The 124128-nt window shown below is 39.1% G+C and overlaps 2 long non-coding RNA genes across 3 annotated transcripts; one reads left to right on the plus strand and one right to left on the minus strand.

The window, feature by feature from the left end:
• The first annotated feature begins 39427 nt into the window (after window positions 1-39427).
• LOC310894767 lies at window positions 39428-120325 on the plus strand. Of its 2 annotated transcripts, XR_014580149.1 has the most exons (6): window positions 39441-39460; window positions 92825-92926; window positions 101509-101638; window positions 104736-104844; window positions 119662-119790; window positions 120032-120325. It is a non-coding gene; the product is annotated as an uncharacterized lncRNA (long non-coding RNA). The 2 variants fall into 2 exon arrangements; XR_014580148.1 differs by lacking the exons at window positions 92825-92926; window positions 101509-101638; window positions 104736-104844; window positions 119662-119790; window positions 120032-120325 and adding exons at window positions 46742-46833; window positions 47667-48409 and having other exon boundaries at window positions 39428-39460.
• On the minus strand, window positions 85131-103953 carry LOC310894768. Its single transcript, XR_014580150.1, has 4 exons — window positions 101795-103953; window positions 91230-91305; window positions 89263-89483; window positions 85131-86966 (listed from the first exon to the last, which is right to left on the minus strand). It is a non-coding gene; the product is annotated as an uncharacterized lncRNA (long non-coding RNA).
• Window positions 120326-124128: the final 3803 nt, after the last annotated feature.

A 124128-nucleotide genomic window follows, 5' to 3' on the forward strand; every position in this document is an offset into this window, starting at 1 on the left:
AGGGGAGAACTGAAGGTGCCAGGAATCATGGCTGTCTGTAGTTCTTTAGGAAACACATTCAGATAAGCTCCTGAGAAAGTTCTGTGCATTGGAAAAGAAAAAAAAAAAAAAAAAAGGAAGGAAGGAAGGAAGGAAGGAAGAAAGGGAGGAAGGGAGGAAGGGAGGGAGGAAAAACAAAAAACAAAAATCCAACAAACAAACAAACAAACAAATTACTGCTGGGCATTTTTTGAGCTGCATTAGTAAAAAACTTATGGTTTTGTAGGTGGATAGATATCTGTACACATATTACAAGGGGAGGGGGAATTGTAGAAGTTTGTGGGAAACCAGAGAACTAAAGGCAGTCTGTAGTTCAGCAGTGACCACTTTTTCCCTCCATCCTGATTCACCTTGTGCTTTTCTTCTTGGTTTGCTGCTTCCTCAAGGCTGAAAATAGGGATGATGGCACTGCAGTGAATTTCTCATACCTATCTTCAAGAAGACTCATTTAGCTCATCTCCATTTGCTAATCTTCTTCAGCAGCCACACCAGGCAACCAAAGCAGCAGTGAGACTAGTGGGGAAGGCACAGAAGGGAAATGAGAATAACCAGGTGCTCGAGGCACTCGCTGACCAGCTGCATGCAACCAGCATTTCCAGCCCTAGAAACAAGAAGTGAGAGGTGGGTCTGGATCATGCTGTGAATCTCGAATGAGCAATAGCTGCCACCGAGCTTTTAGATGAAGAAGGGCATGCTCTGTGAGTTTCCGTGCTGAAATCACTCCAGCTCTCCGGCTTGTAAATGCTGAAAGAAGAGCTCCCTCCATGGAGCAGAGAGTGACGTCCAACCTAGTCACCTTGGAGAACTGGATAACCACAGAACTCTGGAGCTTCTCCCTCGTGCAGTATGCCATAACATCGAACACGTTCGCTAAGCTTTACCACATCACTTATGTTGTGCCCCCCTTCCCTGTGCCATGCTGCTTTGTTTTTGTGAGCTGGCAGGAAATGGAAACTTTGCGTAGGATTTCCACAGCTGCCTAGTCAGTAACATGACAAACCACAATAGACTTCATAAAGACTAATCCTTGCCGTGACAATACTGCAGTAGCCAACTCACATTTGTTCTGCAGTTGCCACTGCTGTCATTTATTCCCCTCTGAAAAGCATTGCTGTGGCCCTCCTGAGGATATTACACAAACACCTGTTTCGTCGGTGCTACAGAGTGCATTTACCTACCTATCAAAGAAGCATGAGGGAAGAGTAGCGCGAAAAGAAAAACCTGTTACACGTCTTCTGAAGAAGAGAATCTAAACTCAGTGTTTAGCAACACTGAGCCAGGCAGGTTCCAATCACATTTTCATATTTACACTTAGTATTTAGCAATATAATCATGTGGCTTATGACTAGCTCTGCTGGCACCATTTTGGAGTCCTGCTATTAATACTTTATGTGACAGGCATTAAAATTAACTGTGAAAGTATTTCTACAGAAGCACTAGTGCCTGTGCCAAAAAACACATGATGGAGGACCTAATCAGCTGGAATGTGTTTTGCTTGCTGTATGTGAGTCTTTCCTAGCTTAGTAGATTTGGAAGAGTAGATTTTCCACATCAGAAAGTTTGCTGTGGCTTCACAGCGTCTTTGTGAATTCTCATTCACAGCTGAAGGTTGTAATTTTTGCTGTGCAACTTTCAAAACTAAATCTGCAATTTGCTGAAGGACTGTGAGCTCACACAAACAGCAAAGCAGCTTAAAATCCTTGCCTCAGTCACATGAACTGTAGCTGTTGTTATTTTCAAGTTTCACATATCTCACTTTTCTGTCCATCCTCAAAGCAAGTGCAAGTTCTTCTTCTGTTTATCAGCAAATGTATATGCTAGATCCTAGCTGTGTTTTATAAAATGTTTTGTTCTTCCTTTTGTGAGTAAAAATTTCTGCCAACAAGTGAGGCAATTTTTGGATTAGAAGAAATAAGCAATACTGGAAGGCAATAAAAAAGAAGGGACAAATTTGTTAATATAAGGTTCTGGTAGCAACTGATTTGTCATGTGATACTTAATATAATTCCCTTTTCAACTCCTTGTCCTCCCCACAATCTTTACTCCCTTGAGCCAAAGAGCACCACTGTGCAAAATTGTCCTGGTATTATGAACTGTTCTTGTCCTCCCCTGTTGCATTTCCACTTCTTTGTGCTCTGTCCAAATACAGCTCCTGGTTACGTTGCTGTGTCAGGAACAGTCTCATTAGTGGTAGCTGAAGCACCGGTGAGAAGGAAAACAACACCAAGAAGCATGCAACCCGGCTATAAAGGTTTCCCATGGCAGCTTGTTTCGTACATTCTGTGAGACCTTGACTGCAAGAAAGCTTTGTAGCAGTGTGACTTAGCAGTTCCCTTTTTTTTTTTTCTTCATCTTTTAGTCATCTTTTCATAAATGCACTCTAAATTTGTCCTAGAAAACCTGCCTGTTGAAGTGGCAGTTAGGCAAAAATTGGAAAATGATTTTTCTTTACTTTAAAAGAAACACCTAGCATATGGGAAGCTGCGTGTGTGCAAAGACTTGTCAGTTATTCTAATGTAATTCCTGCATTAAAGAGCTACAGATGTCAAGGATATTGTTACTTCTTGGCCAGTTTTTGGAACTGTTTGAACAAACAAGTAAGTCCTTGCATTATATCTTTGAACTTGAATCCTGAAACAGGTCACTAGTCCTGTAAGGTAAACATATATTAATTCCCTTTTTCTTTAGTAGTGTGACAGTCTTGATGTATTTGTTTTTTTTTTCTTTTCTTTTTTTTTTTTTTTTTCCTATCAGATTACTCCTTGAAATGTAATATGCTGTTGTTAGAATAGGGGAGTGCAAATAGATCTGAGATTCACTACTAACCTGAGAAAGGAGATGAGATTATATACCCTCATTTCTGTAAAACTGAGTTTCAGCTGTCCTCATCACCTGCACTAACACCCAAAGGGGCACCTTCACTACTGCTGTGGAGGTCACAGTCAATCCAAATCAAGCCCATCTGGAATGGAGAGCAGGGTTTACCGGCAATACCTGCCCAGTGGTGGGTGGGTATGAAGTGTCTGCAACACCTGTGATTTATAGGGAAAACAGGAGAAATGCAATCTGCCTTCAGACATGGGAAGTCACTGATCCTCGTGTGGCAGTGTGGGGCTCCTTCTGTCTCAGAAGCTATCTAGTAAACAAATGCCAAAGAGATCTCTTGTGCATTTAATCCTGTTTTGCTAAACAGGGCTTTCACTTTGTAAATGTAGGCCAGTGCCTAGAAACATTGATCAGAGGTCTTCTGCATCTTAAATAATCAATTTTTTACCTGTTAATTTTCTCATCTTATTGTGAAATGGCCTCAGTGAAGCATCATGACAAAAATCTTACAGATTATTTGTTCACTGCTAACATTGGAGTGATTTATGTGTGAGCAGAGAGAGTGAAGAGAGATAAAGGAGGCAAAATGAGCCTTTGACACTCAAGAAGTGATGGCAGGTATGTGATGAGTGGTGCAGTGTATGCTGAATCCTAAGGAACACCTATGAGCATCGTAAATTGAGTGGAAGAGCTACATGTTGGGCTGAGCTGGTGCATAATTGGAACCCTGGAATGTATTTGTGCACTCTGCAGCAGCCTTATGGAAATATGTGGACTTGGCAAAAGCAGTCAGTAGTGTCAAATAATTATGAAATACTTGAAAGCCCCAGGTAAAAAACCTCTTCAGAATTGGCAGGCGTCAATGGGTCATTAATAATTTTGTTATTTCCTTCTTTATATGGTGTGCTGTTGTAAATCCCTGGTGGAAAATCCAGTGAGGCAGCCAGGGGAGAATGCAATCAGCAATCCAAGCAATAAGAACAAAAAGAAGAATGGCACTTACAAATTTTCCTACAAACTCTGCAGTCCTTTCCAATTCCAATCTGATAAAAAGGATTTAGCTGAGTAGCTTGGCTGGGTGAAGTGTAGTTTTACAAGTCTAGCACAAAGCACCAATACATTTGACTTGGTGGATGTATAAGCTCTAACAATAATGTTCAGCAAATTCAATTCTTTAATCATGACCATAAGAACTAAATGTTTGTAATGTTCTCAGGATGTGTAGAGAGTAATTACATCGGATTTTAATAAGACTTGCTGTGAATTGTTGACCAATGATTCACTATAGGGGAAAAATTAATTAAATTTTAATGTGAAAAGTTATTGTTAATTAAAAGTTGCATGAAAAACAGCCATAAAAAGTAGAGAAGGTGGACAGGTTTTGAAATACTAAAAGTGCATATGAAGAAAGGGAATAAGATACCCTTTTTTTGGCTTGGATTTTACCCTACAAGGTATATACCCAAATAAATGTATCCATGTGCAAATTCTCTTCTCCTCCCACAAAAAATGTGTTGCAGGTGGATGCACACTCTGTGACAGATGATAATTTGCACCCAGACATGTAGAAATGAGGATGGTCTTTGATATCAGTGGATGGGTCAGATGCGGGAAGGATGCTTACTTACACTTTGCCTCTGTGGAGCTTACAAAGAGAAAGACTGTGCCAGCTGAGGACTGGTATGGAAACACAGCCAACTGGATGATGCTACTGGATGACACTGATGTTACTACAGCCTCAAGTCATATTACAGTCTTAAGATGTACTACGGCCCATGCCCCCTGCCAGCTATGCCTGTGCCTTCATCCATGTCTCCCATCCCCTGGGCAGACTCTGCGTTTTCACAGTGGCCTTTTACAGGGGTTAAAAACCCTCCAGTTATATGGATGCTGAAGAGAAAATCCCAGAAAGAAACTTAGATGTAGATCTCAAAAGTGGCTTAAATATAGTTTATGTTTCTAAATGGAAAATTGCAGCTGCAGGCTCCCCATGCATAAGAATCTGTTTTGAGCATGACCAGAACACATAGGAAGTGGGGTCAAGCAGTACAGAACCCACTGCATATGCAGAACTGGTCAGGACCTATTCTTTCTCCCAGCTCTGAGAGGTTTGCTTAGAGGCTGGTGCACTCTTGCAGCAGGATCTGATTAACATTAGCACATGATGGAGTAATAACTTGGTTTTCTTCCAGATTTTTAAGAAGAAGAAGAGGAGGAATTTCATGCAGAGATTTTGAATTGAGTGGGAGCATTTTTATGAATCTTGTTCTTAGGCACCAGTTTTCCCTATGCATTGTGTTGTCCTTTAGTCGGAGTTGTGGACTAGGCTTGGAGGACCAAGCACCACAAGTAATGTAACATCACCCCTATGACAATGAAGACTTCGTTAGACTCCAGAACTTAGCACTTTCTTCCATAACAACACTATGAGAGGTCACCAGGGTCTCATGTTGGGATGTCTCACCAGTGCTCCTTTTAGAGACTGTGTTCTCCATTCAGTGTAGAGATTCATGGGTCTTAATCACTTCATCATACATGTCTCATTCAGATCATTATAATGAAATCAGCAGGGTTAAACCACGCATTACAAAGTGCTTTTCCTTAATCATCAGTTTATCCAAAGGGCTGACAAGTGAGCTATAGCAGTGGATAATCCAATGCCCATTTTTCCCTCAAGGATTACGATTTATTTACTTGTAACTGACAAGCATCTACTATCTCATTTTGACGGTATTTGTGTGAATTAAATTTTAAAAGCTTCCTCATTATATGGTAAACTCCTATGAAATCATCTTCTTAAACTTTCAAATGAATGCAGCTGTATATCTGTAGAGTAAGCTTAAGGAAACTCTGTTCAGTGGTCTGAAATATATTGGAATATAACATATTATTTGTGGTGTAAATTCTTTACAGTAAAATATAATTCACTTATCTCTATCAGTGGCCGAAAGTGGTCTTATAGTTGTAGTCTAGATACTGAGATTCATTTTTCCAAACAAAAAAAAGCCTGAATTTCTTCCTAATGCTCAATATTTCTTAAAGGGCAAATACATAATCAAAATTAAGTCACGATTTTAATTTAGCATTGTGAACACAGTACTTGCAGTTCTAAAAGTAACCCATGTGGAGCTTTAAAAGGAAACCTACAGAATCCTGTGTCTCTTGATTGTTGAAAGCATCACTAAATATTAAATCAATACATATATATATATAAACCTTTCAAAGAGCAGTTTGTATGCCATTTTTTTTGTAGCCCCATGAATATGTTCCAGATAAAATGTCAATATTAGGATCTTTTTTAGTATATAAAATGGTCAAAAGTTATGTTTGTTATTCAACATTCCGAACACAGTGACCTGAGTCAAACAAGCATAACTGCACCAAAAAATTATAACACTAACCAAAAGTAATAATATATTGTATCATTATTTTATTGCCTAAATCACAGCAGCATGTGACTATTATAAAGCACAACTGAAAGATAAAATTAGCTGTGAAAGCTATCTCATAAAGAATGACCATGACTACCAACATATAACCGAAAATGCAGAGAGCTTGGTTTTCATTAGGCTTTTGATAGAAATAAAATATTTGAAGGTAAATTATTTCTAATACTGCAATTCCTTCATATATAATTAATCAAAAAAAAAAGAAAGAGAAAGAAAGGAAGAAAGGAAGAAAGGAAGAAAGGAAGAAAGGAAGAAAGGAAGAAAGGAAGAAAGGAAGAAAGGAAGAAAGGAAGAAAGAAAGAAAGGAAGAAAGGAAGGAAGGAAGGAAGAAAGAAAGAAGAAAAGCACTTGCACAAAATATAATGATGGATCCCTAATCAGTATACACTGGCTTGCAGCAATGCAAGTGCATGCTTTCGCTCCCAGGAGAGGCTGCCAGCTCACTCACATGCAGAGCTACCCATCAAAGCACTGCAGTGTCAAAACAAAGCTTCAGAGCACATGACCCCCCAGGCTCTGCCTTCTCCCATCCCTTGCATACTTGCTATGTGGAGGCAAGAAGCTCATTGGTGGTACATGACATTGGGGCCCCATCTGTGAATGAGGTCTTTCTCATCATGGCAATGAAGGTTGCACTGCATCCTCTGGGGTGCCCAGTTGTCCTGTGCGAGGAGATGCAACATTTTCTCTAGTATAGATGTCAAGGCACAAGTATGTAAAATGGAGGCGTTGCAAGTTACTCTGGAATTTATGGAAGACAGAAGAGGGTATATATGTCTTTTTTGTAATATTTTAAGATTAGCTTTAGACATTCTTGTGTTCTTGAACAGTGCGGGATCTTGAACCCAATCCTTTCTCTTTTTGCCTGATTCTATACAAATCAGCTGTACCTGTTCTTCACTGGTAAAGAACTGTCAGCCACTGCACATATTTTTGTCATAATTCTGCATTTTGTTGTAATCATACTTCTTAATTTGACAAGTACCTAAACATCTACAGTCTATTCACTCATCCTGTGCCTATAATCAATAATTCATTCTCTGAATAACTCCATAAAAATGACAAGGATGATGAATATTTTCTTTCTCTCTCAGTTTAAAATAAAATCCATATTAGTTTCATCAACAGGCAATTATTAATGTACCTTACTTAACCAAGAATTGATTTGATTCTGACAAGTTCTTAATGTCTTTAAATTGTGGTAAATAATTGCTCTCCATATTCAGCAGTTTAGTATACCAACATAAGCTAATCTTATTTTAATGGAAGATGTAGTTGTAAAACCTTGCAGAATATTGGGTAAAAGCCTTCAATTGCTGACAGACATTTCTTTTGCTTTAATGCTTGTGCTGGCCTGGGTGTATGGACAGCTACAGCAATAAATGGAAGCTAAACAAAGCTTGGGGGTTGAAACTCAGAAGCAAAATCAAGCTACAGATTCTTAGGTTCTGACTCACGTTTAATATATATGAAACGTCTCATACTTGTTTCTATTTTTATTTCCTAATAATCTGAACATTGTTATATAAATGCTTACCTTTTAGAAGTCCTCATGGGTTTGGCATATCTATTAATAATTCAGGTGTTTGAGAGCCTGTCAGTGGCATTAGCTTGTCATAAAATTGGTACCTTTTATCCTATGCATGTAGCTGTATTACATATACCTCATATGTATAGGACAAGGTCTTCTGTAGATATTTAGCTCAATTGTTTAGGATTCTTTGTTTAATGCCTTCCCTCTTAAAAACCTGTGAAACACACAGGAAAATGCTAGTAACAATTACAGAATTAGGAGCTGTCAGGAGGATATGACTTATATGAAATGTAAAACAGGGAATAACTTAAGGAATATGAATTGTTCAGAAAATTCAGCCCATTTAAAGATCTCATGGCTTTTTATTTCACTATTATTTTCCCTTTTTGAATGATGTATTGCCCCTATTTTTCTGAATCCCCATTTGGCTGTCCACTTTTGGACTTCTGAGTAAGGGATAGTGAGACTAAATACTTAAGATCAAGAATGAACTACATTTGACTGAGATACAAGTCCTGGGACTCCTAAATCAAATGTGGTTTTGTCTACAGGTCTGTCCCAGTCTTTTTCAAAGGCACTTGTCCTTTCCTGATAGAAGAAAGGTCTGCCTTTTGATGCCAAATATCTCTAATAAGTAACAAGACATATTGTGAAGCACTGGGCTCACAGGTGTGAGATGAAAAACTCTGGAATAAGGAAACTAGAACTTGTTAATGTTTTCTGTTTGTATGGATGACATTAAGCCATCATAAGACCTCAGGGAAATAATGATGATAAAAAAAAATAAAATAAAAATCCTGTTTCAAATTTACAGAATAGGTAGTGAAGTGCTGCATGGATTTAGTAATTTGTTTATTTAAAATGGCACTGCAAACATGAATTTCAGCAATCCTGCTGGAGCAAATTGTACTAAAGTGGGCTACAAGCATTGTTTAGGCCCCAGACATAAGCCTCTTCCCAGTAGGACAGCTTACACAAGTCTGCTGGAAAAATGCTTGTATTCAACAACAAATCTAAATTCATGTTGAGTAGTAAACCTTGGTATAGTCTGAAATGACGAACAAACAGTTACTTGCAAAGCACGTATTGTAGAAATATCCTATAAAGATACAGGAGCTCACATTAATCATGTGAGCTAGGACAATGGGTGACCTTTTCTAATAAGAAATGAAGCATCTAAAGCAGCCATTAAATCTCGCAGCAGCCCTATTTACTGTACGTCTGTGGCATTCATCATCGCACGATGTAAAAGTCTTCAGACTGCCAACATTTGCCAATCATCCTTCTCCAAGGGGAAAATTGTTCGGAAGCTTTTAGAGCACTGCTCCCCAAATTCTGGCAATGCCAAGGCCATTACAGCTTCTTTTCAGTCTTATAATGAACAGAGAGCAGCTGTTGAGCTAGCAAGGTTAACAAACCTTGGAAAAGCATTAGTACTAATTCATTTTTAGCACTTTTCTAAGCATGAAAGTTGAAAATGACTGTCTGACATGGGTCAACCACTTTTCCAGAAGCTGAATCTGCAAAGTCATAGATAAGATATCTAGGCTTTGGCTTTCAGTAAAAATTCTTGCAGATCTAATTCATGAAGAGTTTTTAATAATCAGAGGCTGTACTGAGATGCAGTCACAACTTTAAGCTTTGCAGTTGAGTTTTAAACTCAGGACAGAGTTGATAATTAGAAATGCTGCTGAATAAAGATTGAGTAATTCAGTGGCTGGGGAATGTGTTTTCTTGTTGGGTGCATGAGTTCTCATTGTCACTTTGAAAACTTGGACATCTACTACTCCTCTAAGACCTTGTTTCACTGGCATATTTCTTGTAGCTAACCTGTTAAGATTTCCTGCTTTTCAAATTTGCCTCAGGCCTTCTCAGCTTCACAGAAAAAACAGCAGATCAGTCAGCAGTCTTGGAACCATTCATGTTTTTCCTTGCTTTCTTTTCTTCCTTGGTGGTTTGCCCAGTTGCTAACTGATAACCCCAGCTTCTAATTAAGGAGACATCACTTTGACACCAGTACCCTCCACAGCCCCAGACATGTCTTGCTGTACATTACCAAAGAGTAGCTAGCTGGTGGCAGGCTAGGTTTTGCAACGTTTGGCTTCACTGAGTGCTGGTGAAGTATCATGTTGGTTTAGGTGTAAAGAGAGCCCTTTGCCACTGTTGGATGGCCTGTTTACAGCCACAGGCAGATGAGACCTCAGTGTTATCACAGTTTTAGCTTACCTGGCATTTGAGGCAGTTGACTTCCTGAGAGACTTGGGAGAGTGGGGAGATCTTGTCCTTTCAATATGCCTTCTTTCATTTCTCTCTGGCAAGTCTGAAACTGTTTACTAGGAACTTCCTCCACCTCCTCTCCCAGTAGCTCTCACCTGGAAAACTTCTGCTAAACGCCACAATTCTTCATCTCAGTGAGCATATCTGTAATACCGTGTCACAGAAAATAATGTCCATTTATAGTGTCTTAAATGTCAAATATGAGTGATCCTTAATGCCGTGAAAAATGGGATTTGAGATGAAAAGGGCCTGGTTCAAAGCAAAGAAATAAGAGTTGTAATTATAAAAAAAAAAGGGGGACATCACTTTGATGAGAGGAAAAAGCTGCACGCATTGCCTCATAGGTGGACTGCTGTTATTCCTTGTTTAAGTTATAGTACTGGATTCAGTCTCAAGTTTTGCTCCATTTTTGGATGTTTATTATAGTCACTGTAAGGAATGCCTGTGGATAGCTAAGAAACACAGCTTTGGAGGTGAACCAAGATTCTGTAATCCAAGTTTTGGTTTTCTGTGATATGGATTATTGCAATCCTTTCTCCTTGGATGTACCAAAATAACCCCTGTGAAAGCTTAGCTGGTCTATGATGCAGCTGCACATCTTCCAAACAAGGCAGCTAGGAGAGCTATCAGTCCACTTCTCCTTTGCTTTTCTTGGCACCCAATGCAGTTTCTGCTTAGACTGAATGTGGTTTTCTTCAGTTTTGAATCCAAGAACAGAATAGGTCCTGGTTATATCAGTGTCCACCTGTTTTCCTGTGGATTTTTGTGTCAGGGACCAGGAACCATCCTGGATTCACTCATTTTGAATGTCTGTGGACAAAACTGAATTTATCTTTAAAAATTGAGCTGACACTGTGAAAACACAGAGCAAGATGTGACATCCATTGCTCAATGTTAGCCCCTCTAACAGATTGCTAACATGTATGGAAATGGCTTCAAGTGAAAATCTTCACCTATTTAACAGTATGTAACGTAGTGTGAAATATTGCAAAGAGTTCAATGAGTTTGTAAGTTTAGGGCAAGTGTGAAGAGTTCGTGAGTTATGCATACTGCTCGAGAAGTTCACATGCAAGAAATAAGATGTTTTGGTCCAGGAACTCCTGAAAAATCCAGACCTCCAGTTATGAAAGAAATGAACTATCAGTGACTGTCAGGGTGCATGCATCATCCCTGCCCACCCCATCCTGGAAGGACCACAGGCAGCTGGCATGGTTTTCCTTCCTGGGAACCACTGCTGCTGCTTCCCCACCCTGCCAGTCTGCAAGCCCTTGTGCTTAAGAGTGACTGCAGGGAGATGGCAAGATCAGGGTTTTCCCTCTTATCCCACTGCACATCTATAAAGCCAAAGTCCTCTGTCAAGAGAAGTCTGAGAGAAGATGGACAAGAATCAACAGATGCTTTCCATCAACACCACCTTTGATAACATTTCCAGTGGTGACAATAACAATTAATTGAAATGAGTGTGTGTAAATACTGACTGCAGTCTGCAAAATTTATAACTAATTGACTGAAAAGTTTGCTTTTGGCCAAATTTGAAGACTTGGATTCAGGTGTCTTTGATTCATACATTTATTTTTTTATTCAATTATAGTGTGGAATTACAGTTTGGGGACTTCCTGCTTGCATTTTCCTCAGTGGTTCAGAAATCCCAACTGAACAAGCTCTGTTGCAATTCCCCTTGGGCAGGTATTTCACAGAGGGAAATATAACTTCTGATCATTGTTATAATTCCAATAAGAAATCAGTTGCATAAAGGAGAACAGCTAGCTGACTCTAGCGATGTAGCTTTGTTTCAAGACTTCTAAATAAAAATGTTTGGTTTCTGCGTGACCTTTTTTACACCAAAATCTAACTTGCTGGCAGATCATGCATCATAAGCACTTTCAGTTAGGAAGTGGGAAAATGTTTTCCAGACATCTGAAGTTTTACAGACCTCTGCTGCTTTGGGTGAAGAGTGACAAATAACACTACACATCAAAAGCATATTTACATTTCAGACCCAATTCTCTTTGGCTTTTTTTCTCTCTGTCCAAAATACAAACAAATAAACAACAACAACAAAACATGAAACAAACAAACAAAACAAAATAAAGCAATTCCTGCCACAAGCACGGGACAGCAGAATAGGAAAGGCAATCAAAGAAAGCCTTTACAAGGACAGCGTTGCAGAGGCAGACAATAGTAGTGATATAGAAAATATCATTCCTTATGAAAGATTCACACACTGCATCCATGCACTCCTCACTTTACCAGCCATGTTCTCTGCCTGTCCTTGAACATTTGTGAGTATTGTGAATTTATGAGAAGCTCAAACTTTGAACCACACACAGAAAGTTATTCATATGTCCATACATAGGATTGCTCAGTGTCATCTTTCACTATGAATATGTATATTTTCAGTTTCTACTGGATTTGGCCATAGAGAGGTACTATTTCTAAGCACAGCATTTTCTTATTTTGTAAGAAAATAGTGGGAAAGCTCAGTGTGAGTAACTGTATGTTTAGTTGTGCATTCTTATAGTACATGCAGAAGGCATCTTTCCTCCAAATACCATTCTACGGAACAATTGCTCTTTGGACATTTATGCAAGGAATTTTTACATTTGAAGAAACTGTATTTAAATAAAGATTTGAAAGGAGAAAAAGATTTTTGTTTTGCTCTTTTTGTTTTGTTTTGTTTTATTTTAAACACATCTTTGTTTTAAAAATATTCTTATAGCATGATCTCTTTTTAGCACTTAAAGGAGCTAACCTTAGCCATCAGTTTCACTGTAAAGGTATCATTTTTCTTCTGACAAGCACTTGAGCATCCTAACCTATAATTCACCCAAATATGTAAGGCATTAACTCTCTTTGGCAGCTCAATCCATTAAAGACAATAAAGAATTTGGATCAATTAATACATTCTTTTGACAGACACAGTAATGAAATTGCTACTTTCATTCTATTTGCCCTTTGACGTATGAGCCCAGATCAATCCCAAGCTAGTATAAGGGTCTACTTTTACGTCTTCTCTCTAGCAGTGACTGGGCATTCACTGCATTTTTCAATGATGTCACTGAGACTATTTATATAATATAAATCCGTGACATATATTATTATTTCCAGAATTGTTCCTTATTTCTATTTGTAAAAATGTACCATTTCACACCCTTTGGATATGAAAGTGGTACCAGCCTCAAGGCAAGGAGTGGTGTGACATAGTCTTTCCCCTCTTGGTAGCAGAGATCTTTGAAGATTCTGTGGCACAGAATTTTGACAGGGGCTGTTTATGGGTACCTGACTAACCCAGGTACCCATCAACTGAGTTTCTTAGAGTAGAGAAATAGAGAACTTCATCAGGCATGATGTAAAATGATTTGGCACTGGATCTGGTTTACTGGGCCTCCCTGGTATCCCTCTCTCCTCTGTTTTATGGGCATCAATCATAGCTGGATGCAACAGCAGTACAGAGTAGCACTCATATTAGCTGTATTTTTTACAGATGACACATATGAGTATTTTTAATAATGTATTTCTTTTCACTTCTGTCATAGCCTCTTATCATTCTAGATCCTGGATCTGAATTAAAATGGTCTTTAAACTCAAGTCATAGGGGACAGGAGGAGTTGGAGACCTGGCAAATGATTTATAAACACCTACTGTTGTCTTTGTTGAGATACAGTACATATTTATCTATACTTCTCTCCTTCTTCCCTGAATTGCTGTGCCTCATGCACTAGAACTTGGCTTTAGAGGAGTGTGGGCTTTTTCTGCTGTTTTAGGCTTCTGCTGTGTTGTTTTATTGTAGTTGTGAAGGGTCAGATACCTTGTTTTATCTTGGATTTTTGTCAAGCCCAATTGAAAATGTAAGGCTTAATGAAGTGTTGAGAAGGGGAAAAGATTCAAATTAATACATGTTCTTTTCAGCTGATGTCATTGCCAAGAATTTAGAAGTTTCTCAAATTTTCTTTTAATATAAGTAAGTAGTTATCCAAGGTCATTCCCATATTGATATGGCACAGCCATATCAATATCATTGATATGTCACTATCATTGATAGTGACAGCCATTTTAGCAACAACTAAATTTGTGACATCTTTTTAACTTCTACAGTTATGCTGATATCCACTTTGAAAGAGAAATTATCATACAGAAGTTATTTGTGGTCTACCTCAAAGCTAGGTTTTAGTAGCCTAAAGCAGGAAAAGGTAGATGTACTGCTAATGAGTAAGTGTGTGGATGACACAATATAGGGAGGCACAAGGATAAGCAGCACACAGTGGGGGAACAGAATGTAAAAGACAAATGTAAAAGACCTTGATATCTAAAGGAAGTGAAATGAGAACAAAGATAACTAAGAATTGTATCACTAATTGTAACAGTATCTAAGATTAAAGTTATAGAAATCAGATCAGGATCTGCTATGGTGAGATATGGCTGTGAAGAAAACATACATAAGGTATATGTATTGGGCACATTATTTCTGTCAGAGAGAATATAAAACATGATCCTGTTGTGCAAGACCCTGGCACAGTTCATCTGAAAAGCTGTGCACAGTACTAATTTCCTACAAGAAGTGTGAAAACTCCAACAGGTTCAGAGGAAATTTACCAGTGTGACCTAGTGTCCAGATCCTACATTTTCAAGTCCCTATTTTGCAAGGGTACCATGTCAGATACAGACAAAACTGAGAAGGTATATCATTGTTCATATACCACAGAAGTAAATTATGAGAAGAAAGAAAAGTTATCTAAGGTAGCAGACAATTCTGGCATGGTTTCCTGCAGATGAAATTCAGACCAGAAATTAGTAGAAACTGGCTTCTTGTAAGAGATAATGAGGTCTGGTACAGACTTCTATTAAGCATAAGGATAAAAGAAAAGAGAGAACTGCTCTGAAAATAATTTTTACTAGCTTTAAGAAAAGAGTTACAAGGTGAGGTTTTATCTGGCAGCTGATAATTGCAATTAACAAACTAGATCTGGTCACTCCCATTTTCTGTATTCTTAAAATCTTCTTGCACTTAAATACATTATCTTGGTTCTTGTATAAAATAAGCTGAGCCTATTTGCATCTGCATTCACACTAAGAGTGAAGTGTAATCATACTTGTGGTACAGATGCTTTAAGCACAGCAATAACTAGTTTGCAGAGCAAACCCTCAGGAGTTATTAAAGTTTGTTTAAAGACTTCCTTTCAGCAATAGGAGTCTCCCTAGTCCTTTCTCTTTTCCTGACAGAAGTTAATATTTATTGAAAAGAACAGGTTAAAAACAAACAAACAAACATATATATGTATATACACTATATTTGCTTTTAGACTTCAGACACATTCAGACTTTTACTGTAGGTATGTGTGATTCATTCTACGTGGAAACCAAGGCAGTTACAAATGTTTAAGTGGAATCAGAGTAAGCTGTTAAAATTCTTATTTATTCTTCCTGTTTTGTATTTTTCTCAAAGCATAAATTAAGTGACATTCTGAATGAGACTATATAATGCTGCTCTTTGTCTGTGAAAAGACATTCCTCATGTTTTGTACAGTGGCTCAGAAAGCCTAATACCTGATGCATTATCCTTATTTCACTATGAGGATGTATATTATAAAATGGTTTTAGGTTGATCTTCAGAATAATTCTACATAGAAACAGCATTAATGAACTGTCTACCATCTTTATCTGTCATTGTTAATACTTTTCCCACACAGTTCTTGACTTCCCATCTGGCATTTCAGTATCATAAACATACTTTGCTCTTCATAATACTGCTTGCATATCTTCATATATATTGTATATTTCAGATAACAGGATACTTACACCTTCCTCTTCAAAGAGCATTTTAATGGATTACAGAAAGTCTCTCAAAGCCACTGGAGTCCTGCCAGCATCTTTTAATGAATGAAGGGCCCTGTCTCATTGTCTACTGAACTTCTGGACACATCTGCATTTTTACATTTTACACTGAGAAGAGACAGCTGAGTATGTTAGCAGTACTGTATTTGTCAGCAAGAAATCCCAAATACACCAGCCTGCTGGCACCAGAAGCTGGATTTAGACAATGGCCCAGTAAGGATGGATTTAAAAGACAGCAGAAGAAATCCTTTTTCCTGTATTTGTTAGCTGGTTGCTTGACTGCATTTCAATACACAGATTTCAACTGAGAGTGAAATTTAAAACATCTTGATTATATTTGTCCTGAAAATACCATTTCATTTCCTTCAATGCTTCTTTATTTAGAACCAGTGTAAATCTTGAAACAGGATTCTTTGCACAGATGCAAACATATCTCTGGAATGGAAATAAGTGTGGAAATAATCACACATTTTGGTATGTATGGATGAACGTAGCACAAGTATGACTTACAACCCATGTGTACATTTGGAAAACTGTTTTTCTTAGATATCAAGAGACACTGTAACTGTCTCCTGGGAGGCTGTGTGATCATACATGAAAAATGGAGTTTTCTAACACTCGTTCTAAAAAACCCCATCTTGTGTCTGAGATGAGTGAGACAAAAGTTGACCCATAGTTTCAATATTGGGTTTTTGAAGCACATCATTGTCTGAAGAGAAAGCACTGCCATCTTTCTCACTGAATATTTGGGCATGTCATTAAGAAAATCCTTGCTATATTGCACCCTCAGTGGTTTTGTAAGCTGAGGAAACTACATAAAGCATTCTAGAAACTGTTTATGAAATGTAAGGGAATGGGTAGCAGAGACAGGATCTTGAGACTGAATATGGTCTGGTATGGGCTTAAATTCTGGGTTGTAGGAGAAAGTCATGAAAAAATATATGAGGAAAAATAGCCTCTGAAGAAGCAGGTGCTTCTGCTGGAGTATTAGAGCAGGAGCCTGACCCAAGTGCGACCTGGCCCAGAGTTTTCACCTGGCTTCAAAATTAATAAAGTAACTGACCAGACTGGTCTAATAATTTTATGAAGTGTGTGGTGTCCTCTACTGGTGAACCAAAATGTTACATGGACATTTGCACATTCTTAATTGTTACAACTCTAGATATTTCCAAGAAAGCCTGGCTTTTCTTTTATTATTATTATTATTATTATTATTATTATTATTATTATTATTATTTTTACAATCCACAAACCAGAGTTTGAGGTTCTGTCATGCTTGTTATTTCTCCCATAAGGTAAATGTAGTGGTCCATTATTTTATTGCTACTAGTCCAAGGGGTTCTATTTCCTCAACTTGATTTGGGTTTCACATATATCTGGCCAAAAAGGTGGACACTCTTTTTTATTTTATTTTTTTTTGTGTGGTGCACAGAAATCGGATCCTTGAATTATTTCAGAGTACATCTGATATTCCCATGCCTAGCAGAGAATGCCACACTTGTTGCATTTTTATGTGTTCTGATAGATCATGAAGATAATGTAGTAAAGACTGATTTCAGATGATTTCCTAAATTATTCTTTTATTGCAAAGAATTTGTGTCTTGCTAGTATGAATTCATTTTGTACTGCTTACCTGGGCATCTCTTGTAAGAAGACGATTTCATATTCAGGTAGTTCTTACATGGTCTATCATAATTTATTATCAATGAAGCAATAGTTAATGGGCATTTAAGAGGAGGTTACTGCTTGTGCTCAAATTCTATTAACACTTTATTTGTTCCTTCATTGCTAATTAATTTGCTATATCTTCACAGAGATCTACTATAATGCAGTAGAAGTTTAGCCATAACTTCTAAATTAAATAACGGGAGATTAAATAAGCTGTTGATTTTTCCTTCTCTGATAGGGCTAACTTGCAATAAAGTAGTAGCTTTTAATTTTATTTTAGAAGAGCAGTATAAATGTAAGCAGTATAAATAAAGGACTGACAAAATGAATGACAGGTGTGACATGAGACAGGGGACCAGAAGTAGAGCTTGTTAACTTGTCTACTCTTGCAGAACTGGTTGAAGTATGGGGGTTTTCTAAGGCATTTCCTTGAGTCTTTCAAGGTCTAAGATTTAAGAATTCACACTCTGTTAACACTAGTCACTGTGGCCTCATGAAAGACATACAGGTCTGGGTCTCATTTTCCTACTATACAAAACAAAAGTTGGAGCTGATAATAGATACTTCTTCGTAAAATTTTGAGATTTGTGAAAAGCATTCTAATAGGATAGTGTAGTCTTACACAAAAATTGACTCATTTTCTACCATCTACACTTGGTAGAAAAAGTATTTTCTTATAATTCTTTGCATATGTCTGCATATAATCAAAATTATATACAAAATATTATATATTTTATACATATAAGCCTGTCTCTATGTTCTCAATACACTGACTTACTATCATATGTTTATTCACTTGCCTGCATGCTGCATTCATGTTGTTTTGAAGTTTCTTTTTATTTAGAAATATTAGAGCTTCAATTCAAACATTACTATCCCAGCATTGTAGAAGGAAGGGAGAGCATAAAGGAAGGCTTGAACTACTTTTCACCAATAGCTTGACTGGAATATTGAGCCCTGGCCACTTGCTTTATAGGAGCTTCCTGGGTATATGGAAGCTCAGATGAATCAATTACAGGTCATTGTTTGAATTCCAATTATTTGCATCCATGTCCAGAAGGTAATTAAATGGCATTCTGGTGACCTGGATACTAGCTTTAAAATATATGACTTTTCCTTCACAATCTCTCTTCTCCTACAGCGTCTCCTTTTTTTTTTTGCCCAGTCATGCCTAACACTGCCCTGGGAAACTAAGCTTCACATCAGCCATGCTATGGAGAGGGGTCTGGATCAGATGGTGTACAGACATCTCTCCAGAGTGACATTTTTTTGGTGGCAATTTTGTTGACAAAAGAAACAAAACGATGACAGAGCTGGGAAATTATGTGTCTCAAGGAGATGATGATTTGAATCACTAGTCATCAGCTTAAGCAACATCAAATTCATTTATAGCAGTCTCCAGCCATTTCATAGGCTGCTATGTTGCCAGTTGCTCAGCTCTTCCAGATGGCTTGTGTTTTCTGTTCTCATGTCACTGTCCTCTCTTCAATATATGGTGCCTACAACAAGACGTGCCATCATGGCAGGTTCTCCTTCTCCCATCTTTTCTGGAGAGGAGAAGGATGGACAGTTGGCAATGCCCTGTTGTGATACAGGGAGCTGGAAGGGTGAGTATGCTTGTGTAAGCTTTCATAAGTAGATATCTTCCTTGAGTAATTTCCTAAAATGCAAGGTCAGGACAAAAGTCCTGAAAAAATGAAACACGCTCCCTGCTGTGAGAGCTGATCATCACCGTCAGTCATAGTAGTGTCAGTGAAAATATTCCAGCTCCTTTGGTGCGATTGTCAGTCTCTGTTCAGCTTCCAGAACCAAACGTAAGTTTGCATTGGCAGCATGCCCTACCACAGATTCCTTCCCAGGAGGCAAGTCTTGTTAGTGTTTAACAAAGACACCTTTTCGCAGTTTCAAAAATTCTAGTTTACAATTAATATTTATGTTTGTAACCAAAGCACAGATAATCTGGAGTTGCAGGACTGGATTACTGCAATAGGGGTACTTGTCCCTTGCCTTCAATCTTCCTACTCCTCTTGCTTTCTTTCTGCCTGCTCTGAGGCTCATCCAGCCCCTCTGTGGGCCAGTGCTTCTTGCTAGAGATAACAGTAAAGTATTGAGTGGCTTTTTGCTGACAGTGAATTGACTCACCAGAAGATGGGCCAGTTACTAGCGTCAGTTCAAGGGAAGTAGAGTCACCAGGTCTGGTGGAAGAGCAGGAGGACACCATTCTGATGAATCCAGCTGGGGAAATCTCACCCTGAGCTGTGTCTCCTATTTCAGCAATGGTTTTGTCAAATTTGGTGACAGAGCTGGGAAAGTCTAGGAACAGCAAGTATCTAATGCAGTCCAAATTGTTTTTGATGATGTTTTTTCTTTCACAGTCTACAGCCTGTGCCATTTCAAAAGCTGATGGAGGTTTCTGTTGTAACCTGTGCCATGTTCTAGCATGAAGAATAACAGGTTAACAATGAAAAGACTGTATTATTCCACGCAAGAAAAACAAGGTAGTTGAATACAGAGCTGAATTTTTCCTCCCTTTTGCATTCCAACATTGTTCCTTCTCAAGAAGAGGTGATAGAAAACAGTGTTTAGCTTGATTTCCTCTGAACAAAATGAAACCAAACCTGTCACAGAAGAATAACTCAGTGCAATACTGATAATAATGAGGATGCTCTGAAGAGCAGAAGTCTCTCAATCACAACATGGTCCCAACTGAACAGCATTTTAACAGATACTGCATTGTGAATTGTCTTGAGAAAAGCCTTCTGGCCAAAACATTGACATTCACAAGCAGCTGCTGTACTCAGAGAATGTAGGTTTTAATTATCTTGGGTAAAACAATCAGTTGGGAGTGCAAGGTAAGTTAGACTCCTGAATATTACTGATCACCTGGAAAATCACAATGAATGTATCCTTTTCTTCTCAATCTACCTTTCAGCCTGCAGCTCATTCCCTAGGCTGTAACAAATGCATTATGTTTTGCTTAGCAGAGCAGCACTGCTAAAGAAAATCCATGAAATTAAACTTGAAAGAAAGTGGATTACCTGAATGAAAAAAAAGGGTATTCTATTGTTATTCACTTTCTCTGCATTCATTTCCTGTGGATTTAATATACTTGTCTGTGATTCCCAATTAAATAAAATAGTCCATCTACTGATCTCTTCTCGTCAACAACTGAACTTCCACTGTTGCTTCTTGTAGTTTTCTGCAATTTTTTTTAGACCATCACAACACCATGCCTCAGATAGCCCGAATCATACACACTAACACTAAGTCTGTATATACATTCCCTATTCCTTTATTCTCTCCTGCTAGATCCTGTAAACGTCCTTCTCAAAACTGCTAGTAGTATTGCATGCCAAGTCCAGAGCTGCTTCTCGATAAACTCAGGTCAATGCTGGTATAGTAACACCGGGTGGCAGCAGTGGGTTTTCAGCCAGCAAGTTGAGCTGTAGTGATACTGTTGTCTGAAGTAATGAAGACATAGAAATTAATTTTGTTTTGATTTCTGAGTAGAGCGCTTGACATGTTATCCAAACCCAAATTTCTTCAGTTTGTCATCTGTTCATGCCTCACAGTCCTGGATTCCTTCTTTTAACTTGACCTAACATTGTAATTGCTGTAAGAATGACAGACTCATCAGGGTTTAGGATACGGAAAGATGCATGGCCTATGTATCATCTGCTGAGAATTTGGGATTGTTGCCAACACTTTGTAGCTGGAGGAGAATTGGGCAGTGATTTGTCTTTAGGGCACATGTCATGTTTGTCCTGATCTTTGCCCCTATTTAACATGTCAGAGTTGTGACAAGTACAATAGAAGAAACCCTCCCAGAAACATATTTTGCAATTACTGCAAACTTTACTGGGCAGATGACAGACCTGGGGAACAAGCTGCCTACTAATGTTTTCTTCTGACAGGAGGTTTTGTTCTCGTGACGGGTCCCATCTGAGTGTACATCACCTGGTTCTTGGGAGCAGAGCCCAGGGCAAAGACAATTTGTTGAGCTGTTTTCTTCCTTCTGTGGGAGATTAGGGTGAGGTCAAGCTCCAAAACCAACATCTTCTTACTTTGTCTGACATATGTGCTGCCTGTTGCTCTGGCGATTCCCAGATACAGTTTCTTTTTAACCTTGTAGAGACTGAAATATACTTCTTGCAGGAAGACAAGCGAGTGATGTAGAGTTTTGAGAATGTACACTTCAGAACACATCTCATCATTGGTCTTAGCTGTGAGAATTAGTGAAATGCCCTCACAAAGAAGGACTAGCTTTGCTTTCTAGCACTAGCAGTGCAGCAGCATGACTTTATATATTATTTTAATTTTTCTTCTCCTTGGGAGTAGGCAACAGTTTTCCAAATGTCTTATGCTCTTTTAGTCATTCAGACTTCCATCTTTCAATGAATTAGCTAAGCTAGCTCAGTGGAGTACCATGTTACCTCTTGCTTGCTTTCACTGCTGATTAAAGCCTAACCCTGCCAGCACCAGATGAAATCACTTATGACTAGGACCTCAGAAAAAAATATATATATATAGATTTCATTGTAGCAGACTTCAGTTCGTGATGCAAACTTCTCTTTCAAATTCAGGGCTTCTCATGTGGTCAAACTATAACTCAAAACCCAATTAAGGCTTGTTTGCAAAGGCTGGTAATATGTCCATTTGCAGTGGAAACCTATTTGTTAAACAGCTGATGTCTTGAAAATCTTACACTGCCTTCCAAAAATTTTTCCTATCTTACTTTTTCCCCAACAGTCATTGGAACAGAATCAGTGTGGCTGAGTTCGTGGCAGTGCTGGTAATCCTAAATCCTAAATGTCTTGGAATTACATATAATTAGGTGCAATATACATAAGGATACCACCGGTGGGCTTTGTGATTTGACTACTTATACTAGGTCAGTGCTCAGATGTGCAAGCACCTAATTTCCTCTAGCAGCTGTTGGGTCATAATGAATAAAAGTAAAGATGAAGTCAGTTGTTTTTGTCAAGCATTGAGACATAAGTAAGATTAGAATACCAAACTGGACATGAATAAGTCAAATTTATTTGTTTTTTACCATTAGCTAAACCACAAGTACCATGAGAGTTGGAGGCAGCTCCACATGGGGAAACCACTCCTGCATATCATGACAAAACAAGGGCTGAAAATGGGTTTTCATTCCTAAAAGAATATGAATATATATATTATACAGTACAAATATATATGTAATATATAATATGTACATAATATGTATGTAGTCAGCTATATATTTGACTCAAAATGGAAGACAATGTTTCTCCCTAGAAGCAACTGCAAACCTCGCAGAATGCGTTAGACTGTGTTAATTTGGGGTAGAAAGGGCTCAGAAGTCTGCTGTCTTTTCCATGGTGCTTTCTGATCACTGTTTTCTACCCTTTGTAGCATGTGCACTGTGCTCCTCTATGCTGCCTCCATCCCACCACCATGCCACCTACTTCAGGTCAAGCCCTCCCATTCATGTCCCCCCATGAGGTATCCAGAAACATCCAGTGCCATGCTCCAGCCCAGCACCTAACCCATTTTGCTGGTGGTATCATCAGCCCCAGCCATCTCTCCCACAATCATCTTTCTTCTTAATATTTCTCTGGGTTTGCCTACTTGGGTTTTGCCCTACTCTGACTTGCCCCTACCATGCTTCTCCACTGTCCCTACAGATGGTGCTGTCACTTCTGTGGTGTGAGTTATTCTGTGGTCCACACACCACTGGCACTGGGGTCAGCACTGCCTTGTGAGGTGGGAGATGGGGCAGAGCCTCACTGGCAGTGGAAGGAGAAGGACAGCTGAAGGGAGGGGGAGAGTTGGGTCTTTGGTGGGCTGGGATTAGATCAGAATAAACTGCTTCAGAATCAACTCTAAATCTCTTCTCTCAACACCCTCAAGTAGCTTATGCAGTCAAAACTGCTGACTGTTTTTAGCACTGAGGAAGCCACATTGATCATCTGTAATGCACGTTTACATGAAAGATATTTACACAGATGCAAAATGCAGCAGCTCGTTAAATAATTTTTCATCACATGTCACTTATGGAGCAGAAGAAAATTTGGCTGCTGCACAGCAGTTTCTACTGAAGTGGCTAGGACATAATACATTGACATTCAGCTGAAGCAATCAGCTTGAGAAATTTTGTATTGAATGTATTCTGAAGAGTAATTAAGCTTCCTACAGTAAGCAATGCTTGTTAAATTGGGTGTTACTACTTGTTACTTAAAGCAGATAAGGCTACATTGTTTTAAACAGCCTGTCTTATCTTCCCTAAAGAATGAGATTATCTCCTCTGTCTTGTTCTTCCCAGTCTCTCATGAAATATGCTTGAGTGCCTGTCCCTCAATCTGTTTTTCACATGGCCTTCCATAGTAATGCTCAGTAGTCTGTAGCTGTCAGAGTAGCAGTGAGCCCATAAGCAGTGATGATATTCTGCCATTATTCAGGGCCCATTCTGTCACTGTTGCTCACACGGTTTAGTATCTCTTGTTACTGGAAATTATGGGACTGCCTACCTGCAAGGCACTATGTAGAAGAGTAAGAGCAGAAGAGGCACTGAGACAAGGGTAAGATATAGGCACCTTTATAAAAGCAAGAGGACAGAGTTCTGCATAATTTACATGACTCATTTGGTTATTCAGGGCGAGGAGAATGAAAACTTGATGAAAAGGGGCTTCTTGTAACCTCCAAATCTCATTTTGTTTGTATAACTACAACGTCTAGGACCCACTGTTATGGTCCAGGACCAGAGTGTGTATAAAAAACAAACAAAATTAAGTTCACTGCTTCTCCTGTAAAACAGTTGTTGCTTTTTTATAATGCTATGTTAATGTGACTAGAATTTTCTCCATAATTTGAGTTTACGTTATGGAACACCTCAAAGCATAAATGACACTGTTCTCGATACCATGCAAATATGTATCATTTAAATGTGCATTATTTGCAAGTCCCAAAGGAGCAATTGAGTCAAGTAAGCTAATTCTTCTGAGCAGGATTAGTGTATCCCATGAGAAGCCATGTCGCATTACAACTGATCTCCTCTGTTTTTTTTCTAAAAATTCAGTCACTGTGGTTTCTAGGTACAGTATGCGATCCATTTTCTTACATTTCAGCACTGGGATAGCAGTCACTGGGGAGGGTTTTTAATCCCATGACTTTTATTAAAACACAAGAGAAGAAGCATAAACCGTATTATTGCTGAAGGAAGTTGGTCTGCGAAGCTGAATTCCCACATGCATGAATAAGTGAATTACAAGTTAATCTATGTGCAAAAGAGTTTTAGTGATCTCTGCCTGCCTTCTGTGATTTCAGGTCTCCCTGGAAAAATGAACCAAACAACCCTACAAACACATATTTTTCCGCTGTCAAATATTTCTCATTTCTAGACAGAGTCCCTTGGCACATCAGTAACTTCTTTTTCATTCTTCAAGTGGATTACTGGTCACTTAGGCAACAGGCACAATTTCCAATGAGTGAGCAGACTTGCCATGAAAACCCACCAGTTAGTCAGTGAACAAGTGACATCTCCATGACTAGTAGAAGAAATCTCCATATGATCTCCTTTACTTACAGCTTGACAGAAGCTGCTAAACCAGGGAAGATCTGTAAAGTAATCCAAGATTATCAGCAGATTAAGACAGGCACTCTGTGCAGCAATTCTCAGTTTGAGTGTTTGTCATCATGTTAAGCTTTTCCAAAGTGTAAAAGTAACTGGAGGTCAAACTGACATCCTCTTTTGGCAGTTTGCATGCTTGCCCCACAAATCATGCATAATGCTTGGCTGTTCTAGAAACTTCTTGAACAAATAATGCAAGCATATTCCATCTATCTGTACTTTTGTGCAATCTCTGATATGTTGGTCACAACAACACATTTGCATATGACATAAGTTTTCTCTCCTTTTTGTAAACAAAAGCTAAATTATTCAAGAGATTTTGAGTACAAGTTCCTTGAGAGAGAAAGGTGTTCATATTTTTTTTTTCCATTTTGAGTTTTCAACAGGATTTCCTATTTTAGTGGCATAATCTGTCCCCTATTTTTTTCCCCAATAGGCCAAAAGTTTAGATATTAAAGTCATGGATATGAAGAAGATGAAAAACTGCTGTAGTGAGCCCTGTCAGGTACTGTCCTATACGCTGTGTTTTGGACAATGTCACCTTATTGCTCCGTTTCCTCCCTGTCAGTTGAGCACTGGAAGAGGAACATTCTTGTTTTGTTCTTGTTATTGCTCCAGCCAGAAATATTTTGCAGGAGAAATTAATGCTCACTAAAGTAATATTACTAATGACTGGGCTTCCAGTCTTGAAGCAATGTTAGTGAATGTGTTGGATGTGCTGCTTCAGCGCACCCTTACATCTCAATGTGTTTACTAGCAAATATTCTTTTAACAAAATTTAAACTATAATTCTAAGAATCATGGCCAAAATGATTCAGTAAAATTTATGTTTCCAGAAGTCTAAAATTCAGCTGTGGCCTATGCAAAACTCAGTCTTGCAAACTTTTGTACAGTTGCTTCTTACGTACTTCCACCTGTTGCTGCTGCTTTTAGGAGAAAACATTTGATATCAAAGTGGAACCGGGTTTGTAAGGATCACAATATTGCTTGCATTTGTCTTTCTTTCTGTCAATAAATCAGGTAAATATTATGAATGACTATTCAGGAATATCTGTGTCCTTTTTCTATCACCTTCAGAGGTTCTTTGAGTAGGGTGTCATCACTGACTGCAAATATCCCCAACCTGAAAACTTAGAATTGTTCACAAACAGTGAACAACCATTGTGTAAATTTGGCCAAATATTTACATGGATTTTTGTTTGTTTGTTTTTCTTCCTGTCCTTTACTGTTAAGGCAGTGAATGAGATTTTCATTTCCCTTTAGAGGCAGCGTGATTCACAGACATTTGCTTTCCAGCCCTTGTAAGGCTCGTGCTTCTGCTAATTGTATGAATTTCAGTCAAATGTTCAGAGGGAAAAGGATGGTCTCTAGACAGCTGCACAGAGGAACCTGAGACCCTAGATGAAACCTAATGCAAGGGCTATAGTGTAGATTGGCAATGTTGCTCATTAGCAAATTGCTTCTCTCTAAACTAACATCAGTGACTCATTTAGGTGAATACATGGACTTGTGAATTAGGTGAATACATGGACTCTACGCTCACAGAAAATATTGCACTAAATGAGATGTGATCAAGAAATATCAAAAAGCCAGAGACAGATTCTGAAGCTCAAGGCCATCTCAACTCATGCGGTTCTGGAAGTTTGAATGTGGAATGTTATACACAAAGGAGAAAAAAAAATCCCTCCAGAAATTCCCATAGTGTATGACCTCTTGGCAATTTTCTCAGTTGTGTTTTGTCATTAAAAATTGTCCCTCAAACTGAAATTTGTTTCTGCTTAGCTTTCACTGGAACCCAGCATGTAGCAGGTACCTCTGAAAGGATCATATCTGGGGCCCAAATCCTCAAAATATTTAAATGCTTAGCTTAGCTTAGCTTACCTTGCTTAGCTTGCCCTTCATTCTTTGGGAGATAGCTTCCCAAATACCTTTAAAAACCTAGTCCTTATACCCTCACATTTTTGAAAAGGCTAAAGTCCTGTACAGGACTGCATATGAAAACTTTTTGTACTTTTGTTAGAGTCAGAATAAAAAATATAGGCAATCCTCAAGAAATATAGGGCAACACTTCATAAAACGTGCAACACATTGAGAAAACTCCCCAAAGTATTATTATATATGCTAGCACCAGTAATGTCTGTGCCAGACAAAAAAACACAGGCCAAAATAAAAATTTGTTTAGTGCTTTCCATCCGCCTTAAGGCAAGTATATATTCCTGTTCTTTTGCAGCAAGGCCTCCCCAAATGGTTAAAAACATGAGCCTCAGAATTGCTCTTAGGCTCCATTATAGCCCTCTGGGCCTGACAGAAATATCTCAAAAAGTGCAATTCTGTAAGAAACAAACAAACAAACAAACAAATGTGACGTAAAAGTTTTACATGAAGAGGATAATAATTATGTTGAGTAATACCCACTGTGCTAGACACTTCACTAGATACTTCATAAGAGGAAAGCCTTTGCTCCAAGGAGCTCACAATCTCATAATTGCATATTCAACCTTAATGTTTTATTTATTTCCTTTGTTTGGAGTCGTACTGTGACTTTAAACATTTTCTCAACATAGTTGGATGTTTGGGGTTAGGGTCTGAAAAATATAAATATGCATTTGAACGATAACAGTGCTTTTAGTGTGAAAGCTTTTATCTCAGACATTTGATAATAATTGCTCTATAAATAAATATCACAGTGCTAGCAATTTAATCTGGATGATTAATTTGTGGGCTTAGCTAATTAAAATTCACTGGCCAAACTACATCTTGCATATATTCAAGTCTGCAAAAAAAATAAAAATATAAACAGATAAATAAATAAAAAAGAGCAGCTGGACAGAATAACAATAATTTTGGTTTCTCAAGACACTGACTCAGACAGTGCAGCTGATCACACTGGAAAATCAGGGCCAGAGTGGACTTTGAAGGAACTCTGTAATGCTAAGGCAGAAAAGCTAATAATTACGCTGGTATTTCTTGTTGTTGAATGCAAAACTGTCCTTTGGGTATTGTTAAACTGGAGACAAACACATCCAAATTTCTGCTATAGTTCTCATACAGCAGGAAGCACAAGTTTTGGTTCAGGGCCTCCTGCCTTTATGTGTTTTGCTGTTTAGATTAAGGATGACAGCACATGTTAAAGCATTAAAATAATTTGGATCATGCTGTCTCCTTCTGCTACTAAGAGTTTTATATCTTGTTTCACCTGCTTCCAAGCCCACACATAAGACACAGGTCACTGCACACAGCCCATGCTGAGGAAGGCATGCCACCACGATGAGGGATGAGAACTGAGACATTCGGTCTTGTCGGTTGATAGCAGCTACCACTGTTTCTTTAGAGCAGCAGCCAGTGGAGTACAAAGTAAGCTCTTGGGAATGGCAACCTGGTCACTGCTTATGGCATTCCACACAAAAAGGTGTTTTCTAACTTTAAAAGTCCTCTCAGTCCTCTAACAAGGCCTTTACAATAGGCCAAAGTGGTTCTGGGGTCAACTGAATTTGTGCCCTGCTGGATAGTTTTCTTCTCAGGTGTGTATTCTGGTCAAATCCATATGCATAAAAGGTATGTCTGCACTGCAGGCATGACATTAGGAGGAGTCAAGCTGCAGGAGAATGGCAAATAAACCTTAAAAAAGCCCCATGCAAAGCCCCATACTGTCTTAGCTGGACTGCAAGCCAGCTTCATATCACCAGTTTTGGGCTGTCCCATTGCACCACAGCTCAAAGACCTGTCAGGCCAGGAGCTGTGCTAGGCACTAAGCCAAAAGTACAAAAATCCATCACACTTCAGTATCAGCACTATCACATTTCAAAGTCACGATGTTGCTAAAAAGCTTTCTTTGGAGACTTTGTTTTCTGAATAGTAGCTAAGAGGAGAAAAGATGGCTACCACGTGTCAGCAGGTGCTGTTTAGCTGTCAAGCATCTTCTCTGACAGTCACAGTAGGGTATTTTGAACTCCTGAGTACATCAGAAAAGACCTTACTGTAGACTTGGGAATAGGGGACAAAATGAAAGGTGGCAACAGACAGAGCAATGAACACTGGAGCACAGCTCTGGGAAGTCTGGGCCTTGAACAGGGTTTCAAGTGCAACCTTGTTTCTATTACGATGGTCCCTGGTTTGGAAACTCTTTTCCGTGTATGCCTTTTCCAACAAAAGTGCACATGAAAACATGATTGTAATTTGAATACACCTTGTTCAAGCAGCCGTTTCAAGGATGGAAATGATCAAGTAACTGTCAGTCTCTGAAATATGTGATCTGCCGATTAAGCAATTAAAGGAAGAACTCCCTAGATGCTGACCAGTGGGTCAGGGGTGCTTGACAAAGGGGAGGAAATTCCTGGCAAATGTGATGCCACTCCCTGTGGGTTCCCCAAAATACCACCTTCATTTTCACAGTTAAAGACTGAAAACAAAGATTATAGAGAAGCTTTGGCAAAACTAGAAAAAGGCTGCTGAATATTTGGGTTAGTTTAATTCAGAATACAGCATGCCATAGAACTGAACTCTATAACAGAGAGAACAAAACAATTATTGAAATTTTGTTGGACCAACACATTTCACAATTTACTTGTGCTATCACAGCCTTTTTTATGGTAAGGTTAACTGCATTTTAATTTAGCTTAATTTGCCTTAGTGCACGTAGTGTATCCACAGCTCTCTCTCTTACATGCAATGGCTGATGTAGAACGTGGAATGCCTCCTTTTTAAAGTGGTACTCCTTTTATGCTGAGCTTAAACAAAGCACTTTATCCTAGCTGAAAAGTAAAGCTAAGCATTCTTTTCTGTATTTAACTGGTAACATACTTTGACCAAGATGGAGGAAAAGACTCCATGTGAGGGAAAAGCTCATGCTTTTAAGGGGTTATGACTCAGAAGCTTGTATAATGATTAGGATATTGAACTTGCAGATGTGTGAAAACTGTTCCCCCCCCCCTTTTTTTCCCTATATTTGAATATGTATTTCTTCATATTACATGATAATTACATTTAATATATTGCATATTCTAACTTCATTACATTTCCTCCATAATTTACAATGTAAAGGATGAAAAAAACAGACACAATATATGTTTAAATACAGAAATAATGGATGAAAATAAGACAAAGAACTGATGTGATTTATCTCATAGATTGTCATAGAAGAAACAAAAACATAGGACTCAAAATTTCAGGATAGTATAAATTCTACCTGCCCATGTAATAAACAGTGCTCTCTAATACATATGTTTGCATAAGTTTTTATAAGAGTTGTATTGTCAGTTGGAAAAACAGTTACTGGATGTTGCCCAATTCAAAGTGTATTTTGAGGGAGTAATATTTTGTGTCATAGTATTTCAGAATAAAAACTGAGAATTAATACACTGTTCTTGTACAAAAATCACATCTATGCTGTATGTGGATTGAACAATTAGATAACAATAGATAACATTTTAACAATAATAATTAACTATTCATTTCATTGCTATTAATAGCTTAGATGTTGCATTTTATGTCCAGAAATGTCTTAAACACAAGTTATATTCACCAACTGTGTGTTTTTGACAGTTTGCTCTGTACCCTCATGCTGATTCAATGCTATTTCATGAAGAAAATATGACTACACTGGGAGCAAAACTTATGTTTTTTAAAAGGGAAACCAATATTTAAATTAGTTCATAAGCTCAACATCAAAGAACAAATGCTGCATATAATGAGTTGCACAATAAACTGTGTATGCATGCTAGCAACCCTAAGAACGATTTAAACAAAGTAACTGCAAGACATAGGTTATAATCTCTCAGTACAAGTGCTTAAAGGAATGGGAAGTGTTTTCAAAACCTACAACTGATTTGTAAAACCAATATTACAAAACAAAGTGCGTGTGGGTGAACAAACGTTATAGACACTCAGAAACATAAAGCTGCTTTAAGCAGAAAATGATACTTGTGGGGAAACTATTGTCGAAAGAGTCCCATGGTTTTGTTATATTTCTTTGTTTAATTTGCAAATTCTCCAGTGCTGTGTGTCTTGTAATTTTGCAACTGTTAAAGAAATTGTACATGACCAAATGAGAAAAATCTGCCAAGAGCTCATGAGTGCATGTTGATTTAGATTGAAGGCATAGATTGGCATTTTCTCCTTCATTCTGGTAAGGTTCTTTTGATAACTCTTACTTAAAGAATAGAGCAGATTATTAGATATCATATTGTGAATATTAAAATTATATTACAGCATACTGCATGTAGAAGTTGAGTAGAAGGAGAATTAATTAAATACTCAGCAAAATTGAAATTAAGGAAAAATTCAGTTCACAAGCATCTAAATTTTGTTTCAAAAGAATTTCAAACAGAATATGGTTTATTTTCAGGATTCTAGAATACCTCATCAAATCACATTTCTCCAGCTGTGGTACTGTTATCTTCAGGTTTAGTCTGAGCACTGATTATCCAGCTGAAGGAAATAACTTCGCTGATATCATTTTGCTTATTATGTTGTATGGTGCCTTAAGGATTATTTTTGGCCTGATTTCTTGAGGAAAGATGGGATCTGGATCTTGCTTTCCATCTCTTCTTGAGTAACTGTTGAGTTCCCAAGACATTTTCAGGCAAAATTATTAGAGGTCTAAAGATTAGTTCCTGTGTGTTTCCTAAATGGAGCACCCTGGGAGAGAAGGCAGTAGTGGGCGAGGGGATGGACCCAAATGAAGGTCCAGGTTGAAGAGGCAATAGAGCAAACTTGGTAGAGGTAGCTCCATCAAGAAGCTGCCTCTTGCTGTTGCAATGACTCTATTGGCAGCCTGGCCTCTGCATGGGAGTGGAGAAGGAGGGCATTGCCCTTTGGGCAGGGGAGAAGTGGAGGGCAGCCAGGTGCCTTGTGAAGTCTGGGTTTTCTGCAACAACCTGAGGTGCTTCATAAATAATGTTGAGGAGTGCTATGGATATGGGAGTGCATGGGACGACATTGGGAGCAGAAGAAAGGGAAGAAGTAAATGGGGAGGAGAGGTTTAGGACAACAAGTCACAGACCACTGGGCTTCACTAGCTGCACTACAGGCTTCTGCTCTTAAACAGGATGTATTTAGCTGGAGAAGCTTTTTGTACATGTACAAAAAGGACATGGCCTGTATGACTGGGATAATTAACACATGGACAGAACTCTGGGGGACAGGATTAACAGGACCAGTTGCACTGGTGCTGGCAGTGGGGTGATGTTTCTGCTCTGCTCTAACAGGCTTGGAAGAATTCAAATGTGAAGCATCCATAGGTTAAGGTGGGCAGGACTCATTCCTGTTTGTCTGGCTCCTCTCTCATGTGATGTAGCCACCACCCAGTAAGGCCATGAAGCATCCTTCTCCTCTTGACCCAGGGCCAAATACTCAGGCTGGAGATTTAAAGAGAAGACCTAGTAACAGAGAACCAAGTTTACTTCCTTCTCCATGCTGACAACCTTATAGCTGCCATCTGCAAACTTTCAATACTCTCAGCTTTATTAACTACCCTTTCTTATCCAGTGTAACTCAGAGATGGTGTCTCCTGGTCCCTCAGATGAAAACACTGAACACCTTGGAGCCTTTGTTAGGGCTCCTGGCATTGCAAGTTACAGACTGGCAGTAATCCCATTTTTGTTTTTAACATTTGTTACTGAAGTATTTGTTAATGGACCTATCAAGTGAATATATTTTAAAAGATTACCTGATCCAGAAATATCAAGAGTAAATCTGATTCTCTATCCTTGTAATGTGAGCCCCAGCATAGGGTGATCTGTGCTTTGCCCCTGCTCCCAAGGACAATTTCTGGAGGACAAAACAATCTGGAAAATATTGTGTCTCTTCCTGAGTGAATGCAACTAACTTTCGTCTCAGTCTTCCCTTAGGTGTGCATCCTTTGTAGGTGAGGTCCCCAGAGCTAAGCTTTGTTCCAGCTGACAAACTGATTTAGTAATATGGCATAAAAATACCTAAGCTCACACTTTGGTCTCTGATAGTCATTCATCTGTTCACACAGATAGGAAAACACCTGTAATTACACCAGTAATACCATATTTCCTTTAGACCTTTAAGCTCTTGGAGACATTGGCTTATGTGTTCTAGCAGTCACAGTTTTGGTCAGTTGTTTGAGGAGGACAGAAAGGAAGAGGAAAATTGTTTTTGTTGTTGATGATTCTTCCTATTGAAGTAAATCCCTGGTATTTCTAGCAATATTGTTCCCTTGCAAGTGTTTTGCTTACCAAATATGAAAAGTAATGTTCTGGACAAATAGTGGGGTCTTTCTTTGCACTGCTTTCATCAGTAAAACTTGTACACAAAAAGTATAAATGGTCAAATATCAAATGGTTCAACTTCTTTTAACGAAGCATGGGCATTTTTAGTTGATGGAAGGGGAAAAGATTATATTTTGGTGTTGTCAATCTCAGATTGAATATAATCTTATACTTCTCTTACTTTATATGATATAAGCTTCATTTTTATTCAGAGTGAATATATATATATATCTCCACTGGTATGAAATGTGTGATTATTTTCTAAGTCATCCTTTTCCTAGGTACATATGCACACAACTCCTGAAATGAATGTCAGTGCGTCTCCAGTGGCATCACAGGAAATTTGAAAGCTCCATCCCTATGGAGAAGTTTACTTTCTTACTTTTCTCTGGCAATGAGTCTGTGCAGTCTAGCTTACTGAAACCTAGAAGAGCAGAAAGGTATTTCAAATCCCAGGCACTCAATGAATGAGATGTGAAATGAATTTCATGTGGATCAGCCCCCTGGAGGCTTGTCACAATAGATAAGGCAAAGTGGATAGATGCTGCATTAGTTCATGTGTGCTTCTGAGTAGCAGAGCTAATAACTGAATCCTAATTTCACTCCAGGACACAGGGCTACTATATACTGTCCTCCTTTGATCTCTTCACCCTTTGCAGCAAACTAGAAAATATAATAACAAAACTTTCTAGATACATGCAGGAAGGAAAATAGTAAAATCTTATAAGAAAACAAAACAAACAAACAAACAAAAACAACCCACGTACACACAAAATATTCCACTAGCATTTATTATTGACCCCTTTAAAAAGAAAGGTGCCAGACATACTTTTTGTTTTTAACTCCTCTGGATATCTAACCTTCTTTTCAACGGTTTGTATGTGGGATAGCAGAAAGAAAACACTTCATATGTGACAGACTGTGCTTGTGTTTTACATGTCCTTCCATTTAACTCTTATCGAGATGATGATATGGAGACACCTGAGCTGATACTGGAGTTGAAGAGCATATTTTGTTCAGACCACAGTGACTCATTTACTTTTTCTCCTTGATATATTAATTACGTAATGTATGGAGTATTGTTGAAGTGTTGCTTTTTACTGGCTTTCAGTAGCTGGGTACTACAGAGGCTGTGTGGGGACAAGAAGGATGAGATGTACTATTTTAGGACATTGATCAGGGAGTCTGAATGTGGAAAGATGAACTACCATGGTTTCTGTTGGCAGTTGTGTCACTGTTGGGTCTTCCAAGTACCCTTTTCCTTGCCCTCCACATTACCAGGTGGGAAGTGCCACTCTACTACTGGGATCAAACACTAGCACTGTGGCTGACCAAAAGATTTGGTTTAATATGAGGAAATGTCAGGGAGAATTAGCTGGTCCAGTTGTTCCTTCTCATCTCTGTACTTAGTAGTTCCCTCCAAATCATGCAGGCACACTGTAATCCCAGGAAACACCCAGGAGCAGATCTGTCTGATAGATGATGCTTCCCCAGATTCTTTTGGTTGCTTATGCTGTCTCTGTGCAAGTCACACACCATTCAGCAGCCCCAAGTGGCCCTTCACCTCTTTGAAGGGAAAAATAAACAAATGCTTACTGATGTAATTTTGGATTAAAAAAATAAAAATAAAAAAAAATCACATGCATTAATTTCTTATATTAATAATTTTCTAAACATTCCATGTGAATTATAGAAAGAAACTTTCTGTTTTATAACTCTGTATTTGTTCTTTTAAATTTTTGTCTTTGTTTTTTGTGTTCATTCCAGGGGTTCTGATTCACTTCTGCATCATGCAGAAAAGCCTAACACAGTGTAGACTGGCAGTGATTTTAGATTGTTAGGTATTTTATAGCTCAGCATTATGGCTGAGCAAACAAAGGGGGTATAGTGAATATGTTATTATTGCCTCTAATCTAAACTCCCAACAAGTGACTACCAAGAAAATCACTATCTTTGCAGTCAGAGATAAAATTACTTTACAAACCATCACCACTTTTGACTGGCTTCCTGCTCTGGTTGAATAAGTAAGGGGGGCACAACAAGAAAGCTTATCACCTCAATGTATCTTTCATTTAATATAAAATCTTCAGCAAGCGGGTTCTGGAATAATCACAATGTAGATACAAATAAAATTACTTTCCAAATCATTTGCATCCATACAAGTTAATAGCCTTGTACTTGAACCTTTTTTTTTCTGAGTGCTCCCTGAAAGAGGTAAAGTGTGTTCTTTGACTCTGAATAAAAGCACAATGAAAGATGATTAAACACTGATTTTTAGGTAAAAGAGAATAACATATAAATGGAAATCCTCCTTGCTCTTAAGGGAAATGAGGTCTGAAATACTTTTAAAATCAAGTTCTGAAATCAGAATGTTCCACTAAGACGTAATTTGAGAGATGAACTACTTGCTCCGTATCATCAGCCTACTTTATTGATAATAAAATGATGACATTATAGTAGCTATTGCTCACAATTGTTCTTTGGTATTACAATGTTCTCATTGCCACAGGCTGAGAATTCCCATTTCAGCAGCAGTACTCAAATCTATTTTAATTCTTGTTCTGTTAATCATTATTTCATTTTCTTTCCTTTCTTTTTCTTTTTTTCTTTCTTTCTCTTTCTTTCTTTCTTTCTTTCTTTCTTTCTTTCTTTCTTTCTTTCTTTCTTTCTTTCTTTCTTTCTTTCTTTTTCTTTCTTTCTTTCTCTCTCTCTCTCTCTTTCTCTCTCTCTCTCTCTCTTTCTCTTTCTCTCTTTCTCTTTCTTTCTTTCTTTTCCTTCCTTCCTTCCTTCCTTCCTTCCTTCCTTCCTTCCTTCCTTCCTTCCTTCCTTCCTTCCTTCCTTCCTTCCTTCCTTCCTTCCTTCCTTTCCTTCCTTCCTTCCTTCCTTCCTTCCTTCCTTCCTTCCTTCCTTCCTTCCTTCCTTCCTTTCTCTCTTAGATTGTGTTAAAGGACAGGTTTTCTCTGCCACTAACTTAACTTTTGAGTTCATTCTCTTATGAGATTTCATATTGTTTATTTCCTCTGTTTCACAGAACAGGTAGAGTTTTGCTTGCAAAGCTTCCAAGCCTTTATTTCCCAAGCCATGAGTTTTCTAGTACAAAACCACAATCTAAGCTCCCATACCTATTTCCCATATAACTTAATAACTTTCATGGACAATTTCTCTGAATAAGTAACAGTTGTGTGGGTAATTCACACACATCTCAATTGACAAACAGTTTCTGGAGTCATCCATCTTAAAAACACATGAAAAATAAATGCAAAGACCCTGCCAGTGACAGCTGTAGGAAGGGCTTTTGTCTGCGGTTATACAAATAGGATTTTGCAATATATGAATTTTCCTGTAAAATTGCTGGGTTTCATTTTTTTAATGATTACTTAGGCTCTACAAATTGGACATAGAGATTGGTTCTTCCTGATTGCTTTTTCTGCAGCCCAGCAGAGACAGTGCAGTCAAGGCAGAACCACAGGAAACTGCTCTGTTAATCCCATTGGTGTTTGGGGTCCCCAGACTAGTGCCATTAGTAATGGAGGAACCCGAAGGTTGAAGCACAGTGTTACCCCACTCTGTATAAGGAACAGTCTATTTTTCAAAATCCAACCTTATTTCTGCTTACAGTGTTAAGGACACAATTCTTGCAATTCATGGGCTACAGTCACAGTGTTTGCCTGCTGGCGGAAAACACAAGGATACATGCAAACCTGCAGTAACTTGGGTGCCTAACAGCTTGGAAAATGGCCATTCACTTGTCAAGTTCTTTGTGGAAAGCAGCTGAAAGCCTTGTCAGGCACACTTTGTTCTCTAATGTAACTAATCTTGTTTTATTGCAGCTTTCTCGGACAGATAGGTACAGCTCAATTTGGATTGTGTGTGTGTGTGTTTTTGTTGTTGTAGTTTCAAGTTTTTTGTTGTTGTTGTTATTATTTGTTTTGCTTTCAGCACAAGCTACCATGTCACCATCTTCCTTTTCCATCTCCAGTGTACAGTCTAAGCTTACTGGGATAGTATTTGTGGGAACAGAAGGATCATAAATAATGTTAGTGGTACAAAACATTTTACCTTGCCAACAATGAGCTAGAAAGGTTTGAACTTTAAATCAAGCATGTGGTGGTAGTATAGAGCATGCATGCTGTGCAGGATGTCCTGAGGGTTTTAAGATCAATTCAGCTTTGCTCAGCCGTGTCAACAGCAACTGTCTTAAGATGCTGACATGGCTCAGCTTGATAGGTTGAAGAAATTTAACTGCTTTGATAAGGTTAAAGGAGGAATCCAGACAAGAACAGAAAACAAAACATAACACTGCTTAGAAGCTTGACTGCACACTGTAGCAACCCGTTGACGACTGACAACACAACAACTGCAAATTACCTTTCCTCCAGAAAAAAAAAAAAAAAAAAGCTAACAAGCCTTGTGTTAAAAAGGAATCAGTTGGTCTCTACAATCTTCCCTGCTCTATCTGGTGTCAGGCAGTGACACCAACAAAACCAATTACACTGCTGTTCTTCTCTGCATCACACGGCCTGTCAGAGTTATATCCTGAATTTAAACCTTTCTATTGGATAAGGTCTCAGCAAGTAGATGTAGGGCTATAAATTTATTTATTTATTTATTTGTTTCTGCAGGAATAAGGCAATGACCTGCTTCAAAATATTTGATAGAGTTTTAGAATAACATTTGAGGCCCATTTAAGTCAGTACAAGGCTCTTCATGCTAAGACCTTCAATAAATTGGTCTCAAATGCATTATTGCATGTATGCAGTTCAAGTCTGCTCTTCAATGTTTTAAAGGCTTTATCAATTAGGTATCTAATTGCTTGCTAAATTAAAGTGGTTGAGGGGGTGAGAATGAGAAAAAAGTATGGAGAAGGGCTAGGAGGACCTCAAGAAGTCATTTTTAGGGAGCTGCAGGCGTAACTTAGCTTGGTGTAACTAGCACAGAACAGTGGGCAAAGTTCTTGCCCTTCCAGACACCAAAGTGTTTTCAAAGTGTTTTCTGCTTGTGCTTTTAGGACTGGACTTGATAAAATTCCATGGGGAAAAAAATAAATGTGATGGCATAGATTCAGGCATGCATTTTAACCTGCTTCAAATAAGTCTATGATATAAAAATCCCTGTGAATCTAACAACCCTAAGTAACTGAAAATATAGATTATTATGTCCCAGAAAACAATCCAAAATGTAAGGCTAAACTATGGATTAGAATTGAAATGCATGGGATCATGCAATGGTATATATCATTAACCATTATGTTTCTAGAAGCAGCCAAATCCGTGGCATTTCAGAGTTTTGATAAGATGACATTAGTAAAGCTGGTACATAGCTTGTGAGAGTGGTTCTTTTTCTGATATGAGAACATCATGTAGTGTCTTTATATTTAACTATCAGACTAAATTTAGAAGTCACAGAGCGTGCATCTAGCCTATTCAAGCTAATTTAGATGAAAGGGTTTGGCGGCTTGTTCTGGTTGCGGTTTTTGGTTTTTTGTTTTGTTTTGTTTGTTTGTTTGTTCAAATAGAAAACACTGCTTATTGCTTTCCTTCAATGGGTACCATGGTGCAGGAGAGCATGCCGAGATTAAAACTTTTACTTAATTTTGATAAATCATAATTTGGCTGTGTTTTTTTGTTTGTTTTGTTTTGTTTTTGTCCTGGTTTCAGTTAAGATAGAGTTAATTTTCCTCCTAGTAGCCGGTAGGGTGCTATGTTTTGGATTAGGATGAGAAGAGCGCTGATAACATGCTGATGTTTTACTTGTTGCAGAGCAGTGTTTACACCAGGCCAAGGACTTTTCAGCTTCTCGCTCTGTCCTGCCAGCGAGCAGGCTGGGGGTGCAGCAGGAGCTGGGAGGGGACAGACCCAGGACAGCTGACCCAAACTGGCCAAAGGGGTATTCCATACCATCTGACGTCATGTTAAACAATATATAGGGGTGGCTGGCCGGGGTGGGGGGCCGGCTGCTCGGGGATAGGCTGGGCATCGGTCAGCGGGTGGTGAGCAATTGCACTGTGCATCATCTGTTCCGTACACATTATTATTAGTAGTACTATTATCATTATCATTATTATTATTATTATTTTCCTGTCTTAATAAACTGTCTTTATGTCAAACCACAGGCTTCACTTTCCCGTTTCTCTCCCCCATCCCAGAGAGGGAGGAGGGAAGGTGAGCAAACAGCTGTGTGGTGCTTAGCTGCCGGCTGGGTTAAACCACAACAGATTTTGTTTTGTTTTGTTTTGTTTTGTTTTCCTACTGGAAACTTTGAAGAAAAGCAGATGTCATGGTGTCCCAGAGATCCAAGAGAACCATAAACTACAGCTAAACAAGAATTAGATTTGTTAGAACAAGTCTGGGGGAATATGGTCCAGAAGGAAATGACTCTTTTTTTGTTGTTGTCTTCAGCCTAAAAGTTTTTTCATCTGCTGATAGCCAGAGCACCTTGCTTCCCTTCAGAAAGCACACTGGGCATCTAGAAACAGGTGCTTTGATAATTTGAATGATAACCTTGTCACTACTTGAAGCAAAGAAAGAATAAAGCATACACCACTGTTTTGGGGCTCATAGCCATTTTATGGAGTTCAATCTATAGGAGAACTTTGCTGAGATGCCACATTTCATTTTTGTAGAGTAGTATTCTAGGCAGCAGGAGGGTTACAAGGCAGGACAGAATGATGTGACCTCATCTGCTGAGGTTCTTTTACTAGTTTTCTAACATTTCCCTATAATGTGATTATAGTTAAATAGTCTGAAGATCAGTCATTCCAACCCAATAAAACACTGCTGTGACAAGCATCAGATTTGTGTTTTATTGGGTCTTCAATTTCTTACTATAGAGAAAAAGAAAGATTGAGGAAATTGTCATTAGTCCAATTTTCAGCCTTTTGTTTTACGGGCTAAATTCTTGCTATTTCAGCAGAAAATCAAAATAATATGTTTATATACTGGTGTATTACATTGTTTTTGTCTGTATGTAGTATATATTTTCATGTTGACTTCCTACAATGTTAACCATTAGTAATAATAATAATAATAATGTAATTATGACTGAATGTGAACTCTTCAAGAACATTTCTCTATAGAAATATTATATTGGTCAGTGCTGCCTTACACCACTGAATTCCATTGAAACTCTGCCACTCATTTTGTGAATAGACTTGCTTAGGCAACTTCATTGCTTTACATGTGGTTTTTCTCCTGCAAAATTCAGGAAATGATGTTTGTCTCTTTTGGTGATGCAAAGTGCCACACTGGAGCTAGATAATGTTTTTGCAAGAGTAAAGGCTTGCCATTTTCACACCTGAGGGATTCAAGGTGAAGTAGAATTTAAAATGCAAAAATGGATAATAATTTATTTAAATTCATTAACAAAAATATAAGATGCAAACCTGCTGTCTGGGTTTTATTATTAAAAATAACTGTTAGAGATTGTATGTAGAGCTGATATATGGGTTATAAAGTGCTTTAACCATGAACACTGGGAATTTTACCTGGGATCCTAGAGATGTGCAATGGGCATTCCTGCTTCTGAAAAGAATTTTTTTCTAGAATTAATTCCAATTACCTTATCTCTATTTGTGTGATTGTATAGAGGGATAAGTGCATGTACAAATATCAAAATTAAAGGCAACACACCTTTTAACTTTGTTTTGCTTTCATAATCTTTTAGGTAATCCTGGTTTATTTGCCCAATCCAGTGCATTTGTATGTCTCTTGTACCACTTCTCACTGGAGTAGGACAGTGGTATCACAGCACTGACACTTCCCATTAATTGCAACAGAGAGGCTGTATTAGTATGTTTGAAAATTTGCTCAATTTTACAGGGTCCTAGCTTTCACTTCCATTTATTTAGCTGAATGTACCTCTTCGCTTTTAAATTTACCAATTTTCTTATTTAAGTCAAAATTTCTTCATTTTAAATTTATCAGTTTCTAGGTTACTTTTGTTTGATGTGTAACCAAATCAATGGTGTGTTGTCAGAAGTCCAGGTTATTTAATTTGACATTGTACTTTGCCTAGATTCTACCTCTCCTCCCAAGTTATGTCACTGTTTTGAGGAGATGATTTTAAGAGTGTCTTGAGCTTTCTAGCACAGCAATTGTTTTTTTCAGATGATGCAGCATACCTCCGAAGGCTGTGAAACTGCCATTTAAACAGGCATCAGCTACGTATGTACCCACAGGCAACAAAGAGCTTTATGAACACTGTGGTTGTTGCATGTCAGATAATATATCCAGGAGGAAAACAACATGAAAAGATTGCTTAAATGATCAAAACAGAAACGATGAATAATGACATGACACTGAGAAATTCTGAGCATTGAACCAGTAACAAAACACACATCTCAATTTTCCTCAAACAAAGCCTGTCAGAAAAACAAAGCAAGTAAAAACCAAGTAGCACAGACAGGTCTTCTGTCTGCAGGCTTTGGTCCTTTGCCTGCTACTTTGAAGAGAGAATTGCATAATAGCTTGTATGAACTGTTAGCATTTTAATTATTTAAAAGGTCATCAGTGTGTGAGAGAGCTATGCTAACAGCTAGAGAATATTTTTGAAATCAAATAGAAAAGACAGGAACAAACTATTGGCAAACCTATAAAGGATAACTGAAGTGGAGGAATACACCTTACAGGAAAGCCTGCATGAAGACCATTGCCCCATTCACTTGACTCTGGTATTGAATAACTACATAGAGAATAAACATGTTAGAGTCTTAGCATTCTTATCTTCTCACTTCCCTTGTTTTAATTTTATCTATTCATCTACTGAGTGATTCATTAAATATCCAGTTACCATTGATAACATTAGAATCTGCACAATGAAGTTTTTTTTCTGAGGAGGAATGATAACCCACAATTTTGACTTGTGGAGTAGCATCTGCTACTTTTAAATGGAAACTGGGAGTCGGTTATGAAAACAAAATATTTTATACCTCTAAGAAAAATACAACAAATAAAATATGTTTTTTTGTTTTGTTTTGTTTTGTTTTTTATGACTACTAAGTGGGTTGGAACCAGTACTGACACGTGAAGTTTCAATACATGTAGAACTGAATTTCCATATTGCTATAGACTACATGGTAGTCCTCCTCTGCAACTAGGCTGCCTGCAAGGATATGATCATATTTTATAACAAAACTAGTGCAGTCTGATACCCTGAAATACTTTAAGACTACAGAGAGACAGTAGTTTATGTAGTGCTTTAAAGGGTTCCTAAAGACAGTGCAAGCAGAGAAGTATTAGAAACTCCTTTAAAATGTGAAACAGAAGTGTGGTATTATAGTCACAGTTTCAAGATAATGCTGATTGAGTATGTATATCTATGGGACTCCAAATTTTTCCTTTCTTAGCAATCCCTGAAAACTGGATTTGAACCTTTATTTGGAATACCCTTATGACAAAAACACCATTTTACTGTAAGGGTAAAACTTAGTGCATTAAATTAACTATATTTTCCTAAAGCTTTGGTATCCCCATGTTTTGTACAGTAACATTACGGAGATTCAAGCAACCAATCTCTTACTAAACTCATTCCTGGAGCTCCTCCAGAAGTCTGGGTGTTTGGAGTAATTGCTTTGGGTCTGGCCCATGGAACTGCCACAGTAAAGCTTCTCCCTGTTTTCTTTCAAGGATGTGTTCCTGAACAAGGCAATGGCTAGCAGCCTAATGGATAGTGGAGAAGTATTTTCTGTAAGAATTAATGTAATGGCAGGGGGGATGCATAGAGAGATTTGAAACTGTGCATAGTTTAAATACAGAGGGAGAGGAAACATGACATGGAGGATGGAAAGGCAGGAGCAAGGTCATCACCTAGAGGAAATGCTGGCTTCTGAGCAGCTGGCTTTTTGGAACAGATCACTTCTCTGAAAGATCTCAGCTGCTTCACTTTTAAGACTGAAGCAGCATAAATCTAAACTGTAAATCTTTCAGGATGAGCATTCGTGGTGCCTCTAACTGCATTGTTAGATTTTCATAGCTGTCATCATCTTCTTCAGATGAGCCATAGTTAATTAAGAGTAAGGGACAGAAAAACACGGTAATTATGATGGCTAGCAGAGCATAGCATTAAACAATTGGTAACAAATTCTAAAATGACAATGTGAGAGGCAACCGGTAGTGGGATGCTGTTGCAATGCAATCACCTGTCTGTGCTTCTCTCCCCAAATGTAAGCATATTAAAAGCTTTATTTTGCTACTGTAATTGCATTAAAGAAAATTAACGATATCTGCTCAGGGAAGAAAATCAGTTCACCATCCTTTTAAGTCAGAGAACCTAGCACAAGTAGCTTTGGTAGTCTTCCACTTTAGATTATTCAGAGTGATCCACTACAATATTTCTCTAGGACTTTGTTTTGGAGATCCTCCCTTTTTAGACCTGGTGGCTACCGAAGAACCTTTGCAATGGGCTTGAACACACAGATCCTACCAAGGCTTTTGGGGAAATACTTGATTTCTCCATCTGTTAGGTCCTGGAGAAAATCTAAGGTGGAGGTTTCATTGGCAATAATCCCAGTAGCTTTGTAAGATTTTTTGGACATAGGTTTGAAGAGCAGGTTGGTGTGAGTATTGTAGGTAAACAATGTGGTATGTGGTAAAGAGAGAGCGAGGGAAGGCTGTGAATGTTACAGGAATGAAAGGGTGAGGTGTTGGAATTTGTGAGAGCTCAGACAGGAAATATAAAAGGAAAGAAAGCTTGATTGTTAAATAGTTCTGGTTTGATATTATGTTGAGCATCCACATCTAATACTCCAAGAACGTGTCCTGCCACTTAATTAAAAATTGCATAGAAGGCCAGAGGGGTTTTGCTCTTTCACTCTCACTGTTTCTCATTAAATGGTCCATCAAAAGCTACAAGAGGAGTATAGAGGTATTAATTTCCTTACAACTCATGTATGCCTTAATCTTTTTATCTCAGACTATTGTTGTTAGGACATCATGATTTTTTTTTCAAGGTGAAGCTGCCTTACAATGACATTTAAAAGCAGCCATGAACTCCTTCCATTTCCTCTGCTAAGCAATCTTACACAGCTCAACAGGGTCAATGTGGTCATCTTTTCCAGGCTGTAAAAGGAAGCTTGCTGTGCATGAGCTTGCTTTATGCAGCTCACCCCATACCTCCAAGCCTCAAAGCAGTGACAAGACAGGAGTGCACCACAGCTCCCTCCCAGCTGCTGTGTTCTTCCCTGAGGAAATTAGGGCAAGGAGAACAGTGCACACCTGGGATGCTTCCTGACATGGGGACAGCATGCAGACAGTGCATATCGCACATCCCATGGGACAGACACAGTGGTGAGCGAGTGCACCCTGCACTGTAGTTGTGTCCCCTGTGGCTTCAGAAGATTTCAGACTTCTGTTGATGTAGCTTTGCTATTTAAAGATAATATGTTCTTAGTGTCTGCATACTTTGTCTTCCTTCCAGCTTGGTCCACTGGCAGACTTGTGTTGTGGGAACTTGATCCTGTTCTGCAGAACCAACTGTTCCAACAGCTAAATCATAAATCACCTCTTATAACCTGTGACCAGTGCCCTGTGCTTACACCCTGTGCCCACCAGTACCTTCTTTTCCTGGAAACTGTACCATCTGTGCCCAGCTGGGCAAACAGCTCCTCTGTCTCCTTACGCTTCAGCCTACCATTACCTAGAGAGCAGGATCATCCCTGCTAGTACTGTGTCTCCTGCATTTCATAGCCCATCAGAATCAAGTAATAGATAAAGAAGAGGACATGCCTCTCACTTTGTACTCATAACAACAGAATCTAGGGCAGAAATAGGCACTGGAATAGAAAGACTTGCTCATCTGCAAACTACCAGAGAAAAAGACTGACTAGATGTGCCACCCTATCACTATTGCACAGTCTTGCAATAAACATTTGTGCCAGAAAAATATTGTTTTCACCAGCTTTACTTTTTAGACTTAAAAAAGGAACAGCAATTTTTACACAGAAAAAGATTCAGGTCTGAAACAGGTATTTGTTTCTTGAAATTTCTCTCAACATCTGTATTCCTGCTGCAGCACATACAACCAGTACTTCTCATGGAGAGAGGTCAACTATTATCTACAAGAGTTCAGAAATGGAATATGTTGCAGTAAAGGGGATGCTGAGCTATTAAATAGTATTGAACGATTGTACATGTGTTGTACTTTTGCAAAAAGTAATACAGAGTAGGCATACTCACCGACAAACATGTCTTGTGGACTTCCTATGTGATGGAGATAATTAGGAAAAACTGGGAAGCAAGAAAATTAATGACTGATCAACTAACCTACACATTGCTATCCAAATGAATTATTTAAATCAGAGTCCCACTCAGTGCAACAGCTGCTGGTAGTAACTATTTCCTACTCAGCTTGCTGAAGCTCTTGGAGGGCTCAGAGGTTCAGAAGTACCTCCAGAGCTGGCACCTGAAGCAATGCCACTGCCAGGCTGTGCGGCTGCTGAGTTACTCGGAGCCAGCAGCCTGGGACATGACATGCGCAGCTAGGTCACCTGTTATTCAAAGCAAAGCACTTCACAGCCAGCCCTGTTTTCTGCCTGAGAACAACCTCTGGAGCACTGAGGTAAAAGCATGGTCTCAAGATGCTGCTTTGGTTCCCAGGTTCCCTTTGGTAGGCCAAATTAGGGACCTTTGATTTTTATTTTTGTTTCTAAGCAACGCTTTTTTTGAGCAGAGTGTCTTAGTACATCACAGGCTGTGAAGGTCTGTGAGCTAAAAAGCTATTCTTAGTCCCGTTCTACATAAAGTAAACTGGGAAAACAAAAAAAAAAACAAAACAACAACAACAACCAACCAACCAAAAAAAACACAAGGGGTTTGCTTAAGAACCACATGGGAAATTTAGGGGCGAAATCCAAATTTTCAGGATGCCAACACAGCTGCCGTAGCACAGAGCCCATTTTTCTCCTCACAAATTATGTCCAGTTCCATGTCTTTACATCCCACATTTTTATGCAACAAAAACTATAGCAATCAGTATAAAATGAGGGTGTTGTAAGCTTTGGGAGGAATTCTGGCTGTTGGGACATCAGCTCTCTGCTCCTGGCTTAGCTGTGAACAGGCTTTGAGTGGGACTGGGAGGCTCTGGTTTCTACCTTTAAAAATAAAGGATATCTCAGTGGCATTTTGCTGTTGGATAATGCTTTGAGTTTTATAGATGGAACGTTATAAGGGGACGGTATATTTTTCCAAAAAAATGTTTTAATCTTGTGGTTTTATCAGAACAATGTATTTGGGAAAGGAATTTTTTACATTGTGCTTTGAAATTTTTTATGTACAAGGTTTTGGATACTGGAGGGAAGAAATGAAGACCACAAGTGTGTGCACAAGTGAGGGCCAAACCCACGATCTCTTGTTCTCTGCTGTCTTAAGGGTCAGTTCTTTGTTTGTCCTGGCAACATGGCTGCTTGTAAATTTGATAATAAAGTATGGTACATAGAGGCCTATAATTCTGTTTTGGACTATTTTTCACCTTTCCCCTTGGTCACAATAATTTTCCTTGACTAACAGAGCAGGCAATGACTCATACAGTGCAAATGAATAATACACTGTGCCGTCAGCCATTTGGTATGTCTGCCAGAGAGAAAAGTCAGCTTTTCTTTACTTTCAGCAGGTAAAGGAACCTAAGTGGTTTTACATCTACATGCGCACACCATCTCCAGAGTGAGAGAAAGAGAAATATAGAGCAGTTTGCTGCTTTCCCCCCAACCACTTTAATTTAATTTTCCTTATTTTTCAACTGCTCTGGGAGAATTCTCTCTCTCTTTTAATTCACAAGACTCCAGGGTGCACTCACATATATCTCTGTGAATGATTCAGGCCAGTAAGAGAAATTAAATTTAAACGTGGAAAACTAACCTTTGGGTAATACCTTCCAATTGTGGTAGTGGGTGTGTTTGCCTGATGCTTCCTGTGTAGTGCAAAGAACTGTCTGATGGATTCATCCTTTACAGAGGCTGCCACCAGTCATAATGGGAGTGTGTGTGCTCTTTCTCATTAGGAAATTCATGTAGTAATCTAGTAAGAAATCTCTTTATTACATCTCTCTCAATTTGCTCCAAACTTTTGCAAATGCAAAAACTACCTCAATGTGCAAATGTAGTCAAAATCGAACCATCTCCACTCAGGATTTTTATTTTGAGAAATTCCAATGAAATAAATGCTTCATCACTTTTTTTTTTTTCTTTTTTTTTTTTTTTCCTTCAGCCAGTTCTATTCCCTGGTTGTGTGTTTCTTCTCTTTCAAAAGCAATATGACATGAGTCCTGAAATCCATCGCACAAGATGACACCAGTGATAAACATGGTAATTTGTGTGGAGGGAATGATCTGAGGATACTGTGAGCCTGAAAGTCATACTACCCCATCCACTCTAGTACTGCAGTCAGAGTGCAGAACTAGATTATGGGTACACACTCCATCATTTCTAAATACAGCATTCCTAGTGGTTTGATGCTGCTGACATTTCTGTCTGTAAGCGTTGCTGACATGGCTCGTCTGCAGCAGTCTGTAAGAGCAGAGGATCTGGGACCTGTCCTCAGTTCAAAAACCTTTTGTTATCTGTCACTTGTCACTAGAGTTCTGTTAATTTAGTCTGCTGTTAGTAAAGAGTGAATTACTTTTCCTCATTTTTCACCTGTAGTTGGTGTGCCTAGTACAAAAGAATAATGCTTTCATCTATGTCCTGTAACTTTATAGCTGCTCATTTTAGAAAAGAGTGGGGATATGTTTAGCTAACCATGGTGCCAGCTTTGAGAGCTGTAGATTGGCTCAGATGTTATTTTTGCAAGACAAGATCCATCACAAGCCACTCTTAAAAGAAATCTTTGAGCATGAAAATTTGCTGCAACAGTGTTTAGCCTGTAGCCAGAAGAAGCTTATACTTTCACAGTCCTAATTTAATTTTGCCCTAACATGTTTATCCTTGTCTGGCTTTCTCAATAAATTCCTAGCTGCTTCAACTGTGCAAATTTTTCTTTACTGATGGACACAGGACGGTGCTGCTATTGAGATGAATAATCATTAACTGTGGAGGTGGCTTGGGTAAAATAAGAATCTGCCTGAATTTTCACTCAGGTACTTTCACTCCAAGTACTTAATCTTAAAGCTACCTTCAGGCAGACTTCTGTTGAACTCTGGCTCATTTGAGACCTATGTTTCCCATTCAATCTTGAAAAATATCATGAATTTCTCTCGTGTTGCTTTTTCATTTCCCCTTTGACTGAAAACTCTGAATCCATCTGTTTCCTTGTGTCTCTCTGTCTCACTCATAACTCTTCTTTAAGTTTCCATATAATTGACAGTCTTCCCATGGACCTTAGATGCATACCTCTTTTTGATGTTGTTGTTACCCAACAACAGGTTAGGTTTGGAGAAAGATCTGAGTGTCCCGTCATCTACTTGACTCACCTCAAATGAGCTGTTATGTTGAAAGCTATCCTGAGGAAGTGTTTAACTGAGCTTTGAGCATTTTGGGGGGTTTCATAAATAGCTATGCAAACAAATAAATGCTTGAGCCTATTGATAGAATTGCTGCCGAGGTTTCCAAAATCAAATACTTTAAAGAAATACCTGACTGGGTGACTGTCTGGGAGAGTTCTATATAAATGTTACCTTACTGTCCTCAGTTGCCTGATGATGTGTGGAATATATCAACTACATATTTCAAGGCCCCTGACATGCCTAATGAATGGGTGCACTAAACTCAGACAATTAGGCAGGATCATCTACTGAAAATAGTTTTTATCAGTAAGATGTTTGCTGATGTATGGCAGATGGAGGCATTTTGTGAGAGACTCTGGTGCTGCAACTATGTCCTCTTGTAGTTTTCAGTGCTCCTTGCAAGACTGGGGTCTACCAGAGTCTCTGGAGTGATTTGGGGCAAATCATGCTAAACTTCCCACAACTGCCTGAAATGCAGAGCCCAAATTTTCTGTGCAGTCAGTGGAGAGGGGTGGTGATTGACAGCTCCAAAGCCAGATGTCTGAATATGAATAATTCTCGGTATGTGTTTCTCACTTCCTGGGTGCACAAATTTAGCCTCTGAGACTATTCCTGGCCCCAGCTTAAAACTTTTAAGAGTTGTTATCAGAACGAATAATGTGCTACATAATGCTAAATCCTGTGAATAATCAGACTTGTGAATTTCAAATGTAACTCAAAATCAGCAGAGACAATTTCACATCAGAACAATTCCACATCCACCTCCTTACCTCTCCTGGAGGCTGTGGAGATTAAAGAATTGCTACTCACATGTGGCAGAAATGGGCTCCACAGAAAATCTTATGCTGAAATGCCCACACCTCTAATCAGAAGAACGAAACAGCATGCAGTAAATGAATCATAGGACCACGTACCGCACGATACAGAAAAGGAATATTGTTTATTTGCTACGAGGGAGGTCATGTGGCAGGAGAGTGCAGTGGCAATGGAGTTCATGAGCTAAGTGAGCCATGGGCAGGAGGCATTCTGGCAGGCTTGAAGGGATGCAGGGAGGCAAGAAGGGATGCAGTGCAGAGGGACACTCATTCAGCAGTGGCAGATGCCTTTGCCCAGCATCCATCTGCAGTGAAGGTGGTGGTAGCAGCATTCACAGGACATTATGGTCTGGGTGGGTTCACAACTACATTGATAAAAAATTATATGGTCGACGGGTCACTTAGGGTAGGGGTTAACAGATTTGCTCTACAAGGGTACCTGTCCCAGGGCTTATTATCTGTATCTGGAGATGACAGAGTGTGCTCTCATCAAGTTTGCAGATCACACCTAATTGGAGGGGACCAGCTGATGCACTGAGGACAGAGCTGCCCTCCAGGGAGACCTAAACATGCTGACAGGATTCTTACAAAATTTATCAAGGACAAATGCAAAGCTCTGTGTCTGTGAAGGAAGAACCTTGGGACACAGTGCAGGCTGGGGACAGGCTGCCTGGGACACAGCTCTGCAGAAAAGGACCTGAGGTAAGTTACCACAGTAAGCTGAGCATGAGAGCAGTGTGCATTGGCAGCAAAGAAGGCCAAAGGTGTCCTGGATTGTATTAACTAGGGCATAGGCAGTAGATCCAGGGAAGTGATTATCGTCATCAGTCATTACACTACATTTAGAGTACTGTGTCCATTCAAGACATTGATAAATCAGAAGGAGTTCAGCAGAAGGTGAGCAGGACAGTCAGAGCTTGAGCACTTGCCCCATGAGAGGCAGATGAGGGAGCAGCACTGGCCCAAGCCTGTAGAACAGGAGGCTTTGAGAGCACATAACAGCAGCCCCCAGGACCGTTGGGAGGTTACCAAAAAGGCAGTGCCAGGATATTCACAGCACAGTGGGAGGACAAGTGATAATGGGAATATGTGGGAACAAGAGAGATTCAGACTGGATTTAAAGAAAAGCTTTTTCACAAAGAGGGTAACCAGGCAGTTGAATATGTTGCCCAGAGAAGCTGTGCGGTCTCCATCCCTGGGGGGATTCAGAGTTTGATTGGATAAAACCCTGAGCAACCTCATCTAGCCTTACAGCTGACCCTGCTTTGAGCTGAACTGAAGACCTCCTAAGATCCTGTCCAACCTGAATTATCCTATTATCTTGTGACATGACATAAGGGATGCTGGAGAATGAAATGTCATTGAATAGCACGTACTTGGGCATGTGAGTAAATAAATAAAAACTCACTGAATAATGATGATAAACCAAATTACTAAAGAGCTTTTCAAACACTGAGCACCATCAATGCTGTGCTCTGAGGAAGGCCTGGGTCCTATACAAAGATACAATGTGAGGTTGTTTAATTACTGGCTCATAATGAGTATTACCAAAAGAACAAAATTTTGATTTCATAGGGAGTCTGAATTTCAACATTTCCTGACTTTGTGGGGCTTGACTTTTCATCCTTACTGCCCTTTTAACACTGTTTTCCTATAATACACTATAAACAACAATACAAGAGGTTTTACACTGAAAATATGTTTAGATTTTTTTTTTGTTTTGTCATTCTGCAAAAGGTTCATCTCCTTGACAGATTGTCACACTGATACGGCTTGCTTTCTTAGCACTTAATCATGCATGAAGCATAAACAGGGTGAAGGGTGTTTCATTTCAAAGTCTATGAATGGTAATCTTGCTGGCTGCTGCACTGGCCAAGTACATTAGGATGTTATGCAGTCTTTTGGTTCAAGTGGCAGGCATGTAAGTCCCAGGAGATAAATGTCCATATTTTTGTATCCTCATGTTGGTCTCTGCCAACTGGACCTGTGTCAGGCTGTTTTTGGATGCTATCATCAACAGATCAATGCATCTGTATTCACACTCACATCAGTCATCTTTTCTATAATGAGCTAAGTCCCAAAATCCCTGTCTACAAAAAACTCTCGTTGACATCATCAGGAGGACTGCAGGATTTGATAAAACTGTTAAAAACAGGGAACATTTCAATAAAACATAAAATACTGTTCTACCATTAAATATAGAAGACAGTACAGTAGTAACCCCTACCTAAAGAAATGTACCATGATGTTATAGCTATATACCTCTTCTATATTTCTGTACAGCCTCTGCTACTGGTAACCCCTGGTCATCTGGGTCCAATCCATGCATGGAACTGGCAAAACATATTCCTCTGGCTAAGAATGTAGATATACAGCATATATGAACTGTTATATTTCATATAACTACTTTTGAAAGCACTAAATAGGGATTTTATGTGTGTGCATATACATATACATGTAAATTAAATCAAGAAAATGTTGACTTATGAAAAGTAAGTAAAAATGTGAAGGTGAAAATGCAATCTGTTTTCTAGTGCACAGTACACTCCTGTCCTGCAAGATAGGCATATGTCTGCTAAACTGGAACTACTGCATCTTTACTGCCATTTCTGGTACTGCTTATTCATCTGCTATCAAAGAGCAACAGCAATGACAGGAGCACGGCTTGCAGAGTTGATTATTATAAATTATCTTCCTCTTAGGTGGCAGAGTGTCCTACCTATAAAAAAAATACATACACCGGGAAACATTATTTGCATCACCACCTATCACAATAAGATCTTTCTGTTTTTAGAAATAAGATTTTTAATAGTGAGTGTATTAGTCTTTTGCCAGAGTCTGCTACAACTTGTGTTGGACAGAAATGTCATCAGGGAACCAACCTGTACTTGGAGGACCTAAAGCAGCTGAATAGGTCCAATGCGATTGGTGTCAGATGTCACAAAACCTTTGTAACTGAAATTTCTGATATTCTGTTTAAAATGGCACCTAAAAATAGTATAAAGGCAGCTTTGCTATTTGATTTTTATTTAACTGCTAAGATTTCTGAAGTTTTAGTGTCATGAAACTGTAGTTGGTCCTTCTTATATAGCATCTGGTTTCTGACAAGGCCAGAAGAAGGAACAAAGTTGGAATTTAAGAACTCGCATTTTTCTAACCTAATTGCTAATGGCAGAAGATTTCTCCCATCAGTAGAGAAGTACACTAGTTGTTCAGTAGCATTAATAACCATCCCCTGTCACTTTAGACTACATTTTCAAATCTGACACTTACTTCTGACAGCTGGGATCACTGGTTAAGGAGCAATAACTGTTGCAGTGATGTGACCATACAGTTCACTGGCTTCAGACACATATGCATGTGCAGCAACTGCCATCTTAACTGTTAGGAGGCAGTGAACAGACCGTTTCCAGCCCTAAAAATATAAGTCTCTTTAGCTTAAACAGAAGGACTACATACGGCAGATAGAAAATGTATATAATCTAGAGATCAGGAAGAGAAAGGGACTTAAAAATCCAATATCCAGAAGGTAACCTGTGGATACTTGAGTAGTTTTTCTTAGAGTATGGGAATTAAATGGTGATTTAGTAACATTATTTTTAAGGCACAATTTATTATAACAAAAAAATCATGGCTGAGTTCCAAATTATATTTCAGGAGCTAAACATTTTACCTGAGAACAATATGTTCTTGTTCTGAACACAAGACATATTTATTTGGTTTGCTCAGAAGTGTAGATATTTTACTGCTTATCTCTATTGAATAACATGTTTCATTTAGTACTTGAAGAGCCTACTTGCATGTAAAATTGAAATCTAAAACTGGGTTCATGAGCTGCTTGGAATGCAAAGATACCAATTTTTCATGTTCATATGCCAACTGGAACACAAAAAGATGCATTTTTGCATGACAGGTGCGCGCAAATTTAACAGAGACACCTTAGGCCTCATACTTTCAATAATTTGGCAGCTCTTCTTTGGAAGATACAAACTAGACCAAAGCTATCAAATATCATAGGGCAGTGAAATACCATCTTGCAGTTTCCAGTGCTGAAAATACTCTCTTGAGGTATGTGCATATCCTGTAAAAGAAGTCGTTTGTCTCTACATGAGTTCAGTTGACACATTCAAGTGAGTTGAAAGGTAGGATTTATATACAAAGTTATTTCTTCTGATAATTCTTCTAATGAATTTTAAATGTACTTGGACTGTTAGGTAATTTACAGAACTACAATATACATAACATAGTCGTCTGTAATGAGCAAGTATGCATATTTTAAAATGTTAGACCTAACAGTGCCTTCAGAGCTTCACTGTTCACTGTGAGATTATTCTATTGTTAGAGTTTCTAGATATTTGCATGTCATGGGGGATTCATGTCAAAGGAATAAAGGAAAAACACTTCTGACTACAGCTGATCTTTTTGTTTTTCTTCAGAGGTAAGTAAACCCAGCTGAATCCCAGGCAGTGCAGTACTCCCAGCACCATCCTGGAGTTCTTAGGGCAGGTTAGGTTACATTGTCCTCTCCCTCCAAGTTGTCAGTCACTAAAAAGTTTAGGATTTCATGGGGAAAAAAAATCATTTCCAAGCTGAGCAGAAGAGGGAAAGACCTTGTGAATAACACTTAATAGGTTTATTTTATTCAATAAAACTCTACAGTTTCTAAGATTTCAAAAGTCAGATCTGAATGAAGACAAGGTAGACACAACTTGGCAAAATGTATCTCTGGCTCCAATCCCTACATTGAATGGCAAGGGTATAGATGGTGTGGAAAGGCCCAGCCTGAATGGGAGTGGAAAGGTATAAGGGATCCCTTACCTTGTATTCCCCAGCAGACAAATTTATAGCAACGCTTGCACCCTACTAACTGTGTGACTTATTTTGGTGAAATGGTCAACCAAGAAAGCCTCGATGTTCTCATACTGCACTTCACAGTCCTCCGAGAGGATGCACTGTGCAGAGCTATGTGCAAAGAATTTTATTCCTTAGGGCTATTGCTTCATGTTCTCTGCACACTCAAGTGAATGACAGTTTTTCAGTGCATTAGTCACATATTCTAGCTCTCCAGTGCTCTCTTTTTCAGATAGAAATGTGGACTGTTAGATCAATCTAGATCATATTTATATCACTCCGGAGCCATGGTGTGGATGTTAAATTCTTCACGCTCCATCTAGCACAACTCACACATACTGCTCAAGAAGTAATGAGTCTTAAATGTGGTGTTTTCTCTTCACTGCAATACTAGTCAGAAGGGGAAGGATTTTTCTGACTGACAGAGTAAGTGTCAGAAGTTGTGCGAAAATGCGGCAGACTCTAAATGTGGCACTCAAATAAATCTGGACCATAAGATCAAAATTCACTCTTATTCATATTTTACATAATGAGTTGAACATACACTTTTTAGCTTCATCATTAGTTCAGGGCCTGTAAGGTCTTTTTAAAACTAAGTAAAAAAGCTGCTGGGTTTATTGGAGAATTTGCTGGGCAAAATCCTCTGTTGTACAAGAGGTCAAGCCAGATGAATGCGGTGGTTCTCTTTAGCTCCAAAATCAATAACTCTTTGGAATTATTGCAAAGACTTGGTGTGCTACTGCCAGCTCTTCAAAAGAAAAAATCTATTTTCTGTGTCCTTATACTCACCCTGTCCACTTTGAAATTATACTGCTCATTGACAGAATTAATGCAAGTGCAGTTTCCAATTTAATTGAAGTAGAATTTTTTTTCAGTGTAGAAAATACAATTCTTTGTAGTAACTGATTTGTTACGAGTAAATAAAGGGTAATTACGTAGCCTGCTGTTCATTATATTACACAATCCATTTAAGTTCCTGCACTACAGATGTTTAAGTCTATACAGATGCTTGGCAGCAGACCAAGAGCATATTTATTGTATATCTGCAGCTAGCAGGGACCAAAGTCACTAAATCTGTACAATGTGGTAAGAGATCACACAGATTTTCTAGCTGGTGTCCAGCATTTCATAGATGCTTTGTCATGGAGCTGCACACAACTTACTTAGCCCAGTTTGTGAAGGCATTAATTAGCTGAGGGAGAGCAACCTACAGATAAAGCTAGTCTTGCTTTCAGATGCAAGCTCTGTCTGCAGCTTGTCTGTGTGCCTCAGCATTAGAGCTCCCTGCACTTAAAATTTGGATGCCAGTTTTTCTGTTAGTGTCAGCTGTTTGAAGGGAAGATTTAGAAAGGAAAGCAACCAATGTAAAAGAAAATTCATATTTTAGAAAGTTTATCTTTGCCTGTGTTAAAAGTGAGGCTATGTACAATGACCTGTAAAAATATGGCAAGTAATGACAAGGTCTCAACTGATATTATCTATGGGAAATAAACCCCTGAAGAAGTCTCATCTGGCTGTCAAAACTAGCCCAGACATTACACACATGGCTCTTACGGCTAAGAACCTGGAACCAGAGTGTGCTGAAGTGCTAAACCAGATTCTGACAGCACTGGCATCTTGCAGGACAGAGAAAACATTTTTTCTTTCATTTCATTGCATTTTTTAGTTCCATTCAGTGCGTATGTAATTCAAAACCTGGGAAGCCAGCTGGGAATTGAAAAAGCATAGAAGCTGATATTCCTCTTCAGATCTCTCGAAAACTGGGAGGGGAAGAGAAGGACTCCTACTACCATTTCTCAAAGTTTGGTGAAATTGTGACTAGAAAGAACTACTACCGTCTAACTCACTAGTAGATATTATTTCCCATGTTTAAAAAGTCAGCTAATTATAAAAGTGAAGCTATTTTCTCCTTTTAAAGAAAAAAAAAGAAGTTCTCAGTACATTTCAAGTAGTTTTTTCTTCCTTTCTGTGACTTCTAATTGAGTTCCAGTTGTTCTCCATATGAAGCTTGGTCCAAATTATCAATAAGAAAGGAACTAGCATCTGGTAAATAAGAAATGAAGTGGTTTCACAGCTTGTAATATAATAGAAATACTGGAGACGGAGAATAAGAGTAAATACTAAGCTGCTTCATTGTTTCATTCAGGAGGGTTTGACTTGTGATCTGCAAGGTCTGCGCAGTCTGCCAAGACAGTTCCTCTGGCTCACAGCCCATCCCTCATTGCTGCCTTTCCTAGTGATTTCTCAGGAGAAACCTGCAAGGCAGATGAAATACATGCTCTGTTGGCAGATGCCTCTTCCAAACTACCCTCTTTCCTAGGGATGCTGCCACTGGGTGGGTGCACATCCAGGTGTGTTGCAGGATAGGGACTGACGGGACTTGGAGAAAGGTGGCAGCTGAGGGTGCATGTCACCATTTTACAACATGTGAAGCTCATGGTCCAATGGGACCCAGATCTCAGGTGCCCCGAGGAACCTTTAATCAAAGTGCTAGCAAGCAATTATGTCCGTGTTCATAAGTTATCCATACCCTCATGTTTCGGTCAGAAAACCAGCCCATTTCCAAGCAGAGAACAAAATAATGTAAAATCATTGATTTCCTTCAGGGGATTTTTTTCCTCTGTGTGTGAAGAGGTTCATTAGGAGATTGTATTACTTTTAGCATATCTGAATGAGAATTTAGATTCTTGCAGCAGAAGTGCCAGCCATGAGGTAGAATGAGACATGTTGATTAAAGGGACTCAAGAGAACAAAAAAAGTATTGGTTTTTCAGAGGTGCAAATTGCAAGTCAGATCATGTCAAAAAGCTGCTTGTCTGCACTGTTTATTGCATAAGTTTTAAACATCAAAATTCATTGTGGAAAACTGGCAGATTACTGGAGCTCTGGCAATACTTCGGACTTCACAGTTTTTATTCATTTCAAGCTGTTTCTTCTCACTATTATAAAGGTTTTCTAGATAACAAGAACATAGCAATAGTATGATCGTACTGGCACCACTTAAGTGACAGACAATGTCTTGACAACAAGTCTTCCGGATTTTAATAGAACCTAAATGGGCTCTACTCTGTACAAGGCTATCAAAAAGGTCTTGAAAAAATCTTCTTTGCTGATTGACAATTTTTTTAAAAAAATGTCTTATGTATAAGAACAAAGATATAATAGTAATTATATTGAAATGTACTTTCTCATTATATTTGCAAACAAGTTTCCATTATGATATATGCTGGGGACCAATTCTGTAAGTTAGATAGACACACTTGAGAATCATGACCTTATATCCTCAAATTTCCTTAGGCATACAAATTGTATTACCTAATTAGGCTTTCGTGATGAAGGAAGGGGAAATGCCTCTGACCATTTGGTAGAAGAAGCAGACAGTTAATGTTGAGGTGGAACAGTGATTTATAACAGCAGAAAATTTCTATTCCCTAGTATCAAGCCAGTGCCAAGTGAGGGAAATTGCTAGAAAATAATATTAAGCATTCATTGAGCATTGATGACTTGGGGCTGGGTTTTACTAAACTGTTGATCATCTCCAGCATACTTTATAGATTTTCATTACATTGTAGAGAAAGTAGTTTCATTATCTGGCTCTGTCATTAAAATTATCTTCATGTTATAAACAAGATAGATAACTCCTGCTAACTTTGATTTCTGAAAGCTAAGGAGCAACTCTTCCCCTTTCAAAAGATTTGCAAATACTTCATTATGTTCCTCAGATGGAGGGTCATTGTGGGAAGGAAAAGGGAGATTTCAGAGCATGTACCATTCTGCTTCTGGCTTCCTGGAGTTTTTGTCTGCTGTACTCATTTTCCTGACCTTAAACCTCCATCCTGGAGACAGTGGAAGCATTCCTCTTTGTTATTAGAAAACCTAACCTGTCCCAGCATCATCTAGGGCAGCGATTTCCAAAGTTGGTGCACACACCTCAGGGAGAGTGGAAGAAAATCCAGTGGGGTGAGGCAATATTTTTTTTCTTCAAAAAATAATATAAATAAATACATTTTAGAAATTGTGTTTATTTCATCTTTATCTAATCTTTATGTTAATTTCTATTTCTGTGCATGTTTTGTACTGCACATAATATACTAGTATAGGAATACATGTATATAATCTATTAATGAATATATTTATATCAGGGTACATGGTGAAAAATCTGTTACTGATACTGGTGTATGATCAGAAAAGTTTGGAGACAACTGGTCTAGGGCCATATATCTTTCAGGACTTCCACACCTGCCAGTATCTCATCTATTTTTTCCTGCATGTAGCTGAAATATAGCTAGAACAGCAAGGATTTTCCTCACAGTGCTTCTCCTGTGCCAGGAAGTCCTCTGGGGATTCTGCTGGAGCAAAGAATAGTTTGTTTCCCTAGCACATACTGACTTTCACAACCCAACATTTTGAGCAGGGTCTGGACCAAATAGAGGAGGAGGATATGGCTGCAATATTGATAGCTACAGCACTGCTTCTTCCAGGCTGGTAGATACCATGTGCTGTGACTGTTGGAGAGTTGTCAGCTTACAAGTAACCAAAAGTGTGAACATACTACCTCACTAATCACATTGCTCCATTTTTCTTTCCAAGCTATTTGGTGAGTTTTGCAGACATGGTTAAATATTTACATTCCGATGAAAGAAGTGTTGGGTTTTTGTTTTTGTTGTTTGTTTCACAGGATAGGGAAAATTCAAGGAAAAATTTATCCTGTTGTTCACAGGATAGGGAATGGTTACCTGAGAAGGTTGCAAAATGATTTAAAATAGTTAAGGAGGAATAAAGACATGATCAGAAATTTCTGTTGAGGGATTAAGAAAATGTGACTCAGAAATAATCTGACAGAAGCAATGCTGCTGTGAACGAATACACAAGTATGGGACATGTAGAAAAGGACTTGATATCAGGGATAATGCCAATATATAGATAATGCCAATATATAGATAATGCCAATATATAGACAAAGGAAAAGTAAAGGGACCTGATGTATGTGAACAATTTCTATATGTTTAGGCAGAGACTTTCCACTTCTGATTTCAGACGGACACGAATGTTGATATTTCTTGCCTTATGTGTTTGCTCTGCCATTATTTCATTTTTCTTGATCATCAGTCACTAGTACTACAAAAATTACACCATTCAGTTATCACTATTATGACCTAATTTTATCTATAGTACCGTGATTTGTTTTTATGTCCATTTTAATACATAATAATTGACATCTCTTAAAACATAATTTCAACTGCTCATTACAAACACAGGAAAAGTGTCAAGTGAGTTATGCATCAGTGGATGACATTGTGGTATTTCAAGAACATTAAGCTGTTAAAACAATGACAAAACAAACAAACAAACAAACAAAAAAACATGAACGAGAATTTACATATAATATCTGAACTTAAAGGGATTTGTGATCAGGCAACCAATAAGGAATAGAAGGGGCTTCAGTATGGAAACGTTTGTCTAACTTTTGCAAACAAAACACAGTCTAAGGTGTTTAAAGTAACAAGGTCAGTGGTGTGAACAGAAAATACCAAAGTGGAGAGTTGGCAGATCCTGTCTCCTTGCCTTTAGAATGAGGGTACAGAGCCTGATTCTTCATTTTCTCCTATCCAGGCTTGCTGACCTGAGAGCAAAATGCTAAGTAGGAATAGTGTTTACCAGCCTGTGGCAATGCCAAGGCTGTGGGTGGGTAGGAGCAAAAGGCAGAGTGCCTGTGGTATGTTGCTTTACAGCCTAGACCTATTGCAGGCATGTCAGTTGAGCTCCAGATGATGCACACTAAGTCCCTGCCTTGCAAGGCAGCAGGAGCCACTTGTCTTTGGTGGTGAGAAAGGCAGCACTGGGACAGGCCATGGATAACTAACACAACCCACCTGTTTAACAGATGGAGTTAAAAACAAGAGCAAACTTCTCACATGCCTCCATATGGTCACGTGTGTCGGCTCCTAGTACTCACTAGGGAAGGCAGGGAGGGCAGCTGCAGGAGAGCACCATCATCAATCTCATCATCCATCTGTGTTTGCAGGCTTTTATCTATTAGAGGATGAAGTTTATGGTGGCTATAAAACCCCGCCCAGAGCTAAAAGGCAGAGCACGTATGGTAGGCTGGAAGCCATTCGTGGAAGCACGCATCTCACAAACAAATGGTTACTCAGAATTGAAATTCTCTTTCCAGCTGCATCTGCTTTTTGAGGCAAGAATGTGCAATTTTTATAGATAGCTATGCAATGACATTGTTAGAAAATGGGCATGATATAAGTAGGATGTGCCATAAACAGTCATTACTTCCAGCACTTACTGAAAAAATACCAATATTGACAAGGATTTGAACAACTTCAAAAATTAAACTTAGATGATGAAGGCCTTAGAATGCCATAATAACAGCTCTTCCAAAAGCCATATATGATGGAATAATTCTCTCAGATGTGTTACCCAGTCATCTGGACATGCTGCTAAGTATCAAATACAGCACAATGATATATCTTTCTCTCTCAAATCAAGATTATTCCTTTTATGAGTTCCCTCTGGCTATGTCATAATGTAATTATTTTGATTATATTAAAATTTCTCACTGAATGTTGGTTTCTCATGCTGCAGCTATTTACAGTCATGTGGTGAGATTTAATTTTCTTTACAAAATAATTCAAGAAGGATAAAAATAATTTTAAATAAGCTTGTAAACTCATTTTCATTTGCTTCTGAAGTATAAACAAATATTTGTTCAGCAAAAACATGGTGTAAAAATTGAACTTACCTGGCAGAGACAGATACTTTAAATAAAAGAAGAAATATTATTTTGAATTCAGCACATTCCTGAAGCTTCAAACTAAAGAAAACGCATTTCCTGAAGTTCCTTGAATTTTCAGCACTTTCATTCATATATTTGATTTTAGAAATATAGTTTCTTTCTAAAAAATGTAAAGGGTAAAATCAATGGGGAAGGTAGCAACACCATAACTAACAAGTGAGAAAAGATTTTCACAAATAGTTGATTCTGCAGTCTTTCAGGATCAATTTTCCAATTTCCTAAATGTTTACAGATGGGAACAAGCAATAGCTTCCCTGGTTATTTTATTTTGTGCAGTTACATTATTTTGTGAGCAAGTGATCATTTCTGTTTATCGTGAAAGTCTTTGTGAAAGACTCATCTTTAGATTTTGTATCTGCCTCACTGAGCTGCCAAATGCCCCCTTGCAAAACGGAGTTCGAGCATATTGTAGCAGCCCGTTGTCCTACAGAAGTAACAGCTAATGCTTTAACACTACCATCTGTGCTAAGGCTACATCCACGTTAATATAGTAAACATGTCAAGGACATCCTCACAATGCACTTTATTTGTTCATATACTCCTTCTGTATAATTTTGACCAAAGCAGTGCCAGTCTGGGGTCAGAGGACAGCAAAGGCCAGGGACTGTCCAGTGGACATCAAATGGGCCCATGCAATGTAGTGGAAGAGAATTTAACTAAGGCACAAACTATGCAATGACATTGCCTGCTGGGCTATAAAACAGGTACCATAACATTTTATTTACATGCTACTAGGCTACCATGATCTAGGTGTTTAACAGCACATTGACCAGTATGGGCCAGGTTCTTTCTGTCACAAAAAGGTGTGTGAGCCAGCAAGTTTTGAAGCACACATTTAAACTTACACATTGCTGACAAAGCTATACTTTGACATGGCTTGGCTAGTTGAGATGCCCAAGGCTAAAGCATAATGTGCCTATATACATAGGCGTTTGACAATGCATTAATTATTTGTAAAATATAGTTACCATTTTGGGATGTGGTTTAAGAGAAGGTTGCTGGTATTTATTACAGGAAAATTATATATATATATTTTTTTTGGTTACTTCCTTATTTTTTTATTTTTCCCATCTGTTTTAACATGCAGTCTTCACGTTGTCTGCCGGGTCGAAAAGCAATCAGCATCTGGGTTGTTAATACAAAAGCAGGGCAGGATAAAACAAGGTGTCATTGCTCCCTGGCTTCCACCTTCAGGCCTCTGTGTGTACCCTCACACTCAAGAATTTTTGGTCAGAATTTCCAAATTCTGTTATCCCTCTTTACCCACCCCATTTTCAACACCCTCCCATGGTTGTTGGGGCACTTGGCTTGTTGCCCCACGGTCCTCATCAGCTGCTCCGAGAGCCTGCCCCAGCTGATGTTTGCCTTCTTACCCACCTGGAGCCCTTCAGATGTATGCCATGAAACACACACACAGTGTCAACAGGAATCCAGCCTCTTCCAGAGAGGAGGAGGAAGACAAGGAGGCAAGGAGAGGGAAACACGGCCTTCAGCCCCTTCCCCAGCGTGGTCTGGCCCAGCAAGGCTGCTGTCAGCCCCCTGCACTCCCCTCCTCCCTGCTTCTGCAGAGGCTACATGCCAAACGCCTGCAAATCGAAAAACATTTGTTCTGTACTATAAAAACCAGTGGCTAACAGCTGCACATGTTGTCTCCAGTGTTGTAAACCTGTCATCAGCGCTGTATTGTTTACATATGGCTACAAGGCCCCGTAGCCCAGGATCCCCGCACAGTGCAGCGGCAGCGGAGGTTTTCGTGACAGCTGTGTCAGCTGGAAGCAGCACAGCCAGCTTATTTGTTTCGGCAGAAGCCTCAGTAACCCCCACCCCAAAGACACAAATCAGGTTCTTTCATTTTTTTAATGAGCTCACTGTTAATAATAGCTCGACAGCAGTGCAGATACTGGAATGGAAATAGCTGGCATTTCCCTAACAAGGCACATAATTCTACGAGAAATAATGGATTTCAACTGAAATAGTTACAGCCAACCAGGCAGCACTTAGAATTCACGACCAAGTGTCCAAATGAAATCAAAATCTGGGAAACATGCAAAGGTGCTAATTTTCTACATCAGTGGAATTTATCAAGTTCCCACTGATTAATATGAAAAGTTGTTGGGTTGTTCAATTGATAGAGCTTTGTTTTGCTTGCACAGACATCTGAAAGACATTGATTTAGATAATACAGGAACTTCTAGATTGGCAGAATGCTTTTAAAACAGTAAATCAATTCTCTCTGCATTATAAGTGGCAGTTATCAAATAGGGGAAGGTTTTTTTCTTCTTTATTTTTTTCCTTTTTTTTCCCCTTAGTAACAAGTTTCCTATGTATTGAGGTAAACAGAAGTGTTTTTATTTATTTATTTATTTTTAAATATATATATATACATATGAAGGCTTTTCTTGAAAAATCGGAATTTCATAAATTGTTTCTTCCACCATCTTCTGTAACATAAAAAATATTTATTAACCTTCCCTGTTTAAAGGGGTCATTTACCCAGGATACTTCGCATAGTATGATTTGAAGTTGCTTGGCAAGAGGGAAGGATAAAAGAGCAATACATAAATAAGCATTCACTTCAGAGCACATGCCATTCCCAATAACTCACTGCATGTCCCCAGATCATTAAAACTGAAGTTAACTTGCTTACCTTCATGTCAGGGATTATTTCAGAGTTACTCCTTAGGTGTAAAAGGGAAAAGCACAGGCACATGTTCTCCAACTCTGCCGGTGTACATTTGCTCCAAATGCTCCAAATTTTGCTAAACAAAATCTCCAGTCCTTTTGTGATGGAATAGACAGAGGAGTCATCTCATAGTGGAACAATGTCAGATTGGGAGTAAATATCATCACTAATTTCTGGACTGAAGTGTCCTCTCTTTGCTTTCCAAGGATTTTATTTTGCATACCTTCATGACCCTTAGGCCTATTGACAACCTGTAATGAAAAGCTGCAACATTCCCAAGTTACTGTCAAGAAGAGCTGGTGCTGGTACCCGGCACAGAATGGAGCAGCGTTGTGGGTGCCCACATGGGTTTTGAAAGCACTATATGCTGCTAAGGCTTTGCTGATGTGATTTTTTTGTTTTGGTTGCTGGAACAGATTTGGCCAGCAGGCACTGGCTTGGACTCCACTGCATGGTGTCCATAGTCTCTCTGAGCGCAAGCCTTTAGAAGAAGTAATACCTGATCTTGCAGTGAGCTTAAATGTCCGAGTGAAGTGCAAAATATTTCACACCTCAGAGGTTTGCGGCACCTTGCACCATTGGGGTCTCCTATATGTCACTTCCCCAAGCACTGCTAACGTCACCCTTAAGCATTACTAGTGCTACAGTTATTTAGGAGGGGATACTTAATCACTACCGTAATAGTCGTGTTTTGATGGTCTCTACCAATCTGGGCTGTGAAAGCCTTGTTTTTTCAAAGCCCTGAGAGTCGTACAAGAAAAATGCACACTGAAATGTTGTAAAGGTGCTAGACAATTTCATTGCTAGGAATGACAGAAGTGTGCTCTGCAGACAGAGTTCTTGGATAACGTTACTCTATTTGAAAAGGATAATTTGAGGCAGTTGTTCTCCTGTAAGAACATGCTTTGGAGCAGGTCTCAGACATACTGTCTGATTTTGAGGTGATCCTATGCAGACACAGGAGTTGGACTTGATGATCCTTGTGGGTCCCTTCCAACTCAGGATATTCTATGACTCTGACTGTAGGTCAAATACCTGCTGAGCACAACTGTGCTGGGCAGCCACCACTCCCCTCCAGTGGACGCTCCACCAGTGACATCTGTATGCTGCGGATGGGGGCTCATTATCCCGATGGCCAGTGTTGCCTAGGAAAAATGTCAGCCCTCACAGTCATCTGGACAGAACACTCCCGCTATCTCACTACAGTCACTTTGGGTGCTGCTTTGATTAGTAGTCCCTGGACCGATGGGTGGTCACCATGCTGCTAACTATTCTTTAGTCTTCGTTCTACCCAAAGGGCATTGATTCTATTTTATCTAAAACATTTTATTTGAAGGTTTTGCCTTTAAACAAGGATTGAAAGCAGCAGCCTGAACTATCTTTTAGTCTTATGTATTATAGATTATGCTAAATTAGATAGGATTTGAAAAATTACCTATAAATTTCTCATAATTATTAATCATTATCCAGAGTCCTTCAGCTCCCACAGGATGATCAAAGAACATTTGTTGCTTCTGTGGTGTGTTGCTAGACACTGGTAAAGGTTATGGCGTTTTCATTCAATACTTCTTACTTTCATAACATTAATAACAAAAACAGGCAACGAAAATGTAACATTTTTAGAATAGATTTCATCCCCTATTTCTATTCATTGGTTTTATTGAGAGCATCACATGTCATCTGATACGGTCTGGCATTTTAAAAAGGAAGATGACATTCTGGTGTAAGGGCACTAACTAATAAAATAGTAAAATAGCATCGTGTTGCAGCAGATATATACACATAAGCATTTCTTGGAACTAGCTTTACTGACCAGCCAATGAAAAGGGAATGAATCTGATTTATTATTTTATCATTTCTATCTAGGAATGTGTACATTAGTCTTTATGTGAATAATATATATAAGTGCCAGAGCACCTTTTCATACCCTTAGTAATTAGCTGTTGCTTGATGTGAAGCTATAACATTACTTAAAAGCAATTATAATCTATCATGTATTGGCCTAATCCGAGATTTAAATTTGGAGCTTTTTGGCAAGAAGGACTACAGCTTTATTAGTTGGTTATACTGCAGCTGTTCCACATGGAAAGCCTAAAAATTTTCATGAACAGATTTTGTTGAAAGAAGAGCATGAAAGCATAGTAACAACAACTGTAGTTGTGAAAAAGACACACAGTTTTGAAATTTTGGGTACCCTCAAAATAGCATCAATCATTCTTCTCCAGAAAGAACATATGGATTGCAGTATATGTCACCTGTTTTAGATGTTAGACTTGAACAAATACGGAATTGTTTTTTAGGAGCCCTTATAACATTGAATTTTTAAATATTACTCTTTTTCTTTCCTTTTTTCTTCTGTCATCATTTATTTTATTTTTTTCCCTTCAAAATCTGTGGGGCCCCACAGTAACATACGGCATAACATTTTTATTGTGATTTTTATTATGGTTAATTGTGTATAATTCTGAACCATGGCCCTCCATTGAACCAAGGTTTATAACTAGAGTTCCAATTTTTGAGATGTTATTAAAATTATTGAGATTCAGATAAGAAGAAATGGATCAATTTTTGCAAAATGATTACAGGCAATTTTCAGGCATCTGTGTTTGTATTTGAAGCATAAGTACACACTGAGCTAATTACATGAATTGCCTTAATCAAATTCAGTCTTCATGGAACTTGCAAAGGTAAGTTCAGCAATCGAAAATGAAGGATAGAACTGAAAGTGTCCTAATGAGGATGTGGATAAACGCGTAAAGCAGGAGTTACTGATGATGACTTCTGAACAGTCTTGGGCATTTTTGGATGGCAGAGCTGAAAATTATTGATATCATTTAAAAGTTTTAATGTAATTTAAATATATCATTGCAAAACTGTGACTTTCTAAAATCTCAGTGCTACTGGAGCTGAACCAATGAGCAGAAATATGTTGAAATGCCACAGTGATTTAATTGCCTCTGACTAGATGTTAAAATGGTACCCAAGTCTATAGCACCAAGAGGTTCAGTACTAGTAAGTTATAGTAAATGAAATCTTGACACTTGTATGTCTTTTCTGGTGAGGAAACAGATGAAGGTGGACTGGTATGAAGTACCATTATATTGCTATCACCAGGGTTCAAAGAGCTGTTTATTTCTTTTAAAATAACACATCCTTTAAACACAGTGATACAAAGCTCTGTATAATCCAGATTTCTGCCTTCTGTGTACATTGTATGTGTTAAGTCCTGATTTGCTGTCAGTTTGGCTTGAATAGGTGTTGTTCTGAAAAAGGGTCGTGTGATCATATGATTGCTTGCTTTAAAACCACTAGTAAATTGTGTAGTTCTTCTCTGTTCTCAAATTGATAAAGCCTCTCATGAGGCAGAAAAAACAAAGCTTTTGATTTTTCTTTCTTTGTACCCTTGTTTCTGACAAGGGCTTCTGACTTTGTCTTGTTATCCTGTTTTCCTTTGTTGTTTTTGTTTGTTTGTTTGTTTGTTTGTTGCTTTTTTTTTTTTTGGTCTGAATTACACTGTTGTTTTTGTTGCAATTTAGCTGAATTTAAGATCTGATTTCATGGATGCCACCAAACTGGCTGAAATCTCCAGTTCATGGGGAGTGCAGCTGCTGGCCAATACAAAGGTGCTCTATTAGTATTGATTATTGTAATAACAGAATATTTTTCCAAACAAATAGTGTTAGGGAAGACCGAAAAATTAGGTATAGTCAGATCCATAATTTGTCTGATTAGAAGAATAAGTACAATCTAGTGGATCGTATGAATGTAAGGATTTATTTTCAGTGAAATCTGCCACTAATACTGGTTTAATTGTTTCATATATAGGGACAGGACTGGTATTTAAGAAGCTGAGTGAAAAATACCAAGTGAAGGATACCTGTTATCCTTCCTCTCAGGCAATGCTGGCAGAATATGTAAGAAACTCTAATGTAATGTAAGAAACTCTAATCTTGAAATGGCTGTCCATCTTGAAATGGCATGTTAACAAGAAAAGTTTTATTGCCTATACCAATAGATATGTGAATTTGTGTTGTGTTTGGCTGTAGTTACAAGCTGTGTGTTGTTTTTCTTGGCATAAGGAAAATCCACCCTCTGGAATGTCATTGCTTGTCTGCACACCACTCCCTGACACACTCTTGTGGCTCCTTTGGTGATCTGCTGGCTTGAAGCAAGGCAGGGAAAACATGGAGCAAGCACATAAGATATATGTAAAATAAACCTAAAATCTTAAGACACTGAAATTAGCACTATAATTGTTGGAGTCCACTCATTCTGGTATCTGAAGTCTGCACTCATAAAGCTGGGGTCTCAGAAAGCTGTGCACTAAGAACTGTGAAAATGCAGAGATGGGCTGCCCCATAACAAAACAAAACTGTGGGTTTGGAAATAAGGAAATATCAGTTCCCCTTAAAAGGTTATACATGTGAAGGTTTCAGAGGAAAGATTATTAACGATAAATCTTGATTTGGAGGTTCCTGTTCAAGTTTCTGACCCGTTTGATCCTTCTGTCCATCATATATAAAGAAATATCCATATGAAGATTTCTTTTAAATCACAATAAGAAAAGGATTTGCTTAACTTAGTATGTTGTCACAAGCACAAGTAAACCAATGAGGAAAGCATTCAGAGCAAAAATGAGCAGGTTTGTAAAGAGCAGAGCACAGAAATTCAGACATAGCCTTCTAGGAGGGACAATGCAGATGAAAAACTTGAAAATGTTTTATGATGAGGGTCATGAAAAGGATTTATGGCAAATGCTGTCCATGACAACAAGGATGTACAGGTACAGTGAGCCAGAATGTCCCTTCTCTCAAGTTTTCAAACTACATTTTAAAATATGTACCCTTACCTTGAAGTAGTTCTGGAGCAGAGACTAGATTAATTTTTGAAGCTCGGTGGTCTCCCTTGTTTAAAACTGATGTTAGCTGTAAAACAGCTGAAAAGAATGTGTTAAAGTCCTTTCCTCTTTGTGCAAGGCTAAGCAACTTTGCTTGTGATCATTTATTTAGGTTGTGTCATGGGATTCAAGTTAAACTCAGAACCTTTGACAAAGCTGGGTGGTTCGTATGTTCCTCAGAATGTCTGCTGTTTCTAATCTAGATGCTACCATCTGGGCATGTGAACAAGAAAATGCACAAGATCTTTGGTGAGCTAAACCAAGTGGCTCCTACACCACTTTCAACAGCAAAATATCTGTAAAGTGAAACATGGTGAAGTATGCAGTTGCTTTTTCATTTAGGTTGAATGGATGCATACATTCAAGGGATGCACGCTATGGACCATACCCTGAAGTGAGTATAACATATAGCAAAATTCTCTGAAGTTGTCCAGCAGCTGTTTACAGTGTCAGCAGTTTTCATGAATTTTTAGTCATCCTTTCCTTAGGCCTTAGCTTGAATGAGAGCTTCCCTGAGGAAAGATCTGAATGTGGTCTTTGCTAATTAAATGACAAGTCATTATTACTGTGAGACATGTAGCAAAGAGTTCTCAACATTCTGACTTCTTTAGAACTTACACAGCTGTTGCCTCTCCACATGTTTTCATGCATATACATAAATATGAGTATTTGTCAGAGTCCTGCTCTATAACAAGGATCAGATACAGAGCAAGACACCCTGATGACGTTTACAGCACTGCTAATTTCCATATATCAAGATCTTGTTGGGTCCTAAGGAAAGCTTTTATGGAACCAATTCTTCTCACCCTTGAAAACTGCACGTTAATTTCTGGCCAAGATCAGGGACATGCTGTTGTAAGGAAGACTCTGAGACCAGGGTGAACCAGGTGTTAGGAAAGGACATGATCAGTCTGCTTTTGCTTAACCATATCACTGCTTTGGATGCCTTCCTGTCCTACTTTTCTTTCTTTAGGTTGATGGCATACAAGATATACTGAAGCCTTTAGCTTGATATAATTCCTGTGAACAACTTACAGTAAAGTTATTATGTGTTTTTTGTGTGTCCTGTTAAAAAAAAAAAAAAAGTAATAACACATTTTCAATGTGTCATTAATTCAGTTTATTGTAACCATAAAACGTATTGACTAGGAGTAGTATTAAGTATATGTTTTTCAACCAGTTTTTCTTACTACAGAAATAATGCTTCAGCAAGACTAAATTTATTCTACTTCGTGCTTCATGCTTCCTGCACATTCATTCTTCTGCTAATATAAGTGAGGAAGTTATGATGCTGAAAGCAAAACTTTCACCCTCTGATTTTTCACTCTGAAAAGGCTGTTTGATTTAGTTGCTGTCTTCATTAGTGTAACTGAGAAAGGATTACAAATGTGAAAGTTGCTAGCAAAGGGCAAAAGCATGAACTATTCATAAATCAGTAAAGGCTTGAGGACCTTTAAATTATTTATTTTTAATTATTATAGTTAATAATAATTTAATGTAGCTAGAATAAATTAATTGATTATTATTGATTTTTTGTGATGACTTCAGAACAGAGAACTCTCACCCTGGCTTAACAAATTGACTGATAAACTGACTACATTGTTAAGCATTAGCCTGGAAGTAACAGATAAGAAAGCACATGCTTTGTCCTCTGATCAAGCAAGTTGTCAGTCAAAGTTGCAGAAATATAGCTAAAGAGTTTAAGAACTGAGGGAATATAAGTTCAAGACCCAGGAGGGGAAACATAAGACTAGACAATATGCCAATTAATGGAATTAAACTGCAAAGATTTAAAAGGGGTTTCCCTCAGGAGACAGCATGAAAGAAAAGACAATGGTTAATTCAATAAGGACAAAAGCATAAATGAACTAACTATGAAAAGATCAGAATATTTACAGATGATGGTGTCTGAAGAATTAAGGAACACTAGCTTGCAATTACTATGAATTTATTATGCCCCAGTAGCACATTCTAATTTGGTCTCCTCTATCCTCTGAACAAATATGCTCATCTTAAAAATCCTGAGCAAAAGAAATAATCCCTTTCTAGTTGCAGTCAGACTATGAAACCGATTATGATCAGCAAAAATTCAAAGACTATAAAAAACAAAGCCAACTTCACTGAAGTTTCCTGTCCATCATCTGTATCAGCATTTGCAGGCTTCACAGCAATTTAAGATGTATTTTAGCAATGTTGTGTTTGTGAAGCCCATGAGACTTACAGGCCCTTATGATTCCCTTCCCATGCAATGCAAATCAGAGAAGGATAAGAAGAATGTAGAAAGTTCCCTTCCCATGCTGGACTCTGACAAGCATGAGTCTGAAGGTGTTCATGCAGACAGTGGTTGTTCCTCGTGCTGTGCCTCTTGCTGAGGAAGCTGAGACGTCTACCAGCAAAGAGACCTCGCAACCCAACAAGAGATGTCTTTCAGAGGAGCTTCACAAACTGTGAGGAACATGTCTGCTGTTAATAAATACCTGAGACTCGCAAATCATATTTTACCTTACACATTGTGGAGATATATAAAATTAGAAGAAGGGAAATAACAAAAGTAAAGTAGGAGAAAGTTTTAGTATCTCTGTGATTGAGAGTCAGAGGGCTTCAAATATTACAACTTTACAGAACTGTATGCTCAGAAATTTGCATGAACCAAAATCCTTCCCAAGGTGAAAACTGATGCCTAAATATTCAGAAGGTCCCACAAATACAGTGTCCCAGAGAGCAGCCACATCTTTCAGTGAATTACAAAGCTCTGAACTGACAGGGAGGCTCAGCAGCCCCTCCAGGACAGAGGCATATGTTGTAAGTGAGCCACACTCCCCTGTTACTCCTTTTGAAGGGGAAAAGCTTCACCCCTTTTTGCTTCTGGCTTCCTGGCCTATGCCATGTCAGGCTGGTCCAAAGCAAATCAGAACTCTGAATTACTCATCAGCATAATGCTAATTGCTCATCTGTGTGTTCTTAACTGTGGTACTTGCTTCACATAGGAAGGAAACTGTTAGTGAGGTGGCCCCTCAGCTTCAGCGAAGCCTCAATTTTAGAGAACAGGACTGTGGAATTTGGTACAACAGAGATGGCTTTTCGGCAACTTCATCTTTGCTAAAAGCAAAGACCAGGAAACCATCATCAGGGGTCATCGAAGACTGCATTCTCTTCAGTTTGTGAGTACCTTTCTGTTTCCAGTTTTGTAAATTACAGCTCCACAGAATTGCAGAATCACAAAACGGCCTAGGTTGGAAGGGACCTCTGGAGGAGGACCTTCAGACCTCTGAAGGTCTTCTAGTCTCCCCACCCCCTGCCTGGCAGGATCACCTAGAGCAGGTTGTGCAGGATGGCATCCAGGTGGGTTTTGAATATCCCCAGAGAAGAAGACTCCACAGCCTCTCTGAGTAACCTGTCCCAGTGCTCTGACACACTCACAGTAAAGTGCCCCTCATATTCAGCCAGAACCTCCTGTGCTTCAGTTTGTGCCCTTTGCCTCTTGTCCTGTCGCTGGGCACAACTGAAAAGAGACCGGCTCCATTCTCTCAACATCCTCCCCTCAGATATTTGTACACATTAATGAGGTATCCCCTCAGTCTTCTCTTTTCGAGGCTAAACAGGCCCAGCTCTCTCAGCCTGTCCTTCTAAGACAGGTTCTCCAGTCCTCTAATCATCTTCGCAGCCCTCCTCTGGAGTTGCTCCAGTAGCTCCATGTCCCTCTTGTACTGGGGAGCCCAAAACTGGACACAATACTCCAGGTGTGGCCTCACCAGGACTGAGTAGAGGGTCAGGATCACCTCCCTTGACCTGCTGGCAACACTCTTCCAAATACACACCAGGATACCTTCTTGGCCACAAGGACACATTGCTGACTGGTTGTCAGCCTGCTGTCCACCAGGACTCCCACGTATCTCTCCACAGAGCTGCTCTCCAGCAGGTCACCTCCCAGCCTGTACTGGTGCTTGGGGTTATTCCTCCCTAGGTGCAGCTTCCCCCTTCACTTGCTAGAATGCAGCTTCTTTGCATTTGATATCTAGTGAAAAGGCAGGAAAGTGCAAATTGCCTGAGGTCATTCTGTTTCTGTGGAGTCAGGAAATCCAGATATGCTGGCATAGCAAATACAGACAAGTTTGTAAATGCTAGGAGTTGGAAATTTCATGTTGTTGGGCTCAATTTCTTTCCATGACAATTCCAGGAACAGGGAAGTATTTCTCCTGCAGTAATTAACTTATGCCTCTCTGTACAGGGACAAGCAAAGAGGAGGTCACACAGTCCTAGGAAATCCTGTACTGTCATAAGCAGATACTTTGCCCTCACATTAGGTTTTTCTCCATTCTAACAACTATACTTCTTCTACCACTTCCCCAAAAAGAATTGCAAAGCTATTACTCTGTTTTATGAACTAATCATTTGCCAAATTAATTCCAATAAATCAAATCCCTACTGAGTCATGTACAGAGTTGTGTAGGTGGATGGTAGAAGAGGGGAGCAAGAAATATTGGCACTCATAAATTTAAAAAAGAGCAAATTGATATTTTTTAATTTGTTTAAACAAAAATTGCTCCCTAGATGGAACACTGTGTGCTGTGTTTTGCCTGGAGCAAATGTTTATGGCTGAGTTATAAAATAGAAGTTTGTGACATAGCACTGCACATGCACATACAGACACATGGACACACACAAGCCAGCTTCTGTCCAATTGCTTTACATCAGATTAAATCTCTGCTGTCTCAGCTATTAGTGGATGTCTTGGGAGGCATCAGGTTTGAAAAGGTCCTTCATCTGAAGCTATCTTGTGTCAGCTTGTTATGATGATGTGTGGCATGCTTTTGTTATGCCCTCCATGGCACATATCAGTACTTCAGGTAACAGCACAGGGAACCAGAGCTAGAGTAGTCATGTCCAGAAGAGATATTTTAATGGCAACTCTAGAAGCAGAAACAGTGCTTTGATTTATCAGAATCAAGTGAGTGCTGAACCTTCTCTTGGCTGCGTATCTTTATAGACAGTACTAACTGAAAGAACACAATAGTCACTGGTGTCATTCTGAAGGGACATGAATAATATAAGTAATATCAATAATTCATCTTATTTACTTTTCCCTTTTACATCACCTACGGAGAAAGTAAAGAGTTATTGCTTTTACAATTTTTTTTCCTAATGTATACTGTACAGCAAATGATCATTACATGGAGCAGTGCCAGCCTGTGGTTCTGCAAATTGCAAATGTTGCAGAAGAACGGTTCATCAGTTGTCTTGGTCAGTGTTGCAAAACTAATTTTCTTTTTATATTGAGAGAAGTGCTTGTTGCTTTGACATAACATAAGCTGTTTTGCCTGCACTGTATAATAATGAGTTTAGTCACTAAGGTATGATCTTAATAAGCAAAACAGGCAGAATAATAATACAGAGATTGTGCTGACTGTGGCCTCCATGTAGATTTTGAACTGCCACTGGGACTGTTGTGTACATAAAAACCTACGCTGTAAAGGGGAGTAAGGTGGAGACTGTCTTACTCTAAAATTGTCTCTTGAAAGCCACAATGTTCAGCTTGTGCTTAGGGGTGCCCCCTTCCAATAAGAGGAGTCCGCTTCCACCCCGCACAGAATCATGTGTCAACTGGAGGACAAGAAATGAGTGAGAGTCTTGCTGTGGGGAAAGGCTCTTCAAAGTAATTTGAGGTTGTGATGTGGGCTGAATGCAAAGTCTCTCTGACTGACAGTCCTATTACCACTGATGACTCTGGATGCCAACCAAAACTTCCAAGTTAGGTCACTGAAAAATATTTATTTCCTTCTATCTTTCTCACTCACACTCAGGCATACACATTCAGTTTTTAAGAAAATTCAGCAAGACACCCCTCTGGAGGTATGTCTTTGGGATCAGGTCACAGTATCCTTTAAAAATGTCTTGTTCTTTCCAGGGAATTCATCTTATTTTTAAATTCTTTTAACGGTAAAATGATATTATTTACTATTGATAGTAAGGATAGCACAGGCAGCACCAGAGAAGACAGGCCTAGGAAAATCCCTGGTACAAATTCAGGTAGCTCTAAAAATGAAAAGGCACTACACGAGTGATGAGTATACTTTTTATTTTATTACAGATGCATTGGACCAATGTCTAGGACATAAGTTTCACTCCAAGAGAATTTTGAAAAAGTGTTTGTTTTTTTTTTATGAAAGCAGAGAACTTCAAAATAATTTAAAAAGGAAATGGTCTCTTTTGAAGTGAAGTGTATGAGTTGTTCAAGATGAAAACAAAAATTCCACCCACCCAATAATACTTCATAGGAGATACACACAAAACCCCTCACCCCCTTGAACAAGATAAGTAGCATGTGATATTTCCTCAAGCTGCTACTTTACAGACCTCTCCTCTGGTTCACATAGCTGTCTTCTTCCTTCTGCTCACCAAACGCAGTGGGCGATGCTCTCCAAATGGAATGGCTGGAGCCCAAGAAACCTAGAAAATGGATTCTAACAAGGTGGATGGCCAAGAAACCAGGTCTCCTGACAGCATTTCTCTTTGATGGCAACAACATGGAACCTGAGTTATGAGGCCAATTTTTGTACCTATCTACAGGGAACATCAGTCAATTGGCTTTTTCAATTTGCTGAGGGCAGGAGGTGATGGTCTTTTTGCATGCTGGATTAGTTTTTAAGTTGTTCTATGTAACTGAGTGGTGTGACTTTCCTGACTGATCTGAAAACTTCAGATCATGACGTTTTAAGCCTCATACTCAATTCTCTTCTGATTTATGTTAGAATAAATCACAAGTCTAAACCTTTAGTATGGTAAAAGGCAAACCAAGTTCAACATATGAAGCGTTCTGCAAGCATCGTCCCAACTGCAAATCAGTTCTGGTTCACATAGAGCCCCCCGGAATAGCAGCTGAATTACAAATCTTTGTAAGTACGATAGTGATCAGCACCTGCTCAGAGGCATAGCAGTTGCCAGTGCAGTCTTTCTGTTCTACAAATAATATGTACTCATAAATGCATGTTCTCCTCTCCCTATTGTCAAAGGCAATGAAAAAATGAAAAGCAGTGAATTTTCATCAGTCACTTGCATCTTGAAGCCTGTTGCCAAATGCCTGTCAATCAGTTCTGGAGTGAGGGCAGGAAAGAGGAGCTGTCTGGCATATGGGGGAGCAGATGGGGAGAGTGGGCAAGGAGCCACCTACCCCACCAAAGTGCAGACAGCAGCCACAGCTGCAGCAGGACTGCTGTCTTCTGGAGGCCAGAAGTTTTGTTGGTTGTGCTTGTTAGAGTTGCTTTTTTTTTTTTTTTAATAGCAGATACGGGCTTCATCACCTTTAGCACAGCCTGTTCCACATTTCTTTATGCTGGGTTTCCAAGGATGTTCTTCAGTGCATGGTAACTGAAGTCATTGCTTTCAGCATCCATTACAGGTGACCAAAAAGAAACAGAACTTGCTTGGAGTTAGGACTTTGAGAAAGCTCTCCCCACTGCTCTCCTTCCCCCGGCTTCATTTATCTAGCTGCAATAAAATGGTCTCTCTATCAGGTTTACACCCTCCAAACCCTTTCTCTACTTAGCAGTTTTTTTGAGTTAAAGAAGGCACCACGACTGAAGGATAGCTGACAAACAAAAAGACAAAATAGTGAACAAATTTAACTCATTAAACCCTAAAAAATATATCCACTGTGTTTGTTTCTGTGTGTATACAGTCCAAGAAAAGACTGTAGTTCCCTCCCATGTTTGGTCCAGAAATTCTTTACAAAGTTTGTTTATGTCTTGTGATCAGAACTAGTGGTCTCAACCCTTAGGCTATTTGTTGAATGGATCAATTTGTCATAGAACTCAGTCTTCTGTGTAAACAACATTTCTTGTGAATTTTTCTATTCACTTTAAAGGTGTATTTGTGTGTAGCAGCTTTAAAGTGTTTTCTCAGCACTTGTGGTTAATAGAATTTGATCACAGCAATCTGTAAAAATCAAATCAAACACAGAAGAGAGTGTCAACACAGCGATGTTTTAAAATGTGCATGTATACTCAGCAAGGTTTGGGGAGGGAATTACTTTCTGGATAGTGGGGAGAAGGTGAAAGAGGATGTTCACCTGCTTTTCCAATATCTCTTCAGCTCCAGAGTATTTTGTAGCCAAACACATGAGTCATAAAACACGTGGCCAGGATGAACCTCAGAAGACCCTCACCTCCAGTTCTTCATTTCAAAGACTAAACTACAGCAGACAGGTGTTCATCAATCCCATTCTTGAGATATTCCAAGAAGTTTTGCAACCTACAATCCATTTAGTCCTCATATTCCTTTAGACCCTCTCACTTCCTTAGTTAGAAAGTATTTCCTGATGTCTAAAACCAAATTTCTTCAGTTAAACAACTGCAATTAAATTGCTTCAAGTTGCATATATTACATATTATCCTACCCCCAGTGGACTTAGAGGACAGCTTTTACTCTTTATCATTGGTAACACATCTGGAAGTGCTTCCCCTGTTTTCTGCTCTGTAGACTAACTAACCCCAAATCTTCTCCAAATGCCATCATGTTTCTTAGTCTTCTGGTCAGTTTTTCTTCTCTCCCATGAACTGTCTTTACCGTGTCTGTCTCCATCGTAATTGTGGTACCCAAGTTGGACATAGTGCTTTAGCTGAAGATTTGCCCAAAAAAGCTGTTATAACTTATTTAGAAGTAATGACATATTGAATCTTTATGACATTCTTAGTATAAATAGGATTTATTTACATCATTAGTAGAAAGCTACTGCAGCATTGCAAAACCAGTTGAAACCAAATATTCTAAGTAAATTTCACATTATATCTTCCATGTGAGGTAGTTGCAATGCATTAAAAACTGTCATGATCATGTATACCGAAGCTTGTACTATTAATAGTGTGGCAGCTGAGAAAGAGTATTTCACTAATTTTTCTCCAAGACCTTGCTTCAAATTACCCACCAAGAGTACAGTCTTCGGCTGTCTGAAGTCCAATTTACATGGATTTAATTCTAATTAAAGAAGAGAACCCAAGTTACTTCATTCCTTGTCTCGAACTTTGTGCCAGTATGTATATTTGCAGGTTTCCAGCTATGGTTTGTATCTGGCTGTATGTTAATGATGCTACAGAAACAGGTGTATTGAGCACTGATACAAGTTGCAGCAATGGCAAAATGTATTTTCATGCCTTTGGAACAAAAGGTTTCAATATTTTACTTTTAAAACAAGTCTTTCTCATTGCAGAATAAGTTCCCTTCCCTTCCCTTCCCTTCCCTTCCCTTCCCTTCCCTTCCCTTCCCTTCCCTTCCCTTCCCTTCCCTTCCCTTCCCTTCCCTTCCCTTCCCTTCCCTTCCCTTCCCTTCCCTTCCCTTCCCTTCCCTTCCCTTCCCTTCCCTTCCCTTCCCTTCCCTTCCCTTCATTTCCTTTCCCCGGGACCATCTTAGAACTATCTTAAACTGACAGTCAAACCCACCAAAGCCAGTATCCTCTTGAACTATAATGTCCACAGCCTCAGTTTGCCATTTGGCTTTCTAGCTTAAAATGTTACCTACCTAACTGTCGATTTAAGCTAAGATGTGAGCTTTTGGGAGTGTGCATAGTGCTGGCAGCAATTCTTGTTTTCCAGACTCTGCCCTCAGGTAGTATCCTTCATCAGAAAGGTGACCCAGACAGCTAAGGAGGTACACTGCAGCAAAATTTTTCGAGGGTTATCTGTCAAAGTCCATTAGAAACATGCTTTAATATCTCACTGAACCACATTTAAAATCATAACTGAGCATGAACTTCTAGAACATCGTTTCCTCTGCAGACTTCTGCTATTTCTTACTTAGGCAAGACAAAAAAAAAAAAAAAAGGAGTTTTCATACAGTACTTGTATTTTTCTGCCCCCAGCCCAAGGCTGGAACATAAAATGAAAGGCCAACAGCAAGGAACAACTGTTCTTGAATGTCTGAAGATTCATGTTGAACATACGGCTTTCATCTGGTTTTGTTTTCCAGATTTTTATTCTGCATAACAAAACAAAAAAGCAAAAAAAAACAGTGCATATATGCACATGTATAAGTAATTGTATAAAATCATCTATAATTACAATGTTAGTGTTGCTTGGAAATCAGCAGCCTGAAATGATTGTCTTCTTTCATTCACTCTGTTTTTCTTCCAAAATGTTAAATGTTTATCAAAACAAGGGTAAGAATAACTTGATTTTATGCATTACTGCTTCTCCACTAATACTGATGTTGACGTCTCTCAACATTTATCACCTTCTTACCACATCTTTCCTTTTAATATTTCACATCATAAGACTTCATACAAAGGCACAAGGACAAATAAATATTTTTAATTTAGTGCTCTCCTGAGTAAGTTTTATGATAGCATTTTTGAGTGACCTTTTCTGTTAAATAAAAATCATTTCAGGACCACATCTTATTTATTACATCCATAAATTCAGATACCAAAAGCTTTTTTTTTTTTTCATAAATTTTGCCACAGTCAGAAATATACTTATTTAGATATGTAGTGGTATACTGGAGTACACAGTATTACAGTACACAGTACTACATGTGGGATAAACAGGAGCCAGCAGTATGCCCTGGCAGCAAGGAAGACTAACAGCATCCTGGGCTGTACTTTACAGAGTTTAACAAAAGGTATCACTGAAAATTATTATTTGCTCAGCACTTGTTAGACCATACCAGGAATAGTGTTTCCAATTTTTGGTCTCCCCATAACAAGAAGGATGTTAATACAGTGGAACGAGTTCATTGGAGGGCCCCCAGTCCAGCCCCAGTCAGGGTCTGGAGCACTCCCTCCCTGAGAGGAGAAAGGGATCAGGGCTTGATGGCTTGGAATGACTTCCAGAGCACCTAGCAGTGGCTTCCTTGTACCTATGGGGAGGTTATAATAATGACAAAGGGGTTGTGCATGGTGGGAGTATGAGAGACAATGGACAGAAATTAAAACAAGATAGATTGAGATGTGATATAAGGAAAACCTTTTTCTAAATGAGCACAGGCAGGCAAAGGAATGGGCTGTCCAGGGAAGCTGTGCAGTCTCCATCTCTGGAGGTTTTCAAGATTCACCTGGATAAAGTCCTGAGCAACCTGGTCTCATCTCACAGATGATCTTGCTTTGAGCTGCTTTGGCTGGACTAGAGAACTCCCAGGGCCTTTCCAACCTCATATTATTAAGACATTCCCATTCTGAGCCTTGTATGCATCATCTTTGTGGTAAGCTAAAAGGTATGTCTTGAACTTGTGTTTCAAGTGATTGAAACATGTACAAGTGTGCCATACCGATAACTTCCAGAATACTGAACATTTATCAGCACTTTCAGAAATGGTAGAATGCAACTCAGGCCATTTGTGGATAGGTTGTTCTCCATCAACAAGATGTCCTCTATTCCTCTTGTTGTACCAGTATTTGCTCATTCCCATCTCACCTGTCCCCCTCTCTGCTGTGCTGGCTCAGTTGTTTATTCTGCCAAGTAGGAAGCCACAGCAAAGAACACATCCAGTCGAAAAGCAATAGGCCAAAGTGGGATTAAAGGATCTTTAGGAGTGGGTTATTATCCTGAAAAAGATAGTAAGAAACATTTAGGCTCTGGTGTTTCTAGATCTTGCGTAGGATGTGTGTAAAAATAGCTGTTACTTATGAAAAGTTTAAAGTAGGAAGGATGGTACTCAGACAATATGTCATTAGTGACATGGATTGACATGCAATGAGAGAACAAAAAGACTAGCCCAATGGAGTTAATGTAAAATTGTCAGGCTAACAGCTGAAACCATCACTTTCAAATATGACTCATAGACCAAACAATTTTATTTCCAATAGGGTTAGTAGATAAAACTGACTCACCCTCAAAAGGGTTTGCTTTACAGGAGGAGCTATGTATTATCTTGAGATGAATTTGGGAATACATTCTCAAATTCAATGCATTTATAAATAATGTTGAAAATACAGTGAGCAGTGAAGTATAAAGTTTGCTGATGCTAAGACGTTTTTCAGTGTTATTGGGAGAAAAGAGATTAGGGGAGTGTCCACATTAGCCTTTTAGTTTTTATCAGGAATGTGCTTTTGAAGCAAATTTTATGATCCTCAATTACTGCACTGTACTTGCGTTGTCAGAAAGTCTTTGAGTGCACAATCTAGATTGCAGCTTAGGAGAAACTTAGCTGGAAGGTGCATTCTGACTACTAATTAGTTTTCCATCCATGTGTCCAGGCTAGTTACAAGTATCCTCCCATACATAAACCCCAAAATGTATGTACTGTGGATTCTCAGCATCATCTGGTTCAGCCTAAAATTGTCTCATTCCAAAATGTGTTCCTACTGAGCTGTACCGCTTACTAATGCACACACATTGTAGAAAGAATTGCAGAGGAATATTATAAGATTAGACAACAAAACAGAGTTGAAATTCAGTTTAGATAAATACAGAACAATACACTCGAGGAAGGTGGGGAGTCACCCCAGTGTTATGTGTAAAATGATGGTCTCTCAGCAAGATCTTGGGGATATGCTAGATCCGTGAAAAATTAGCTGAGTGGTTCTTGTAACTCAAAATGGATAATCAAAGGCAAGTAACTACCTTTCTGTACAGGGAATGACAGAGCAGTCTAGGAAAACAGGTAAAACAAATCAAATCCACAACATCCTGACATGGCTGACTCAGAAAGGAAGGACAGGTGTTGACTCTTCACTGACTTTTCCAGTAGAACTGTCAGACAACAAATGGAACTAAGTAGGAGCCAGGTTCAAAACAAAAGGTGGTGATTCTTTAACCATTAGAAGGGCACTGGTGGAAATCATGTGGGTACAAAATATTTTTTCTTCTCTTGGTATTTTCTTGTGCCCACTGCTAGGACCAGACTGCTAAACTAGTTGGACCCACAAGCTGAAATAAAAAAGGTAAAGAGGCAGGTGAAACTGAAAGAAAGTGTGGGCCTAAAAAACCCTGCAAATCACTGTGTTTTAACCTTCATTTGTAAAATTGTCTGTTCCACAGTCAAAATCTCTTTCTGTCATCTCAGCAAGGTCAGTAACAAAGTACAACTGGAGTAAGAATCTCAATGACTCATTTCATTATTGTCATCTTGAACATAGTGTGGTTTACTTAATGCTTTTTATAACTATGCATTCTTGGTTGATTGCTGTAAGTCACCAAGAGGAAAGGTAATTTTTAAGGCAATGAACCTTTTTGAGCGATGTTTTGCAACCTGTATTCCAAGTCCAAGAAAGCCTACTGTTAGTAGATGCTTAAATCACTATATAGGAATGTTCTCACCTTCACTGGAATGCTTTTAGGATACCTCAGTCTGAAAATGACTCACTCAGACGTTTAAAGGGAGATCTGTTTCTCTTCAGTTTGGGTCCTTGAATACTGTTAAGGAATAGCCAGCTTCAAGAGTAGCTTTCAGTCTATCAGACTTAACTCAGAGCTGGTGGTGATCAGAAAACAAGAAAAATCTGTGTAACGTAAAGAGAGACAGAATGACATTTAAAGACACTTCCCCCTACCAAAGCAGAGTGCCTTCCTGAGCACTGTTCCCCTTAAGATGGTGGGATTTGATTTGGTGGGAGGGGGAAATGTCAGGCAGGCACTGATAATAAATAAATAAATTATATATATATATATATGTATACAATTGGAAGATGTCATTTGCAGGAAGTAAAGAATTGAGCTCTTCAGGTGCCTTTCAGTTTGTGCTGGCTGAGAGCACCAATTGTCTGCTTGTTTATGTACTGCATTGCTCTTTCCACTTCTTTCTGCAGTTTTGAATATATGCTTTCCTGGCCTTGGAATTAACGTACAATCTGAGGCATGGCAGTTCTTAAAAGTGGAGCATCTCTCACTACTTCTGCAGCATACATAATTCTCCTTGTTCAAACCATCCTGATAGGAGACAACCGAACATAATAGAGTTACCCCAGGGAGGAATTTGGCCCATTAAGTCTAGCAAGACCTTATGGTCCATCAAACACGGCCTTATAAACCCAAAAGATAAAAATCCACCTGTATTTTATCTTTGCTTTTTAAGTCTCATATTATAGGTAGCTGTCATTTTACAGCTGCCTATTCAGTTGATTTACGCTACTTATATTGATGACTTTAGCACTTTGCTCCTTTTGTGTGAAGGAACTGGACTGAGATGCTTATTGTCTACTCACTGCTTTAACAACTTCAATACCATAAACTATGTGCAAGGGCTTTGCAGAGAGTCTGGCATTTCATTTGCTTCCAGCTCAGTGCCCCGCCTTGTGGTGCATTTTCTCAGCAGCTTGAACAGCCGTGGCTCACGTTACAGGGACAGAGTCAGAAGGATTCAAAGGGGTCCTGAGTGGAGTACTCAGGACTCCGGTAGCTTGTGAATAAGAGCCTTAGCAGAGTGAACTCCACTGCAGTGGAGAGTGTTGACAATGAGACATACGTGATTCTGTATTGGGTTTAAGTGGCAAGGTTTTGGAAGCAGGGGAACTGTAGGAGTGTCCTCCTTGAGCAGAGCCCAGCAGCTGCCCCATGTCAGATCAGAGCCAGCTCCAGCCGGCTCCAAAAGGGGCCAGCCGCTGACCAGAGCTGAGCCAGTGAGCGATGCTGGCTGGGCCTCTGGGAGAACAGATTGAAGAAAAGGAAGAAATGGTGCAAAACAGCAGCTGGGAGAGGCGGGTGAGAAAAGTGAAAGAAACAGCCCTGCAGATGCCGTGGTCAGTGAAGAAGGAGAGGGAGGATGTGCTTCAGGTGCTACAGCAGAAGTTCCCCTGCAGCCCACGGGTCCCACACGGAGCAGATCTCCACGCTGCAGCCCGTGGAGGAGCCCCCGGTGGAGCAGGTGGATGTGGCCTGGAGGAGGCTGCGGCCCATGGAGAGCCCCTGCAGGAGCAGGCCCCGGGCCGCAGCTGCAGTCCGTGGATGGAGCTTTGCTAGCCATCATTGTGAGACCACCACAGATTCTAGACAGACAACTTTATAATTGGAAAGAGATGCTAATTTGTACCCGTTGAAATGGAAGTTAAAGTGAGCTGAGAATGTTCTCAGTCTTCATCAACTTTTAAGCAATATTTTTGAAAACCCCCTAGCAGCATTTTTCCTGAAATGATTATGAATTCTGTGGACATATTGCTGCTTATAGCCAATCTTCTTAATTAAATCCTTCTCAAGTGCTTGTGGCATACCAAAATCCAGAAAAAATGTTGTGTTATAAAACGCAGGACTGCTTGCACGCATGCATGTGTACATCAGAATGGAAATTCAGAAGCCCCAGTAAAAAGAGTACTTGTATCGGCATGTGTAATGTTCAGAGAAGTATAACAATGGCAACTGCCTTATACTGGCTCATTCAACAGCAAGTGACTATCCAACCGCCACTGTAGAAAATTAGCTGCTGCACCTTGTCATTTTACTCAGTCTTGCAATGACAGACCTCAGTGAGAACCTGTGCTTATGTGAAAGCTAAAGGCTAAACTATGCAAAGATAATTTATAACAGGAGGTGACCTGGGGTCTGACTAATCATCTCCTTTCCTTCTCACATCTGCTCTGTAAATTCTAATAGTCAATAAATCAGTTAACTGCTAGATATGACTGGAAACTATACTATGTCCCCACACCAAGGGCATTAGGGTAGCCTACTTTCTCAGTTCTCACAGAAATCTGAAGAGAAATAGTTCCCTAATAAAAGTTGCAAGGGGCCCTGAGATCAGGTTGGTCCTGGCCAGGCTGTCCTGCAGGGCACCTGTGGGTGCCTCCCCACTGCCCCAGCAGGACTGGGTTGCTCTCATCCACACAGGCTGGGAGCCAGTCCCAAGAACACGCTCTAAGCAGGATACTCTTGAAGCTCTTAAAATAGTAGTGTGTGTTCTCATATTAGTATAATTTACTTAAGGCAGTTTGCTCCAGCACACCCAAACTTAGATAGTGTAGTAGCACAAAGAGTTCACCCACATATAAAGCTCTCCCTCTGTAGTGGGGCATAAAAATGCAAAGATTGTCTGAGTGCATGGCCTAAGAACAAAGCTCATGTAGCTCTTTTTTTTTTTTTTTTTTTCTGGAAGTTGGTGCATAAGGAAAAACTTCTCAGTATGTAAAAGTGGTCTTTTAGTTAAGGTTGGTAACAACTCCAAATTGGTATCTGGCTATGTAGTTGTATGAATTTATGGCAAGAATGTGCGGTTCCATTATGAGAAATGAATATTGATGTCTGTAGTATATAGAGACAAATTGAGCTCTAATGATTTCCTAATAAAGTAATTTGTTCATAGATCACAAGAGGATACAAGCAAGAAATTTTTAATGGTAAGGCCAAGGTAATTATTTTTCAGCATCTAATTACACCTATACAACTGATTTGGGCTACATTTGCTGAACTAAATGATGATATAGACTGTCCCACTGAGGTTCACATTCACCATTAAAAGCCAGTTCCCGGCCTTTGACAAGAGGGTAGAGCAGCTCCTGAGAGGTAGTTTAATATAATTAGGAGGATATTATGTTTACTATCTGCACACTGCACTTGCTTTAGATTAAATTTGACAACTGGAGAAGTAGAGGGATATTTTTCCCAAAATTAGTCTTGTCATCTCAGATCAAACTTTGCCTGCAGTTTATTCTCTTCCCATCTATAACATGGAGCTAATGAGAAGGAAGAAGCCCATACAGGAATCACAATAACAGCGTACCCTTGGTGTTACTAGAGATCCATAGAGTATTGTGTGTAAAGTTTGTGGAAACACACACGGAAGGGCCAGCCTGGTGTATTTAAACACACAGGTTGGTATTTTCAGTACACACCTCATGCTTCACAGAAGTCTTTAAGAGTTTAATATTTTGGTCTGTGTATCTGTTGACAGGCTATTGAACAACAAACTTTTCCTGTAAGTTTGTTTCTGCTAATGAATCCAATTTGTGTTTCATAGTACGAACAAGCCACTTAAGCACAGCTTTTTAAGACTTGTCGGTTGCTTTTGCTGTCTGAATAGTCCACACAGTCCCATGGAGCTCTTTTTGTTCTGAGAAGGAGTTCATACATCTTCAAATGAGGGGAGCAAACACCATTGTGTACATGAGGGTAAGTGCACTTTGAGAAATACTGAGTTTATCCACTTTCTGCTCTTCATCCTGGAACATCAGATGAACAAATTTAACTATGCTGTTCTTTATTGCAATGCCTTGAGGGAAAAGGGCAGTGAAGGAGCCAGCAGATCTGACGCAGAGTGAGACAGAACAGAACTTTTCTTTGGAGTGGAACTTTTCAAGGCAAGGTGAACAGCAGGAGATGGGAAATTCAAGATAGTTTAATGACACCCAGCAAAGAGGTTTTCAGCAAAAAAAAAAAATCATGTAGTTTTTTCACATCATCTTGAACACTTGAAAGTTTCTGAAGCCAAGGCAGCAAGATTCCCATGGGCCATGTAAGAGCACTGACAAAGGAGATAAAAAGAGCGTGGTCTGATGGGAATTATTTAAATGAAAAGACTTATTCAGTAAAACATCCACTTGTTATGTTCTCTCCATCTACTCTTTAGGGATCTATTTCCCACAAGGTGTTCTGGTCCTTTTCCCTAAGCACATCTCCTCTGCGTAGGAACAGATCCAGACTCCTGCCTGTAAAAGGGAGCACTCAGAGTGGTCCTTTGGGAATGAAGTCCTGCTGGTGAAGGTCTGCAAATCTTCTCTACCCTGCCTCTTTTCCTCTGAGGAATCACATTACAGCTGGTGGCAAGGAGAAGAACATTGTAGAACTCAGCCAGCCCCTTTGGTAGGTGGACAGTCCTGCCTCGGTTTGGCAGTAGGCTCTTTCACCTTCTGCAGGCTCCGCTGGAAGATGGTCCACCATCAAACCCAGAGGCAGGTATAGAGTAGGTCTTCCTACCAGCAGCCTGTACAGAGCAGGTCTTTGTCCCAGTGCCAGTGCCTCTTCTCACACCCACTGGTTCATCTCTTCATCCTAGTCTGCAAAATAAATTTCCAGGTAGCTCCTGTGCTGCTGCTTCCTCATGAAGAATTCAGCTCCATCCCCAAATCAGCCTCACTTCCCACGATAATCTCCATGAGGATTATCTGAAGAGATAGAGTCAGCACACATTAGGAATATGATTTCTAATTTAACAAGATTTTAAAACATTTATTTCCATTACTCAGTTCAGCATTATAAGCATGGTCTATCAGCAATGAAGGACAATATGAGCTAGATATTAAAAGGAAAGGCTTTTCACTCTCTATACAACTGGTACTGCAGGGTGACATTGTCACCCTGTGACACATTTTATCCTGTAATGCTGTTAAGAACAGTATCAAAATACATTATTTGCTTTTCCAGTAGCAGTCACATAAATTAAAGATGCCCAGAAGCAGCTTACATTCATATCTAGCAGCTTTGAAAAATGATCTAATTTTGATTGCAGGTAGTATAACAATCTCTTTTGTGATAGAATTCTTTATTTGGTATTTTTTCTTCATTCTCCAGCCTCAACTTTTGTCAGGTACAAACACTAATAACCAGTTTCTGTTTACCACGTTGATTCTATCCAGAAAGAACAGAACATGGACAATTAATAGAACAGCTTAGTTCTCCTGTATTTTCAATGCAATTTTGGATCTGTTCACTTAAGGAGGATATGGAATTGACTACCCTTACGGTTAACATTTCTTTCCATCCAGGAGAACGTCTTTCTATTTTCAGTGACGTGCCTCACACTCCTTATTTGCAAAGTGTTAGTCATGTGACAAGTCTGCTGTGGGATTTTAAGTGAGATGACCGTCTTAGCAAATGAGCTAAAAGAAAAAAAAATGTTTCTTTTCGTCAGGTTAGTTAGACCGTCTAGTCAAATCTTTATTTTAATTGTTTTTGCATGTTGTTTTTCTTGTGAGTAGCAGGAAGAAACTTGCCCACATCTCCAAATCCTCTGGTTAAAAATGGGTAGGTCTGTGACATCTTACTGATATGAAATCTGCATAAATATACGAGGCATCTCAACATTAAAATAAAGAAACAGACCCTAAATCTACAAGGAGTAATATATTTCAGTCATCATTAAAACGTTGTGTCAAAGATTGGTATATATCTCCTTGAGGGAAGATCTGGATGATTTAGTTGCGCATCTGTTATCAGACTTCTTAAAATTCTGATTTATTTTCTTCATAAAATAAAAATCTCCTATTTTAATTTTAATTTTGGAAATGCCTTTATGGGCTCAGTACACGACATCTCCCACTACAAATCATGTTTAGTCTTTCATTCAGGACACATCCAAGCAATTGCTCCTGCTTTGTCCTGCTCTCAGAATTGATAGTGCCTGGGATGGATCTTTTGTTTTATCAGATGGATTTAGTAGCAGACTGGAAGATGACTGTTCTATGTGCCGACACCTTCCAAGGTGTTGAAATTTGTCTTTATTTTGTGTCAGTCACCCTTAGAACAGGGTAATCTGTGCTGTGGGTAACTTAAATACACGGCTGCAAGCAAAACATGAGCCTGTAGCCAGCCAATTAGTCCAACAGGCAAAAGCTCTGGACCACATCTCCTTTCAATCCCCGTCTTCCCATAACCTCACAGAGGCAGTGTTGGGCCAGCAGCCACTGTTTTCCCACCACAGCTGCAGGCTGGCAGGACTGACACCCATTGTGGGCAGAAATCTGCTATTCACCTTCTCTTAAGCCCTTTTCCCTGGCACCGATGAACCCTGGGAATAAGCATGCATTGGTGGCTCCCAGATGTGTCTTTAAAGCAGACAAACCAAAAGACTCAGACGCTGCTCAGAGAACAACTGATGTAAATCAATGTGCACTGATTTATAGCAGCTGGGGATTTGGCTCAGGAAGGCAAGCAGTCGTTGATGGTATTGTGAAGGTGAAACTGCAGACAGAGTGAGGCCCACCACATTTATTATGTACGATTCTGGGATGCGAGCACTGGTTTCCTCAGAGGGAAGCATCCTGGTCAGCCAGGTGCAAGTGCTGTCTGGAATTCATCAGCATCTGAGAGCTTACAGCCCCGTACTTCAGTGCTGTAAATCAAAGGCATGCACACTAATGTTGAAGAACATTGTGTGTGTCAATTCATTAGTCAATGGAGTGGGAAAGATCAGCGTATCAGTCATGAAGATATATGAAGTCTGCCTCTTAATGATGTTAGCTCGTAGGCAGATTGTGATGGAACCTTTGTGGCCTGATGACTGTGTTTAATATGTGTAATCCATACCTCAATAAATCTGTGGCTGGCAAGAGAGCACAGCCGCTTTGTTCAGTTTATGGAAAGAAGCACACTAAGCACTGTGGGCAGCATTAACATTTAACAATGTTAGGCTTGAATATAGAGACTCTCTTTACTGGAACCAAATTAAAAAATAATAATTACCCAATGAAAACAGTCAGTAAGGGTTTATCTGCTTTCCAGGGCAGGGTAGACACCCATCAGATCCCATTATTGTTGCAGTCACGTCAGTGTCTGTAGGACTTGGATATTCCACAGACCGTGTGCAGGATTAATCAGGCTGGAGTTTGTCCCTGCTCAAGGTGGAGCAGCTCAAAGTGCAGGCAGGGACTGACTTGCATCAAAAATGTCATACTGACACATTGCTGAACAGAAAACAAACAAACAAAGAAAAAATATAACATAATACAGATTTAAAACACTGTTCATTCCAGAAATGTATACTAGGAAAAAAAAAATCATCAAAAGAAAAAGACCTTGCAGAAAATCTACTTATTTTTAAATAACTATTCTTCAATATTTTAAGGACCCTAGCAAGTGCCAGATCCTCAAATGAAGTAAATGGACTCTGCCAAAGTAAATGAGACAGCACCAGCGTGTACCAACAGAGGACCTGGCCCTGTTCAGTGCTCTACTTTCTTTCTGCTGTGGTTTGTCACTGTAATAATGTGAGAAGCTCTGATTTACCTTTGCTTCATTCTGTTCCCACATGAAAACGTAGGAATCTCATTCCAGTTTTTAGAGGGCATGTGTGTTCAGGAACAGCTCTCTGATAAAGCAGCAGTAGCAGGTGGCAGCAGCTCACCCACCCACGCAAGCTATCTTCAGCGACTGGAGAGCCAAACAAATTGCACCACTGCTAGGACAACAACAGCACACACAGGAGTTAAACTGAATGCAAGAATGAATTGCAAGTGTTCTTTTAATCTCTGTATCATAAACAGCCAGCCCTGGTTCTGCTTTGCAAACAAACAGCAGTGAAATAGCTGGAATAGTTGGGCCTGAGCGTGAACAGCTCATTAAGATTGACAGAGGAGACCATACCCTTCAGAGAGTATGTTGTGAATTTCTGGTAGTCTCAGAAAAGTGCATGGCATTTGGTTCAAATTTATGAGAATTTTTCACATCCTTACAGATGTTAGCTTTTTTCGTAAACAAAGATGAAAGCAATCAGGCCACCAGAAAAGCTAATCTGGTGCACTACTGAGTACTGGCTGAATCTTGCTCCTGGACACACATTGAACCTGAAAGATTTTTATTTTTTTTTGGTTGAACTGCAGAAAGTGTTAAAATATTTCTGTGAATATGAGGTAAGCTGACTGAACTTCAGAGCATATGAAAACTCCAGATAAAGGTATGGGGACTTAGCTGACAGCACTGAAACAAGCTTATCAGCTTCTGAAGGTGTTAGCAGTAATTTTAAATACTGCCATTTGAGTGACATGGAACATAGAGCTGTACTTTAAAATCTGGATAAGAAATATGCTTATAGAGCAGTGCCTTTTTTTTTAATTCATTTTGTGTGTCCTGTATGATATTCAAATACTATATTTTTTCATATATATGTTTATATATATTCATGACAAAAAAAAATGAAACCCAAAACTTCTCAAATGTTTAACAGCATGCATAGAAAGCTAAGTCCTACCCAGAAAAAAAAAAAAAAAAAAAAAAAACCCTGCTGTTTATCAATATTTTTGCCTGGTAGCTGCAGTTTATGATGCTTATCCTTCATTTCCTGTTCTAAATTGCAGGACAGATTATGTGCATCCAGCATTTGACACATTTTACCTTACAAGTATCTACCTTTATTCAGGTGACATTATTCCTTTAAACCATACTTGTATCAGTGTGAGGAATTAAGTTTGCAGCTAAATTTATGTCTGCTTTGTGTCAAAGCAGTCTCGTTGATCATGCAATCAGGGAGAAGTGCTGTTACAGGAAAGGGTGACCACCTCCGATTTTATGTGCATTCTTCAAGGTGGGTTAGTTAGAAGACAACTGATCAGTGATGGAGGACTTCATTCAGCTGACATTCATTTCGGTTTGGATAGGGAAGTTTCATGCTGGCAAAACACTGAGGTATATACAAAGAAGAATTTCATACTTACCATTATGAGAAGAGAGAAAGGCAGAAAGCTTAGACAAAAATCTTTCTTCCTCTGCAACAGAGAAGGTGCTTAGTTTCTGTGAAGAAGTGAAGACAGTGATTTACTTAGGCTTATTTATCATTTTCCAGATCTATATGTCACCAGTACTGTTTGAAACAGAAAAATTGTTTTAGATATTTCTCTGCAAAATCCCTGTCATTTTACACCATAAGAACAGAGCTATTTTGAGTCAGAGCAAAAGCTGATCTATCCCAGTATCCTGTTTTGACAGAGGACAATATTGGATACTTGGGAAAAAAGTTTTAGAACATACAGTAGTGCTTATCATCTTAATCACCAGTGATCTGCAGCTCAGAGACTTTCTCAACTACTATTTTCTGCTTGTTTTTAACACTTGCTGGACAAGTTTCTTACAACTTGACTTTACCTAATGCTAGACATGGTAGAGCTGCATTTGGCATCCTGACCACACCATGGCAATGATTTCCATAGTTTGATGCATTTTGTCTCCTCTGAACCTGACATGGGGTTGTTTTGTTTGTGTCTTTTATGCTCCCATACTCATCTTTTCCAGAGTACCACAGAGAAATGTATATATGAAGCTTTTTGGCAAGGACAGTGAACTAACTCAAGGAAAATCTCAGGGATGCAGAAGGTTTTAGCATAGGAGAGCTGAATCAAGGGCTCTCATGGTGCAAGGTATTCCCCCAGAATAAGTCTTGGAGTTGGAGACCAAGAAGCCTGCACAGAAAAAAAAAGAAGAGCCAAAACCACATGAATTCTGTGTCTGCACCAAACATTCAAGTGTAGTGATTGCTTGGGATGCGTGTGGGGGGGTTTACCAGGGCTGTGACAAATGGGGATGGCATTTGGAAGACTGCCAAAGGAAATGCAAGTACAGGATAATATATACATACTTAAGATGTACTCACAGTTCAGGTTTTGGGCAAACCTAGTTTTTGCTGCAGGTGCATGGTTGGTGATCAGAAAGTTAATGCAGCAAAGCACCTCTTATTATCTTTGGCTCTCTTTTTCTAACTGGCTGTCATTCAGAGAATAGGAAGCTCAACACTGTGTGGAGAATTGTCCTCTCCACCTGTCAGTGATTAATTTCACATATTCAGCCATCAGGGACTCTGTAGGAGATTCTGGTTATTTTTCTTTCCTGTCTCAAACCAGAATTTTCTGTCTGTACTTTGTATTCACTTCTAAATGACTTTTCATAGTTTGGGTAAAAAAAAGCCTTATTATTTTTCTACTGTTTAATAATGCTTTGGAGTTAAAGTTATTTGCATTCATTGCATTTGAACCAAACAATTTATAGTTTTAATTTTTTAAATGTATTATTAATCATATCAACACAAATAATATTTGAGCAAGGTACAGAGTCTTTTTTCCCTCCCCTAAATGAAAAATGATGCATAGGTTTTTTTCACCTCTCCCCAGTGATGTGAACATGGATTTCTTATTCTTTTGACTGGCTAAGCAAGACCAGATCTAAGGATCAAATTGATGATGTTCCTCTTTTTGTCCACAGTACAAGGTGGGCAACACTTAATAACCACTCCTTCTCTGGCAATTCTTTGATGTTGCAGGCATTGAGAGGCACATCTCTGTTGACCTTGGTACAACTTGGGAAATCCTCCAGGATCCTTAGGAAATCCCAGTTCTGAGAAACCAGCCACATTGTGTTGCAGGTAAACAAATCTTTATGCTGTTTCCAACCCCTAAAGTTCCCTGTGTTGATCAGAGGCTTTAGCTTAATTTGTTTCCTAAGAGACTGTGGCTCTAACAGGATTTGTAAAAGAGCAAGGTAGTGGGGAATAAGGGAAATTGCTAAGAAGACAAAGGTGGCTGAGATCCAAAACAGAATTGGATCTGAACAGAAGAATGTTATTGGTGAGAAAGTAGCTAGAGAGGAAGAGCAAGAGGTAATTCACCTGCTAGCTGAGAGCTGAGCAAGGGAAGGGGAGAATAGGAATTCAGATGGGGAAACTGGTGGGAAAGCTAGCATCCAAAAGGTGCATGAGGAAGGAGAAATGGAGGTGATAAGGTATTAGGAACCCAGTGGGGATTTGTTGGTGGAGTAGCAAGGACTTGAATGAATGGGGCATGGGGGAGGAGTGAGGAGGGAACATAGGGCAGAAGGGGGTGGAGAAGAGTGTTAGAAAGGAAAGTCTGTCTTTGAAGGAATAGGGAAGGCAAGCAAGGACACAAACATTGAGAAAATGCTGGTAGAGGACATGTAAATTCAGAGACATTGGCATTTTACCCAGAACCACTGTTGATAGGGAGGAGGATAATACCCAAAGCTTTGGCAGCATAAAAGCTAAGTGCCCACAAATTGTTTAGGATCGGTGCCCTAATAGAAAGACCTTAAGACAACGTCTGATACAGACATTGCTCTAGAGAACAGGGTAACTGATATCTTAAAGATCTATTTATAATGTGTGGAAAATGCAGCATTTTATCATGGGGGACTTCCATCTGAGTGTCTTGTACTGCTAGTCTCATGCTGCCAATAATAAAAGGTCCTTGGAATTTTTAAATGTTAGAGATGACAGTTTCTTAAATCAAAAATTGCTGTATCCAGCTCAGGGGACTTTTATATTAGACTACATCTTGAAATACAAAGAGGGATTGATTGGTAGACCAAGTTTGTTGGTAACATCTGAGCAAAGAGATCTGTAACTTAACATTCATTATGGGCAAACAGAATAAAGCTCATACTGGTAATAAACACATTTGAATTTTTAGCTTTAAAAAATAAAACTCACAAAATGTTCATTAAAACATAAGTATTATCTGGGAACATTCAAGAATGTTCTACCACATATAGGAAAAACAGTCCTGAAAATAAGGGAGTATGCTGCCTAGAGGGGAAAACAATCAACCGAAAAAAAAAAAAAACCTCTGTCAAATTTATTTTTTCTAGTTATGCAGTGTCATGTATACGTCAGAAATGGAGTATTACAGAAAAGTGGAAAGAAAAGTCAAATGGCAAAATTTTAGCAACAGAATGAAGACAAAATTCCTGTACACAATTCTTCATGATCTTTGTGACAATGGCATGACCTCATTACTAGAAGAATTTGTTAGAATTAGAACAAAAAAGACTAAAAATAATTATATTTCTCTGCATTTGGGGAAACATCCAGGTGATGCAGTCACATACGAGCACAAAATATTTTCAATTCTAACAGCAACTAAGGTTAAATGGCAGATAGAAGTAATTAATTGGCAGGACTAGGTATCTTGCATCTGAGAGTGTAGAAAGAGATGGGTATCCAAGAAGTTTTCTGACCCTGCAGAGCTGAATTGCTACTATTTTTCTACGTGAAAAGCTCTGGAAATATTGTATGGTGTAAGTTTTTAAATGCTGTATGAAACAATTCATCCATTTAATTTTGTACCTTGTTACTTCTATTGAAAGTTAACTGTATAACACAGTATTATTCTGGTTCTCATCTGTTCCCTGCTTCCATTAAGAATCTCTGAAACGCAGTTGAGAGAAAGAAATATCAGGAACTATTTGAAGATGTCTGTCAATGTTGTAGGAGCGTCTATGCTAACGAAATGCCACAGCAAGAAACCTGGTTTTACCCATGAGACTGGTAAATAAATATTTGTTTGATGTTGAGCAATTCTGGCTGGTGAGCAATTTTGATCATCTCATGGCCAGCTGGGAAGGGAACCTACTGACAGGAATCTCCCATGGGTTCCAGTGGCCATTTTCTGGCCAATTCTGAAAACAGGCCATGTGCAGATCAAGGGAGAGCCTGGATTTCTGAGAACACATGCACAAAGTCTTTCAAAAGTATCCAGGTGAAAAAGAAATTGAATGAGGGACTAATGTCAAGGTCTTTGTGGATTTCTGCAATCCAGAGAAAATGTATTTGTATTAGAAAACCTATACAGAAACGTAAATTTATTTATTTATTTATTTATTCTATACACAGGAATAGGGCTTTTAGCAAGTTTGTCTTTCTAATACTGGAAAGTCTGGGGATCCTGGTAGTTAAATTGCAGTACAAGCAACATGGATACACTGAGTGGGGAAGTTTTATTATTTGGCACTGTGCAACCTATGCTAGAAAACTGTGTCTGTGCCCAGACAGTTGTGGTTTGGGAGAGAGTTCTGGGGATTATTAAAGCACTAGAAAGCATGACTCATAGTTCAGGGTTCTCAGGTGATTTATTTTAAGGAAAGACTAATGTGGGAATTGTCCTTGGAGGACAGAAGGCTCTTTGCTCTTCAGCAAAAAGCATAGGAAGGTCTAGTAGTTGGAAGCAAGAAGTAAAAAATCTCTCTAAATTATAATGAATCAATTTACCTATGTTTGCTTGTGGATTCTATATTAATAGAAAGATTAAAAATTAAGCCCAGATCTTCTTCTAAAAAATATGCTCTGAAATACAGGCATATTTCATTGTCCCATGCTTTTGAAGTACCAGAGCTCGCAGTAGGTGCACATACTGGTTCCTTTTGTCTTGCAATTGGTGCAAAGTTTTACACATGGGAGTGCTGTGACTGAAGAAGCAGCAGAGGGAGATATCACCCCTCTTTTCCAGTGAATTTTATTTAGCCAAATGGCCAGAAGAAGGGAAAAGGATGGGGTTTGCAGGCTAAGGAAAAAGAAACACAATTTGAAGAATGCAGAAGAGGGTAGGAGACAAGCATAAAGAGAAGAGACATTAACTTTTTGAGCTTGTATGGTTGATAGGAGTGTGAAGTGCTTGACTGGATATTGAAAAGGGAATCTTGATAAATCCAATGTTTGTTATTGAACCCCAAAATGTGATTAGGAGAGGTGATATTCTGTTAGCTCTCTCAGGCAGAGGGCTGGAAGCTGAAAGTTGGGGGGAAGGAGTCTGACAGTTTCTATGCTTGCAGGCCAGGGTTGGTATTTAAACAGGTGTAAGTTGAAATGACTGACCCTGTGAAGGTAACAGATGTACACTGTGCCCTGAGAGCTCAAGCAGAGCCAGAAGAGCTCTACACTTGTCTGGACCACCAGTCCCTAGAGAAGAGGGATTTGGGGCATAGAAGCAACGTGATTCTCTCTGCAACAGAGTAGAGGTTCTGAAAAAGATGTCAGAGACAATGGCAAAGAGAAAGATGGATATACAGTTATAAAATGTTGCTATTTTTAGGGCAAGTAACGCAAACCCTTGTCTAAGGCTGATGGGAAATGGCTAGATCACTGAGAGGAGCTGAGAACAAGTGAAAGTGAGGCAATATGACAAAGAGCAGGGGAAATCAGCTCACTGAGGGAATGAGGGTTATGGATGTATTTCTCCTAGGTGGAGATTAATGAGGACTTTGGGTTAGAGTTTGAAACTATTGCAACAAGTGACTAAGAAACAGCAGAGGTAAGAGTTTGAGAGGGAGGAAGGGAGGAAGATTTGTGTCTCAGGCAGGCAGGCTGCTAGCACATTTTTACAAATGACACCTGCTCTGAGCAAGAATGTTCCAGGGGGTTATATTTCAGCCCAATCTATTCTTCTTAAAAAATACATAATTTATTCCTATAAAGGGGACACACTGATCTGATTTAATTAGGCTAATTAGAGGTCTGTGTCAAATACAGGAGTGAAGCATGTGGAGGTGGGTAGAAGGCGTAGGCATGAAAAGATCAGGGAAAAGTCCTTGTAAGCAGCATTAGTTTTCAGTCAGAAGCAAATGACAGGAATCTGGGCAATAAAGAATCTGAAAACCTGGGTGCTACAGAAATCTTGCACAGCTGGGTGCTAAGGTGCTCGGTATTAAGCCTGAGGTAGACTGAACCATGGAAAAACAATGGTTTTGCTTGAATATAAGACTTCAGACATACATGGGAGGGGATGGATTTCCAGAGATGTGTATTTCTTTCTAGTATTTCAAGGTCTTTTGGAAATGGCCTTTGGCAATATTTTTAGAGCTGAGGACAGTGAAGTAAGGAAGTGGAAAAGATGATAATACAGAAACAGGAAGGGGGAGCTGAAAAGAAAAGGGATTCAGGGGTGCTGGTCATGTGAGAGGATGGAGTCGTAAAACAAAGTGAAATTAAATAAAAGAAGTATAATATTGTAGACAGAGTCACTGAAAGCCATAAGGAGATGGCTTTTATTCCAGGAAATTAGTGGATTATCTGTGGTCTCTGAAGGATCAGAACAGTGCTGGGGAATAAGAAGCCCAAAAGGAGAGCTAGCAGGACAGCAGGGCAGGGTTTCTTATTCTCAGCGGTTCCAGGCAGGGGATCTGTCCTTCGTTTGAGAGGGAGAGCGAGATGCTGGAACAAGCTGAGTGTCTCAAGTACATGACAGGAGTGATTTAAGTCAAGTTTCTATCACCACTGAAAATAACAATTGAACTAAATCCAAGATACTGACCTCTGCAAAGGTATTTACTGCATCCTGATGAAGACTGATAATGTAGCCATAAATATAGCAAGTATCTGGAAATTCACAGTTGAGAAATACCAAGAGCCCTTGAGGCTTTTCCTCCCTCACAGTGGGTAACGTATTTCAATGAAATGTGAGAACAAAACGATGATAGCCCAAAAAGATTTATCCTCTTACTTGGGCACTGTGTTGCATACTGAGCTTGGATTCACTTCAGCCAACATTTCTGTGATATAGTGTTTCTTTGTAAAAAGAACTTTACCAAGGAGATTCAAATAGAAAATTATGCAATCAATATATCTGACTTTAAAAAGCAATGAAATAGTTAACTTGCTCTTAAAAATGTTAATATGTAGCTGTCGTGAAGAATAAAGGGACAGAAAACTCTTTATTATTTGCATTAAATCATTCCTAAACTAAAACAGTAGAGGCTGACAGCCAATGTGATCACTTTACTCTCTTGAAAAGAGCAACTTTTTGCCATGTTTAACAAACAGGGAAGTTCAGCTACGTGAAGTCCTGAGAGGGACTGAAAAAGGAGGGTGGGTTTAAAGCACAAGGCTTTACACCCAAGCAGAATACTGTTTGTGCCCATACTGTTTGTGCCCATGGAGCTGGAACAGAAGACAAATGTAAAATGCTGCCAGCCTCTCCCTTTTGTTTCTTGGAAGATTTGAATAAGCAGCCACAGAAATGGGCTCCAGATCCTATTGCACTGCAACCCTTCTGTACTCGCCTTCCAAGAGCATTTAAGCACCTGGACTTTCCCTGAGAGAATGGTCATCCTAAACAAATTTTTAGTGCCGTCCTCACTCTCCCCCCAAAATCTCAGCCGAACTATATTTTGAATTATATTCTTGTGCTGAAAGGTGTTAATAGCCATAGTCGAGTGGGCTTTGGTCTGTAGAAAATTGACAGATTTGAAGCAGACAGGTGTGCTAATCACACAGACTGGTGCACCACAAAGACGGGTGTGCTAATAACCCAGACTGTGAGGAAGGATGAATTAAGGTTTGTAGTTTGATAACTGAAAATAATAGAAGCCTGTGTCTAGTAGTTTGCGTGGCACAGAAGCTAAATCATCTAAGCTGTTTGTAAGTGCGAAGCCTAAAAGATTTATTGGGCAGACTATGCAGAAGGTGATGGGAAGGACAAAAGAGGCTGTAACATCTTTCAGAGAACCGGCATAGCCCTAAGGTGCGGAAAGAAATCCTGAATAAATGGCTTGACAGGCTTGGAAATTTAACACACGCTCTTTTCCTCTAAGCAGCAGAACTTAGTGTAGATTACTCGACATAACCTGAATTGCTACTATTGCTACTGTTGCTATCCAGTGCACAGTTGAAGCTGTCCAACACCAAACTAGCAACTGTTTATTCACCTACTTAGATTAGTTACTACATGAATTACACATTTGGGGCATGTTTCTCTGCTGAAGAATGAATGAAAAAATTTTGATGAAAAATTGTTATTAAGAAATCTTATTAAAAGAGTAAGGTAATGTATCCATTTCATGGATAATGTCAAAATATATCAAATAAAATAATGGTTAGTTGTTTCATAATTTGTCTTATTAAACTTCTGAGTAAGTAGATGAAGTTTATATGCAACATAAACTTTATGCAATATGCATCACTGGTGAATCAGCGCTTCAGTTGAGACTTAAAATATTGAAATATTTAGGACAAAAATAATTACATGCTTACTGTAGTTAATATAAATACAATGCTGACAGTATTCTTCTGATTGTGCTGCTACTGAAAGGACATCTGAAAGTTGTTGAAACAAATTTAAGGCAATGTGGGGAGATGGGATTAGGAAAGATATTCATACTTTGAAACTTCCTTGCCATTGGGGTTTCAATGGAAATTTTCTCTCCGCCAATTTAAGCTAATATCTCTTTCTTGTGTAAGACAGAAGGACATCAGTGTTGCTGAGTGTGTGTGGCACAGTGCCGTGAGGACCAGATAAGCTCTTCAAGACAAGTAAACAAATGACTTTCTGAAGTATGCACACATGAGCATTATCATCCTTAAAAGCTGCATTAGATTTTCAAATGTATCATTTTGCTTGGCAGTCTGAAAAAGTCGTTAGAGAGAATCTCTACATTAGGAAGAGGGAACAAAGAGCTTGGCAAAATTTTGAATATCAGTGTATTTCCTTTGATTAGAAAGCTGGGCTAGTTCTGGGAGAAAAACAAAGCTTAGTTTGCCTTCTAAATGGAACACATTTGAATATACAAAATTGATAGAATTTGAAAAAAAAAAGATTGTATATAATAATCCCTTATATAAATTTGTAATATATTTTAACAATTTTGCTTGTTTGATTTATTTGTAAATCAATTCTGATTTTGATATGGAAACTTTATTCACAATGAAAGCATAAAGAAAGAGTGAACAATTCAGAAATACAGGATTTATTACAGATTTCATCCTTGGATAGTTTTATCTCAAACAGCATCATTTGTTTTCTACTCATTTTCATTTCATGCCTAGCCAGAATGAGACAGATTGGTCTCTGCCTTTATGCTTTTACTGACAGCCCCAAGCCTGCAGCACAGATAGGCTGCTGGTCCCTGGGTAACAAGTTTTTAGATTGGGGCCAGACGTGCTGGGTCTTTAGAGCACAGAATGAAACACAGTTCCTTAGTCAGCATTTTGAATCGTGGAGAGGGAGGTGGGGATGGAGGGAAAAGGGGACTTGGGTGTATCTTTATTTTTGGAAGGAAGCAATTCTTGAGGTTTTTAATCACTGCCATTTGGCTTAACATGGCTGATTCTTCATGAGGTTGTTTTTGTGCTCCTTAAAGTAAAGGAGTGGAGGATACTTTAAAAGATGAAGTGAAACTTATGTTGTTTTCCTGCCCCAGATAAGATGCCCAAAATTGTCTGGAATGAGCAGGAAACCTCCACTGGATGTCTTGTGTGAGGATGGAGACGAGCCTCAGGGCTTCCTGCCTGGGTAGATGTAACTTGTGAAGATGGATGCTGGATGTGTCTTGAATTGAAGCTGGACGTGATTAGCCCCGTATAGGCATAAATAGCACCTTAGTGCTAACCTTAGCATTTGTAATTGCTCTTCAGACTTTCTGAAGCCATTAAATGAGACCATCCTTAGCACAGTATATATAGAACATATAGTGCAGGTATATGCAGCACATATACTGCAGGTCAGACTGCATCTCACCCATTTGTGTACCATTTTGAATGTTTTAAAAAACTGAGGGCAAATCTCCAGCTACCTGGTCTCTCTCTCTCTCTCTCTCTCACCCACACACACCCCAAACCAAACAACAAAAACAACAACAAAAACAACAACAACAGCAACAAAACAACAGGCAGGGAAAGGTCTTGCCTGTTCTTAGACAGACTTTCATCCATGTCAGGCCACTTCTAGTTCTCCTTGACTTTTGGGCTGAGGGACAGCTGCTGTGCTGCCTGATGCCAGTCTGCATTTCACCCTGCACAGCAGTAGGTCCTGAGAAGAGGATGCCTCAGTTCCTTCCAAAGGCTGTCATCAAAACTGAAAGGTACTTTCTAGTGCACCATCGAGCATCGCTTGTTTCCCTTACTCATGCCAGGACTCCTCACTGCTCTTACCAGCCACAGACTTGCTGAAGAGAATGGAAAAAGCCTGTGTAGAAGTTGAACTTGTATAATGACACTGGAGCATGTTATATAAACCTCGGTACAAAGAACTTGTTAAAATGTACCCAAAGGGTAGAAAAATATTCCAGATCATTTATTCAGACCTTGTTTCATGATCACGATCGTTTTTTTGTAAAACCTCTGGCAATATTTGAATTTGATTATACTAGAGCTAAAATTTCACTCCTGTTTATGGCTCTTCCTTGCTTCATGCATTGCAAAGCTCTCCTTTGTGTTTTCCATAGTACGCATAAGCAGGGATGACGTGATCACTGTGCTGGACAGCTATTCTCCTGCAGCGAAGGGACAAGACCATGCACAGCAGCCTTTTGCCTACTGGTGTGATAACAGAGATGATTAATCCTTTCTCCCTGGGTAAGATTTTCTTTCTGTAGCCATGTGGCTGCCTGACAATGCACAAAAGCAAAGCAAATTGCACTTGTGAACATACTTGCTCCTGCAGCTTCCCAAGCACACACATGTTTCAGGCACCCACCCTGCGCTGTGCGTGCTTTGCAAACACCTTCATACCTGAGCTGAGCAGGATTTGCCGGGCTCCTGAAGGCACTGAAGAGAGCCTGCTGCGTTTGGGTACCGCACCGAACAAGCGGAGAGGAGCGACTTTTTCAGCAGGCTGCGTTAGGAGGACGCCAGTGACACCTAGCGTTTGAAACGAGGCACACAAAAACGCCAACGAGCCCGGCGGGTTCCCTCGCAGAGCTGCGGGCGGCAGGTAGCGAGGCTGGTGCTGAGGGGTCACCTCCCGGCCCTGGGGACGTGGGGACAAGGAGCAGGGGGCAGCAGGTCCGGACAGCCTCTCTGCTTCCCTGGCCCACCCCAAAACGTCTCCCAGCCTATCTGCTCGAACAGAGAAAGTGTTTGGGAATCAATCGCCCCAGAGAGCGAACGAGAAGCGTTGCAGGGGTGATCGCAGGGTGATGGCAGCCTTGTGTTCCTCTCCGTTTGCATCCTCCGTTCTTGTCTGAGCTTTGCTAGCTAACAAAGCAGCAGAATATTTTGACTTTGTACTGTTGTGCATGCACCAAAATGCAATCTGGTAACTGATACCATCTCCGTGTACACGTTTCTAAACTAATTGCAGTGGGAAGGGTATGAGAGGTGATGCACTGTAGCTTAATTTTAACAAGGAAGAAAAGACAGTCTCTGAAAACAGGATACAATAAATTCTGAAATAAAATTCTGGCTCATCAAGGAGCTCAAAACTGGTGACACACTGCCCAGATTCAAGGGAAAGGGGAAGAATATTCCAAGGGCATTCAATATCACATAGCAACAACAGTTGTAAGCTGATGAATTCAGTGTTCCTACAAGTAACCCTGGCAGTCAAGCAGCTCTTGCAGATTTTTTTTTAATGTTTGGTTTGTTAAAATTCCTGTTTCTAAAAATAAGGATAAAATGGGTTGTGAGATCATAAACTGTATAAAAACGGATGTATGCTTAATGTTGTGCAACAGTTAAAGAAGTTAGCATATGAATAACTAATCACCACTGCAAGTATCTCAAGACATGATTAATATAAAAATACTGTAATGTTGCTGGTAGAAATAGAATATCTGCTTGAACTATACACAGATGTTTGACATTTCTATCCCTTTAGATATTTACCAAATTCAATTAAAAAAAAAAAAAAGAAAAGAAAAAAAAAGGTAGTAGTAAAATTAGACTGAGTGAAAAAATTACTGTAAAAGTAGCAAAATGGACAAGCTCACAGGCTGGTTCATTACGAAGGATCCAGACCAAAGTTTAAGGCTGTTGTGGCTCCCGCAGACTTGAACGCATCCATATATGATTAGATTACTTCAAGGCTTCAGAGATGCAAAGCGTTTCTGAATCAGAGGCAAGCTGTAGATCTGGTGTCTTACATTAGATGAACCTAATATGTTTAGCGCTTTGAAAGTCATATAAAGTCACTAGAGACTTCCTGAATTACCTTTTGGAATAAATTCAGCATCTGTGTTGTTTGATAAAAGAGTGACATAGATGTCTGGAGCTTCTGAAGGTGGGGATCGTCAGTGGAGGTCATTTGAAGAACATCACAGGACACAACATGAAATGACTATGATGATCCTAGGAGGTACACCGGGACCTGAGAAAAACCTTGTTTGAGGGACATAGCATCTGTTCCTGAAGTAAAGCAATGTTGTTGTATCAGTGTAATATTTTAGTTTAGATTGCTGCTGGAAAACTGCTCATCATGAGTTAAGGCAAGTTTAATGGAAGTGTGTACTTGAAATTGAAAGGGCATAAGTAAAGTATATTCCAGAATACTACTCATTCAGATGGAGAGGAAAACAAGCCACTGCAAGAATTAAGATATAGTATGGATACAGAATTAAGCCAACATTGTCTATGCTGACTGGGTGGCTATTATGGACATTGAATTTCAGTAATAGCATAAGCAAAACCAAAATGCATCCATAAATGTTGGTCATAAAACCAAGTGATATTTCAAAAAGTGTTATTTTTTGAATGACTGTATTTCCAGAGATATCCTCTCAATTCTGTTAGGTACTCCCAGGTGAAAATTAGAATAGGTAGAAATTTTCACTGGTTCTGTTCTGTGCTTAATAGCCATAATGGATCCTTATTCAGTATGCTCTTCTTTGGGATCAACTGGAACAGAAAGGATAAAGATGCTGACAGGTCTATAGTTATTATATTTTTGTAGAGTTCCCTCATTTTGATTACTGCTGTTACTCTGATAATTTTCTGAATATCTAATTTTCAGATATCTGAAACAAAATTGCAGTTCTCTGCAGTTCAAGCCAGTCACTGTAAGGCACCACCAACTTGGCATCACTCTCAAAAGCTTTAGTTAAAGTGATGATGACACCTATTGTGTTCTAACTAGCAATGCTTTTATGCTTGCTGTAAATAATTACTTTCATTAGCTGTTTTCTTGACCATATATCATTGGAGAAAGAAGCTGCACACTCTAGGTCTTCACGCATATTAACACTGATTTACTGTTTCACCTTCTTCACTTGATGTAAGAATAGTACAGGAAGAGTTTACAGGCTTTGATTTTTTTTCTTATTTTTCTTATTTTCTGTGTAACTTTAGAGTCTGACTCTAGTGACTTTGGGGATGGCTTTTGCATTGTCTTCATGTGAGCAACATTTTTGTAAGGGTCTGTTGGCTAGATTCCCTTGTGCAGCATAGCTTTTTGCACTGCTAAGACAGCAACAAGAAGCTCTAATAGGACCACAAAGTGCTAGCAGAGAATCCCCTAGGATAGGAAAGTGTGCACAACTTGGCTCCAGCACTGCACTTCTGAATGCTTCCATGTGGATAATGGAAAGAATATACCTCAATGCCAAGAGAGGACACACTGGAGATGTGGCAGAGAAGACTGCATCTCTTAAGGAACTGCACTGAAGGTTATGGAACAGAACAATTTTCTGGTGAAGGGCGTAACACTTTTTTTTTCTTTTTTTTTTTTTTTTTCAAGAGTTAAACAGTTGAGAAAGATTGAACTGCATGAAACTTGATCTTGAAGTCCCTCTTGTCCTTGCACTTATCTTGTGGAGCCACATCCTAAGTTGAGGATGCTGTTCCAGGTAACTTATTCTCCCTGTTTGCTATGCAGTGGTGTTGGTACTCATCTGACCAGGTTCAGGAGGAAAATTATCCCTGCTGGTGCTTCTTCTTCATGTCACTGGGAGGTGAAATGCACATCTATGTCAGTGCAAGGGAGTGCAGAGGGGTGCAGCTGGAGAGGGCATGAGAAAAGAAAGGAAGACCGGGCTGTAGCACCTCAAAGCTGCTATGAAACCACACCCATGGCGAAGCTACTGACAAGTCTCATGACTATTTTGGGCAGAATGTAGAGTTGGGACGGCATAATGCAGACACTACCATGCCTTTTTGTCATATAAGAAAAGAGCATCCAGCCCTAGGTATAATCTACTGCTCATATGTGAGATCTGAGAAGCATTCAAAGCAAAGTAACACGAAGTAATCCTATTAAATGCACTTATAAAGTCACTCAGTATCCATTGTATACAGGTTGCATGAAGGCACAGACTTCACATAGTTTTTTCTTGGTTTGTGTATTTATGGCAGATCTGTCTTTATTTTTCCAAAAAAAAAATTATTACAAATAAGATTCTTATGAATCAAAAATATTTGGGGGATTTTTTATTTTTATTTTTATTTTGGTGGGAACAGGTAAGAAAATCATTTCTAACATATGCTTGTCTTGACAGCGTCACTTTAATTTGCACTTAATTGGCTGTCTGAAAGACTGTTTCCATGACAGCACAGCAGATATACAGTAAGGGCACTTATAAACAGTGATAAATAACGGATCATTAGATTTCAGGGAGAATTCTTCAATAGACTGTTGCTGCTTTTTACATTTGTTGGGTGGAGACAACACATCCACCACCATCCATGACACTAAGATAAAAGCTGTCCAACTTCCAAAGACCCCGTATGCTAAAAGACAACACTTGCTACCTTTGAAAGCAGGTCAAATACTGTCTTTAAACCACATTAAATTACCTCTTCTGTTAACTTCCTAACTACAACAATCTACAATTCTGTGTCTTACCTATACTTGTCAAACCAGTCCTAAGTCCCCGCCAAGCAACAGTGCTTTTGGGATGGAAGTGGCTTCTCCTGACATACTTTCTAAAATATTTCCAGCCATGCCCTCTGACAGAGAGAAACTCTTACAGAAAGCGATTTTTCCCTCTGGTTCACTGCTCTGGGGTTCGCTGTGTAGTCTATGTGGAAAGGTGTTGGGACCACTCATTCTGCTGAAAGCCATCAAAGAGGATGCTCTCAGGGGGACACGAAAGTGGAGATGGTAGCTGTCATATGCAAGGTAACCCTGGTGCCTCGAATAGTGTTTAACCAAGATCCACTTTAGCTCAGCCTTGAAACATACACAGATGTAAGAAACAAGCCTGTAATTGCCATTGCTCGGAGTAATAGCAGTTGAAATATTGCTGTTTCAAAGGAGGTTTGATAGTGCTAGATGTGTCCTAGTGCAAAATTTAAATACGTCTGTTTTGCAAGGATTTAGATTAGCACTGCAGAAAAAGATCTGATCTCTTTCCTCTTGAAGTCAATGACAGTTTTGTCAGGAAAAGCGAAATCGGAGTTTTCTTCTTGTTCTTTTGCTTTTTATGATAATTCTCTGTTTTAATGAAACCAGAAGAGGCAGTGTTGAATAAAATATTAAAATAAGAATAATTATCTGCTTGTTTAGACAATCTGGAATGCAGATTGAAACAGGAAGGTCATCTGCCTGCTCCCAAGTTTTGTGGAAAGATTTTCTGAACTTTGCCATATGCCAACTATGATACATTTAAATTTCTAAAAAGTAAGTGCTTACTGCTAAGACCAACTAGTACCCTATCAGAGAATGCCAAATCTTTGCTACAACTCTTGTAAGAAAATAGTGGTTCTTAAATGACTCCTATGGCTTACCAAGACTTCTATCAAGCAGACTTTAGGCATATAATTTAACATACTTTTATTTTGGTGGCAGTTCTAGCTCAAGCAGCCTTCATAACTTTGCACCTGTGATCAATCCCCATTCCTGCTTCTCCCACCTATTCTCCAAATCACAAGGCATGATGCTCTGTAAGACTGCATGTTTAATCAAACCAGAGATTTAAGCATAACATTTTTTTTAATACACACTGGTTCTCATCTCATCAATTGCTAGTAATTGCAAATATCAGAAATTTCAGTACGTGTCCTGTCATTTGAAAAACCTGTTTCCTTCAAAGAGAAAAATGGACTTTTCTTACACTCAGACTGAAGGTAGCAATGCACCCAAACACTATTCACTTTCGGGGGTTAGGCTGCTGTGTAACCTAGTAGCTTCAGAGAATTTTGTTGAAAAATTTTTCACCTCTTTAGGAAGAAATCTTTTTTAAGCAATAACACTCAGTTTGAAACACTGCTTTGTTTCATTTTATAGAATATATGACTCCCAGAGAAGATCAAAGATCATTTCTGTCCTCTTCTGAAGCACTCAGTGGGTGTATGAATCTACAAGTCTGTTCTGCAGTGGAAATGTAACTGATAACTTTCATGCTCTGGCACTGGAACTTTTTCAGTGGAACACTGTGCTGGCAACCAAGATAATACTGTGTAATAGAGATGTGTGGCATTTCTCAATCATTCGTATCATACAAGGCAGAGTGATATACTGACATGGTGAGCCATCTGTGCTAATGCCGATGATGTTATTAAATCATTCATAACATTTCACAATTTTTATTGGATCATTTAAATTCTTATTTTTGGCATAGAATGTAGATTTCTTCCTCTAGAAATATGAACTCAGTATGCAAATGTGTTTGCCCTGTTTCCTAATAAATTCATGACTTGGTTGAACATCCTTACAAGTGCTGTGGCTCACGAAATTACGTCCTCAGATCTTGATAGTAGAAATAGAGAGCCAGATTCTTGCCAGATTAATTGATTTGTTCTTAGCACACATAGATTTGATCTATCTATTTCTGCCCACTTGTTCTGTGCCTACAAGATGTGCTGCTACTCACAATTCTACCCCATCCTTCTTATTCCCACTGAGGAAAAGTATTTTTCTCTCACATTTTATATCACTTACTAGTAGGAATATTGCCCCAAAATCATACTGTAGCTGCAAAACAACACCGAGGTTTCAGTGGTCACCATCTTGTCATGAACATGGCATACTCGCTGACCTATTTATTCTAGGTGAGAGCTAAGAATACTGCTAAGTGCACATCACACTGGGCGCTGTGCACACACGCAGCATGCCCTGGAGACCTCACAGCTCGGGTGAGAGTGCAGCTCAGGGCAGGAAGTCGGACAAACAAATGGAAAAACGGGGAAAGAAAATGATGAAGTTACAACAAAATTATTCCACCAGAAATTTTCATTGACTACCTGCTTACACATCTGAGAATTGCCATGGAGACACTGGTGGCCTCTGCATAATTAAGGCTGTATTATGATTTTCATTTGAAAGAGAACAAAAATCTTTTTCCATACAATTTAATGATTATGTCCCAACATAGTACAGTAAACCATCCTACGATAATCAAATTTTTCTTGTTTGTTTTTAAAGATTGAATAACCTTGCAGATGAAACAGAAAAGCATATATGTGTCTGTAACTCCCTTATGGAAGTATAAAATATTCAACATCAGGACATGATGTTTGGCTAGCTAATGAAAAAAGATATCTCACTTCACTGTCACAGGCAATTTGCTAGAAAAAAAATATGAGCTGTAGGTGTTTTGTATGATTGCACCTTTCATGAAAGAACTGTATATGACCTGCAAGTGCATAAGCCCTTATTTTGCTTTGGTGCAGTCCCCTCCAGTCTTTTGAAGTGCCTGTAAATAAAAATAAAACATAACTGTGAAGTGGGAGTGAATGGAGAATTGTCACTGTATAGATTTTACACCTGCTTTCCAGAGCATACATGTAATAAAGGAAAAGGGACTGTAAGATCCCCTAGGCTCATCGCATGCTTGACAAATGTTTGACCACATTCAGTGCCCAGGGCAACATGCATCTACCCCAGCAGAATAGCTTTAAGTCACTTTACTTGTATCAGCAGGCTTGTGAAGGGGCTTGTGCAAGGTTCAAGATCTGTCTGTAGCTCCAGACTATGTATGTGAAGCACGCTGGTAAGTATGGCTTAGAAGCGCTTTATGTCTGTACTTTAAAGGGCTGCGGCATTCAATCATGTTTTAAGAGAATAATCTCTTCCTCCTTGAGAAGGTTACACTTCAAAACTCAGGTGTGCAGGGTCTTCTCACTCTGCACGGGCTCCTCAGAACTGCAGGGATGAGTGATACGAACACAACATTTCAGAACAGCTTCAAACACAGTGCAGCACAAATGGCATGTTGGATCATTGCAGTTCTTCCAGAAACCAAAAGTAACCACAAAGAGAGAGAGAGAGAGAGAGAAATTTAAAAAAAAAACAACAACAACAACAACAAAAAAACTCTCCTTTAAGCTCAGGCCCTGTATAGCTTCCTGATGTATAGCAGCCCGCAGACCCCAGAGGAGCAGATAGTCCTTCCCCTTCCTTCAGCCAGTGGAGATTTTTCTGACCAATCTCCACACTTTTTACTCTTAATTCTAGATTATCTTCCTAAATGTCAAATACGTAGTCATTTCACAAAGAATCTAGTTTCAGGCTGAGCCTGCTCTGTTTTAGGGGGAGGGGAAGGCTAAAGAAAGGAGGAATGTCAGAAAGACAGGAGGACAATGAGACCTTTAGTGAGATGTGACACAGCTAATTTGTCTGTGATGGTTCTCCAGGCTATGAGCTGAACAATGCCAGCTTGTAGGGTTTGCCCTGACATCACCTCTTCAGTGAGAGGAGCAGTGTAGCTCTGGAAGTCCCTGCTGGCTGAGATGATTTGGTCTCTTACATGGAAGCACTTTCTTGTCTTCCTGCTAGGAAATCCTAATGGAGCTGCCAGGGTCCTTTTTGCTTTTAAACACCTCTGTTCTGAGAGACGCCCATTGTGCAGGCTTAGAGATACAGAAAACCTAGAGAGCTTTTTCACCTTTCATAAACTAAAATATTTGTGAGCATACAATACAGCTGAGAAGACAATGCAGTTTGAAAAGCGCTGCTCTTTTGATCCATTTTTTATTCCCATTTCACCAAGCACAGAAAATTCTTCATTTTGACTTTGTCCACTAACTTTAACAGTGCCTCATGATGTTAATTAAAACTGCAAGAGGCTAAACCTCAGGCTGACTGCTTCACATGTGGGAATTAGTTGTGTGGGTTTGTGGAGCAACATCTGCCCTTGAATAGATTTTAAAAAAATAATAATTAAGTTAAACAAAAGAGAAGCGCTAAACTGAATCTGTGCCTAAATGATTAATATTGCTTCATGTTTAAGATTTTTTTTCCTAGCCTATTTTGTTTAATGATTTTCAGCTATGAATATTGCATGTCCTTCTGCAGTTAGTTATTTATGCTGATGAAACATGGCACTCTCTGTACCCGTTTTGGATTCTGAATGGAAAGCAACATAGTTTCTAGATGGCTCCTTCTGAATAATGATGGCTTACAGAGGCTTCTTTTATCAGAGGCAGGGTCATCCTCAAGCCAGCTTAAGGAAGCTTGGGGTTCACTAGCAGAAACTTTTGTGACAGCAGAGTCTTCACTGCTGGCCACCAGCTGTGCATGCCAGGCTGCCTGCCCCGTTCTTCAAAGAGCCTGGCTTCAGAAATCCTCTCCTTCCTGGTGGGAAAACCTTCCTCATGAAAGATTAAATAATCAGCAGGGTTTGTATTTCAGAAGTTGTAGTGCTTCAGGAGTAGTTTGCATCTGCACAGGATTTGAAACTGAGCTTGGAGTCTAGCTTAGCTGAACTTTGACATTTTGAGCTTTCATTGTCAATTAGCATGAAAGTGGTCATCAAATATTGAAGTCCTCCCCGAGCTGGAATTATCTTTTTTCCACCCGACTCTGATAGTTACTGTTTATGGATATCTTTGCAGCAAGATATCCCTCACTCCATAAGCTGATCTAGGCAAGAGCTTTGGCTGAAAAAAGTCTGTAGATATTCTCTATGCTACTGTGTCATTTTAGTCAGAGAAATTTATGGCTGTCCTGAGCCATAAGACCCCTGATTTACCAAATCCCTAACACCACTTTTGTATAAGTCAGGCCTTCAGAATTTCCTAATACATCAGTGGCACTTAAATAGCCTGAATGATGAGGAATTTTATGAAGAATAATCCCTAGAGAAATTAAGCTTACTTTGACTAGCCTGACTACAAGGTACCATGGTAAGCCAATCCCACTTAGAAACTCAATGTACCTTGGCATTCAGGGAAGCACAGAGAGGTGTTACAAGCTTTACAAACTCTAGCTATTAACTACACATGTACTGCTATTAAGTAAAAGGAGGATCCTTCTCCAGGGACAACAAAGAGCTATTATAAGGAATGAGATAAATGCTTTTTTTTACTGAACTCAGCAGTAGGATATAAAAGTAACATTTGGTAGGATTTCTCTAAATTAGTACGGCTGGTACATCGACTGTGATTCATACCTCTTTAGTTAATCCTTTCTGGTGGTGAATTTGGCAATTCTCTTTAGCAGCCATAAAACGTGGGTGCTGCGAAACTTGCACAGATGTTGTTAAGCGTGGCAGCTGGAAGTAGATCCAGAATAATACCAGGATCTCAAGCACCCATCACCCCCTGGACAGAGGACTGCTGAGAATGGCTCGGCCATGGGGGGACCACGTGCCCAGCCAGCGTACCAGCTCCATCACAACTTTGCCCTGAGGTTCCTCTGTGCCTGCCCTTGCAGGGGCCCCACTGACACGTTTGGCTCTCTGTGTTCTCCCTCTCCTTGTCCCACCTATATGGCAAATGGCCTTTCAAGTGCTTGCTCCCTAAAAAACACATTCAGTGTTATATAAAATAAGTATAGCATATCAGCAAGAGCATTGTGGATGTCCATTTAAGATATGGGCTAGGCAGAAAGGATCAGGAGAAAAAGAGACAGAGATGTCTCAGGTGAAGGGCTTGGTAGACTGTAGACACTGGCATGCATTCAGGCTTGGGCTCCTGGGAGTCAGCCAAAATTGTGCCTGTAAAACAAACTCCAAAACCTGTGTTATTCTACATGCATCAACTATTCATAAGGAAGTCTGTGAATATTCTTGACAATGTTGTGTGATTTTTTTTCACTGTACAGAAATTGACGTTATTAAATAATTGAAAGAAAAGTAGCAAATCATGACGGTGAATTCTGTTCAGATGAAATTTTCAAAAACACCTAAGAGTACTTTCAAATATCGTTTTATAATCCCCTACTTTTTAACAGGGATGCTTAGGTTGTATGAAAGTTTGTGCTAACATAAGCTGTACTATTTCCAGTACACTGATCTAGGCAATTCTGAACTAACTCCAGAAGCAGCGAGTGCCATGTAAACATATTCTCAGTTGCTTTTGTACATTTCCCCTAAGTCTCTTTTGCCTTGAAATTTTCCTCTTCTCAGGATTGTCTATGTTTAAAAAAAAACGTATTTTCAGGCTCCTAACAATGACATCTTAAATAAAATAACTTCCTGTAATTCTGATAGCAGCTACCATCCTTATTTCCATAGCTTTCATCATTCATCTCTAATCCTCTTTCTTTCTTGCTTGTCATTATTTGTCTTTGCCTTTATTCTTTCTGATCACTATTGTTATCCAATTTCCTTCCTTCTTTCATCTTTCCCCAACTCCCACTGCATTTGTGTCCTGCCATGTTATAATTTTGTTTTTACTCCCCATGTAGCTTTCTATCAAATATACAACTTTGTAACTGACTTTACCTTCATCTTCCTACCTTTTTTCCCCTTTTCTTAGTCATGCTCTGGGGATCAGACAAAGGCCAGCAATGCAGGCCTTTCTGTCAATGCAGGAAGACACTTCTCACACAAAATCCAAAGAGCACAACTGCTCAATCTGTTTCCCTGATGAATGGTAGAACGGCCTTTGGCTTCATTTGTTATTCATATTAGGCTGAAGGCTCTGGGGGACAGCAAATATCTCTTATGGTGTAGTATGCAGTGCCTGGAACACTGGGGCTCTGATTCTAATTGGGGTGGATGCTACTGAAGCAATAATAATAATCTCAGGGATTAGGGTCTGGCCTCACCATCAGGCTTTGGCTCACTCATTCCAAGTGATGGAAGAAGAGCTCAGAGGAGCACCTCTGCTACATTGGCTAATCAATCATTTATTTATTCATTTACTTAGAGTAGTAAAAAAAAAAAAAAAAAAAGAAAAAAAAAAGAGAGAGAGAGAGAGAAACCATAAATAACTCCAGGAGTCTTTGCCATACATTAAATTAGTATCAATGTAATGTCTAATGGTCAGCAGCCAATGTCTCTACCACCATCTCAATAAAAACAGAACTAGGAAAAAACAAAATCTCTTCACAGAGATTACCCTATCTCAATAATAAGAGTTAGTTAGACGTGAGGTCCATTGCATGACCTCATGCTCTGTTAGAAGGAAGGGAACAGAGGTGATCAAGAAAATGTTTGATCAGCTTCTCCCACATTATTTCCATGCTGGGCTGTGTCTGTCTTACTCAATTGAGTTTAGTACTTCAGATCACTTGGCTACATCTGACTTGCAGCCATTTCTGAGGGGAAAGATTGTTCTCAGGCCTGCAATCATACAAAACTGAATAAATCTTCTGAATATATGAGGGAATTCCCCCTTCTCCCTTTTCTACTTCCCAGGAGGAATGGTCTTCTAAATTCACAGATACACTCTCAAACTGATAGGGCATGAATATTTAATATGCTTTTTGTGGAATTTAAGAAAATGGAAAATGGGTCATTAGCTCCAATTGCATGCCAAAAAAATGCTGTGATACCGAGTTACTTGACTGAAGTTCTCAAATACAGCTGTATTTGTTTTAGTTGTCAAATATGGCCTTACTGATTTCTTATGCGATTCCAAGAGAAAGAGATCATGTCTTCCTCTTGAGAAACACTTGTCCTGACAAAGGTGTCAAGGTCAATTTACTTCATTCAGTTCAGAATGCAGCTCTTTGTCCCTGAAGCCGTTCGCTCAGCAGAGACAGACAACTCCAAGATGTTTCTTGAAAAAACTGAACTCACAGTCTATGAGATTGGGTACAGACCTGTCCTAGAATACTCCCATTTGGGATGAAATCCCACTCGCCTTTTCCTGAATCATTCTTTTGACTTACTTAGGTAGTGTGAGCAAGACTAAGATTTAGAAAGTGTTGCCCAAGCAGAGGGCCAACGCTGGATCTCTCACGCAGACCAAGTGTGATATCCAAACACGTTGGATCACAGGCTCCTGTATATTAGTAACCACCAGCTGTGCTTCTCAGTCCTTCTCATTCTTGCTCTTTCTGCAACTCCATCACTTTCTTGTCTCAAAGGAAAAGAGGAGTGTTTGCTTTCAGACAGGTCAGGTTTCAAGAGGTTCACTCTAAGGTACCGAATTGTTCTGGATATTCCACAGTCAGCAGAAACCCTTTCTTCCTGCAGACTAACACCCCTACCCTCACTGACACATTTCTATGAGTTATACAAGAATAGAATGACTGTGTAGATAACTGTGAGTGTATATGGTTGTATGGGTGTGTAAGCGCACCACTATATCCCGGTATTCATGTAATGCCAGGGCCGAGCTGGCAAGTCCTAAAAACTTATGGTTTGATTCTGACCTGATAGCGGTCTTGAAACATTTAAAGATTTTTGGGGTGCCAACTTAAAGCACATGAATTAACTGACTGAGGAAGTCAGGCAGTTTCCCACTGTAGTCAATGAAAATGAGAAGCCATCCCCAAGAGAAGCCATCCCCATCCCCAGTACAGCTGTTTGGAATAGCTCTGCAGATGAGAACTACCTTTATGTTAATTCCTCTGTATTCACACAGACTTATGGAGGCCAGCTGCATGGCCCTGCATTGGAGCTGCGCAGAGTGATTGCCCCCCAGCAGCAAGGAGGCACAGCCAGTGCAGCACAACTGAGGTTAAGCACAAGCACGCCGTGATCCTAGTGGTCTCTGCACGGGAATCTGTGAGCTCCTGTCTGGGAAGAAGGCAGGTTGCATGCACAGCGAGAACGGGGCAGCTGGGAAGTGAAACAGATGCTTGCCTGTCATTTGACCTGGAGAACACGCTTCACTTTACAGTGCTCATAAGGGGGAACTACTGTTTCCTCTGCCAGCTTTGTAAATCTGCTTTCACTCAGAGTGCATGCTTGATGAAATTATTTGTCCTGTAATGAATACCAATTTAAACTTCTCATGCAAACTTTTGCACGTCTTAATGCATGGCTTTTTATTGTGTCTATGCAAAAGCATCTCTTTGTATTGTTTTTTGTGCAGCACCAAGCACCAAAGTGCTCTCAGCCTGGAAGTAGGGTTCTTGGGCCCCCAGTAATGAAAGCAAAATTAACGTTATTTGTTTTGTGGTATTGCCTCTAGGCCTCAATCAAAAATGACACAAGACACCAGATGGATGCAAATACACGGGGGAAGCACAAGACAAAACATTTATTCTTTTAGTAAGCACCAGCCACAATGCACCAGCTGCTTAGGTATTAAATATTTTGTAGGCACTATTGTATAGATATAAAAATCATAATAATTGTTGCTATAACTTAGCATATGTGAGAGAAAAAAAGATTTTTTCTTGCTGTTGTACCATGGGACTGGAAAAATGTGGCCATTAAAAGCAAACACCTCTGTAAGTATAAGCATTCAGTCATTCTTCAGCTGTAAACATTACATTATCCTAGATTGAGTCGAAGTTGATGGTTGTGTTCTCATTTAAAAGCTGATAAATATCATATTAGAATTTTGAGATGAGTGTGTCTGCAGTATACAACTGGTTACAATTTGCAACGTTGGCTAATTTTACATCTGTTCAGATATCTAAACTGTTCTGAAAAGAAAACTCACCCCTCCCTAAAATGCCCAGAAGCATATTAAAGTAGGATTGGTCCATGAAACACATAAAGAGGAAAAGGGGATGATGAATCTCATATTAGAACAATATTTTAAAGATAAACTTATGAAAATGTAGAAATCATAACCATAGATTTTATTATTTCAATAAATATATTTATTGATTGTTTCTGAAGCCTGGGTTAAATAGGAAAAAATTACATCCCAAGCTTATAGCTCATATACCTCTTGAATGGCTTGCTGGTTTTTCCGAATGCATGGAACTATTGGGAATATTCCAAATGAACTTTTTTCTTTTTTTCTTTTTTTTTTCTCTTAATTGGAAAAGTCAGAACTGAAATTGTTCAGGGCACTATCCCAAGACTGATTAAACTTTGCTCAGAATGATTTTCTCAGATTTGTAATCATATTTCTGCTACAACTGAGGGGGAAGAATCCAGTGGACCTAATTTCACTATTTCTTCCATTGTCAAAGTTCCATGCTGCATGCTGTGTGTGGTCCTTCAGGCATGACTATGGCATGTATTACTCCCATGTCCAGAAGTTAAACTGAAAGTTATTTCTCAAAAGTACATTCCTTATTACGGAGAGACAGGGAGATTTGGTTTGAGTCAGATTCATTTAGATATAAAGTAAATATTTTTCCTAGGTGCTTTTGCAAAATTTGCTGCCCAGTTATTTTGTTCAAAGTTTGAAAGTTCCATTAACCACTCTCAAACAAACTTTATAACTAACTTTTTTTTTTTTTTCATCCAAGGTTATTTTTATTGTCTTTTTAGTTTGTTTTTTTAAGAGACCAAATATATTAATGGAAAGTTTTCCCCCTTACTTTTCAAGGACATTGCCAAAGCAATTTTACAGGAAGAACATGAAACAAGTGAAAACACATGAGAAGGGAGTTTATGTATATAGTACATTGTCTGCTTGGCAACATACTTAAGGTTTATTCCTAGTTCCAACTATTTCTTTCATTTTTTCATGAGGAGGGGAAGAATGGCAGCAATACTGATAGGTCCATGGAATTGGTTCCATGTGTGTTAAATAATCAGGAACAGATTACCAACTAATGTAACTAACCACCAACTGTAACAAAGGCATGTCAGATAAGGAAGCAGCACTCTAATTTTTGCCAATGTTAGAGAAATATGAGATTTGGAACTGCTTATAGTTTTTGCTTTTTTTTTTTTGCCTTCATCAATAAACAATAACTATGTTTCAGCTATTCATTCTGTGTTTTGACAGCTGATCAAATCTGTAGAGTACAATCCCTACGTATATGAATTGTGTGAGATCCAGATTACTTCTCTATGTAAAAGTTTTGCTATACACTCTTTAGTATTCTCATTAGCTTGTTTTTCTTCTGCAAGTGGCTTATTTCTAGGACAAATGGAAGTAGTGAGACCCTTGGCTTGCTCCCAATTGAAGGAATGTTTGTGTAGTGAATATGCAATTTATGAAGCATTTGTAAGTACTTGAGAGTGAGCATAAATTTTAATAAATCCTTTTTCCAGTATATGTTTTTTTAAACTTCTGGTCCTATAGCCAGACTTAATATGTATTTTAGAAAAGCTAAAAGTTGAAATATCTGAAGCCATCCCTCATATAGCTTGTCTTGTCTCTCTTCAGGCTGAAATCTAAACTAAATTACAATACACTGGCAGCACCTTCCTTTGAATAATTGTCCACCTCAGTGCTGAGCTTAGTCTGGAAAGATGTTTATATAGACAATTATATTCCCCATCACTGCAATCTGAAAAGTACATGAATTAACCTCTAATTTCATCATATGTTTTTGGTGACTGAAGTAAATTACTTAATTTCAGTTTACGAATTAGGATATCACTGCGACATGTCCGATAGATTTACAGCCTTGTTGTATACTGAGAAGGGCATACTGTTGCTCACAGTCTGGTACCTTTTCATGGACTAAGAGCAACTTTGGAATGTTGACCATCTTCTGGGCTCTGAACAGCCTAAAATGTCATGATCATTGAGATGGTCAGACTCAACTCCTTAGACTTTTCCTGGCCATGGTGGACATTGTCCCTTCAATGAAGATGCCAAAGCCTTCAGCAATGCTATTCAATTTAGTTTACCACAGGGGGTCAGTAGAAATCAGTGAGAAATATTCCCTTCTTTCTCTACCCCAGAAATTGAAATGCTCACAGCCACTGTGCCATTCCCTGTTAATTTCAGGAATTCAGTGAGGGAAAAACAGATGTGATTGTTTCTGTACAAACAGACGGCTTTTACCACTAAAATATATGAGTGGTTTCCTAAAATTGCATAGAAGTTTGCTCTTGATCAAAGCTAGCTGGGGTTTAAAAGATTGTATTAATTTGTTTTTCCAGGATAACTTTTTATCTGTATTTCTTCATTACATTTGTTAAAATAAGTGTTTCAGATGTGGCATAGACCTTTAAGATTTACAATCAGGGAGCAGAATTTCTGTTTCTTCCAAACTGTTTTGCACAGAATAATTTTTCTTTAAAAATTAATACAGTTAAATTGAAAAGAATATGAAAATGAAATTAAATCATGCTTTCTACTAAGCTCCATGCAAGTAAGAAAGTTGCAAGCAATTGCATATATTTTCTCTTATCTAATCCATTTCTATTCTGTTCTTGATTGCCCCATGAAGACCATCCGTCACATCTGTGCTGTTCTCTCTGTATCACATTCCTTTCATCCCAAATGTTACTGTGGAACGGTAAAAAAAGAGATCACCGGCTTGAAGTTTGATTCTCTGTCATTTTTGCAACAAAGCAATACACCTAAGGGAGCCTTCCCAACATAAATTACAACAAATTAAAGACCTGCACGCACCACAGTAGAAACTGGCATCTCATAAACTTTACCAAATGCTATATGACCATTTTCCTTTAGGCAAGTATGAGGTCAAGCTGATGTCAGTTAATCTTAGACTGCAGCGGTATATTGGGTAGTGTTCATGGAGGCCTTGAAATTCCTCTTAGTTTTTCTAGCTGCAGCCATTCATCCTGAACAGTTCAAACGTAATACTAATGAGATAATGCTGAGAAATAGATTGGAAAATATTCAGATTTTAATTTATTGAGACTATTGCAGTAGAAGGGTCAAAATATTGGAAAAAAAAAAGAAAAAAAAGAAAAAAAATCTGGTGGTTGAAATTGTCAGGGAACTATGGTTTTGTAGATTGAGTCATTTGCTAGAAACATTATTGGTTTCACTTGGCTTCATTTTTATGACAGAGACAGCGTAAGTGTCAGAAAATAAAACTAGATGCTTTTTTATTTTTTGTCTCCAGCAAATAAGTTTGGCCACTCCTGTTGCTGTTTGAGATAAAAGTTTCATTGGTATCACTGTAGAGGACTTCACTGTGCTTTGTTCAGAGTTAATGTATAATGAATGTATGTTCAGCATGGTGCACAGAAAGAGTATATACAGTGAAAAAAGGTTAATTTTTCATATATATTGCAAAAGCCAAAGCAATATTAGTCTTTTAACTCAGGCAGTGATATTCCCTAAGATTTTCGTTGTTAATATGTACTGCAAGCAGTGGCTCTGACATGTTTTTATTTTGCAACAGTCACAATTTGTTATGACTATAAAATGCATACCCAACAAATATTGTTAAAAAAAAAAGTAACTTCAATTGAAGAGTTAAAAAACAGTAGATTTACAGTTGCTTAGGCAACTTTAATTTTGCTTCCTTGCAAGTCTGTTCTGTGAATTGAATGTGGTGGAAATTCCTTCTGAAAACGTAGCAGAAATTGGTCCCCCTCTATTTCGGAGACAGTGTGCAGGGCATACAGTGAAAACTGTACTGTATGTGCACTGCAACATGCATACCAGCCAATGGAAGAAGTGGGATTATTGCAGTGGGTGCTGGTTACACATGCTGCATTTAGGTGAAACCTGTAAAAAAATCTCTTCCCTTTCCTGTTCCCTAGGGAACCTGGAGAGTTGCTGCCTTGGACAGTAGGAAAGGAAAAAAAAAAAAAAAAAAAAGAGGCTCAGAATTACCTGTAATGATGGAGACCAGTGCTGCTTCTGCTCCATGTTGTCTGCTCCAGACAGAGGTATGGGAAACAGAAGCCTTGTTTTGGTTTCAGGAGATGAGCAACTTGAGATTCAACTTATCTAACAGTTTCTTGGTGGTTACTGCATAGTGATAGCTGTCACATCAGCATTAGTGTAAACACACAATATTTATGTGTTTCTTTATTCTTCTGACATGCAGTCAAAACCTGAAGAATAAAAATTTATGTGTGTTTTAAGATAATAGATGTCTTTGCAAACTCAAAATCATTTTTTTTTCAGGTACCAGAATTCAATTCCTGTGTGTCACTCTTTGTCATGAGGAGCTGATCAAAGCCCTAGGGTTCAGAGAGTCTTCTGAGGAACAGTTGTGTCTGGAGTCCTAAAGAAAGATTGGACCCTAAATGCGTTGTTGCTGTAAATAAACATTGCAAGTGATAGTTCATGAAGTATGGACTGAATAAACAAGATGGAGAAAAACTATTACTACCCTCGTGCAAACTTGGAGAGCTGAAATACAGGTAATGACTGAATGGCTTGCCTCGAGTCACAGCAGAGCTAGAAATTAAACCTCAATGTCCTCAGTCTCCTTTCTGTGTCTTAAACAACCTGTCTTGCAGCAACATCATCCACTTACTTCTGCAGTAGTGATTAAAACTGACACACGGGTCCTGACAGGTCTACCTTCCTGAGGACTGATATTGTGCTGGTGTACACAGGAGGAAAGGTGGGACAGGGCTCTGACGTTCTGGGTGGTGAGAAAAGAGCTCAGGTTGAAATCTTCATAGGGACTGTGAGGTGAAACAAAAAGGGAAAGTTTATACTCAGTAGCGGGGAGGGGGAGGAAACTTGGTTGATAAATACAAATTTAAGACATATTTAGAAGCTGGGTATGCAAGCTGAACTTTCCCTGGGGCTAATTGCTGTAATGGCATGTTAAATAAATCCTTTCTAAACTTGGCTGTAGCACAGGAATGCTGTTTAATAATGAAGTGCTCATGGACAAATTCTCCAAAGTATTAGGCAGAAACAGGCTTTTATTTAACATGAATTGTAGTATATGTTTTTTCCCATCTACCTAGTGTGGCCATCACAAATCAGATCATTTTTTTCTGTTAATCTCAGAGCTGCCTTCTCCTTATGCTGTCCTGGTTAACCGTAAATATAACACCTGTTTCTCTTTGCTCTTTTTGTATAGCTCCCTGACAGATACAGAAATGTTCTTTGTTTTTTTACTGAGCAGTTGGTAACTTGGGCCTTTCCTTTTCCATTATGCATGTGCTCGAGACAAGGCAAAGCTGCTGGGAAATGGAAAATATTTATGAAAGAGTAGTCTCCGCGGACAAGCCTCTTGAACAAGGGTATTCAGTTGATGAGTTAGAACAGCCTGTACCTCACTTAAACAGGAACTATAGCATTTCATAGTGAGGAAAAGATAGGAGAAAAAAAAAACACCACCAACAACAAAAAAACAAACACAACAACAGAGGAGTAAAAGATATTTCTAAAATCTAAAACATTTAAGCCTGAGAGTTTCTCTCAGTCTATGTATATAGAAATAGCTAAATACAGTCATAGATTTTCTGTCATGCTTAGCATATGGGCAAGTAGTCCATACTGAGAAGTACTGAGAAGTAGTCCAAAGGTTCAAATGGTTGATTGCACTTAGAAAAATATTTCAGAATGTTACCGAGCGGGTTGACACTTCAATGGAGGGGATTTTCCCACTCTTCTCTGTGCTGGTGTGGCCTCACCTCGAGTGCTGTGTGCAGTTTTGGACACCACAATATTAGAAGGACATAAAACTATTAGCATCCAGAGAAGGGCTACAAAGATGGTGAAGGGTCTAGAGGGCAAGACATATGAGGAGCGGCTGAGGCCCCTTGGTTTGCTCAGCCCCGAGCAGAGCAGGCTGAGGGGAGGCCTCATGGCGGCCTGCAGCTCCCTCACGAGGGGGAGAAGAGGGGCAGGCGCTGAGCTCTGCTCTCTGGGGACAGCGACAGGACCCGAGGGAATGGCATGGGGCTGGGACAGGGGAGGGTCAGGCTGGGTGTTGGGGAAAGGTTCTGCACCCAGAGGGTGGTCGGGCACTGGGACAGGCTCCCCAGGGCAGTGGTCACGGCACCGAGCCTGATGGAGTTCAAGGGGTGTTTGGACACCACTCTCAGACACACAGTCTGATTTTTGTGTGGTCCTGTGTGGAGCCAGGAGTTGCACTCAATGATCCTTGTGGGTCTCTTCCAACCTGGGATATTCTGTGGTTCTTTGACTCTATGATTGACAGTTTCTGTACACAGATAGGCTGGAAACATATCAGTATCATCCTTTTTCTGGGGTATTTGGGGCATTTCAGCTTCTTGTCTCATTAACAGGATCAAATAGATGACTGAAAGACTGGTAATAAAATTCTGAAATCTTTGAAAATGTTTCAGTTTTGAAGGAAATTAAAGGAATGATTGACTTAATGAGAAATCCCTAGGTATCAGTTACAAAAACACTCTAGTGAAAGGAGGTTAATCATTCCCAATTAATCCCTATTCCCCATCTCTACTGTGGCAATTGTGCTGGTGTAAATTAATAGAGTCACTGTTTTGAATGGGTAGCACCTCTGTAGACTTTATAGGAATTAAGAAGGAAATCTGCTTTTGAAATGTAGCTTTACAACCACACATGACGTAATCACAGTGGCGTAACCTTGCATACCCATGTCTTTTAGTGTTCTGAGATGCCTTTTCTTCAAGTAAATATAACGTAAAGTTAGGAACGTATATGTCTACTATGTGAAAAATGGTTTATATATTTGGTAGCTTTTTTCAAAAAGCATACACAACATTTTATTTTATTATTTTGATAAAACATTTCCTTCAAGTATTTTCAAAAGAGAACAGAAATAAAAGTATATGATTCTTCTAAGTCTTAGAATAATGTGTTTACATATTAGGGCATCTATTTGGTAGAAATCAATATCTTTTCATTTCATCTGGGGAAGAATAATATTAGACACTTGTTGGTTCTTGGCATTCTTAACACTCTGTTTGCAAAGGGAAACAAAGAATTTTACAGCTGCTTCCAAGAGAGCATATTATTAGATCTTAGTACTTAACTGCATTTCCTCACAAACATTGATTTGCTGCTGTTATTGTTATGACTGCATCCAGGTGGTCATATAGTTTGAAAGAAATATGCAATTAAATTGATATCACAAAATTATACTTGATTTGTATCTGCCTAGGTCCTGGACTCAGAAGTAAGTCATTTGATTTTCTTCAGAAATGGAAAACTCAATTTCCTCTTATGAACTCCTCTACTGTTAAAAACCACTGAGAGTGATAAAGCCCGAGGCTTCTAACCTAGAGGCTTCACGTAGGGTGGCTCTTCTGGGTTTTCATCAGATGCCCACAGCATGGGAGACATCCCATTTTAGATTCCCATGCATATCCCAGAAAAGTGCCATAATCACCTGGCTTTGTTTGGTGTAGACGGGAGGACAAGAAGGGAGCATGAAGCAGAGGAGCTGGAGGAAGGCACTGTCCCACTCTAAATATTCCCGTCAAAGTGATTCACAGCAGTCTGGGCACCCCTCTGTGAGCTGGAGCCTCAGGTCCCTTGATGAGATGAGGTACAGCGAGGACTTAAGCCTTCCTACTCCACCCTGTCAGCAGGGGCTGTAGCCAGTGGGTAATTGTTTGTACATGTATTCTGACCAGAAATTCTTTCCACATTGAAACTGTATATACACTATTATTGAGAGCTTTCTTTCGCAAACTGATTTTTCTATTTTAAAAATGGCTTCCTCTAAACATTCTCAGCCAGCTCCACAGTGTATCTGCTGAAGACATGACTAGATACACATTTTTCTTCAACGTTATTGGCTTTGTGTTGTTTTTGTTCTGTTGACTTTTTTTTCTGTCTGATCCAATGTCAAAATTACAAAGTCCATGTGATGCGAGTATTACAGTGTCCCATCTAGTACATATATAGAGTGTGATTTTCAGAACATCAGGTCCATGGTTTCCCAGCATCTGGAATGTGCAGAATTTTTGCTGTCCATTTGAGCTTTTGGACATTAGTTACTCCATACTTTTTTACAGCTGTTACAGAAAGGGCATGAATCTTAATTTTCTCTAAATAACATCGTGGATTTAAATTCAACAGCGACAAGAATGTGAGATTCCTTCTTCTGCAAAATTTGTTCTTACACATTAAAACTGATCACAGTCAGCAGAAAAGAAGTCTATTTGTCCAATAAATAATCATTTAAGCTAGATCTTAGCTATGTGGTATTGGAATGACAACAGCCTACTCAGATATATGTTTACTGCGTGTTGTCTCATCTGCTAGCACAGGACATCTCCATTAACACTGAGGGGCAGTGGAAG

Source organism: Anser anser (genome assembly GCF_964211835.1).
Source record: "Anser anser genome assembly, chromosome: 2".
NCBI classification, from domain to species: domain Eukaryota; kingdom Metazoa; phylum Chordata; class Aves; order Anseriformes; family Anatidae; genus Anser; species Anser anser.